Source organism: Thunnus maccoyii, chromosome 18 (genome assembly GCF_910596095.1).
Source record: "Thunnus maccoyii chromosome 18, fThuMac1.1, whole genome shotgun sequence".
NCBI lineage: Eukaryota > Metazoa > Chordata > Actinopteri > Scombriformes > Scombridae > Thunnus > Thunnus maccoyii.
The window spans coordinates 21,959,691-22,101,443 of NC_056550.1; the positions used below are offsets into that span (position 1 = coordinate 21,959,691).

Consider the following 141,753-nt stretch of genomic DNA (forward strand, 5'->3'; position numbering starts at 1 on the left):
ATGAATACTGACCAACTGTTTTTATAGTCTTAACCAGTGTCTTATGTCTAATAAAAATTCATGACAGCTTTCCAGCTTCAAACCTCATTTAAAGCCCCCCCCCCCCCTTTACTCAAAAATGTGTTATTGATTATTGTCACTTCAATTGGATGTTTGAGTTGCTTATACAATTATGTGTGAGCAGAGTTTGTTCTCACATTCATCTATTGAAGGGGGAAAGTTTCTCTCTGCTCACCTTAAATCTGAGTTTTAAAGGAGTCGTATTTCATGCACATTTCCTATGTTTTTATTCTGGGGCTCTACTGGAATATTGTTGCTTGATATACAGTTAAAAAAACTCCCTATTTATCTTATACTGGCTCTTTATGCAACCCCTCAGTTCAGCCTCCGTCTGGAACTGGCCGTTTTAGCTCCTGTCTCTTTAAGGCCCCCCCTCCTGCTGAGCTCACTCTGCTCTGATTGGTCAGCTCCTGGAAGCTGCCCCTCGGCAGACTTCCAGCAGCTCGGGCGGCTACGTCAACAAGCAGGAGTAGTAGGATTTCACTTCTTTTTCTCGTTTTTTTTACTCAAAATGGAAACTCTGATCTGAAAAATGCGAATGCACAAGGTGATCAACTCATGGAACAACATTAGCAACAAAGGCTACGGAACAGGCAGCCATTCATCACGAGGAGGCTTTTGACTTTTTACATATATTTTCTTTAAGTTTTAAAACTTTGACCATGATTAACATTGACATCCAACGTTATAACAGTATGAAAATAACATAAAATCTCAAAAGGCATATGTCCCCTTTAAGGCGTGTACCTATTGTGACAGCACAACTAGTTTGGAAGCCAGTAGTGGTCCAGTATGCAACTTATGCAAGTGTGATGTGGAAACAGTGCACATACACTTGAACTTGAACTTTGAAAATGAACAAAATTGCATCATCATTCTGGATTTTTCCAGTAAGGGAGGAGGAGGAGGTGTCACTTTAAGAATTTTTAATGAGCTTTTTATATGTAAAAACTATATCATAATCAAATTATTATAAAATCAGAGTATTTTTATATGTCTTACTACATGTCTGGGGGGGATCTTTAACTTATCAATATAAGTATGTCTTACCTAACATGTTATCACAGTAGTTTCTACCCCTTTATTACCCCTCCATCATTGTATCTCGGGGGTGTTTATGTCATGAACTGTAGTACCCTGTGACTTGAGCCTATGTCACATGCGTGATAGCTTCACCGTTACTAAAAAGGCCACAATGAAGGCTGGCTTTTGGAGGCTGAGTCACCCTCCACCTCATGGTCATTATTATACCACAGCATCACAATCTTTTGCCGAAAATCTGCTGTTTCTTTGATAGCCTCTGAAAATGAGATAATCCACAGGCATCAAGATATCTGGATTCTTAAGCGACGCACACACACGATTCTTATCTAACCACTTTCAAACACATTAATGGTTAAGCAATTGCAGTAACCATACAATGAAACTAAATAATCCTAAAAATCAATAAAACCATGGTAGATTGGATAGAGAGTGTGTAATTAGACCTACAGTTGAAGAGGAGATGTGTTGTCCTCGGGGCAAAACACAATGCTAAGGACAAGAGATGGAGCAGCTCACATGATTGTGCTGTGACTGTCTTCTGAGGATATGGGTGTGTGAATGTGTGTGTTTTTGAATCGATGAGAGAGCGAGCGTTTCACTGCTCTCATTGTCTTCCATGTGAGGCTGATGAGAAGCAACAGTCCTTGGGCTGCCATCTGCCTGAGCTTCTCTACCCAGTCAGGCTCTGGCCAATGACCTGGAGGACAGACCTCTACTGGATGTGGAGCTGCGCTGGGATCCTGGAAAATGGGAAGCTGAAAATTAGGTAGAGTTTAGGGATCAGTGACTTTTAGTTTTGTAACGTTTTTGACCTGTTGTTCTTGATGATCTGAGCTTTTTTTTTTGGTGAATGTGAAACCAGATTTACTAGATTCATACTAGTGGACCCATATACGTTTTGTGCCTTTTCTTACTTTGCAGAATATTTTTTCGAAATAGGTTGTGAATAAGGTCCCCTTTCTCAGAATCCGCTAAGGAATCAGCATCTACAGCGACAACAAGGATTGGGAAGCTAAAGCAAAGCAGCTGAGTTCATCAGGCCAGACTCACCGCTGGAAAACCTTTGTTTGAGGAACTGAGGAAGTTGTTCTTCCTTCTGGATTATCTGATATTGTGAACTCTGCTAGCCTTTGACTCTGTTCTTAATAGATGGGTGCAGCTTTTAAGAAGTTCTGCATGCAGTTCTGCTGCTGCTGCTGCGCTGGTGATGAAGATGATGAGGATGAAAAGCAGCCTTTAGTACCAGTACCGTAAGACCAGAAACAGTTCTTCACCACATACATCTTCTTGTAATACACCTAGAGAAGAACACAATCCACAGAATATTTCTCTGTCTTTCTTTGTTACTAAGTGTCCCTGATGTGCTTTTTCATATGTATCACATTTGATGAGTTCTATAAGTCTAATAATTGTATGAATGTGTGATAACTGTGCTTCTGGGTGCTTGTGTGTGTGTGTGTGTGTGTGTGTGTGTGTGTGTTGGCCAACCACACAGTCAGGACCCGTTGGAGTATTTCAATCGTGAAGTCCAGAAGCGTCGCGATGAGGAGACCAACCTGTGGAGTGAGCCAGGAGACCCCAGCCACTCGGAGAGAGCTGACGACCGAGTGCTTTACTCCCTGCTGCAGGCCAGGACTAAGACCCGCATGGGATCCACGGTATGTGAGGGAGGATTTTCTTGAGGCTTCATCAGCTATATAAAATGACTGTGATCAGTGATTCAAACCAGCTGTAGGTCAAATTATCCAGTTACAAGACCAGGGGAACCTCTCCTATGAGAGAAGTTACACCCATCTGCAAGAAAATAGTTAATAGCTTTGTCTTATTCTTGTCTAGGGCTATCGTCGTCTGAGTGTTGACATTGAGGCCATGAGAGACACACGCCGAGAAGTTAGAGACAAATGGAAGACAATCCTGGAGAACCTAGGTGAGGCTGGACACATGGGATGTGAGACACAGTGTCACTCGTTCACACAGACAAACCAGATATACTTTGCCTTTCTCTCCTAGGTTTCATGGCAGAGGCAGACTCGCTCCTGACAGTGTCTGCCGGTGCCTCACATGACCGCATGCGCAACGCCCCAGCATCACGTGCCCTGCTGAAGACGCTCCACACTGAGACCTCCGTGTTCAACAGCAAAGACCCACCACCAGAGAGATATCTGTTCATCCTGGTGAGAGCAGGGGCTTGTTGCTTGTCAGAGGGAATTGCAGTGACATGAAACTTTAAACTCTTACAGAATTCCCAGTATGGTAGTCCTTTCCTGTGACCTGGAGCTTAGGGTTCAAAAACACCCTTGGGTGGTGTAAGACATGTTTAACCTTTACCTAACCCAAAATGTGGGCGTGTTTACTCCGTCCATGTGCTCCAGGCCACAACAAAGGGTACTTTCCTCAAACCCCGCAGCAAGTCCTATCAGCTAAGTCTAACTGCTGGGTGTAGTGACCTGTGAAAAACACACATAACGTGTCCCATTTCAGGGTTCACTTCCACCAATGTCAACCAAATATGTCTTAAATATGTGAGTAGGTTGGCAAGGTTGTCCTACTCCAAATACTAGCTCAAAATAAGTTTGGAGGTCACATCTGGTGTATCTTTGCCTTAACTATGAGGTAAAGGCATGAACTCATGATAAACTTATGATGAATCCTCTGAAGACGTTTCATTTGGAGAGGAGCCACTGATCCAGCCTACTGAAGGCCACACCTTTGTAGGCTGTTCTTTAAAAGGAGTAGACATGAAAAGGGATGTAGAGCTCCTAAAACTATACCACCGTTTCCATTTACAACTTGATATGGCTTACTCTAAATTTAGAGTGGATGTGTATTGACAGAAGGTTGGGTTTAGGGTACAATAAATTGTTATGGTAGTGTCATTCTTTCTGCACTTATGAATAATATGTAACTTTTTAAAAAGCCAGGAGATCTTTGTCAAAACCAAGAGAAGACATTGACACACTCCCTCCCTGTAGTTCAGTAGAAATCACTGCCCCTTTAACACTCATATTCTAACAATAATCACACTGACATACACACTCTCCCTGCTCACTTTCCTTCTCCCTCTGCACAGGATCGCCTCATCTATCTAGATATAGCTGACGATTTCTTGGCAAAGGCAAAGCGCTTCTATCCTCCAAAGGATGACTCTGACGAGGACGTGCCGGGCCTCGCCATAAACCTACCGCTGCTGCTGGCCAGGGTAGAGGCCATGAACGGGGCAGGCGAAGAAGATGAAGAGGAGGACGAGAGCGGAAGGGAAGATGGAAACTTGAGTGACAGATCCTAAGATCTACTGGCTGCAGTAATAATAGACACAAGGCAGGGGGCAGTAGTCATCAATCCTGGAGACCTGGATGACAGAATTACATAGCTCTTACCTTCAAGTGTCTGTTGGCTCCAACAGTTCTGCTGCTGCTTCTTGGAAGTTTTAAGCTGAACAATTTCTCCTTTCCCCCCCCAACTGCACAGCTTGCATCTTATTCTGTTTACTCTGGTCAAAATCTAAAAGGGCTTAGCAGATTTCCAGGTTAATGTTACAGAGGTGTTGACTTGTCTGTATTCCTTTTTTTGTCTGTCTACCACAAAGTTTTATCAAGTTCTTAGTCTGTTCATTGTTCAGCTGTTGTGAACCTTCAGGGTAGCGATGTTCCTTTGAGCAGAGCCTCTTTATATTTTGTCCTATGATTATCAGCACTCATTTCATTCAGTCACATGATCGGTAACAACACTAAATAAATAGCCCGCTAATATGATTCCAGATTCACAAGAATGTGTGTGCTTGTGTAATCAAAACTCTTAACTCACAAAAATCTGCATTTGGCTTCAAACATTCTGGAAAACAGCACATGGAAATACAATGTGATCTGTACTGTACGTTGAACTGAAATGATTGCGTGTGTGTGACTGAGGTGACTTTCAGGTGATGTGTGTGAGGGGTGTTCTGCTGAAAATATGAAAGATTTCCAAACTCATGTGGCAGTTTGTGTATGTGTTCTGGTGTCCAGTTTATGATGAAATAAAGTTGCAGCCTGAAGCCTGTTATGTGTACGATGTCACATGTTGGTATGATGCCTTCCCTGGAGCTGTTTCATGTGAAGTAATCCGAGCGCCTCAGAAAGTACACAAAGGACAAAGAATAAAAAAGAGAATTTGGATGGCTATTGGCAGTCTGCAATTTAAATAGAATATGCTGTGTGAAAGTCAAGTGAGTATTGTTCAGTGATTCCATGGATACGGTGGCACGGGAGCAAGCATTTCTTAAAGTGGAATACTAGGCACTTCAGTTTCTGTTTCTATGCCCTCACGTGGCCTGCCGGCTGTGCACCCATGGCTTACACTGTGATCCGCATGTGTACCACAAATCTTGGCCTGGCACAGCCTGTCCGGCATCTGACCATCCCGCTGGGACCAGAAGGGGGTTCAAGATGGATGGCGACGATGGTGTTTTGGTGGTCAGCTGCTTCTTGTTGTTGTTGTTGTTGTTATGTAAGAGAGACACTCTGGTGAGGGCACATGTTAGAACACGGTACCAGCCTACTGGCACACAGACACATAAAATAACTTGTTATACTTGACTATGTGGTAGCTGATGATAAGCACAAGTGTCCAGCTGAAGATTGTAGGCAAGTTTCCACAGCAGGAATCAATATAGAAAGTTAACTTTCCTTCAGATTCTTTTTACCGCTATGCAAGCACTCTCTGTCAGACTGACCTGTCTAGGAGGCTCCTCTCTGTCCTCCCAAATTCACTCCTCCGTCACATAAAAAACAATCCGACTTACTCAAACTTGCACTCTCCCAATATTTTTTTTCTTTATTTACCACCTCCTGACAGGCCTGGGCTTTATCCTGCAATTGCCCTTCTCCTCCCTCTCTCCCTCCCTCCCTCCCACGCCCCGTCTCTTTCCCGGTGACAGCTCATTTAAATGTCACTTCCCAGCAGCTGTGGTGGTGTTGTTACGCAACACAAAGTTCTTCCCGACCAGGCTTTGGAGGATGAGGGGTGACCGCTGTGACAGGACTCACCTCATCACTTGTCACCTTTACAGACCCTCCACACCCCTGGCCTCATTAGCATAGCATGACTCACCCAAAACCAGCTAAGAGGTGAAAGCCATCTGATGTCTTCCTGCAGTTTTAGCTTATGCAAACAATAACAAGAAATACAAATTAGATGCATCACTCTGCATCACTCCTGCTCAGTGTCAGGCTGATTCTAAAAAGATATGATATCAGCACTGAGGGGCGTTGCATAGTGACTTACTAGGTTTCCGAAATGGCATTTCATGGTTGCCATGGTGTCATAACATAACTGAATGCATGACCTCAGGGATTCCTAAGGTGCTCTTGCTCACTTTTCTCTCTTTGACACCGAGTAATATTTTACATATGCAATGTCACTCTGCTGAGAAGCTGCAGAAAGGAAATGGAAATATTGCTGTACAGTAGTTGACAAGTAGATGGGAAATAGCATTTAACTGTTGCATTATGTATACTGGGCATAGTCAGTGGAAAGGAATGGCAACAATTTACTGTAGGCGAAAAGAAGATATGCAGTGAAACACAGATTTAATGTCAACATTTGACACACAGTGACTACTATTGTCATTATTAAATGTGAAAATAATTTAAAAAAAACACATTTAATGCCTGATGAATGATGATTGGTCACGTGTCTGATCACTGGGACCATCATGTTTTTCATGCTGTGTGTGTGATATCTGATAACTGTTTCTGATGATATCAGGACTTGATGTGGTTGAATGAGTCAGAGACAGGGACCGGTAGTAACATCATACCACCAGACAACTGTCAGAGGTTTGTGTGTGTGTGTGAGTGTGTGTAACCTGAGTTGATGATGGCTTGCGTGGCGCTCTGTCACTGAGGTAATGAATCATTGGGGATGGAGTTCTCTCTGCTACTGTGAGGCAGTACACTGTAATGGCATCTAATGAGGGGGTTTGATATTGTCACAAGGCACAGCTGTTGTATAAACTCCTTCTGAACTGTATTATGTATAAAAAAAGTCAGCTGGATGTGACTCCGTAAAGTTCTCCAGCTTTTCACCTTTTATCTCCAAGTGACAGATGAGTTGTATATATAAACTACATGCCTGGAAATATCCATTGTGTATGAAAAAACAGCTGCATTAGTCGTTGTTTTCTTTCCACATTAGTGAGGTATCACTTCTTGCTCCTTCATGTACATCAAGACCAGACACTTATTAAGATTCCTCCCTGAAGACCAAACCTGTTGTGTGTATCTGTCTACATGTTTACATAATCTCCATACAGAGTGTCTTCAAGATACTTTCCCCTCCAAGACGCCGCATTAACAGCTGAAGTGAAAAGTGTTGGGCTTAGTGATTACAGAGGTGACTGGGCACACAATTTGAGAATCAGGGGATTTTCAGCCCAATTACCCGTAACCCCTCCTCAGAGTGACTTCCAGCTCTGGGGGAATGAGACACGGCGTACTTGGTGTCAGATGTCAGTGCACACTGATTGTAGAGTGACAACATGGATCAGAAATAGCAACAGAACATCTATAAAATCGGTGGACAGACCCGAGCCAGGACACAGCCAGCACAAAGAGAGAGAGAGACAGAAGCTTGGAGTTACAGCCAGCTGAAGCATCATTGTTTCCTTGGGTGCATCCCAGACCAGACCAGACCAGAAGACCGACGTACAAGACCTACTGGAGGCAATACATTTGAGACAGATAGATCTTCCCGCAGCAGAGATGATGCCATTCTGTACCATCGTGGAGAAGCAGAACGGTGTGGTGGTGGCAGCTGAGCTGGCCTGCAGTGTAAAGGAGGAGAACAAGGCTCAGAGGGAGAGCTACAGCGCTGACTGGCACAGTGTCCGTATCAAGAGTCGACCTGAGGACAGGTGAGAGCTTACACACCTACCAGATGACACCCTGCAGGTCCTCTTAATGTGGCATGAGTCACCACTGAATGAGAAGAAAAAAAAGTTTCTATGTAATCTGAAATTAATATTAAATATTAATAACATTGTGGCATTGATTTAAAATATTCCTTACCATCAGAGGATATGGACTGCAAGGCAATTACAGTCTAATTAAGTAGGTAAATCATAGTGAGTGCTCCCACAGTTTCTAACTCCAACTTTCCTCTAATTCCTGCAGGCAAACCATGAACATGAATGATGACTCACGCAGGGAAACTCTGTCTCGGCAGTGGAGGGCCCGTTCTCTGATACAGAACTGCCCCTCCGGTGTCTTCAGAGTGGGCACTATGGAAAGAGGAGTGAGGGAGCACCAGCTGCTGCCAAAGAGAAACACCCTCCCCCTGCCAATCTTCATCCCCGCAGAGCTGGGTGTCAGGCTCGGCCGCGGAGCCCCGCACACCGAGGAGGACCTGCAGCCTTTCCCCACCCCAGACGGAGCCTGTCCCAGCAAGAAGACAGTGGACGAGATCACGAAAGACCTGCCCCCGCTCAAGCCGACCCTCATGGAGTTCGCCAAAGCACCCAAAGTTCTCGGTCGCTCCATGTCCCAGGAAGCCCAGAGAGGGTGAAAAAAACGAAAGGACAAAGAGAGAAAGAGGGGATGTTAGGGAGAAGGATGACAGTTGGGAAAGGATAGTCGTGTCAGGAAAGAGCTTGACAAGATGTATATGTATTTATCCCTAGTGACATTCATCATAAACCCTACGTACTGTAGATCTTTAGCACTATCCGCGGCGAGCACAGCACCATTTAAATGTCATGCTTTGTCACTGTTGGCGTTTGGTGGTGGTAGAAGTGGTTATGTGAAGGTATTGTGAGAGGCAGGGTATGTGTTCTCAGCTGTGCCAAGGGCTTATCTCTGCCTGTGCTGGCCGGCTGGCCTCACCAAATCTGCTGATCTCTCAGCGGAATGACTGCAACCCGACTACCGCATGCACTGGTGCATCATAACCATATTGCATGCAAGTTCCTTTGCCTTTCTGTTGTAAATTAAAGTGTTCTTGAGGTTATCAGATTTATGGATTATGTAACAGGTGGTGCGGGAATGCAATGACGCAGAAAGTGACAGGCGGAAAATGACAAAAGGAAAGAGGCAGGTAGGAAACAGTAAAGAGGGATGGACAGAGGGAGGCAGAGTCAGAGGCGAAGAGGAGGGGGCGAGGGGTCCGGGAACATGTTTTGGTCAACCTCCAGCCTTCCACAAGCCCTTGACGGTCTCTGATCTTTGTGAAGAGTACAGAATGCTCCGGCGTGATCACACACTGCAGCTGTATATATATATATGTGTGTGTGTTTGTATCCCTGTGTGTGTATGTGACACCTCTAATCAAAAGGACTTAGGAAATCTAATAACCTGTTCTTTACTGTGTATTAACTGATCTGCCATGTTAGATGAGTGGCAGCTCATATATTTGATAGAGGAACAGATACTGAATTAGTGGTTGTAATGAATTCGAAAATGTGTGCAATGATGCTGAAATGTTTTTTTTGCTAGATATTTATTATTTTTATTAATAAAAGCTGAGTCACTCTCTGCTCCTCTCTCATTGTGTTTTCTCCCCACGATGCAACATGAACATATTCTTATATTTCATGGTTTGGTGCAGTAAGGGTTTAGTTCATCAAATAATAGATTATAAACATGAATGACAATTAATCAAAGCTTATTGTAACCTTATTTACAAGGATTCTGACCTGCATAATGCTGTGTAATAGATTAAATTAAATTATACTGATTGGGCTGTTGGACAGGAGAAAATGGGATGCAACAAAGGGAAAAACAAACAAACAGAGATTACAACCTAAACAGTGCTATGATATGATATGATATCATGATGAATGTCAAAGAAAATATATTAATAACAGGATCTCTGGGTAGAACATACTGATGAAATCAGTGAAAGGAACATAACAATATGGAAAATAATTTATTTTAGGAGACACCTTGATAAGGAAAAGCTGCCAGAGAGATAAATGGTCCCCTGTTATTTGGATATACATGTACTGCAACAGTGTCCTCCACCCTCCGAACAATACCCACTTCACTACTTTACATCCCCTCATTTATCTTTCATGTTCCACCTCCTGTGTTTGTGCTCGTTCTCAACACAGTACACACTGTTCCCTTGTTATTGTGCGGAGCTGTAATGGATGCACTGCTTCCCCTCCTTTATTCATTTACTCTCTAAATCCACAATTTACTTAATTTAACTTATTAATTCTTACTTCCGCCAGCGGCCAACCGTTCTCTAATGAAATCTCATTTCTCCTCTGAATATATTTGCGTCTTTTAACCCCTTCTGACTTACTGTCCCTCTCTCGTCACTCTCACTTGTCTTCCTGCGATAGGCGGCATGTGGTGGTTTGATATTAATAGCTGGATAAACATTGGCATTGCCCTGGAGACAGTGGAGAGACAGCCGTACTGGCACGTTCCTCCCATTTGAGCTCTTAATCCAAGTGTTTTATCAGAGATTTGGGCGTACTGCCTTCGCTCCCTATCTTTAAAATTATCCTCCCACACTGCCACTGAAATGCCACGCTCCCCACCCTACACTGCCATGCTGCAAGCCAGTTCCCGAACTCCAAATGAACCCCCGAAGCCCGGAAACTATTTTCAGTGGGTTCCAAGGAATGTGGGGAATTGAGATGGCATGTGTTGTCACAGGCAAATCTAGTAAATTGACATTGAAATTCGTTCCTATATGCCTCAGCTGTCGAAGCTGCATGGCGCAACGCTGTATTATCCCGCTTGGAAAACTCAAGCTGCAAACCTTAAGAATTGGGTCACGCTGTACTGTACATTAACTTAACACTCGTCCCTCCTACCTTGAGCTTAGGCCCATGTGGAAAAACACTAAAATATACCTCACCTGCTCCACTTACTTGAACAAACGTAAAATATTTCAATAGCTTTGTATATTTCAACACTTTTAAGTTTTTATGCACCATTTTGATGCATTGTTTGTCATCACCTGTAGCGGTTGATAGGTGTAAGCACTTAACACAGTGTATTTAAAGACAAGGTCACACAGTGTTACACAGCAGTAGACCCTCTGCGGTGTCACACTCCCGCTATGTTGCCCACAGCGGTACAGTATGTTATGGCCCAAATGTTGTGAATGCTGTGAACGCTTGTCAATAGAGAGATACGTCTTGCTTGGTGCCTACATTCATTGTACAGCAGAAGTCCTCCCACTTAACATCTGTTGCTGCTCCCAACTGGACAACTTGGGTAATGCAGTGTGGAAAAAGCAAAAGTATGATGTAGATTTTTTTTGTAGATTGACAAAAAAGAGATTTATTGCAATGAGTAAGAAAATGTCAAACACTTGTATTAAGTAATGATGAATAATGAAGAAACATATTTGATCCAATAATCACTCTCTTCTTCTCTGCTTCTGCTATCACCCCTCAGCAGCTCTGTTGTACACTACACAAAAACAAAAGATAAAACGTTTTACACATCTAAAGCATCCGATGAACTCGTCTCCTCATGTCATCCACAATCAACAATAGCGTAATCACTAACAGCGTCCCCAATCAGTGCCCCTCTAATCACAATTATACTGCGAAGCTTGCTGTTGTCACCTTTCCTCTGTCATCCCATTTTCAAAAGCCACTATGACATCACGGGAGCAGGCCATGTTAATTGGCTGTTGGCTGGGTGTTGCTGTGTGGTGGTTTTTTACCTGCTGCTGGGGCGACCTCGGCTCCCGCACGCCCAGTGGTGGCGCTTGGCGGGGGGGGGAGGAGGGGAGGAGGGACAGCAGGCCTGATCGCACACATCATGCAAAAACATCACGCATCAACATGTTTTTATCTTCCTGATATGAATGAACAGATTCCAGTGACAAAAAGTGCTTTGATATAGGCCTACACAATCTAAAACACAGTTTAGAGTCTGCATTCAGGTCTCAAAAATGTGTGTGTTTAGTTCTTGTGATTTTCAAGACTATATGTATAATCCTTTTAGCTACTTTTTCTACTTTTCTATTACTGTTGACAGTCACAGAGAAGGTGAGTACAGCTTATTCAAGCCCATTAGATATGAAGAATCCTCTCCTTTGCTCCCCTAAACTTCCTTAAATGTGTCATGAAAATATGTTTTGGTGAGCCATACTGACAACGGATGTGTTGTCATGACAGTATTATGAGTGTATGCTGTACCTTACATGACCTGCAACTTCAACTTTAATAATGGCAAAGCTAATATCACTCCTGATTCATCTTTCTAAACATCTTTTCCGGGGAGTCTGGAGCAATTGCTGATCACTTTTAACGTACAGTTTAATCAAATTATTAAATCAGTGACCCTGGATGCTTGAGTGATGTAAAATATATATAGAAATGTCCTAAAATAGATTTTTTTAGCAAGTTTTTCTTAATCTTTGCACTCTATTATGATGATAAAAATCTACAACATCACACATAGCTTCATTTAATGTATGGTCCTGCCACACCTGCAGCCGTTATCTTTACCAAAGCTTGAGTAAGTTATAGCTATGCTAGGAATGATATTCATGGGAGAATACACTGGCTGACACAGTAGGGCTTCTGTACAGAAAATGTCCCTTCTCTTTTAATCAGCATCTCATAGATTTGCTCTGTCCATCTAAATTAGATTCTGGCGCCTGCTATAAAAACTTCTCAGTCTGCCAGCAGGTGATGATTTGATACAAACTGCCTCCTGCAGGAAAATAAATCTGATTACTTTTCAGGATTATTCTTTCTTTTTCAGAATGAGAGATTTGACTTCTGATTTCATCCGACAGTTAATTCTCTGCACTGGCGGTAATGAGGTGTCATGTGAAATGGACATGCAGGAGCCGTGATCACCTGTCTCTGAGTGACGGAGCAGAGGTGGGTTTGTTGGGGTGCCATGTAAGGTAGGAAAAGTACAAGAAGGCAGGCTGGTAATAGTGGTGGAATATCTCTGGGTCAGTCTCATTCTCTTGAATTATAACCAAATCTCTGGGCGCCTGACAAAATGAAGAGAAAAAAAGGTAGCTTCATTTGTAAGGGCAAGACCAAGATCATTACAGAGTTTTCACTGTCAGAGTTTTAGTTTAGTAACCCCGTGTTCACTGTAAGATATGAAAAGAAAAGGAGCTTATTGTTTACTTATTATAAGAATTTTAAACAGATAACTGACTATATCCCAAAATAAAATAATATGGTAAATGTCAAGCGAGATTACCATTATTTTCCACTGATGTGAAACAATTAAATTATCAGTCCTGAACTCCACATTCAACAAATGTGAAGTTTTTTAATGCACTGAAAACTGAAACCCCAGTTCATTTTTTTTTTAGTTTTTTTTTTTACATCAGTAGCAAGCTGGAAGGAAACTTTGGGATTTTGGATGCTTTAATAAAATAAGACAATCACAGAGTGTACATATGTAAATGTGGAGTGGAAGAACTTGATTCTGGTGTGAAGCTATGAAGAATTAAATTCACTTTTTTTTCTACATTATATCGAGATGAAAGGTGACGGGGGTTGAGTTCAAACTCAGTTTCGTGACGAATAACGTGGTAAACATGATCAATTTGAATTGATTCGTAAAACTTACCTGATGCTGACACTGAGGGCCAGAGTATCCGAACGATCTGAGAGCCGACATGGTCGTGTTGCTCATGATGACCTGGTGCATCTGGGCATTCTGGATCGTCATCAGCTCCACGAGGCCTACATATTGAGAGCATTACACACACACACACACACTTATTCCTCCACTGTCTGAGGTTTCACTGATTGTCTTATCTATTTTATCAGCCTGCTATTCTGTCCTCCTCACCTCAGGGTGACTAGGTGATTAACCCACTTTGTGTCAAACCGAGGTGGTGAATGTGAGGTGCCAAGCTCAATTTTCTTACTTCCTTGTCACTCAATATTTGTTCGGCAATGACTCACCTCACTAAATTATTTAATTCCTTCCCAGCTATATAAATAAGCTTTCTGACTAAGGTTTCTGGCAGAACAGTTAGGAAGGTCTATTCAAGTTGTTTTACTTCCACCATCACTGAAATCTTATTTCTGTATGTGTGTCTGTCCATGCAGTAGCTTTAAACAATATCTGTCATCCTGATGAATAATTAAATGCTTTCTAAGCAATAGGAATGACGTCATCTGTTATTTGTTAGCGCAGTGATGCAACACTCAGCAACTTGACAAACTTTGTGTTAATTCTCCACCTTGAAGGAATCGATTTCATGAATAATATAACAATCAACTAATATGAGTCTGTAAACTATGAGTGCAGCAGAGAGCAGGTGAAGGCCGGATTACAACTTGGCACTTATGGACAACTTCGTGGTCAGTCAGTCAGATTTCTCAAATAAAACATCCAGTTATTTTCTCTCTTGTCTTTCGCCAGCTTCACAAAAAGAAATATAACTGATTGTGCTGTTAATATTCAGCTCATGTTCAGAATGGCAGATCCATATTAATAACCCAGAACAAATGAAAGCAAATGAGATAAACAAATTCACACACCTGTAAGCGTTGCAGCTAATGCGCCGGTAACACTGGCAACAAAATGTCAAAGGTATAATAGGCACGATTATATTGGCTATCAGGCTAAATCAAGTGAGGCTGCAGCAGAGAAGAAGTGACCCTGAAGATCTGAACGCAATGTACAAAACCGTCTCCTCCAACAAGAGGAAACATACCTGGATTTTTTTTTTTTAAACCATTCACCTTTTCCAGGCACTGAGTGGACAAGATTTAGGTTTGAGATATGTGCAGTCCAATCACAAATCATTAAATTGTATGTAAAAACAAATTTTCAAGCATTTCCTGAAACTACGTGGTCACCAAAATGCAAAGTTGCTATGTGCAGTGCGTGTTGAACCATTAGTTTGGCTTTAAATTAATTGAGTTTAGCAAAAGTTAGAGCAAAGTTGTTTGATATACTCAGCTAAACTCGAAGTGATGCTGTATTTGGACTTTGGCAGCCATTACTATGTCCCAGTATGCATATACACTTTTGCGACTGACTAGTTCGTTGCTCACAACAACTAAAAGCTGCTGGAAAACCATTTCTGACAACAATTTTCACTGAATATTGATGCCGAACTGGCTAAAACCTACTGCAGCACTTGGACATGAATTCACAACACTCAAACTCATGCACAAACATCTCATGCAATTGTCCAAGCTGAAGAGTAGACCATAAATAATATATCTGAGTGCTTCCAATAAGCTGGTAATGTGACAGACAGGCAAGTACGTCTGTGAGTCTGAAATCCTGATATTCAGTTTATGTGTGGTGACAGCCTGCCATACCATCCTTGACGTGACCACTGGGTCTAATGGAAGGTGCGGAGCCGGGAGGCATCATGGGTGCTGGGAGCTGCTGCGGGATAGTGGTGGACTGCTGAGGAGCCTGGGGAGGAGAGATGGGACCATAATGAGGCTCTCTGCCTGGAGGCACAGTGGCTCAGAGTAAAAGAGGTGAAGCTCTACTCCACATGAGAAGAAAAAAAATCAGGGGATTATCTTCCCATTTCCAAACAATATTAAAAACATCACTCCTTCTGATACTAGAAATGATTGTATTATGACGTAAGACTCAGGATCCGTGATGGGTTTCGTGTTTGAGCTACACAAAGAGCAATCTGTTAGCTGTTGCGAAGATAAAGAGCTTTAGCTGACACTCTAATAACCTGCCAAAGAAGAGACTGAATTAATGAACACTTACTGGAAGTATCTGACAGGCCTGCGGATCATACGGCTGAAAGTGTGGATAAATATCTTCTGTCCATGCCATATGTGAGCGCTTCAGCTGATATTATTTACAAGATACTCAGTATGCAATTCTAACCTGTTTGCTGAAGTGCAGAGGCACACAGTAACAGGTTGCCAAGACGCCAAAACACAAGCAACAGTCTGCACACACATATGCACACACACACACACACTCACTCACCCACACAACACATACACACAAATACTGTACACACACACACACTCACCATCCGTCTGTGATCACTACATTGACCTACAGTATGCAAGTAATTAGTAAACTCACTGAAAACCAACAGTAGAGCAGCTGGTAAGTCAAGGAACTAAAACTATAATACGTTGCCCATAAAAAGTATCCGCCCACGTTTAGACTTTTTCATCACTGTTTCACAACAGTGAATCACGTTGGATGTAATAAGTTTTTTATGCCAGTGAGCAAATGAAAAACTTAAATATCAAACTATAAAAAAACCCTACAATTTCATTTAAATGAAAAACCGCAGTAGGTACGCCTCCTGGATATTAATAGTTTGAGACTTCATTTATTCAAATGCATGACTTTCATAAAATAGCAGTCTTTAACAAGTACCAATAATCATTGTGCTGATGAGATGTTTATCCATTAATATGCAATAAGATCTATCACACCGCTTTCTTTAAACATGCTGAAAAAAAAGGCCAAAAAATGCATCTTATATTTAAAAGAGATATGTAGTATTGTGTAACACTTTTATTGAAGGATGATACCTCATATAACAGTTTGTTTTATGTTTAATTCAATTAACAATCCTCAAAATTTAGGCTTTTTTTGTTGTTGTTGATGTGTCCCAATTCATTACTAGAACTATAAAGTACACATTTCAACTACTTAATTACACTAACAGTGGACTATTCTGGCACTGAGTGTAAAAATGTGAAAGGCACTACAGTTTTGCATCACTAGGAAATCAAACTGTGACTTTGCACAATGGAAGACAGTGGAAGCAATAGTGTCCATCAACACACATGCGCACGCACATATAATATAAGTATATACAAGTATATAAGTTTATATAAGTATATAATTTAGTCATTTTTCCAGCACTTACATGTAGCGTGCAACAAGGACACAGGACACAACAAACATGTACATAGTGCTTTTCATTTTGTATAAACTTTTAAATAGTATGAAGACAGACAGAGATGATGCTTACATTTGGCCATGTGGCTCAGGAATATGATCAAATATTGATAAGCTGCCCAATGGCTACAATATTACAAGAGGTGATAACATGGACCACGTCCTTATTCAACAACACAGAGATAAGAGCTAATAGATATATTTGATCAGAGAAAAATCTTAACACATAAAGTACGAAACACTTTATATCACCTCCCTCCCATTTTGCATTTATAAACAGCATAAGGAACAATTCATAAATAGTTTATAACATACTATAATATTGTTTTAAGCAGACATATGGAAGTATTTAAGTGTTCATTAGTGTACTTGTTAACTACTATAACTCCTTATATGAAGCTTTCACAACTGGTGTATAAACAGTTCATGGATGTAACATAGTTGTAATCTATGCCAATCTATATAAATGTACATTTAAAAAAAAAAAAGTAGAGATATACGATGGGAACCACTAATCATCAGATATAAATGTGAGATGATTCGTCTTTGGAACAGACTCTTTGAACATGCCTGAACAGCGGCTCACTAGAAAGATTTTTAATTGGGACATTTTGCATGGACACCCCCGGATTAATGAGGTGAGATCTTTATTTTGCATAATTGATTCTCTGCATTATTTTCCAAAACAGATTACAGTGTAATATTTATGATGCCCAGCACAAACTGTTACAGTGTGGAACCTTATGTGAAGCAGAATTTATCCAGAAGTCAAAGATCTCTGTGTGCACAGTTACGTTCAGGTCCAGTAAATTACCATTAGCCATAAAAACAGGCAGGTTTACTGGTCTCCTTGAAGAGAAAAGACTCTGTTTGCTATGTGATTTAGATGAGACTGAAGATGCAGCCCATTTTATGTTTTATTGCTCATTATAAGAGGGCTACACTATTTAGTATAAAGTCCTAAACTGTTTATATACCTCCAGATCTTTTAAAATTAAATGTTTCTCTGAGGTGGACAGAGAACATTTCTGAGCACATGTATAATCATAATCAGTCATCACTGAAGCTTTGTTCTGATTGTAGGAGCTGAGTTTGATAAAGTTGTCATGCTTTGAATCCAACCGGGGATCCCCACAGGTAATTTGTTGTGTATTAATATTTAAAAATTAATATTTAAACTGTGATGCGGCCACAGGTGTGTATTTATGGAGAGCTCAGAATGCCACACACAGCCAGCAATGCATGTATAATAGACAGTTAAAGCGAGAGAGCTTCACTATGGCAGACGACACTAATTAGGGCACAGTTTACATTCACTGTACCAATCTGCCTTCCAACTCTCCCTCCCTCCTCGAACCTCCTCCCTCTCTCGCTGTCAGTGGAAGGGGCCTCTACACCCCCATCGCATCTCCAGCTCTGTAATTAAAACGCTGTAATCTGGGTGGATCGTCTCTATTTTTAAAAGCCCCCTGTCATCGTGTGGGCAAAGTGACACAAAGGGAAGCATCAAGCGGGGAAAGAGGAGGAGGAGGAGAAGAAGAAGGAGGAAGGGGGGGGGGGGGGGGAGAGGAAAAACCGCAGCAGCAGGTGGACCAACTCTGCGAAAGATGAGGAAACTAATAAACTATATTTAATTGGCAGACTGGCCTAAAGATAATTCTCATCCTGTTATCCAACGCAGCCAATGCGCCCCACATCAACCGCTTTGGAATAACACATTGTTTTTTTATAGCATCAAAAAAGAAATAAGAGAAAAGTGCTGCGCAAATAGCACCAAAGAAATGTAATCCACACGGAGTAATATTTGCATACAATTATCACTGGACAACTTTAACAATGGAAAGTAAGGTCAATTCAGACTTCTAAGTGTTTGGAGTTTTTTCTCATGTAATTATAAAAGTGAAACAAACTTTGTTGCATGTAACACCAGTTGGATTCATTTATATGTGATTTTGCACATTGCTCATCGTGTTACATCATATATCAATATAGGAAAAACATTGATTAATCTTATTAATAGTATTTCATCTGTATCACCTAGCCCTATAAAGTGCAATGAGGTCATACAAGGTCCTGATATAAACTCACTCTCGGTATCTGTGGGATATTATTAGAATATTATAGGAAGCATATATGCATATATGCATCTATGCATATGCATAGATGATTTTATGTCAAATATGAATGAGCGCCTGGAGCTTTCTGACACTTAAACAGCTATCTATAGGGATTGGGCCGCTGAGGTATGATTAAATTATTTGCACTTCTCAGTAATATTTAATGGCACTCATGCACACACGCACACTCACACACATACACACACACACACAAATGGTCATCAGTGTTGGCTAAAGGGTTAGCTCATTGCATTAGAGATCATTTATTCATACCCCAGGGTAGCGAGGGAAGGCCATGCATGGAGACACCCAGCGGTTCTCTCTGCATCAAAGCTAACAGCGTTAACCACATTAACTGGATGTTCTGCTGAACGCTTTAAAAAGCAAATAGCATGGCATCACTGTTGCCTGGAACTTATTGCATTTCTTCAAATGTTATCCCATCAGTACGCTGATGTTCTCCGGAGTTGTTGCTGTCATTCCTCGGCGGATGGTGACAGTATGATAGCAGATTTTAAGTTAAATCTCTTATCATTAGTCCATAAGTCTGACTCACTTTCAGCCCCCCCAGCCCCCCTCACTCACACACACACACACCCCTCTTTTGCCCCTCACCTCCTGCGGCATGAGCACAAGAACATGGCCATTACCTTTCCCCGTTCCTATGGCAACACCACCCTGCAGCCCTTATGTGGTGGTAGCAGTGTGTGTGTGTGTGTGTGTGTGTGTGTGTGTGTGTGTTAAAATCATGTGTGGGTGTGTGTGCATGTGTACGGCACGCTGAGGTTTGTTTAGATGTCAGCAAAGATCAATTTTTTAAAGGTTTATTGTCGTCCTCTTCCTATCGCTGTCTGCCACTGATAAACTTGCAATGCTCATGGCCTCAAATACCCTCAAGAAAGACACAACAATAGATATTTAAGTTTTTAGATGAGTGCCCGCATGTTGCAGTACAGTATTTGTGGGGTTGTCTGGCTGTGTTGTAATTATTTCTGATTGATCTCTGCGGCAGATGATTATTAAATCTCTGATCAGGGTGATTGGACGGTCAGAAATGCTCAACAGGGACTATCCGATGTCACCACGACCGCTTTACAGAGGCAGAAGTTTGCAGCCTTCTCGTTTGCAATGTGCTGCAATTGTGAATGAAAAAGAGGAAAAGATGAAAAGAGATGATATCTAGAGACATGACAGAGCTGAAATAGAGAGAAGGACACGGCAGAGAGGGTGAATGTTATTTTCTCTTTGGTGGTCCACTGTCTGGCATGTAAGGATGAAGGAGAAAGAGAGCCAGAGAAGCAACGAGAGATAAGGCTTTGAATATATCTCGTCTTTCTCTCTTTTCCCTAAAGAGCCGGGCTGACTGACAGACACTCCCCAATGGCACCGCCACCACCTCCTCCCCCGGCAATGGGCAAGCTTTGTATAGTGCCTACCACCAACTCGAGCCAATTAACACGTCTCTTTGCACACTCTGAGTTTATTAATACATAATAAAGTAGTTAGCCACAGACACCAATTATCTTGCAATGTGAGTGGTTGGAGGAGGTGTGTCATAGGCGATGGGAAAGGTTTGTAATGATGGTGCACAGTGGTGCCCCGGTTTATGGTCAATACAAGTGATTTCCAGTGAAAATCAATGGGATGAGAAACCCACCACCCCCTTTAGGATGCAGTCATTAGTGAAAAGCATATTAATGCCGTGGCGCCTCAGACAGAATGAGCTCCCATTCTGTTGGATATTTGCTTTGTGTTTATTGTGGGCTTGATTAGTCCCATGATGATGGTCTCCATTAAAGGCAGCCAAGCTGGTGTCATTGTGTCTCAGCTCCCACTTTCCAGTGCTCCTCTCTGAATACTGACTTAATCAGACACAACCTGTGCCAAGCTCCCTTCTTCTGTTTTGATCCGACATCCCCTAGTGCCTGAGCTGTCCTCTCGCTCCAAGTGGATCTGTGCATGTATCCAGATGCAGGATTGACCCGGACGTGATCCCTGGCTAAATACAGAAACAGGAGATGAAAGATGGTTTAGTGCGACGTATGACTTGCCATCCCTCATGAGAATTAGATTTAACCTTACTGCCGAAGGCCTGCACAGACAATGAGCCTTAGCGGCATTATGCTCCATCTAAAACTTTCCTACGGTGGGAGGCTCATTAGATAATTTAATTTAGAATAGTTTATGATTTCCTCAATGAGAGGTTGGGCACAGGGGAAAGAGCATGTCATTCTCAATAACAGTGAGCCACAGACGGATGTACCTGTTCTGCCTCTTTTCCTCTCAGTGCATAAAAGCTGCAGTGCAGAATCAGATTGCGGGGCCACCTGTGCTGCTAAAGATCACAGTAACACTGGCTTTCTCTCTGTTTGTTTCATTTTATTGCAGACATCTGTTCCTTCTGAATATGATTAAGCTTTTTACACAAAAAAGCACATGTGAGAGCGAAACCTGTGAATACTAAGTAATAATTTGCATATTGTTTGTTATGACTCATACAAAAAAATGAGTCCCACCTTTTTAAAAATGTAAAACCACTTCCTCCTTGAGATTATGGCTGCTATTAATGTTGTGCTTTTCAAAGTAAACTAATAAAATAAGAGTCCACATCCATTAAAAAATGAATAAGAAGGAGGATAATTAATTTCTTTTAACTGTAAAGCTTTTGTTGCCTACTTTCAGTAGCTTTAATGTTCCAGAGCTTTTCACTTTAGACATCACTCATTAGGGTATTTACATTTATAGTCACCTTCTTGTTGTTCTGTATTAACTCCTTATTTCATCCATTATTAACACGTGTCTGTGAGAATTCAGCAGCACTGCTGTCTCAATGTGTCTGAGAGCGAGAGAGAGAGAAATTCTTGAAAGTGCAGACAGATAAAAAGCGTCAGGAGAGGAAGGGACAGACCCGCTAGAGTGAGGACACACTGACAAACTGACAGGCAAAGTTCAGGACCGGGCAGGGGAAAAAAAAAAAGCACAGTGACACATCACATCACCCAAAAACTGAAGAACGTCTTCAGGTTATAGCTGACAGCACAGCATTATTATGAAAGCAACAACAGTCATATTGGCAAATGATGCTCATATTCACGCTGAGAATATGTGCAGCATAGAGACACATTTGCGGGTGTGAAATGATGTAGGTGTACCATTTTGTGGATGGTTCGAAATGCGTTAATTGAGTTAAGTGTTTATGTGTGTGTGTGTGTGTGTGTGTGTGTGTGTGTGTGTGTGTGTGTAATCGCCAACTTTTCAACTTCATGGTGTTGTGGGTAATGGAAAGAATGAGGCAATTTTGTTGTTTGTTGTTCATTTGCCTGCACATAATAGATTTATTTAAAATTTCATGAGTTTGAATGCAAGGACTATTGGTTCCCTGCTGATTGGATGCAGCACAATTTGCCTGGGGAGATGTGGAGAAAAGGTGTGTGTATGTGTTTTGTCGGTATGTGTGTGTGTGTGTGTGTTTGAACGCTTGTGTGTTTACAGTGCATTTAGTGTTTTTTTTCCGAAATTCCACCAGTTTCCGCGGGCCCCAGCCAGTGGGGGCTAATAGACATGCTTTAAGAAAATAAGGCATTTTTTGAGAACATTCTGTTTCAGTGGCAACATAAGTGAAATAACTTTAACAGGCTGTGTTCGAGCGAAAAGAAAGCAAAATAGATGCAGAAATCTGAGTGTAGATGCCATGTGGGGGCATCAGTGACACCTTTTGAAATGATTTTTCTATTGTGTGTGTGTGCACCAAAGGGAGAGAGAGAGAAAAGTGAATGTTTACATCCCTTCACCTGTTTGAGATATGAGATACCGCTTCCATTCCTCAACTTCATTGCATGCATTGTTATTGCTTTCCCTCCTTTGAATACAGCACATCCCATTAGAAACAGATTGAACGAGGCTGTAGAAAGGCCACTTCATCCTTGTGGGACCTCTGTGTCGGCATAGAAAACAGATCTTTTGTGTATCTTGCCCTCTAATCAAAAATACTGAGGGAATTAAAAATGGCTTTCTCCACACTGTCGCTCTCACTGACGAATCCGTATCGTGTCAAACTCTTCCGGTGAAAAGCTAGGCACATCAAGAGACCTTTGCGATGATATGTTAGGTATTTTCACTCAAAGCTGAGCTATCTCTGTTACAGTTAAGGTGTTGAGTGCCACTGCTGTTTTAATCACCATTATTTCTGTCATGATTTCATGGCTAGTGCGCTGTTCATTATTTTCTGCGAGGATCTCTGCTGTAAAAGGTCAGCAGTGACCCTTCTTGACAAGCAAATGTACAGCGGCTCTATGGAGCACGCTTGCAACACATCAAACAGGCACACAACTGCAACATGTTGATTGGGGTGAAGGGTTAACATGTTAACGTGTTGTTCTTGCTCCGCCACTGCAACATTAGCCTATTAATATCCTCTTCAAGCACGAATTATAATTAACTACAATTCAACCTTTGCTGGTCCAGTCTTATTCATCATAACAATGGCTCCTTGTCAAGCAGTCTGACTTGTTTGGACCAGAACAGTACACGTCGTCCTTTATCTCAAAAGAATACACCATGATTATAGCAGATCATCCGGTTAGTGAAGCGAAAAGAAGCCCCATAACAGTGCATGTGTCCATAACAGATTGTGGACACATGGATGGTGCTCCATGCTCGCTCTTTAGCATATGCTCGGTGGTAGTGGCTGACTCGTAGTGCCCTCAAAGTGAGAGAATGAGAACTTTAAGTGGATCTTGGGCGAAATGGTGACTAATTTTAATTGATATACAGCCAAATCAAAGAAGGGAGTTTTATATGTGTAAGTGACAAGAATTACACAAAAGAATCAGAGGAAAAGTATTTATTTTGAAATGCTCTATGCATTCCCTTACATTTACATTTACATACACAGCTCATAAAGAAACTACACTGTGGTCATGATATTCCATTTTTAGAACTTAACTAGGCAAACTTGTGTTTGCAGTTTCCTGAATGCAATCATATGCTGCAATCTTGCTTTAGCAATGTATGTTCAATCGCAACATTCAGTGCCAATTCTAATAATAGTTGTGTGATGTTTGTTCAGTGTAGTATGAAATAAGGGAGTGACAGTTTGATCTGTGCATTTGCACATCAGCATTTTGATTCAGCTGCCTGGGGTTTCTGTCACATATTTAATTTATACAAAACAGCTGCATATGAACTGAATTTGTGAGTTGTGCTGTTTCACATATCACATAGCCGTCTGGTCGACATTACTTTCAGTTGACAAGGATGTGGTCAGTGGTAGCATTTGCAACGAGCAGTTAATATTTGTCATGTTAATCGTAAAAACATGCTGTTTTAAGAGTTGGTCTCTGTGTAAATCACCTTATAACAACCCGAAGAGTTGCATCAATCTAACCCAAGCTTGTTACCATTTTTCTGGACATTTTGGCACAGGAAGATGACTTCCCCATTCTTAATCCAGCTAAAGCAGCTCACTTGTTCTCAGAAGTTCTCACATAACATGTATCTATAAACTCTGGCATGTTCCAGGGTCCAGCAGTGAGCCCTCCGAATCATTCAGGCCCCCCATAAATGCACCCCTGCCCTCAGTGTCGCAGTTCATTCTCTGGGGGATTGTGCCGTGGCAATGCCTGATTTACTATATAATAATTTTTTGAAATTGAGTTTCAGTGTTGCAAGTTAAGAACTGAATGGTTAACTTTTCCTCCTCTAAAAATAGCACGCATGCTTCCTTGTTTCCACCAAGCATTCATTGGTACATGGAAACAATACCAGAACAATTTTGTTTATTTGCTCCCTGAGGATTATATCAGAGTCTTTGGAAGGAAATGCGAGGCTCACAAAGAACTATTATAAGTAGTTTTAATAGCAGTTCTCTGCAGTGGATAATTTAGCCTGACCTCTTGACCTCCTTTCTATATGAAATCTAGTGAAATCATGTTTTACAATATTATTTGCCTATATAGTTTCCTGCTTCAAGAGAAAATATCATATTGAAGCTTTAAAAATTAATCCATGTAAGTGTGAATAATCATTTATACTTTCATATTAATTGCTCCCTCCCTGCTCAGAAAAACTAAAAGTAATAATGAGAGCGTCACATATGGGATGTGGTGGTTACCATGTCGACATGTTTTAGTATTTTCATGACATGTGTTGTGTCTAAAATAGATTGTGGAGCGGTTCTCAGCTGTTAAAGTCTAATTAGGCTATCTAATGAGTTTTATTTATTCATGTTGTTGTTGTTTTTTTTGCAATACTTTTGGTTGATGTCAGAATTTGCTGGTCTGCTGCACATCAGTGTCCTATGTGTGCATAGTGAATGGGCTCATGTGTGAATGCATGGGTGTGTTTGTAAGGATTCATCTACCCCAGCTCTTTTAACAAGTCCTGAAATAATAATGAGAACATTGGTTGCTTCTGAGTGGGGCATGAGGAGGGAAGGAAGAGGCTGTGCAGATAGAAATAGTGAAGAAATGGAAGAGAAATTGAACCAAAATGCTGAGATAGATACAATGAGAACTCAATACCTCACACCTAGAATGAAACTTTCTGTGGGTTTTCTGTCTGAAATAGATGGGATTTTTTTTTTTTCAAAAGAGGTGTCTAGAATGTGCATATACTAAGAGCCAGGAGGAGCATTCATATCTTGAAGTACAATGACAGTGATATTTCACAGTTCATGGATGTCTGTATATGTCCTCTTTGTGTGAAATCCCTCTAAAGCCACTCCGCATTCACATATCCTCCCTCTGCTTTCTCATTCACATTTATGATCTCTTTTCACTCTTTTATACACACTTTCTGATAGAAAAAAAAAAGTAGAAGAACACAAACTTCTGTGCATCTCATACTCAAGCCCCTTGAGGTGCTGCAGGGCCGGCTGGGAGTTGAAGTGGTCTGAGTGAGCCTGAATGTTTTTTGATTGCAGCTGGTCACTCTTCAGAAAGATCAGATTAAATGCTGTGAAGCCAATATGAGCTCGGCCTGTTGTCCTCAAGATGGATAACCCAGCCTGGCCTCTCATCGCCTCTCTATATAAAGCCGCAATAAATGCCACGCTGCTTTTACTGAGTACTTAACTATTACTGTAAGTGTGATCGTGACGTGATCTTACTGCTCCTGATTTTTTTTGCCTTCGTTTTAAGATAGAGCTATGTAAAATGCCATTTTTCTGATGCAGCTGCTGTAACATTTATTTAAAAAAGGATCCTATTAATTCTAAAGGTGCACCTGCTATTGCATTAATGTATTCGCTTAAGTAAAGATCAGATCTGATTAGATCTGAAGGCAGAGATGGATCAGACAACATTTCACAATCTGATTTAAGTTAAAAATTACAAAATAAATCACCCTTTGGAGATTGGCATAGGTGTTCATACAGTGAGTAATAATGAAATTATAGGTTTAAAGAGTTAAACACAATGTTGGAAGAAAAAAATCCCTTCAAACATGATTTTCTGATCCCTAATCTATCAAAAAGATTTAAGCAGTTTTGGGATGATATGCATCATGTTGATTAACAGATGACAAGGCTTAATGTGGTCAGTTTAATGTTTTAATTCCATGCTGCAATTCAAACTTCTTTTGGTACAAAATAATTCATGCAGCATCAGTGATTTCAAAAAGTGCAAAACGGGTCCAGAAATCACTTTACAGATCAATTAGCGAGCATGCCAAACATGACCAGAATCACTCCATAAAGCTGTGTTGTTGAGTTTGTTGAAAAACATGCAAGATTTCAGTAGAGTGTATTTACCAAATGAGACCAAGAAAAATACTTTGTATAGAGAATACCCACATATCCATCACGTCCACAGAGTTCACTAGCAGACGTGGAACTATAAGAATTCACAATCATGCTTTTTGACAGCTTTAAAAAACATTCATTAACAATTATTTTAAATGAACAGAAACATAAATGAAATAACTCAACAAAAAATGAGGTAACAGCTTGTAAACATTTTCGTCACTTTGTTCAAGTTGGCAATATTGAATTCACTCAAAAGAATCAACAGATCGGCCCACGTGTAAACAACTGTCCGTCTTTTACGCACAAGCTTTACGCACAAACATTGGTCGCTGGACTACTTTCCTGTAGTCATTTTTCGGAAGGAAATGTGAAGTTTTTGCATATCTTTCCTCGCTAAGACACACAGAGAGCGTCTTTTTTATAGGTACATGCAGATGCAGATGCAGATCTGCGGTTGTAAACGCGAATTAGATCCCCACACCGGATCTCCGCTTCAGTTCTCCACAGTACCAGCTCAACCATGCTCTAGCTGAGCCCGATCATGACCGTCTCCACGTCTTTGGAGGGTCGCCGATCCTTCACTAGGAAGTTAATCATGCTCTCCGACTTGATCATCAGGTTGCACCCGAGGAAAAATATACCGAACACAACAGTGAGCGACAACACACACAGCACCGCGATTTGCACCACACGCATGACGAAGAGTTTGCGCTCGTCTTGCAGCAGCACCAGCGAGCCGCCACCGTCGCCGGTCACTACGTTGTCGGTGCCATTGCCGGAGTACGTTGCCAGAGTTCCGGCTAGGGTCTGACTCCCGTTAAACAGTGCGCCCTGGGTCACGCCGAAGAAAGAGACGTTCATGTCTCCTTGCGGGTTATCAGCGATAAAACACGCGACTCCGCTTGACAGGCACACAGTCTCACCACAAAACCTGGACTCCAAGCAAAACTTTGCGTCATGTGACTGTTCAGGCAAAAATAAGAAGAAGAAGACGAAAAATAACACGCTTTAAAAGTCCAGGTCTACAGGCAAACATCGAGTTTTGTCACAGCTTCAGTGCGTAATGACCACATCCACATCACCGAACTGTTTGCTGCAGTCAAACAACGTCGCATCAGGTGCAACCAAAAGTAAGTTTCTTCAACTTAGAGTCAACGGTTTTCTGACTTTAAGTGAGTGTTCTTAGACACTGCGCAAGGTGCAAAATACGGTGTAATAAGAGACAGTCCCTGTGCTCCTGGGCTCGCCTGCGAGCGCTTCTTTTGTGCCAAGTCTCTGGTGCGTTTTAAAGTGATGATGAGTTCCCTGTGGACCACATCACCACTCCTCACCAGGGGAGGTAGTCAGGTGGCCTCAGACAACGCGCTCCTCTTCTGATGTACAAAGAAAGAAAGAAAGAATCTTCATTTTAGCAAGTCTTAGTGTTATTCAGTGTAGCAACTTGTCTTTCTTGTCACATGAGTGAAATTAATCTATGATTTTTATATTAGATGCACATTTTGGTCTCGTTGATTTCTTCCTTTTTTATATCTGGAGTAGAGTGTTAATAACCTTTTTCCCGGAAATAAGATCTTTCCCAAACAAAAGATTCAACAAGTGTATTTGTATTTCAAACAAGTGTTACTTCCTGTCAAAGTCCCTTACTTAAAGAAAATTAGTTTTCAAGAATGTATGAAGCTAAACGGCTCATAAACATTGACATTTTGAAGTGTGCTCTTGTGTAGACCTCATTTCTGCACATCAATAATGCCTGAAAGACTCAGCATTATGGATTCAGATATACATTAACTTCAAAGGTTTCTCTTGAAAGTGTTCAAACCCGAAGATATTCAGTTCAGTTTGAATCAATGTGAGTGGCAGATTGTTATCCGCACTGAAAAACAATAAAGAAAACTTTGAGAGGTATTTATTGAGTTTAATGCTCATTGCTGAGGAAACTGTCACGGTGACTTAGGAGCCCTGAGAAAGAGACCAATATAGGCACAGCGAGCTATAAGTTGGAAATGAGGACATGAATTAATAAACTATGATTGAACCATGGCAAATATTTATCAGAAATATTGGCTCCCCTGCTTTCACTGCGCCTGCTGTTTCCTTTCCCAGGCAGCGGCTGAAATGAATCCCCCATGAACAGCAGACAGCTCTGTGTTTTTATTGGAATGTGTTATTCAAATATTACTTTGTCTTTCAAGTGTTGTCTGTAACTATTTCAGCTGTCCGGGACAAAAGCATATAAGTAAAGTAGAGGTGAAATCCCTGCAACCTGATCTGTAAAGAAATGTGAGCCTTGGGAAAGCAAGAGTCAGTGCACATATACCATTTGATAAATTAACAGAAATCATTAGCAATAGAATTTTCTTCCATCTCTGTGAAGATAATGCTATTGTCCCTCATCACTTGCCTTCCTCCTCATGCATAATGTAAGGGTTCATTTTATGAGGTCAATACTGTATTGACAGGCTGCATTTGTGGGAAAAAAATGTTAATACTTTGTGTGTCACAATGTGATATTTATCTTTGAAGTATATTTTATTTATGGGTCCTTATTACTTAAGATATATTTGGTTTAACAGTCTTGATTAACCAATATAATCAGATGATGCGACTTTAAAGAATAATTCAGGATTATTTGCTCAAAAAAATCATTCTCCATCTCAAAGTCTGCAGGTAATTTGTCATAATGTAACTATCTACCCATAATTTAAAGTAGTGTCTTATAAATATTTATATATTTCCACAAGGAAACTCATGTGAAAACTCTGTATATCATGTTTGCTTATGTCGGGTCTATTGCTCACAACTCGCCCAATTTGTTGTGATGCTTCTCCCCTTCTCTCATGTCTATAAGTAGCTGTCTTCTAGCCATCAACGCAGATTGATACTTGCCCAGTATATCTGAAATTTACCCAAGAGGATGATTTGTGCTGACGGAAAACGATCTGATGGATTTGATCTCCAGTTGCTTTATAATTTCAAACATTTTCAAATGTATGAAAATATCTGTGCAGATTTTTTAATGGAGCCATTACTGCTGCATGGAGGGAGGGACTTTAAAATCTCTGCAAAGAGGTACCGTAACCAAATTAGAAGTTTAATATTTATTATCTAATTACCTTGCCAAAGTATTACAGCTGCTGTAACTCCCCCAAACTGCTATTATAATGTCATTATGCAGTAGATAAAAACACACTAATGCTCTTTAAAAGATCTTTTCCTATTTTAGCATAATACTTTACTTGTATAGATGTGAAATGAAACAGTTGCATTGATAAACTTCAACAGGTTAATAATAATAAAAAAAACAGCCTCAAACATTTTGAAACGACTCCCCAAGACTTGTCTGTGGAGCCTCTCGGATTAATCTGCTGTTTGTCTAAAAACAAAGGCCATGAAATTCAATTTGGGATGCTCCTGATGTCTGGGGTAAGCAGCTTTCAGCCACCAACTGACAAACATGTGTACAAACAGTGATTAGCTCCATCCGCAGATACCTTTCATAAGCCTGGAGGTGGTTTACTCTCAGATCATTTATTACTGGCTGATAACAGATGCACAAGGAGTGTTTTTCGTGTACAATGAGATCAAATAATCTCATTAGACTTTGGATTTGGTTGCTGCAAATTAATTTGCGGCATGTAAATCAATGCTGTGCAATTTGATTCTGTTCTATTATTCATCACGGTGTGATTATGGAAAGTAGCTTGTACTTACACTTCATCTCTCTGTCTACATGTAAATCATCCAGTGCAGTTAAAACCTAACAATGTCTCTTTGAGGCTATAAAATACAAAATTTCAAAAGAATCCACGGATTAGAAGAAAGCAGTTGCAAAGTCATGGAAGAGGAAACTTCATTGAACACATTAACTAACTTATTATCAAAGTCTTATGAAAATTAGTAAATCTATTTGTCTTTCAAGAAGTTTGCCTTTTACATTTCCTCATAAAGTGAAGAACCTGTTGCTGATTTATAACTTTACACTCTTTGGAGCATCACAAAGCAGATTTTGAATTGTAAATGCTGCACATGTAATTGTTGAGCCCGTAACTGACAGCAATGTTCCTAACTAGTGGTTATTGTTGGTACAACTGTATATGAAGATATGAGGATGCATACAGACATGGATGTGAGTGTCTGACTTGTTCCTAAGCAACAGTAGACCTGTGAGCCCGGTGACAGATGGTTGGTGAAGTTATTTTGGTTTGGAGGAGAAGGAGAGGGAGGGGGCGATGAGGTGCCTGTATGGAGGAGAGTTAGGGGGAAGGAGGGGGGTGGTGGGGGGGACGTTTCCACTTAATATGAGGGAATTGGCAGCCTAGCAACACAAACTAAGTGAAGACATCCCTAGCAACAAGGAGGTGGTGTTTGACCCCACCCATCTCCCCTCTGCTCCTTACCCCTACATCATTTTTTTTTCTTCGCAGGTGCCGCCACAGGGCCTGATGTGACTCAGGGGCTCGAAACGGACACGCCCTTTCAATCCCCCTGCGGCCCGGAGGGAACAGACTTTCCTCACAACTTCCATCGTTTCAATTAACAGATTCCTCCTTAGATTCCCCTTTATTAGCTGATCAAAGCCCACACACAGGACCGCGAGGAAGCTGCTCTGTCCCTGCGTGTGTGCGAAGAAATGCCACGAAACTCCAGGGAGAGTCAAATGTGCATTAAAAAAAAAGTGTGTTTTCAACATTAAATATGGATAAACTAAGTATCAGGAGATGCAGATAAAGTGTTAGAAGCCATGTTTAGATCTTGAGATGTTTGCCAGCTTTGGGACTCGTAATCACACAGAGGTAAGTACAGTCATTAATTACACACCGATACAGATTGCAGGGATGCAGCAGCACAGCAGAGTAGTGCCCCACATCAACTTAGCAACCATCAATCGTTGAAGTTATTTTAGGGAGATAATGACTTCACTGCTTTGATTTTGCAGAGATATTAGACTCTCTGAGACTGCCTGTGATACCCGGCACACCTATGGTGTTTCAACGGTTGGTAAAAATCTGTTTGTTTAAGACAGAGATTACAGATTTCATCAATGTTAGCCTAATTGAAGAAATTCCTGCTCTGTCTCTCCAGCGCAGACGTTTCATGCACTCCACCATCCGCTACCCATTAAACTAATTTCCATTTAGACACATCTCTGCATCTCAGTAATGCAGGGTACCATGGGTTCCGCCTTGTCTTTTCTGTCCCTCTACTTGCCACGTTTTGTCTTCTTTGTTCCTTCCTCCTCTTTCTTCCCAGCTGTCTCTCTTATATTTAACAGCAGGCGACATTAGACTTCCCACAGTTCTGAAGTCTGGATGCGCCACACAAGAACAGAAATGCCCTCTTGCATTCTTTTCATTTCTCCATCCGTCATGTGTCCTCGGTTTTGTATGAGTGTTTATTTATTTATTTTTACTTTCTCCGCATATAAACTGTCGTCCTGTCCCCAGAGAGTTAAATGTAAGCTGCAGATCCGGTGGGGCCAGAGGAGGAGGAGGAGGAGGAGGAGGTGGAGGAGGTAGAGGAGGAGGAGGAGGAGGGGGTAGATCAAATGGCGAAGCATCACAACACAAATACACATCGTCCCACATCGCATTTCATGAGCCGGCCAACCCTTCACCTGAGAAAAACTCATATCCCCCTACTTGACCCTCCCTCCCGCCGGTTAAACCCGGTGAAGCAGGAAAGGGTAAGCCGGTTGTGGTTAACCAAACACTGATTTTGTCTGAGAGCGGATTGCGTTTTCGATATTGGCTCTCTGCTACGGCGCTCTGAGACTCAGTGAAAAGCTTAAAGGGCTCCGCATAGATCTGTAACACAGGTCAGGACCCTTCCATCCCCCTCTTCTACTCCTGCCCCCCCACTCCTCTTGTCTTGCTCGGTCTTAATTGGCTGTCATCTGACCCATTCTCTGGCTTTTTACGCAGGACAACTAGTGCTACGCTCGTCCCAAAATGCCATTTATCTGTGGGGGTGGTCGCCAGAGAAAGCTTTGGAGCCAATAGATCCAAATCAGTCAATACCCGAGACGGGGTTTGATTGCCCACAGCGTATTAGGTCCTACCTGCACTATCCACCCACACTGAGAACTTAATGCCAGCAGAACAGTTGACCGTTATAGCTTTTCTACTTATTTCTCTATTTCTGTCATTTCTTCTAGCGGCAATTCTTGGACACAGGTGGCAGTAACTTAGCAACCAGCCGGAGAATAAGAGCAGGGTACAGGGATAAAGATTCAATAAATGGACAAGTGCAGAGATAAGAAGCATTGTCTGCTCCTACAAGCCCTTCACCACCACCACCACCACACACACACACACCACCACTGCTGCCACCCACTTCCCAAAGTTCATTTCTGTCAGGCAATCTGAGCTTTTATCCCATTTTCTGCCTCATTTTCTTTTTATTTCATTTTTTTTTTTTCTTCTTGTTTTAAAAGCCGGCACATTTCTGCATTCTCCATCATTCTCTGGAATAGGAAGAGCTTTTCTGTCGCAGGACAGAAAATGCATATCACACAGCTGTAGCTAGCGGCAAGGTCAATCCTTTTAGACCCTGAAAAACCAAGAAATGACTGACTGCTATCACCTACTCGATATGAGCTCTACCTTATAGCTTATATCTTAGTAGCTATTTATTATTTTTTCCCACTAGGGGTCCTTCTACCACAACTCCACAACTTAATGTTGGGTACTTATAGTCATTTTGGTGATTCCTTCATTTAGAGCCCACTGTTTTAAATGATCATCCAAGGTTTTGTGGGAGGTTTTCCAGTTTTGCTTTACATTGCTTCAAACAACCTTGCGTGCAGCTTATGCATTAACTATTAAATGACATGGTCTTCTCAGTCCAGTGGAGGGTAACATGCAAATTCGTTTATATTTAACACTTTGCCAATCTATACTACTTCCATTTGGTGATATGGTAAGAGAAGTATATGGTAGCGATTTCAGATGAGCATTACATGCAAGTGTCCAAAAGGCTGCAATATCACATCCACATTGAGTCAAGTTCAAATATTCAACCGACCGCTGCAGACCCAGTTCCATATAAACTCTAACTATGTTTTGAGTTTGTAATGAGTCAACACTCACAGTTATGACACAATAATGTACATTGATATTTATTTATTACATTATTATTGAGTATTATCTATTAGTATTTTTCCTCAATGCAACTCAGTGGAATGGAAATGAGTTAGGGGGAAAGGGGGAAAAGTTTTGGACAGAAGAGGTGCAAATGCTCTGGTGGCAGAGCATGAAGTTAAAGAAAAAAGCTAATAAATTATGTATTTACTTATTGATTAATGTATTTATTTTATGTATTTATTGTGACACTGGTGGTGTTCAACAGTTTTAGTTTAATTGAATTCCCTTATATATGCAAAAAAATCAATTGCAAACTAATGCAAAAGTGTCAAGTCAAGTTTTTCCACATACTTTACTGAGTTATTGTAAGGTTTAGAAGTTAATTCATATATTATTTACTAAAAATATATTTACACTATTTACACAGTTAACTATTTACATATTTACCCGTTTAAATGTTTACACCAGCATCTTTCTCCTGAATCTACCTCCGTGGTTTTATCTCACATTTATCTCAGTCTAAGTCCTTCCAGCCGCTGATCGGTTAGTTCAGCCCGTGGTTTCATCCACATGTGAATCAGAAACAAGGAAGTGTTGGTGTGAGGCTGGTGAAATGTAGAGAACAGTATGTGCCTCTTAAGAAAGTTATCCGTCTCCATCCTGCCGTTTCTTCTCAGTAAGATTGATTCAACCACCACATGTCCTCATATTACATTATAGAAGATAAACACACCGCTGACATGTGTCAAGATATAAAGTGGTAGGTTTAAAATGATCTATTTCTTTTTTTTTTCTTTTTTGTATGTGTGTGTTCAAACTACTCCTCATCTTTTAACAGTCTTCGGGAGTTAGAGATAAACTTTTCAAAAATCTGCTGAGATTTTTCTTGAGTTAAAGTGTAACTAAAACAATACGGTACAGCACCATAAATAGTCTCGGTCTCTCTGTCTTTTCAACTCATGCAAAAAAAAAAAAAAAAGGTAGCTTGTTATTATTAATAACGGTTGTTTCTGTTAGTTCCCTCCCAGGAAGCTTCATCAGAAAGCCATAAATGTGGCTTATTCCTTCTTACGTGAACTGGATGAGGAGTTTGATGGATGAGGCAAGGCTTTGTGACCAAACATGCGTTTAGTCAAGTCAAGAATGAGGAAAGGCGTTTAAGTTACGAAGTGAACAAGCCCAGAGGGAACAGACGACTCATGTCAAGTCGGCTCCGTTACACTGCAGCCATGGGAACTCTTTTACACCGTCTACTGATAATCTTCTTTGTGGCATCGGAATCAAAAGTTCACGGTAAGATGTTTCTTTTTTTTTCAGTATTCTCCTTGTGGCTACTTCTAAAACTTTCACCTGCCTCGTAGACCTGGGGGTGTTCCCGCCCGACATGAAGTGCATCTGTTATTAATATCTACTGTAAAGGCGCTGCTGATCAAGAGTTGTTCAATATAATTATGCTTAACTTGACACAGAGTAATTCACTGTTGGTTGAGCTGAATTGAGCGACACTGTTGGTTGTAATTGCGCTGCCGCTGCGCCGTTGGAGCTTTCTCCAGCTTTCCTTATAAGGGAGTGAAAAATACTCGGGATGTGTTTCCTCAGTAGGAAGACCAGGGGTCCTTCCACAGGTTCCCTGGGGCTCCACAGCCAAATCAAGAATAATTAACAGCAAATATCAGACAATGTATAAAAGTGAGTTTTTACTGCACTTTTCCCCCCAATTAAGTCATAAATAAAACAAACACCATGACAGACTTTTCTATAAATCCATCTTTATATATCTTATCTTATTTGGAATTTAGACTAAAGTCAATTCTAAATAAACTCAAGTGCTGTAAAGTCAAGTGCTCAAGTATGGTGCTCTCAATTTATCAGAATCCATCAGTTGTGTGTATTCACTTCCGGGACTCTTGACTATGACACTTGATTTGAGAGCTGATATGATTTCAGGAAGTTAATCAAGAGTTAAATTAAACATTTCACTTTTCCTAGATTTTATCAGATTGCTGATTTTTACAGTCTGAGGTAAATTGTTGTGCTGCCTGTGATAAACTTTAGCCAGCCACACCCATAAAGAGCGATGCCAGATAACACACAGAAAAGAGATTATTTATTTCTTGGCTTGTATTGAATGGAAAGTTTGTTTGCAGTTTGCTTACATGGTTACATGACTCTTTTGTTTAAGAAAAAAAAAAAAAGCTCTCTCAGAAAAGATGAGGATTTGAATCCTTAAAGTTGTGTGCAAACTGTATTCATCAAGCACAGCACTCGAAGACTGAATCTGATGGCTGGTTTCTGCAGCTGAACAGAGCTGCGTGACACAAGAATGGCAGGTCATTTTGAAAGGAAATGTGGTTAAGTCAAATGTGAAGGCATGATTGAAATGTGTGGCAGGAAATAACATCTACGTGTATAATCTAATTCTAATATAATCCCCCCCCACAGTGAAAAGAAGAAAATGTATTTTTTGTCACATTTGTGTTGGTATGATTGTCACAGGTTCCAACATCTGCACATCACGAGGAGTCACTACTTGTCAACAGTGTTTGGCTGTTCACCCCAGCTGTGCTTGGTGCTCTCAGGAGGTAAAAACAACCAGAAAAGATCCACATTACATACATTCTGTGTCTGCGATCCTCCCATTCACTGCGCAGTGCAGCATGTCAGAACAGAAACCTCATTTCCCAACAGCATTCTTCCCATTGTCATCCATGATATTTGTTCATGCCGACTCTTCAACATGCTTACTCACTGTAGCCTCTGCAGATGACATTAAAAATAATAGAGAATTGGCATTGGCCTCGGGGCTCCTCTACTTAGGAGTGTCTTGAGTCTGCTATTAGGTGGCTAAATTATAGCATCTCATAAATGCAAACCTAAGATGTCTGAGTGCTTAACAGAATTGATGGGGTTGTTTCAGGAATTTGGGAAGGGAGGGCACAGTGAATCCCGCTGTGACTTGAAGCAGAATCTGCTGGATGGAGGGTGCCGTGAAAAGGCTCTGGAATTTCCCTCCAGCACCATGACTATCGGGAAGGACGCTCCGCTCAGTGACAAGGCCTCAGGGACAGCCGACGATGTGACTCAGATAAAGCCTCAGAAACTCCATATGGTGCTAAGATCAGGTACACAACCAGACATCCCCCATGGGTCCTCAAGGGGCTCCCCAGAAAAATGGGGAATATTTTCATTTCACTATTATCTCATTGACTATAGTTATAGTTAGCCCAGTGAGAGAATGTATAAGAATGACTATTCTGTTCATAGGTTTCACACTATTCACTGTTAATCTGCCAATCTAAAGACAGTTATGAACTAAATCTTATCAGATGGGGATCCCTGAGACTACATACTATCAAATACAGGTCTGTGGCCTGATGTGTATCAATTTGGGGGTCCTAACAACCTTACAAGTCCAGATACACACACCCTTATGTGACCATACACCACAGACCATGCACAACACAACAGACTGATTTCTATGTTGTTCAATATTTTTTCATTTCATTTGAAAGAGATTAAATTTTGAGGGAAAGCAGTTGATCTCATTTAATTTGCCATCCTCTGCTAACATTCCTTATTTGTCCTCTTCCACTCCTCCACCTTTGTGGCCTGTTCTCCCCCTCTCAGGTGATGCCAAGCGCTTCACTGTGTCAGTGAAACAGGTGGAGGATTACCCAGTGGACCTCTACTATCTGATGGATCTTTCATATTCAATGAAGGATGACTTGGCTCGCCTTCGTACCTTGGGCAATGAGCTGGCCATAGCCATGGGCCGGACCACAAGCAACCTGCGCATGGGGTTTGGAGCCTTTGTGGATAAGACCATGTCCCCTTACATGTACATCTTTCCTCCAGAGGCAGTGGAAAACCCTTGCTATGGGTAGGTGGGGAGGTTGTTGTCGGTGTTACGTCTGAGGAGACGATTTTCCAATATTCGGAGAAAGTCTGTCCAGTTATGTTTAACAACGTAATTGATTTTTCACCTTCACTGATTTCCCATTCCTGCTTCACCTGTTCAACATATATAGGAGTGGCGACACATGCCAAGCTCAATTTGGGTTCAAGAATGTGCTGTCACTGACGGAGAAGGTAGCGCGCTTCACTGAGGAGGTGGAGAAACAGCAGGTGTCTAGAAATAGAGACGCTCCAGAGGGTGGATTTGATGCTGTCATGCAGGCAGTGGTGTGCAAGGTATAAAAATAAAATAAAAAGAACACACCCACAGATACACATGCTCACAGTATGGGAATATGAATTGTATGTTAGTCTTTCCTTTACCTGTCATATTTTACTTCCATCAACATATAGGACAAGATTGGCTGGCGTCCAGATGCCTCGCACCTTCTGGTGTTCACCACTGATGCCAAAACTCACATTGCTCTGGATGGACGTATTGCTGGCATCGTCCAGCCCAATGATGGACTGTGTCACCTTGGTAGTGACAACATTTACAACAAATCTACTGTACTGGTAAAGGGAAAAATTCAAGTACATCATTATATAATCTTGGTTTTTAGTGGTTTTTGGGGTTGTTGGACAAGTCTGCTTCTGTTGAAAACTATTTGCTCCCTGTATCTTCCAGGATTATCCCTCTTTGGCACTTATGACTGAGAAAATGTCTGAAAACAACATTAATTTAATTTTTGCTGTGACCAACTATGTAGTGCCACTCTACAAGGTAAACAAACTGCTTATGCCACTCACTACATGAGGTTATTTATATGAAAAACATAAACTGGGTCACCATCTTCCTTTCATGTCTCTCTAGGAGTACAGTAAGCTCATTCCAGGCACAACTGTGGGAACGCTGTCCGATGATTCTGGGAATGTTATTCAGCTCATTGAGGAGGCTTATGCTGTAAGAAATTCCTGAGCTTTGGACAATAAATGGAGCATGCAAATTGATGTTGTCTTAGTAAAAGTGCAAACTTAGCTATTTAATGTGTAATTAATAACTTTATTGTGAGCAGAAAATTCGCTCCAAAGTGGAGCTGGAGCTGATTGGAGTCCCAGAAGAGTTGAATCTCTCCTTCAATGCCACTTGCCTGAATGGAGAGGTCATCCCTGGACTTAAGTCTTGCACTGGCCTTAAGATCGGAGACACGGTACGTTGAGATGTTGATATGTCCCACAGCTAGTATGTGCAGACTATCACAGAAACTTTTCCTTCTCTTCAGGTGTCATTCAGCGTGGAGGCACAGCTGCGTGGCTGCCCCAAGGAGAAGAGCCGCACTTTTACTATCAAACCTCTAGGCTTCAAGGATTCCCTGGAGGTCACGGTGGAGTTTGCCTGTGGATGCAACTGTGAGGCAAAGGCCGAACCCAACAGCCCCCTCTGTAGCAACGGCAACGGTACCTACGAGTGCGGCGTGTGTCAGTGTCACCAGGGTCGCCTTGGCCCACGATGTGAGTGCTCAGTGGAGGACTACAGTCCCTCTGATGATGCCAATTGCATCCCAAAGCCGGGGAGCCCTATCTGCGGTGGGAGAGGCGACTGTTTGTGCGGACAGTGCTCCTGCCACGCAAATGGGTTTGGTCAGGTGTGGGGCAAATACTGCGAGTGTGACGATTTCAACTGCCTGCGCTTCAAAGGGGCACTGTGCTCTGGTGAGTAGATATACTTCTTTCTGTCATGATAACTGTTTATTCGCAGTCTCATTGTTAGAGTTTTACCAACAATTAGAACAAAAGCACTGGCTGATAAGGGTTGGTTCATCCAAAGTACAAAAAACATATTTTCACTCTTACTTATGTGACCTTAGTTTGAGATTTCTGCTGTCATCATAAAAACAGTGCAGGCAAATTAAATTATTTGTCTTGCTTAAGTGATTAAAATATTATCTTTTTCCAGAAATGTTCTGGTTATGCTGAATGATCCACAGACTATCCAGTGAATAGTTTTGATGTGAACTACTCTCTTAAAAGTTCTTTATGTAAAAACTGTGAAGCAATTTACATGTATTAATCTTTTTTATTGCGTGAATGGGCTGTAATGCAACTTAAAAAATTAGACCTTCCCCGTCTTTCTCGCTTGCCTGTAACAGCCTGTGGACTGATTTCTAAGTGAAGGACTTGGGCTGGTTTTTCCCCAGAAATCCAGCAGATGTGACGTTTTTCCACATTCTCGAGTGCCTTGCTTCTCTCCCGCTAACATCAACAAATGACTCGCACTCACCACAACAAAAACTGTGCTAACTTATCCAACTAGAAACACCCTGCAAATATTAGCTCTCCAAGTCTGTTACCCACCAGGTTGGCTGGTGGCTAGCCGCCTAACCATGCCAGCAAATCACTGTTTCTGGCTACAGTACCTTTGTTTTTTGGGGGGTTGAGACGGCTAGCTCCCTCCGTCCATCACCACACATTTCACAACAAAACAGCAGCATGTTGCTCCCCTGCCACAGCACGTTACTCCAAGGCCATAGCATGACGCTCCTCAGACGCAGCTCGCTGAGCTTACCAGTGTTTAGTAAAAACGGTTGGTAAACAAAGTTGGCTGTTTGTGGGTCAGGTCGGGTTTGGGTGGTTGATTAACACATATTTTTTCGGGTCAAGTGGTGCACATTGGCTCTCATAAGTGGTTGGGTGGGTGCAGGTATTAAAAAACCCTGACCTGCATGTGAGCGTGCACTCGCAGAGTTGGGGTAAGGAGAGGGGGTGGGTGCTGAAGCACAGTGCAACACAACATTAGAGATCTTTTATGTTATTATGAGAAGTGTAACCGAGGAAAAAGACATCACCTGCAAGTCTTGCGCCACTGCTCGCTCACGCTGACGGAGTGTGAGCACATGGATGCACACTGACTGCAGCTCACTTAACAGCCACCGGTGTCACTGATGAGAAAGAATTTCTGATTCTTACATATAGAACCTTTAAATCTCATTTGTCATCGCTCTGAGCACCACATACTAGACTCCATTTACATCCACTGAATAAAGAAGCCGGAGATCGGCAACAGATATCTCAAAATCTGGGCACATAAAACCACAATTATCTGCATGGCTAGATACCACAAAAGGTAAATGACAAAATAGGATTTTTTTTCCCTTTACTTTATGTCAATGTTGGCAGGAAAGATGAGCTTGCCCTTTCCTTCCTTTTCCCTGCTCTGAGGGCTCAGCTGACCATGGAACATACTCTGCCTGTTTCTAGTCACTTTCAGTCTGTAAACAGACTTTTGACAGTTTACATGGTTTTCTGTTACATAGCTCAAAAGATCAAAAATCCACAGCTTTCCCAAAACTAATGTCCTATACTATATGGAATTCCCGGTTGCTTATAAAAGATGTGTAAATAATTGCATCGTTTAGCAGCTAAACATAAACAGTAATGTTTCAAATGACCGGTCCTCTGTGAGGCTTGTAAACTTGGCGTGTGTTCTCTATTAAAGGCTGGTCGGTGGACACACTCAATTACTGCTGCCGGAGTTTGATTGGTGTTCTTACCACTCTCAGCGGTGCGGAGTGGTGTGTTATCACTCCCTATTACAAGTCTGCACAGCTCATTGCACAGTTACTCAATCACAGTGATAAAACTTTAATAGGCTTTGTCATTAGGTAATTTAATGTAAAAGCAGTTTGGGCCTGTGATTGTAAGGAGAGGGAAGAAGAGCAAAAGCAGAATGGAAAAACTGCTCTTTTATCTTTCACATGCATTTAGCAGAGCAAACTTAAGCATTGCGTACCGAATCTGAATCAATATATAGAGTTACAAGAGACTCATGTTTAACATTTTATTGCATATAGTGATGTCACCGGGGTTATCTTGTTTTTTTGACTTGGACTTTTAACACAAAGGCTGTATTAGAAACTGGGCAAGTTGAGCTTGAGAGATAATTAATGAAAGTCCACTGGTGTATGCTTTTAACATAAAATCACAAGTAAAAAGTGCAATTTTTGCACAGTAATGGACTTTTGCTTTGTATAAACTGAACTGAGAAGGCCAATATTTTGACATGAAAGAATTACTCATCACAACATCTTATCAGCAGTTTCAATATAAAGGAATATCTTTGAGTTATTTTGACAATCCAAAGCTAAACAAAACCTGAATCACATACTGGGGGCCCCTTGTGGGAGGACCATGACCTAAGGATAAGATAGAGGGTCATGAGTGTGTTAGCAAGCTGAAATTATCCAGGAATATGACATGTTTATATCAACAAGGAAGAAGTTGGAGTCTTTCACAAAAGCAAGTTGTTTTTCTGAGACATCTATTAAGGCATTTAGTGATGACACCCAGGGCTTGGGTGCATACACTCACCTCGCCCACGCACTTACACACACAAGGCTGGAACTGGTGTAAGACAGTCCACAGAGCTCAATTTTGGAACCGCTAAGTTGCTGTGTCTCAGTACAGTCATGACGTCTTGTCTTCGAAGAACAAGCGTCCCTCGGCCCCAGCTCAATTGGAGCTACCGTGACCCAGAGCTCCATAAAGCTCCATCTCTGTGTATTTCTTCCTCTGCTGAGGGGCTGTGGGACCGGTGCAGGGCAGGAGTCAGCAAGCAAAGCCCCAGGGCCCATAAATATGAGGCAAAAGAGTACAGGGAAGTTTGCACTCCTCTGTTGGCAATTTGCCCAACCTCCTCTCTCTCCATTCCCACTTTCTTAATCCTGTTTCCTCTCCTCATCTAACTGTGTCTGTTTTACTGTTCTGTGTTTATCCCTGTTTTTGTCCTTTTATCATGCCCCCACCCACCCGTCCGTGTAAACCTTCTCTAAAGCCCAGGCATGTGATTAATGGGCAGGATTACTGTGCAGCCTCACAGAGAGAAGGGGATGATGTAAACCTAAAAACTCCCTTTTATGTGTGTGAATCAACTTTACAACTAATAAGGAAATAACAAGACAACTACTCACTCCTGTCAAGTTTAAGTGCTGTGCGCTGCAAATATTAACTGACAATGTAGTCCTACAATGTTTTTAACACCAGCAACATAAAAAATTGCAGATTGCTCCTCACATCTTAGCTGTTATCTTGTCGACAGTAAGAACAATTGCTCAGTGATAACATTATTTGTGACACAGTTAACCGTTAACTAATCAAAGAACTAGCATGTCTGATCCCATCCCTGCTATGAACACATTCTGAAAGCGAAACATGCAGTTGACAGGATGGTGACTGGGGAATTGTTTCCTTGAGTTTTCCTTGAGTTTACTACTCCGGATGATTTGTTTTGAGCTCTGGAATTAGGAACCCTTGAACCCTTTGTGATATTTCACCAGTCGCTCATTCAGTCTGACCCAGCTGGCCAGTGACTCACTCACTTTGCTCTTAGTCATCTATTGCCAAATCCTGTTTGGTTTCCTGCTAAGAACCTTGTTATCTAAGGGTCTCTGACTTTGTTTCTAAGGTGTGTCGATGTGGGGAGTCTCTGTAATCCAGAGAGAGAAGCTCGCCTCCTCATACTGTCAGCAGACGGTTGCGTCATTTTCACACTGTTGCTAGAAAGACATGGTTATTGTGCCCTCTACACTTGGGCAGAGTCACAGGAAGTGTTTGTGTCTGTGTATCTGTGTGTGTGTGTGCCTGCCTGTGAGGAGATAGGAAATCATTAGTCGTCGCTTTCAGAAAAGCATATTTCCTGCCTTTGTGTGGACTTGAATGATTAGGATGTGTAATGTCCGTTACCAAGTAAGATTACTTTTAAAAACAACGAGTTATGTTGTTACTAAGCATTGTTTTAGATTAGATATGTAAATGGTTATTTAAAACTAGAGCTCCACAACAAAACTTACTCACACTCTTAAATAAGTAACTCATTAAAGTACCTTTGCAGCACTACTTGAAAGGCAAATAATGTATGGCCGCTGCTTTCAGATGTTGATTTTTTTTTTTTTTTTTTTTTTTTTTTTTTTTTGATGCAAGGCGGTTTCTTTGTTGTGAAATAAACCTGTTAATCAGTTAAGTTAACCAAATAATGACAAATGAGCAACATTTTCATTACAAATAAGTAAAAAAACACCTTAGTAACACATTATACCTAACGCTAGTTACATAGGTGCAGATTCCACAAACTCGCTCACAGGTACACTTGCCCAAGCATGCTTTGGCTTTAAAAACACAGAGGTTAAGAGGAGAAACTCACAGACACAAACACACACACACACACACTCAGTGAATCATTGTGCAATTGTGTAATTTGTATCTTGTGGTCTGGCTTCCGGACTCCACCCATGAGATTACGGACACTGAGAAACATATTTCAATTCAAATGTTTTAAGATGGAATATTTGATCTGTATTATATGTTTAAATTAGAATTGAAAGAATATTTTGAAGGATTTTAACAGGATTATCTTTTTTTTTTTTGATTCTTACAGATCATGGGAAGTGTAACTGTGGGTTTTGCCAGTGTGATTCTGGATGGGAAGGAGAAAACTGTAACTGCACCACGCGCAAAGACACCTGCAGGACCAGCATGGGCGTGTGCAGCGGCCGTGGTAACTGTGAGTGTGGAGTGTGTCAGTGCACTCAGCCTGGTGCCTACGGAGCCACCTGTGAAAAATGCCCCACCTGTCCTGATTCCTGCACTATTAAAGAGTAAGTCCATCACCAAAGTGAACTGGGAGACATACATGAAAATGTAACTGATTTAACACAGGTGATTATGCAGAAAGTAAATTAAGTACACAAGTAAATGAATGCCAATTAGCAAGTGCGTCTGACAGATTATCGATCATCGCTTATCACAGGTTTAACAGCAACATGTTGTTATTAGCATGTTGTCTTCCTTGTCTGGCTAGATGCTGAAATGTTCATGTTTTAGACAGAAAAAAACAAACTGTTATGTCATTTCTGGACAAAAGCGTTGAACTGACTGATTCACAGATCACCTCACCAACTAAACGACTGACCTTGCCATCCTCAGACCCTGCTGCTAAATCTACAGCAAAGAATTTGAAGCCATCTGACGTGGCTGGTCGCTCTCTGCAGTGCAAACACTGCTCCACCATGATATTCCCACATTCCAGGATAATAACAAACTGCTCCCACACACACAAATGGTTTAACAAACTCAAGTGTGGTTTCATTCACTGCAGAAAAAGGGCCAATGGTCCGCAGATATGAGCACTTCACAGGTTCATCATGATAAAGCTATACTCTTAAGGTGTTTCTGTTCTTTTGTCCCTGCCTTGCATATCGAATCGAACCACACACTGCCACTTTAGAGTATCAGTGGTGTATAGACTGTGTACTATACAAAGGTAACCGAATGGGACTCTGCTTGCAGGGCGTGTGTCGAGTGTCAACACTTCCAGAGAGGACAGTACATGAAAGACGAGAGCTGCAATAAAATCTGCAGAAATGAAATTAAACTTGTGGATGAACTGGGTGAGAACCATTTCTAATCTCTTTGCTACGCACTGTGATCCTGACCTGTTGTGGTAATGTTTACTCTTGTTGTCCTGCTGCTGATTATATGAGCTGAGTGCTCTTGATTGCAGTTGAAGCTTTGATACATGCATTGTAGTTCAAAAGTATTATATGCTGATGAATATTATATGTTTTGTAAAGATTTATTATACCTTTAAATAATTTTATTATCCTGTTTCTTCTTCTTCTTACCACAGTTTTCCATGATAGCAATGCAGTGAACTGCTCCTACAAAGATGTGGAGGACTGCATTGTGCACTTCCAGTATTATGAAGATGATAGTGGCAAATCCATACTCTTTGTGGTAAAAGAGCCAGGTACTGTAAGAGTTTCTGTGCACGTATGAGACCTGTTTAACCTGCCAGATAACTGAGTATTATAATTTAGGTACATTATTAGGACAGAGCGGTGTGTTCTTGATTGCTATTTCAGTCTGTGTCTGGCGGGCTACAGCAGCAGAGGAACAGTGTGTTCATATGTGTGGACACATCATCAGCCAGTTAACCACAGTTGCACTCTGCCACGTACCACAGAAACTCAGATATGCGCTGTAGTAATGATAAACCACAACGCAGTGTCTGCTACTGGACTTCAACACAAGTGGATGCTTCACTTCATGAGTGTACTTCACAGCTTAACATACATGAAAACTGAACAATAGGAATTAAATCTTTTTCTCTCTCACCCCTCCCTTCCTGTCTCTGTCTCTCGTCTCTCAGAGTGCCCTGAGGGTCCTGACACCTTGGTGGTGCTCATGGCGGTGGCCGGAGCCATTCTGTTACTGGGCCTGGTTGGCCTGCTCATTTGGAAACTGCTGGTCACCATCCACGACCGCAGAGAGTTTGCCAGGTTTGAGGAGGAAAGAGCCAAAGCCAAATGGGATACGGTGAGAAGTTAATTATATCACTGACAGCATACATTAACAGGCTCTCATTCTGGGATCAATGGAGCACTGCAAAATACAGTAATAGAATATGGCTGCCCTCTAAAGGTGAATGTCAAAACTGTACTTTAAAAAAGTTGAATATCAGTGTGAGATTGAATGAAATAATAGTACCTCGTTTTTCATTTCTCAGGCTAACAATCCTCTGTATAAAGGAGCCACGTCTACCTTCACCAACGTAGCATACCGAGGCACCTAAAGACTGAACACAGTGAGAAAAACTCAGGGGTCAAAAAACAGAGAAGGAATGTAGCAACACAGAAATGGATGGGAAGAAGATCCTTTACACTGTCACGTGGCCGGCTACTGAGTAGTAGTTATTGCTGTCAACAACATAATGTAAGAATTGTACATATTGTAAACAAAACTGTTCATGTGAGTCACAGATGGTTGCCTTCTTTTAGGCTTTCAGCTAAATTCGTACTTTACTCTATGTCGTGTCTGTAGCGTTCTCTAATGCAATCAGATACAGTAGGAGTTCATTAACATAAGGAAAACTCATTCACATTAAGGGAAGCTGCTTCTGTGTGAAAGCCTGTAACTTTTGTAATCTATCAGACAAGCTCTTTTACCACTTCAATATTTGTTGTTGAAGATATTTTCTATTTAAATTTTTTGCTCATGTTTTAAAATAGGAATCACCATGACCCGGTGGTAATAATAAATTGGTATAGAAAATATTTGAATGAATGGACTTTTGAAGTCATCTTCATTGTCTACGACCGTATTTAATATATAATTTACACCTAAGCCTTGTTTTAAGAGTGCCGCCTTTTTCATTCCCTTTTCATTTGACTGAAAAGAATGAACCACAGTTTATCGGTATACATGAAATGTGTACTATAGACATTTAATAACTTATTAAAACAAGCTTGAAACATAATCATGTACAATTCTGTTTCGTTTCCCTTTTTGTGGGGCAAAATACCATTTGTAATAATTTTGACAAGAATGTAATAATCTGTTGAGCAGTTGAAAAAAGAAGTAAGATGCATTAACTGCAGCCTTTAGGCTGACTTGGTTTACAATATTGTTTATTGTATAATGTTTTTGAAATGCATACCAGCAATGGCAACTTTATAATCGGTGTGATTGCTATATTTTTTCATCCCTGCATTATTACCTGTTTTTGTGTTTGTTGAGCTTTTTTTTATTGTTTTTTTTGAATTGTATGAAAAAACAGCGATCTGTTTTACTTTTGCCAAAGTGTAAATTGCTGTAATTTGTTTCAATGTTCTACTGACCAGCACCGTGTTACACTGAAATGCCAGATCCTTTATTTGTGTATGTGAGCAGATTTTATTGCACATCAAATTATATTGGCCATAATGCCCTGTAATTGTTAATAACGAACTTGCTCTTTTGCAACCTCTATATAGGAGATAAGAGTGTGATGTGAGGTGTATTTTGGTTGCACATCTCTGATTCTGTCTCAGGACATGGCCTGCAAACTCACTGCTTACTTTTCTGTATTTGCACAGTTTTTTTTTTTTTTAAAGACGCTCTGGTTTTACCTCTAGTTTGTTAAACAGAGGAAATGCATAAAGATTTATCTCACCCGACTTCACCAACTTTTGTGTGATACTTGACATTTGGGTTTCTTTTAACAAAACTGCTTTATTTAGATCAGACTTACAAAAGCCCAAACAACCAGGTTATTTGTAATTCATATTTCAGATCCAAAGCAATAACATCACAATAAATACCACTTGTTAAAAAAAATTCCTCCTAATGACCATTAAACAATAGAGACCGAAGCCGAAGTATCAAAATTTAACAGAGTTTGTTTTCAACAGAGTTTTTTTTAACACACAGGATGAGGTTACAAAGAAAAAGGCTCCCAGAGGAACACTTATAACAGAGTTTTATACACCTCGAGTGGGCGTTGCAGTTCTTTTCTTAATCTATCAAAATACAGACTTACTGATAACGTCATGTCTGTTTTCAATTCTCCTGTCCAGGAGCCATCTTGCCCAACTGACCCCCAAATGACAACTCTCACCCTGTCTCCGACAAATTTTAATTTCTACATCTTCCTCTTTACAAATAAGATGCTGAACTTCCTTTAACCGTAGCTGATGATTCTGCTGATGTTGCAGAGTTGCAGTACAAGACAGAAACAATTCATCATGATCTAGATATAATAGTAACACTCAGACACAGTGTAATCATCAGATTTTTATAACACCTTTCATGCACTGTGTGATTTCTGTGAGAAGCTGACTGTTTCACTCTGCCTCTGGGCTTCATTCATACATACAGCAGGTTATTACACAAAGCACAGTGAGATATATTTTCAAAATTCCTACATCCCTGCAGGGGTATGGAGAGATGCGTCTCACACTCACAAAACACTGCGCAGAAACTATTGCCTGTCCACAGTCACACAAAATTAGATAATAACATAGTAGATAGATAGTAACATTGAAATAAATACATCAAATACTGTTATTTTAAAATCAAAATTGCAGAAATGAATGTGGGCACACATCCTGTCACCGTACACAGTATCATTATTGCCTGCTGCATACAGATCAAATTTTCAAAGTTGTTACGTCATCTGTTTGTTCTTGTTTTCTTCTCTTGTGTCTAATCTGATACAGATTGTGACACAACTTTGCACTTTATGTCACATCCTACCACATATTTCTGTCACCACATCCTATTCACATAGCCTGACAGTTCGATTAATGTGTGCATTGTTGGTAATTCAGTTCTATATGGTAATAAAATAACAGTTCTGTCAACATCAGTTTCCCTAGTACAACAATTACATGGAAACCGTTACCTGGTACTGCTTATCTGGTTATCTATGCATCAAGTACACCTAGTATTTTCTAAACGTGCATCATTTGTAAGCTGTTGGATTACTGGTATCAGCATTACCAGGAAAAGGCTGTAACCTCTCTAACCTCTTGACTTCATCACAAGAATAAAATGAGATATGTGTATGTGACGGACTCTCTCCCTTCCTTCCTTCCTTCCTTCCTTCCTTCCTTCCTTCCTTCCTTCTTTTGTTCCCCTGAAGATAAATTTGCAGTTGCCTTTAATGCTATGCATTTTCGAGAGTCACACTTAGCCATTATGTCAGCTCTCTGTCAAAGCATTTATCAATAAACCTTGAAAGGTGTGAAGTTATAAAGCAGTTGCTGTAGGCTATGTTCAAAGACTTGCAGAGTGCAAGTAAATAGCTAATATACTAGGGTGGAACCTCTGCATTTAAGGATCAGAAAACTGATAAATATAGGAGGGAAAAATTGTTGTTTTTTGGTTTGTTCGTTAGGATTGGGAAATCTTTAGAGCATGTAAACTCAATTTTATGAGTTCAATGTTGAGTTGTGCAACTTCCCAGAATTCTCATCATGCAGTGGGTCTTAGCAAAGATAATCCTGAGATATGTCTCCCTCTAGTGTATAAACACTGCACCTGTCGACTACTGCAGCACAGCTGAAAAGTTGCAGACCCAAATTCTTGTGCAGATAAATTTATTGTGAAACGATTTATTGCTCAGTGTACAGAGCTGGATGGCAGGCAAGCTTTGAGTTATCAGTGGAGTTATTATTATTATGTCACCTCCTTGACATCTGGACCAAAAATCATGTCTCCTTCACGTGTTTCATATAAGCTCCCTGATGTGAAGATCGCATATAATTATGTCTACGCCAGTGTACTAATATGACTTATGATGCAGCCACTGAGAAAGAGGAGCAGTTAATTGTTTTGTTTGGCATCGAGGCGTCTGAAGGAAGATACAACTGTAGAGAGAAAAAAATGTGACTCAAACTATAACAAAGTGGCAACATGTCAATAGAGAAGACTTAATGTCAAATATAATTCGGTAAAATTAAAAAAAAAAAAAAAAAACCCACTTAGGGCGTTGCATCTATTCCCTGCAACTTTGTTACCAGAAAAACCCAACTTTGTATTACTAGTTCCGACACTACTTGAACGCAGCACGATCAGATGCACGGCCCCTCTTCCGTTGCGTCAGTTCCAGCATGGCGGCGCCCCATGCCGTGGTCGGGGTGGAGGGAGACAGCAGTGAATCGGGGCTTATTTTATCAGATTCATCCACCGGAGACGTGAAGCGACCTCAGTTCGGGACACGTTTCCTCACAGACCCGCGGCAGGTCTTCCAGCACAACGCCTGGTCGGTAACTTACACCAGAAACCCGAGAGAGTAGACAGATGCTGGTGTGCATCTCTGTGACAGTCAGTATCTGCTGACAGGGAAAATATCATTTTAACAAATCATTCTATTTTGTGGATGGTATTTTGCTGAATAAGGAGATTTAACAGCATTAATTTTGCATTAAAGTCATTGACTGGTTGTTTATTTGGGGCCACATTTGGATATTTTCATGTAATGGGCATGATGTTGTGGCCTTTTTTTTAATTATTGTATCAGATCTGGTCACATGAAACCTTCATCTTGGGATTTGTCAGGTGTTTTCTGTGCTGTCATTCACCACATCATTTCACCCAGACTGGGTAATAATGAATTGTTGTCAACAGGGACAATGTGGAGTGGACCGAGGAGCAAGAAGCAGCTGCCAAGAAGAAAGTGCTAGAAAACAGTCAGCCGCTGCCTGCAGAGAAACAAGGTTGCACTGCAGAGACACACGAACCACACAGTGATACTGGCAGGACCACAAACATAAACTGCTAATAAGGAGCGAAGTGTTCTCTAGTTTTGTGTTTAATTTGTGCGCAAATAACTGCAATGAAGTTGATGGCTACAACTTGAAATTGACTGTTATTAATCCTATGCTTTGCTTATTATGCATAGTGTTTGATTATTTTTTTAAGATGTGCTATTTTATCACTTTAACACTGACTCTACTGCCTTACTTCATCTTGCAGAGGACTATGACTGCCGGGCCAATGAGTACTGGAATGATTTCTACACAATACATGAAAATCGCTTCTTCAAAGACCGTCACTGGCTCTTCACAGAGTTCCCAGAGTTGGCCCCACAGTGCGGCCTTAACCACGAATCCCATCCTGAAGTCTCCGGCACAGATGACCGACAAAGCGGGGACGCTGCGGCTCTGCCTCACGCCGATGGTGACTTCCCCGGCTCCTCTGCCACGTATCGCATTCTGGAGGTGAGAGATTCGTTTGAAAGCAAGTTAGAGAAACTTAAACACGTTTAATACACATGTAATGACTAATATGTTTATTTGCAATCTGTTAGTTCATTGATCTGCTGTTTTATTTTAAAAGTGATTCTAAGGATTGTGCAGCCTTGGCAGAGGAGTGCGTTTTGCAGAAAGCCGATTTTTTGTTATTCTCTCTGCTGTATGCATTCGTCACTCGCTACAAACTGAATAAATGATATATGAATTGACGTCCACAGGTTGGCTGTGGTGTGGGCAACACAGTGTTTCCAATCCTGAAGACCAACAAGTAGGTGCAGGCAGGATATTTACACCTCAAGACCTCAGACAATGTTAATAAATACTGTTAAATACTGTTCTCTGCGCCCTTAAAACTTTCATTTCAACGTTGTTTCATGCAGTGACCCGGGACTCTTTGTGTACTGCTGTGATTTCTCTAGCACTGCTGTGGAGTTAGTCAAGGTGAGATGATGGTGATGATGAAAGGATGCGTTGATAGATGTATTCACCTCTATAGTTGTGGCTTAACTGATGAATTAACATTGCCGTCATGTCATCAGACTAATCCAGAGTACGACCCTGGGCGCTGCTTCGCCTTTGTTCACGACTTGAGTGATGAGGAAGCCAATTACCCCGTCCCAGATGGAAGCCTTGATGTTATAGTGCTAATCTTTGTGCTATCAGCGTTGCATCCTGACAAGTATGAACTTCTTTCTTTGTCTTCCTACCTCTTTGGTTTCCTCTCAGTGTGAGTCATTAAATGTTGCACTGCTTGTCTTTAAAAGTTTCACCTCTGTCTCAGGATGCAGGCATCCATCAGTAGATTAGCGCGGCTGCTGAAGCCCGGGGGAGTGATGCTGCTCAGGGACTACGGACGCTACGATATGGCACAGCTGCGCTTCAAGAAGGGTGAGTCCTGCACGGCTACAGTCCACATAGTCCATACAGCTGTAGATTCAGAAGGGTCCATTATTCATGAGCTGCTACGAGCCTTGAAGATGTGTGTCGCTTTTCAAGTAACACTGTTTCATAATTGACCGTTGCGTTAGGTCACGCAGCAGTTTTCTGTGTCTGACTGAACAAAGAATATTATGGACCACTTGATAGTTATAATAAGTCTGTGTACACAGGACTTGTCAGGCTACAACATTAATGAATAAATGTTTTTTCAACGTCTGTAATTAGTTGTATAATTTTAGGTTTCTTATATCTCTGTTCTTCTCTTAGGAAGGTGTCTGTCAGAAAACTTTTACGTCCGTGGTGATGGAACAAGAGTATATTTCTTTACTCAAGGTAAAAAATAAAAACTTCTTGTGATTATTTGATGTTTGTTAGTTTAAAAAAAAAAAAATATATGTATATGATCATATTTCTGTGCTTCTTTTCCTTTCAGATGAGCTCCATGAGATGTTCACGGAGGCAGGACTTGAGAAAGTGCAGAACCTCGTGGATCGAAGGCTACAGGTGAACAGAGGGAAACAGCTCACCATGTACAGGGTGTGGATCCAGTGCAAGTACCGCAAAGCTCTCGTTCAGCCACCTGAGACGCAGGGCTGAGCCCACCTGGCTTAACCGTCAATCACAACTGAAACCAAGTGCTGAAATGAAGGCGGTGCTGTCTTTTTTTTTTTTTTTTTTACTGAGGATGTAATGAAAATGAGAAGCTCTATTGTGATTGTGATAAAGGGGATGCAACTGGATAGCGACATACTGTAAAGGCCTTACACTATCCCAGCTGCCATAACATTGACGGACTTGCTCTGTGGCTGTGGTGTTCTTGATGGTATCGCAATCCGAGCTACGGGAGTGATGATTTCTCATTTTCTGACAGTGAGTTCAGTAATCTGAGAAAGGGCTTGGTTACACATGTATTAATGTTTCTATTCACCCGGATGCTGTTTTTAAAATGACGTGATGTTTTGAAATAAATGGCATGATTTTTAAGAGAACTTCATGACCTTTTTGTACATGTAAAATGAATAAAGATATAAACTGTATGAAGTATTTCACTCTGGTATTTCAAAGCTGAGTTCAGAAGTGTTTAACAAAGGACTCGTTTCATGATACTGGCCCTAATTTTACTTTATTTTCCGTGACAGACTCTTGAATAGTTAAAGCCCTATTAATGCTTGAATGGCTACTTTGAAAAAAGAAAAAAAAAGCATTCATTTAGCAATTTATTGACATTATGTAAGTACAGTATGTGGGTGTGAACATCATGGGAATGGCAACTTTTCGATGAAGTGATTATTTGGGTGGTTGTGTGGGTGGGCGCTGTTAAATTGTATTGTGTACAGAGGGATTTGCCATTGGTCCAGACGAGATTTGGGGCAGGCGTGGACTGAACGAAGGTGAAAATACTTGAACAATCTCACGAGAAAATATGAGATTTTACTGATTATTGTTTACATTGCAAAAACATGAGAACCGAACCGAATCGATCCGGATTCAACTGAAACGCTTTGCAACAGCCACAACTTCCGAAACAGATCGGTTTCTCTCCCTGCGGCGAGGAAGACGACTGGAGACGAACTTTGTTTTGATCGAGCTGAAAGCCAGGACCCGAAAATCATCTCACCACCGGGGGAGAAAAAGATAGGGGGGGATAACTAACGCCAGTTTAAAGACATCATTTATACCTGGTGAAAAACGGAGAATCTCGAGGGTCGCCATTGTGTGGAAACGAGATACCCGACACAGGCACCGTGTGGTCCTCGGAGAGATGGATGTGATGGGGATCCCCGCCTAAGGAGCACAGAAAGGCGGGTTTTGGGATACCCGGAGTTGTCGAGGCCTCCGAGGGAATCCTCCGTCGTCTGGCTTGAGCTCACTGCGCGCTCCCGTGTCCCGATCGTGAACAATCAGCACGCGAGGGACGAGGCTGTGGATGCGGCCTAGCCTGGGAGGGTCTGCCAAGCACCGGGGGGAAACAACGGGGACGGTTTCAGGGTTAACAACTGGCCCTCCGGAGGACCGAGAAAATATTTAATTACAGTAAGTATCTCGTTAGGTTGTCGAACAACACAATTGATGTGGACGGGTCTCTTGTCGCGTCGTAGCACGAACACCTGACAACACAGAACCGAGAAGATGCTTCTTTTTGACAGACGAGTTAACTGTTAACGTTAGCCTGTTGGGCTACCTAACGCCAGCTATCTTTAGTGTGTTTATAAAACAATTTATTGATGAAGACACTAGTTGTGATTATGTTTTGTTTATCCCGACCCGTTATCTAATCAACATTTGTCTGCTGCGTGGGTACGTAATGTGACAAAAATCAAATTTAATGTTAGCTACTAGTTAACGTTACCAGTTAGCTCTTGGGTCGCAATGCTAGCTAAGTGATGGCCAACATCCGTGGGCTTGTTAGCTCATTTATCCAGTGTTAGCTAGCTGCCTCGCAGATCATTCACTGATGTTTCACATCTTTTAACAGGTCTGCTGGCCACTATAATGTTAAACTCCATTCTTGAATAAATCTTGAATATCCTTAAATGGACACGGATGCTGCAGGTTACACTATTCATTTAATGTATGCAAGCCATAGATAACGTTAACACAGACATAGCAGTCAGTGTTGGGCGTGTAACTTAAACGTTAACCTTTGCACAAGCTAGCAAGCTGGGCATTTATTGTCTATTTGGCCTTTTCCATTGCTGTGAGTACACTTGGCAGTCCCTCCATTAGTGACCTTTCATAACTCTAGCGCCATGTAACTTAGGCCCATAATGCCAGGGCGTTATCACATGATGCTATAATTTTCCAGGCAGTGACTCTACACATCTGGCCTACGTCTTTGATGCATATTTAATATCCCTTATTGACTGTATTTCTTTGCCAGACTGTACATTTTAGGGCTGTGAGTATTTTACTGAGTACTCAAGTTGTATGGCTGATGCTTGCTGAACACACACGATAGTGGAAAACATTATTGTCAGGCTTATTGATGACTCAGAACAGGAATTTTCCACATCCATATAGCTAAAAACAGCCATGACTCATCACAACCAATGCCTTTTGAAACAGTGATCTGTCACTCCCACTTGAATATACCAGACCCCACAACGCCTTCCTTAATCTGTGCTCTTGTCTCTGCAGCCATGATGGAAGAATTGCATAGCCTGGACCCCCGGCGGCAGGAGCTGTTGGAGGCTCGCTTCACTGGGGTCGGCGTGGCTAAGGTTTGTGTTACAGGAGATGTCGCCGAGGTGCAGCAAAGAAACTCCCCTGTCAAAGCGCTTATAATCACAGATTCTCTTGATTACACATATTTTGTGAATGTCTTCCTTTCTTTGTCTTACTCTGCCTCAGTGTCATTCTGCTGTTTGGCCTGGACAAGCTTGGCCCCACTCCTTGTCTTTGTCTCTGGAGAAGGTTGATCTGTGTCTGTGTTTTTTGGCTGGTGTGATATGGCATCTCTCCCTGGCTCATGATGTAGTGGCTGTATATGCAAGTGGCGATGTCTGCCAAAAAGGCCACAGACGGGACAGGGGTGGTAGGGGGGAGGAGGAGTAAAGGCAGAGGAGGAATACAGAAATAGTTCTTGACCAGGTGTGAGTGGAGGCAGCATTTAGCCTTCCATCCTCTTGCTTGCTACATGGATGGAGCTGTCTTTGCGGAAGGTGATCTTGGAACAGTTGGGGAGTGAGAGTCAGCGCCAGGAGTGGGCCCTGTGCCAGCCATAGGCAGAGCTGAGCCCAGAGCATGGCATGGCTGCTGCTGCAGAGAAAATGGCGGCTCCCGCTAAGGCATCATGCCACAGCCACCCTGTATGACAAGAGATGGTATGTGTGTGTGTGTGTGGAGTGGGGGGGGCAGAGTGAGAGAGAGAAGTGTGTCAACAAATGGCTGTGAAGAAATATGGGTTGGTGGTCTAAAAGCCCTTTAGTGTCACAGAGCAGCTTAAGAGTTTTTTTTTCTTGACCTTGAGCAGCCCCGTGGCAGTGCTGCTCTTTCTGTCATCACTGAGTTGGCAAAAAGAAAGGCAAATTGTTATCTTTTGAGGACAAAGAGCCAGCACACCTTTTTGGTTATAGAACAGAGAAGGGCCTACTCAAATTGTTGGAAAGTGCGTTTCCTTTTGAAGAAGTCTGATCAAACAACCAAGATTTTTAGGGGTGGGGTGGAGCGGGGGCTGTCATTCTTAGATCAAGCAAGGCATCTTTCACCGGCTTTCTCCAGAGAGGAAGAGAGGGGGTGGTGGTAGGGGGGTGGAGGGGAGGGGAGGGGGGGGAAGAGAACAGTTAAGACCATGGTGAACAGGAGAAAAATGGATGACATTATCTAAAGGTGACAGACAGAGGGAGGAATACATCCCCAGCAGCATGCCTAATGTTCAGCCATTTTAGGAGGGTTCAGTGAGAGAGCTCCAGTGTGCTCTGAATGACTAAGTACCTCTCCCCCTGATTGGACAGTGCCTGCTGAATTCTGATGTGATTCATTTGAGTGACAGGCATCACCTAGGGAACCATTAGGACTGATGCAAGGTCTAGATTCAGTGGGAAGTTAATGGTTATGGTATTTAGCCAAACCTCCACATCTCTTCCCTCAGTTTCTCTCCTATTGTATTCTGTGTTGTCTAACTCTCTGTGCACGCTCTCTCATAAGTGCATGCATACGCAACGAGTACACTGTACGTGCACGCATTTTGCAGATGTCTGTCTACATACATGTATAACTCTTTTGCACATCTTTGTATTTAAACACTCCTTGTTTTTTCTATGTTTATGTATTCTTAACTTGTCTTAACAGGGCTCGGGTCAGAATCAGAATGAGTCATCCAATCAGAGTCTATGCAGCGTGGGTTCACTCAGTGACAAAGAACTAGAGGTTAGTCGCTGTCACATGTCAACAGGATTTTTTTTCTTTCTTCATGCCAACCATCTCACTGTGTTATCTCATTATACATGCGGTTGACTCTCGCTACTCTCCCGACAGACTCCTGAGAAAAAGGCAAACGAGCAGAGAGTAAGAAAGCGGAAAGCAGACCATTTTGACAGCAGCCAAGGTGAGACCGTCCCTCACGCTATGATCCTCTCATCATGTATCCCAAATATTTGCCTGCCTCCTAAATCCCTTCCTCTTTCTTCTCTCTCTTCCAGGCAAAGCAGGCACAAGGGGACTTAAAATTAGCGATTATTTCGAGGTGAGTGGCAGAAAACGGATCCGCCAGTAATATCTTCTAAAAAAGATCGGTTCAGTATTGAGTGCATAACTTTTCATTCTTTCTTTCTAACTCCCCCCCTCCCCCTCCCCTTTTTTTTTAACCATCTTTTAGTCTTTCCATTGAACTGCTTTCCTCATCTTCTCTCTTTACATGTCTGTCAGTTTGCGGGAGGTAGCGGTCCTGGTACCAGCCCTGCAAGGGGGATTCCACCAGTGGTCCGCTCTTCCCCACAACACTCCCTCTCCAACCCCCCTGTCACGGTGAGCATGTCTGCTCTACGGTCCGTCTCGTTGCACTTTTAACACCCTTTCCTTCCGTTCTTTCTTCCACGCTTGTTATTAACATCGGTAGATCAAGTCTGTTTACGGATGGGGGGAGAATCTGATCTGATCTGTGGATTCTGTTTTTACTTCAGTCAAGTGTGTTTAAGTCTATCATGTTTGAGCTGAAACCAAGGAAAGCAGTAATGAAGAGTAACGTAGAAATGTGATGTACTGATTATAAATGCAAATGTACACATACACATACAAACTGGCAGTTAAATGATAAAAGAAGTGACCACAGACATTGAATAATGGATGAACCTGTTGCACACACCTGGTGCTCCATTCTCTTTTTTTTTAAATGGAGGCCTTCCACCTTTTCAAGTGAAATGAATCGCTCACTGATAGTTCATTTGCAGTTGCTGGTCATCGTTTTCATGCTAATTTCATTTCATGTAAGGTTTTTTTTTTTTAATTGGACGAATGTTTCTGCTTCCCAGGTGCAGCAGGGAAGCCCTTCCTCCATCAGCTCGGCCAACACAGAGCACTCGTCCTGTTCACTGAAGCCTATTTCTCTTCACCTGCTCCACAAAGCCACACAGGTACTTAGCGTGCTATCATGGCCGGCTGACCGTTTATCTGCATCATAATTCTGAAGGCAGTTAAAATAGTTGATAAAGAAACCAATAAATCACAGGAATCATCTAGAAGAGATTGTTAGATGGGACTACGTCTTGCACTACATTTGATGCAAAATGATCCACCATTAACAAAAGCACTGTTTTTTTTTTTTTTTGCTCACTTGTACCCTGTAGTCTGACCTTACTATAGAGAAACTAACAGCATTGGAGAACAACAAGAACTCTGACCTGGAGAAGAAGGAGGGACGAATAGACGATTTGCTGCGGGTACTAATCTCATTACATTTCATCCCTGCTACTCTGCTAGCCATTCTGAACGGTTTTGAAATGTTCTCTGTTTTTTTTGGTTTTTCAATCAAGGCATGTTAGAGTTGACACATTTCTTCTGTCTGCACATGTACAAACAAGTTTAAAATTTTGTTAATTTTCTCTTTACTTTGCCTGTTTGTTTGTTTTCCGTTCCAGGCAAACTGTGATCTGAGGAGACAGATTGATGAACAGCAGAGAATGCTGGAGCGATACAAGGAACGCTTGAACAAGTGTGTGACCATGTCCAAGAAGCTACTGATTGAAAAGGTACGTTCTTCTAATAGCGCTATGAAATAAAGGATCTGAAAGTGTGTGCTTCATGCTGGGTTTCTAACATCGGTACATTTTGGAAGCACCTGGTTTTATCCACTAGGAAGCAACAACTCTGGTTTGATGCCTGTATTTCTCTGCTCTTCCTCCAGTCCAAACAGGAGAAGATGGCGTGCCGGGATAAAAGCATGCAGGACAGGCTTAGACTGGGTCACTTTACTACAGTGAGACATGGTGCGTCTTTCACTGAGCAGTGGACGGATGGATATGCCTTCCAAAACCTTATCAAGTAAGGATCTCGATGTTTTATCTTAAAGCTTCTCCTCTTGACACTTTCTCCTTGTTACAGCTGTGCTAGATCAAGAGGTGAAATCAGACTAATCGAAAACAACAACACGTGTTTATAGTAATTTAAAAGGAATGATCTATGTTAAAGATGCACCGATCGAAACTGGTTGTTTTTTTTAGCTGATCAGCCGTGACCGATGACCAGCCGATCGGTCTCATATAATCTGATTTTATGCCGGTCAAACTTACACACGTGCTACATGATGATTCATGTTGCGCGCACAGCAGCACAGCAGCACAGTCACACACACACACGCAACATGTATGTCGTAAACAGAGCGGCACAGACAGTGTGCGTGCGTGTGTGTGTGTGTGTCACAGTGACACACACACACACACAACATGCTTGTTGCACACACAGTGGCAGCTGCAGCACAAACAGTACAGCCACACACACACACACACACACATCGTCGGTGTGACAGTTCTTCAGCGTCAGTGAAGAAGACACAAAGCTCACAATTTGTAATATCTGTAAGTCCAAAGTAAGCTGGAGGAGGAGGAACAACCTTGAAAACATTTGGAACAACTAACTTAATCAGACACTTAGAAAACCATCACCCCCGGTGAACATGTTCAGTTTCAAGAAGCTAACAAAGGCAAAGCAGATCAAGCTTTTTAAATAGTTTTATAGGAACATACAATTGAATTTCAATTTTCCATTAAAGAAAAGTTACAAAAATGTTTGCGTATGCTTTCAATTATAGTTCTTAGAAAGGAAGAAAGAAAGAAAATCTTTCTGTCTTATTAAATTCTCAAAGAAAGAAAATTGGAATCGGCAGGTCAGACTTCAAAAAATTGGAATCGGCCAAGAAAATTGCAGTCGGTGCATCTAAGATATGAAATGAAGTAAAAACCGGCTTTAATTATGTTTTGAGCATTTTATATTTTTATTATGTTCTTGAAAATAGAGAGATGACAGGAAATCAGGGAAGAGAGAGATGAGGAATGACATGCGACAACACTAAATCTTCAAATCTTAGCTTAGCTTAGCTTTATCTTAGCTTTACACAGGTTATACCATGACATTGTACACCTTTTCATTTGCATTGTACACAAAGTTTTACACATGCAACTGAGCCCATTCACCATAGAAGAGATAAGAGCAAGTTCTTAACCAGGTAGCCAGAGAGTTTACAGATCATACAAGACAAGATGAAACATTTGGTCTGTATGTGATTGCAACGTGCCATCTCTCTCCAGACAACAAGAAAGGATCAACTCACAGCGAGAGGACATTGAAAGGCAGAGGAAGCTGCTGGCCAAGCGTAAGCCGCCCTCCATGGCCCAGACTCCACCGCCAAGTCTGGAGCAAAACAAACGCAAAAGCAAGACCAATGGAGCAGAGAGTGAAACGTACGTTGTTGTTGTTTTTGTTTATTTATTTATTTATTTATTTTCTCTGGTGTGCGTATTTGAAGTTGTGCTCAGGTTGGTTCTGTATTCTTGCAGGTTAACACAGGCGGAGTACCACGAGCAAGAGGAAATCTTTAAGTTAAGATTAGGTCATCTTAAGAAGGTAACTTCTAATGTATATGTGAAAAATTTAAAGTGACAACATGCTTATTATGATCTTTTTCTCTGTTTTTTTAGTTGTATTGGTAAGTGCACAGCATTTGACATTTACCTTGTTGTCTTTTGCAGGAGGAGGCTGAGATCCAGGCGGAGCTGGAAAGGTTGGAGCGAGTGCGAAACCTGCACATTCGTGAGCTGAAAAGGATCCACAATGAGGATAATTCCCAGTATGATTTCTTCTTCTATGGTCTTTTTTCTAGTCAGTCTGTACCAATACGTCCCTATGCTCTGTCCAAACACACAACTTGAACCGTTTCTCACCCTGTGCAGATTCAAAGATCACCCTACGCTAAATGACCGATACCTGCTACTTCATTTACTTGGACGGGGAGGTTTCAGTGAAGTTTACAAGGTGAGAGCGACTTCATTTTTTCCCTGTTAAGACACCTTCCCAAGAGTGTTAAGAGAAGAGTCAGTCTGTATTTTACCTTCCATTCTTCTTACATTTCTGATAGTTTACACTCTATAAAGACATTGCAATGTTTCTGTCACTGAAAGAATGTAAACCATGGCCTTTCTGTGAGTCAGGCAGTGTTAGAATTCAGTTACAAACTAATAAATGAGATACAACGTTATAAACACACTCACAGTTTGGTGCAGCCTCGGAATATATTAAAAGTGTCAGATATGTTGATTCAAATCTGCTGAGATAGTTACACTGTTGAAAAACGAACTTATTTATATTCCGAAAGCGACTGCAGCGACTGAGCAGAGCATACTTTGGAAAATATTCGAGGATGTGCGTTTCATTACATTACACTATGTTGACATCATCAACATTTTGGAGTAAATAATTGTGCCAGACTTTCAGAGGTCTTTCCAAGAATCTGCTGTCATCACTTTAAAAAAAAAAATGACGAATGAACGCAGCAGTTTAACGTGAAGCGAGTTTCACTGCAGTTTAAACTTTAAGTATTGCCAAATGCAGTTCCTAACTAATAGGAGATCTTTTATTTTCCAGGCCTTTGACTTAACAGAGCAGAGGTATGCTGCAGTCAAAATCCACCAGCTAAACAAAAACTGGAGGGATGAGAAGAAGGAGAATTATCACAAGTGAGTGTTGACTATGATTGATGTTCTGTTCCAGTTCATGAACTCATCAGATTCAGTGTATCCACATTTAAAGTCAGTGGTATAATTGTTGGTCTTTTGTTTCAGACATGCATGCAGAGAATATAGAATCCATAAAGAGCTGGACCACCCACGAATAGTTAAACTCTATGACTACTTTTCGCTCGACACTGACTCGTAAGTCATTTCCTTTCAAACAAATGTGTTCCTATTTAAAAAAAGATGCTCACAACTACGCAGATTGTGTTCATTTTTAACCAGTGATTTATCAACATGATGATTCTCACACTTTTGTAATATACCTCTTCCTTGGTTTCGGAGCAGGTTCTGCACAGTCCTGGAGTACTGCGAGGGCAACGACTTAGACTTCTACCTGAAGCAGCACAAGCTTATGTCAGAGAAGGAGGGTCGCTCCATCATCATGCAGATCGTCAACGCCCTCAAGTACCTCAACGAGATCAGACCACCCATTATCCACTACGACCTTAAACCCGGTGGGTCTTACATTCTTGAAAGCTTGCGTGGTGTTGTTTAAATCTCCATGGCAACGTTCTACTTCAAATGAATTTTATCAGTACTTTCAGCTAAATTAACCACATGAGACACTGCTGCACCTACTTTCTCTCTGGTTCTCACACGGTGCCCAGCAAGCAGCTCAGGGCCAGACACTCTTACAGTCCATCCACCCAACATTTTGATTATTAGAGACTGTAGTTATGATTTGGTCATTATGACTGATCAAACCAAGTTGGAATGAGTCTATTGAAGTCTGGCCCAGTCTGTACTATGCTGACTTTTCTTTTTTTTGTGTGTGTGTGTGTGTAACTAAATCCTCCCCTCACTCTCTTAAGGTAACATCCTCCTGGTGAACGGCACGGCCTGCGGGGAGATCAAGATCACAGACTTCGGCCTGTCGAAGATCATGGATGATGACAGCTACAACTCAGTGGACGGGATGGAGCTCACGTCACAGGGAGCAGGGACATACTGGTAAGATTTACACTGTAAGATGACACCCTGCCGCAGGGGTGCCATCATCTGTGATATAATAAATAGTGCTGTTTATTTTTAACCACTGAGCCTTGGTTCCAAGGGATAAATTTACTTCTGCTAGTCAGGGCTGAGATATTTCTGAGTGCTTTCCCGAACCGAAGTGCATTAGGATGTAAAAGTGATCGTTTTTCCTGCGTTAGAGGCGTTTTACTGTGAAGAAAGAAAAACACGATAGCAAAGTGTAAAATGTGCAGTATGAGTGGTTCCAGTTGCAGAATCTAAATCACCACGACTTAATAAAACTTATGTAGAAATATTACTTATGTAGATATATTACTCAAAGGAATACAGCAAAGTTGTAAGCGTGTTAGAGCAACAAACAAGGTGGGAGGAAACAGCAGCAGTGATGGGCTGATAGGGGTGAGGAGAGAGAGGGAGACATGATAGATGCAGCGGGGGAGAGCGAGTCTCACGGTGTAAGGTGCTTCCTCCTCCTTTTTGCCCTGCTGGCCGCTCATCAGCTCGCTCTGAACCTGCTTCTTCCAGCAGCGAAGCAGCAGCAGCTTCTGTCTCTCTCTCAGACAGACAGAGAGCAGACCTGCCAAACTGTACGCATTTTGAGATTAAAGTACACCGGTACAATTTGTCACACTAAAAGCTGGCAACACCTGTGAGTTCAGTTGTTCACGTGCAATACTCAAGTCTAATGTGCTGAAAAGCAAAAGAAGAAGAGTTCAACCAATCATAGCGCTGAATTCATTCCCCTTACCTTCACCTAAATATCAAGCGGGGATGATGCGTAATGTCATTTCAAGAGACTGCAACTCCACAACAACATGACATCAGTTTTATCCCTCTGGTTCCCTCCTCACTCCGGCTGGCTGCTTCCTCAAGTGAGGACGCTTCTTTTAACTCCTTTGCAAAGGTGAACGGACGGGGGTGGATGTGGAAAGTTCACACTGTGAACTGAGTTAACTTAAGTTAACGCAGACCTGCCAACCTTGGGAAAATTTTTAACGTTAATAACGTTAGCCTAACTTATATAATTTAATAACTTAATAATTTGCAAACTATCTTGCTTGTTCCCCAGACATTTAAGTTGGCAAAGTAATGTTAAGTTATATTGTCTGTGTGTCGCAGATTGTTAAATGTGACTTCTCATAGTGTGTATTAATAATTGTTATTGCAGCCAAACCGTTAACTGTAATGAGAGGAGCAGATTATGGCACGATGGGGGGAAAAAGCGAGTTCATGTGCAGCAGAAATAAGGTTACCTAGAAAGTTACCTGTGTGTGTGTGTGTGTATGTGTGTGTGTGTGTGTGTGGTGTGTGTGTGTGTGTGTGTGTGTGTGTGTGTGTGTGTGTGTTGGCATGTTGGCACTGTAGTCTACAACTGCCTACTCTAAGAAAATTTCAAGGAAAGGAAACAACCCCTTTTACAAATTAAGTCCAATATGTATCTATAATGAGAGCTGTTGTATTAACCAACTCTAAAATATTTATTTCACCATCACTACAAAATAGTCTGTTTAGGCTGGTTTGGGTTTTAGAGCTATATTGTCATCATCCTTTCAAATTAGCCGAAAATCATATTTTCAAAAGTCAGATTGGCTTAAAGTTTGCTTATTGTGGAGGTGTAAATAATAGAAACTATATAAATGCAGCAGTAGTGGTAGGTTAGTGTGTAGCCTGAGTGAAATTGTGTTTCTTCGTTAGCTATGTTTAGGCAGGTGAAAGATAAATGACCAACTAACAGTATTTGCATCTGCAGATATTTTTGTAAACAATCTGCTATTGGTATCAAGAATTTTCATATCAGTACATCCCTCACTTTTTTGTGTTTGACTGCTGCATGTATACAAATGATGCACTGTAATGCGTATGTATGCAAATTATGTACAATAATGATTCGTGCAAAAAGCAGTGATTTGCATCTGATGCATCTTGGTCGCCGAAGCAGCACTCAAAAAAGTTGTCCAGGGTTGGCAGGTCTGAGAGAGAGAGAGACAGTTGTGTAAGCAGAAAAACATTGGTGAGAACAGGGAAGCAGGCGTGCAGCATAGGAACCCGCCAGACAAAGCAGCAGCGGCAGCTTCAGTGCGAGCTGGACACAGACCGACAAAACACCCGCAGCACGTGCAACACTGAGGCGGGTGGAGAGGAGGAGAAGCGCCTGCACTGATTCACTCTTCACCGCTGCCTCCGTCATTTCTCCCTAAAAGCTCGTAACAAAAGAAATAACTATATTTATTGCAATGAATAGAGGTCGACCAATAGTGGATTTTAATGATAGCTTGGAGCAGGAAAAAGCCAAAGTCAAAGTAATAAATACTTGAATATATAAATCTGGAACTGGACATCAGACTAAAGAAATCTAGTATGTAAAATAACTCAGTGGGTGGGAGCTATAATTATTTTTTGAGCTACTTTTTTTTCCCTCAAAGTCAGTAATTCCAGTTTATGAAGACTAATATAACGGAGGAAACAGAGCTTGTCTGCAGAAAGGCGGCTCCTCCACCAGGTTTTGCCTTTGAGTAAGGTGAGAATGTTTTGAAGCAGAAGTAGTAGAAGAAGAACAACTTCCTCCGTTGTTGTTGTTGTATGTCGCAGTTAGCACAAAACAAGTGTGTTTAAGCAGCAGAGAAAATATGCTGGCGGACTGTAAGTAAGACCATGCTCGCTAGCAAAACAGAGACAGCTTGCCTCCGGCGCAGCAGCAGCAGCAGCAGCAGCAGATGTATGTCCCGGCGTGACTGGTGGAGGCCGCGCAGCCATCAGCCGCTATCGGAGCCAAGTTTTGCTGATACCGATAGTTTGTAAAAGGTTCTATCAGCACCGATTTAAAAGGCCGTACCATTCGACCTCTTTTCTGTGAGGTTTTGACATTTAATTGAATGCCTCCAGCTTTGCTATTTAATCTGACATTTAATCTTTGAAACGTCTGTCCTACATCTGTATACGTACGTTAGTGAATTCCTTTCTCAACAATTCCTGGAAGAAGGCGAAATACATGTCATTTTACAAGACCATGCAAAGAACCCTCAAGTTGCATATGAGTTTAATTATCAACATGTCAGAACATGATACTCGTTGGTCCCCAGTACGAAAATGAAAAAGTGATGCGTTCACAAAAACGGATCTTTACACAGGTTATCATGTCAGAACACACTTTGAAACTGAACAGATTATTTGTTTAGTTGAACTGATTCATATTAACGTGGCTCCCTTTTTATCCTTTTAGGTACCTGCCACCTGAGTGCTTTGTGGTTGGGAAGGAACCTCCCAAAATCTCCAACAAGGTGGACGTGTGGTCTGTGGGAGTCATTTTCTACCAATGTTTGTACGGCCGCAAGGTAGGAGAAGCACACTGAGAAAATATGTTCTAACAAGTCGTTAGCTGTTGTTGAGTCTTAAAATTGTGTTTTATTGCTAAATAAAATTTTATTTTTTAATCCTTTTTTTGCACCACGGCCGTTAAAACTTCTAATTTCTGATTGGCTGTAAGGTGTAAATCAGACCTGTGATGCAGGTGTTTGTTTGGAGTTGAAATGAATGTGCCAGTATTAAACTGGAGGTGAAAATAGCACTAATGAGGCTTGGCTAAAGAGCTTGGTGCGAGGGTTATTTGTGTAACCAATAAAAATAAAAAATAAAAACATAAATAGCTCAGTGAGAAGCATGCAAAATGCCTTTCATATGTTCTTTTATGTTTTATGTGTGAATCTTGACCTCTAAATCAGCTAACATTGCGAGGAAACAGAGAAGTTTTGTAATAACTGAAGCTGCGGGGAAGCTGCAGCCTGCGGGTGTGAGGGACAGCTGCAGGGGAAAGCAGAGAGGACAGGAGGAGAGTGCATGTCACCAAAACGGGACAGAATTTTCAGCGGTCCTATTATAAAATAATGTGGAAAATTCATAGGTTTAGGTAAGAGAGGGAAAAAAGAGGTGGTGAGAGTGTAACGTGTCTGTATGACAGAGGGAGGGGTAAAGCAAGCGTTGCGTAATGTTATCTATGCTGGAAAGACAGTTTTAATAATATAAAGCAGAATGCAGCGCTGTTCTCTCTTCTTGAGATTAAAAGCAATCAGTGACATTTCTCTAAACGAGAGGGTTAAAACGCCTCAGCCAGTCATGTCAGGCCTTTTGTGTTTAGATGTTACTTAGCAATGCAAATGGCAGGAATTCTGCTGTTTTGCATGAGGCCCAGGAACCATATTTCATGATGTTTAAAACAGGAAAGTATGTTCAAAACGAGTTATTTATGATGACCTGATATCTTTTAATTTGATGACATATGGCATTCTGTTAAAGTGGCCATGGTATAAGCAGGATAATGCCCTCCAAGTTCCTACATTATCCCTGGCTTAACTGTTAGTAACATACTTTACATTTAAAAAGTCACTTTTCTTATTCAAATGAAGAGAAAATTGTTTTTCCATGTTCCAGTATGTCTAGCACTCTTATTTTGGAACATTTTTAGTGTTTGCTTTTAGGAAAATGAGAGTGTGAGACTGAAAAGAAGACCAAGATGCTTTTTGAATCTGGACAGTTTACTGAACACCAACTCACTTTCTCTTAGTTACTTTATTTATTTAGTTGTTTTGCCCACCATGTGTTGGTTTCCATAACACCCTTTCCCTCTCTCTCTCTCTCTCTCTCTCTTTGCTCTCCAGCCCTTTGGCCACAACCAGTCCCAGCAGGACATCCTGCAGGAGAACACCATACTGAAGGCAACAGATGTGCAGTTTCCCCCTAAACCAGTAGTCACACCTGAAGCTAAGGTACAGGATTCTCACACCTCACTGCTCCGTTTCGTCCGACTAATGTTTTCATAACAGATATTTTTAGGAGGAATTATTTTGGATGTGCATATTTAAGAAATTCCAATCTTTTTACGAAAACATATTCAGTTATTTCACTCCCTCTGTTTTTCTCCCTCCAGGCCTTTATAAGGCGCTGTCTAGTCTACCGTAAGGAGGACCGCATCGACGTGCACCAGTTAGCCAGTGACCCCTTCCTCATGCCCCACATCCGCAAGTCGGTGGCCTCCTCGGGCACCTCGGGCATGGCCGTGGCCTCCACATCCAGCTCCTCTAACAGCAGCGCCTCAAACTGAGCCCACGCACCCTTATAACAGACTTGAACTGAACCGTTTCGAAAGAGTGGGATGGTGGCGGGAGCGACGCCATATTCGCGTGCCCCCCCACTCCCAAGAACATCCCACCTTGCCACGAAGAGCCCTAAGAGAATCCGGTCAGAAGACGGCAAGGGGTGGGTGAGAAGTCATGGAGGGGTCGGGAAGGGAAGGCCAGCCGTCACCCTTCGTCCCTCTCATGTCCACCCACCCCGGCCTACCTGTCCTCCTTTCTCATAAGAGCCGGCATCGTTCTGGGGGTCAAAGCCCTGGACGACTCACACCGCAAGGGGGGCGAGGTTTGGCACTGTGTTGGTGAAAAGTGGGGTCCAGTGTTTTGGGATGTTTTCTTTTCTGCTTAAAAAAAAAAAAAGAGGAAAATATAAAGAAGTATAGAACTGCTTCAGCTTGGCCAGATGGGAAAAGACTGCGGAAGGCCTCATACCAATACGCACTCACACACGTACACTCATGCATGAGCCATTCTGGTCCCAGGTAGTCTGAACTCCCCAAGCTCAAACAATTTAGTTCGTTCTCATCTCCCCGAACTTAACCGAGAGAACCAGTCTGGCCTGTTATTGTATTGAACTCTAAATATCTACGGCACTATGTCATCCAACCTGGTGTTCTGGGATCCCCTCTGCCCCCGCTTAAATTCCAGACCCAGATAGTTTGTGACGAGGAGGGACAGAAGCTACTACCCCCCCTACCCCCCTACCCCTCCAATCTCCTCGTCAAACTCCTGTGACCAAAGCTTATAACTTCCAGCTGGTGGCAGTGTTCCACCTCAGTTTTTATAATGAATGGTTTTAGAGTCGTGTTACTTGATAATGGAGTGGAAGCTGTTGAAGAAGGACCCCTTTTACATTTTTTTAAAAAACTTTTCAATTTAACCAGTTTTATGGAGAAAATTGTTGTGTTTTTTCAAGTTGCCTTTAATTAGAACTGTTATTGTTTTGATTGACCCCCCCAAACCCCCCCTCCCCTCCCCCCTTACCATAAACACACATATTTATTTAGGTATGTTTGAATTTATTTTTGGCCAATAAAATGCAAGGGACTGGTTGACCTAATAGTACTGCTGGGGGGAGATTGGGCCTTAGCAGAGAATTGCATAAACCATTAAATACTATTGGTTAAAATGTGTTTGTTTGTTCTGGACTCCTCTGTGACTCGATGCTTTCTGTGAAAGAAAAACTTCCGTTGACGACACAACTGATGAGCATTTGACACAATTGCTGAGCGTTATGTCTGTACTTAGGTTTTATTTTAATTTTTCAGTTTAAAATCAGTGTTTCAGACTAAAAATCAAAGCTATATTCAGGAGAAATAAATGGAACAAAACTAAAAACAGGCTGTAAACTTAATGTAACGCCACATTGACTTGATAGAGCTGACTTAGTGTAATCAGTACAGCATCATGAATGCTGTTTCATTTTCCTAAATAAGGCACAAGTCTGGACTCATCGCGGAGGAAGTGAAAGACAACATTTAAACACCTGTTTAAAAGCTAAATCAATGGCTTCTCATCTGTGCCGTCTGTCGTGGGATGTTGAATACCATTAGACAAAATTCTCACACGTAAACCGGCGGTCCACAAATTGAATATAATCAGCCTGCGTAATGTGACAGCTTAGTTTTTCATCAGCTTGCATTTAACATACTGTGGCATAGTTAAGCTTTTGGCAGGCACATCCAATATGAACTGTTAGTCTAAATGTATTTTCATAACTATAGGAAACAGCCACTTCCTAGCTTTAAGTCTCCGAAGGACCATTAAGGGGAAGCCATTAAAGGCTACTCTAAAGGCATTTATTGAACTATTACAGGGATATTATGAGATTTTTCTGTATTTTTAGGTGAGTTTATTATGTCCGGCGCTTGTGGGTCACCAATCCTGACCTCTCTCAGTTATCTAACAGACTTGGCTCAGCTGAGAGTTTATGACTGATTTCGACATCAGAGTAGATGTTTGGTGTTTGGCAGATGTTGAGCATAATAAAAAAAGACACATCGAGTTTATTATAGGACAGAACAGGACTGATGCTTTTTAATTGCAAACTAATGAGTAACAGATTACATTTACAATCAAGCATCAGAGGACAATGGCTTAAAAACTGCAGGACAAATTATTAAGTCACTGCAAAGAATGAGCGCTAGACAGAAGGTTTTTATTTTTAATTAAAGTAAGAAATTAATGGAAGTAGACAAATGCATAAGAAATACAAGAAGAAGGTAGGGCAACATCAACCATGTTAAAAAGTTAAATACAGGGAAATCACTTCCTGAGCTCCAAAAACAAACAAAAAAAAAGGGGAAAATGCACAAGTCTGAATAGTGAAATCCAGATTAAATATTGTGCAAAAGGGGCAAAACTCAGAAGTGATATTAGTAATTCACTTTTTCAGTAGAAATTATACTTGTGTTTTCAATTTTTTAAATGTGAACCATTGAATAAGTTAAAAAAAATTACTCATGAAAAGACCAGAGGGAAGAGTATCATTGAGAACAATTATTAGAGTTTTCAACTTCATTTTATGTTTACATTTGGGATTTATTTTCTAAGAAAGTTAAATTTTAGACTTAATTGTTTTTTAATTTTTTTTTTTACTTCTACTGACGAGATGAAACAATGACTCCTGAATTATAATTAATTGCATGAGATTGATTTTAGAGTCAACCCTACTGTCTGCTGGGTTATATGGGGTCTTCCGATACAGGCCCCTGGAGGTCCCCGGACCTCATGTTGGGAACCATACAAACACTGACACAGACACAGACATAGACACACACACATACACACACACACACACTGTTGACGCTGCTCCATTCATATCAGTCTCGTCTGACTGAGACGCAGACGGAGCTCTAGCGGTCAAACTCGCCACCAACTCTGCATCATCCGTCCTCAAAGTAGAACAGTCGGGCATTTGCTGCTCCGGCTTCACTTTTTTTTTTCCTCTCATTTCGTTTTTTTTTTTTTTTTCCGGGTTTTTTTTTTTTTTTTTTCCAAGCGTGTGTCTGTGTGCGTGTGTTGTAGTTGTGAGCATGCAAGGCAACGACCGTCACCGAGACAAGGAATCAAGGAGAACATGGACAAATGGGCGAGATATATTCTACAAATGCACTTTATATTTATTCATCTTTAGTCTGGAACTGAAGGGGAGCGCTGCGGGTGAGAAAAATCTCCACTTTTGCTTAATTTCATTCATATAAAAGTGGGAAAAAGCGGCCAGACATCACACCTATTGCGCATGCTTTTTGTTTTGGTGACGACTTCCAGTCAGAAAATGCGTTAGAAAACAGACAGTGAAAGATATTCTCTGCGTATTCTGGATTTGGTGCCTTGGTATGCCACGAACCACAAGTCCGAGCCGTGAGTGGAACCAGATGTGGGGAAAAACAGGGGGGAGGGGGGGTAGGGGGGGGGAGGGAGGCTAAAGGCTTAGTCTCTCTATTGTGATTTTTATTTATGCAAAAAAAAGTTGATTCAAAGCTGCAAAGCATCGCACTTTATTAGTTCTCTCCTCTAGGGATGTTTTTAAGCTGTTTTGTAAAACTGAAAGACGGGTGACGCGTTTGGCACCCTGTGGGCAGATGTGACCTTTAGGCTACATCCTGTTACAGCTTGCAATTAACACATTCAGTCCAATTCCGAGCAGCTACTACACCGTTTCATGTTATGGGGACACTGTGGAGGTTAAACTCACCTAAACAATCCTACAATAGAGTTCAGGTTGACTCTCAGAGCGCTTTTTCATGCGTAAACATTCAATTTATTATCTTTTTCTTATATGACCCCATGAGTCAGAGTTTACCAACTTGACTATACTGTCAGTGACTTTTCTATTGTACAGATTAAAGGACAGGTTCACAGTTTTCCAAGTCTGTCTTAAAACAACAGTCAGGTGCCCAAATGAGCACTGAAACAGGTTTTGCTCGCTGTAATCATTCCTCCTGTTCATACTGGCTATTAAACAACCCCCCCCACACCCCTCCAAAATGTGCTTACAGTGTAAATGATGGAGGCCAAAATCCACACGGTCCTGCTTTTGAGCAAAAAATGTGTTGAAAAGTTTATCTGAGGATAATATGAGGCTTCAGCTGTCTGAGTTTGTCAAATAAAGTGGATATCTTCCACAGTTGCACTCTTTTTTTAGTATAATATTCCCTCTTCGTGTCTCGACGGACAGTGTTTTCCTGTTCAGCTGCAGTGAAAGGATTGTGACAAAAAGAGGGAATTTGGCACTATAAAGACTGTAACTTTGAAAGATATTGACTTGATTTGATTAATTTGGACGACTGAAGCCTCGTTTTAGCTTCAAATAAGCTTTTAAATACGTTTTTGCACTGAAGGAGGATTGTGGGTTTTATCCCCCATCACTTATATTGAAAGTGCGTTATGAAGGGATCTCTCAGTATGAACAGGAGGAATGATTACAGCAGGAAAAATATGTAAATCTTCATTTGGGCACCTGACTATTATTTTTAAGGCAGAGTTGAAAAATTGCCTGATTTCTTTTGTGTCACAGAAAAAAGTACCTAGACGGTGGAAATGTAGGTTGTCAGCATCAAGTATCCAGTTTAATTTAAATCAAATCTGGGCAAGGTTGTCACTTTATGTAACCCACTTATTTTCTGATCTATTTTCACTGCTTTAGTTGACATTACTCAAAAGCATCTGAGGTTACAACATCACATTTTCGGATCAGATGTTATTTTTCCTGTATTTTAACAACACTTCATAGATTTGGAGCAGCGCAGCAGAACAGCACGCTGCCTCTTTATCCTTTTAATATTCCTCTTTTAACTTTTTTTTATTTATTTGATGAAGTTAGATAAAAACATGCGATTGTGAGTGTTTACACTCCCACTCCTTACACTCTCATCTCGGAGAGTGTACTTGCAAACATTATCCAGAGCTCTTTTTTTTTGGCGAGGCTTAGTGTCTTAATTTCAAAATGACTTGCACCCATCTGCCATCAAACTGCAATGCTGCAGAAGTTGAGAATCCCTTTTCAATCACTTTTAAGCCAAATGGATGAGATGCAAACCGGATCTTAAGGGGGAAAATAATCAATGTTGATTTGTTTTATGAAATGCTGTCTCTCTGGATTTGTTATGTGAAATGTTTTGCCGTTCCCAACCACTACAGTTTATCGCACAAAATATCTTTCAAGCTCTGTGTAACTTCTTAGAAATGAGGTTTTTCCTGTTAGTGTATTGCCACAGTGACGTATTTGTGACTTTTTTAATTTGTGCATGAAAGTTCAGACTAAGTAAATTATAAATATAAGTGATTCTGATGTTCATTATGAGTGGAACAGCTCCAGCACTGCGGTGTTAACGATCTCACACAAAAATACCCATCAAAATTCATTTGAAAATTTAACCACAGAAGTCGATACAGCTCTTATCCCATGCTGATTTAACAGTTAAACCTGCGCTACCATAATAATCATTTATCACAGCGCGTAAGTGTGGGAGTGATGGAAAGTTTTGACACTCCCTCTGGTTTCTAAATTCGATTTGCACTCTCTCCGAAGAGGTTAGAGTTTGCTCTGATTCTGAGTGTGGCTGCAAAATGCAAATATGCTCTTCTCTCCAATAGCCCCTCTCTTTCTCTCTCGCCCTCTTTCTCCTCTCCCATGCTTCTCGGATGAGGTAAAACCTATCCACAGTTTGGAGTTGCCTCAGAGGCCAGACCACCATAAAACACCAAAGAAACAAACACAGCAGGCTGGAATTTCCTGCCTATTTGTTGGTTGCCATTTTATCACACTGGCCGGTTAAAAGGCCTGGTTTTTTTTTTTATCACAGACATCTGTCAAAATAAGGAAAGGTTGTGGGAAAAACTAATGCTCATATTTCAGTTTAGATCTTTAGATTAAATATGAGTAAATTAAAGGGAGAAAAACAGTTTGGTTAGTTTTAACTCTCTGGCAGCTGCAGAGAGTCACACTCTTCCTCCAAAGAGTGCGATATAGAGAAGTTTGAAGTCATAACACTTCAAGTCAAGACACGCTATTGATTATTCACCCACAATCCAAAGTATTGTCCTCAAACCTGGTCCAATAGATGACCGTATTGAGGAGGTGGAAGTTCTGGGAATATCTGCCTCTCTTGGCGACTGGTGCCGGTTGTTCTTGGCCGTTGGTTTCGGCCTCTCTCTTCAGCAGGAAACAGTCTTCGGCGTTGAAAAAAAAAAAGGGGGGGGTGACAGGACAAAGACAAGGATGAGATCACAGCAGGAGAGCTGTTGTAGCTTAGCCTTCACAGGGCTCAATGGCTTAAAGTTAATCTGAAATTCTGCACTCTCTCTGATTGCCCGGGAGTTTTTCTCACATCAAACATCCAGTCGTGTCCCCTCTAGACTGGAATTTAAAACTTCTATTTGAATTTGCTTCTTGTTGTCTGGAACTTCAGCTTCAGGTTGTGTAGAAGTTCAAAAAGCTTCTCATATATTTACACATACCGCAGTGAATTCAACACACAATGTAAGGGGCTAATTCTGACTTTTACTTGGACGGCGCTGGTGTGAAAATCTTCCCACGGGCACCACCGAAGCCGACGCTGTGATCTATTTTTAAAGATGGCATTAATTCCTATTGTGAAAATGACTAAATGGTATCAGACTGATTTACTGGCACATGAGCTGCGCCTCGTTAACAAGTCAGCATTGTTGTGTAACAGCGGCGGTTCGAGCATCCTCATGACTTTTTGCTCGCGATGAGAGGAAGCTAAATCCTGAGCTTATAGCATATCAACATCTTATTGGTTGTTGTGGCAGACATCACACTGTAATGTATGCAGCACAGAGATGGATTACACCGCGGAAGGGAGGACAGGGATTTATACTGAGGGTTTAATGTAAAATATACTGTAATCAAGTGGTTATAGGGGAACACGGGAAGGCTTTGATCTGACAGAAGTCAGTGATGTTTTAGTGGCTACACCAGACTCTGACTTTCCACAGAAACAGGTCTTCTCCTGAATTTCATTCAGCTCTGGATTATGTTGCATTAATAGGAGTGACTGGAATAACGGCCTCATGGAAAGAGAGTTTGGCACAGAAAAAAAACCGAGATGTTTTGTGTTCGTTGGATGTAGTTTTTGGCTCCCTGATAATATTTAAAAGATTTTGTGTCCCTGTTAGGCAACACAATTTCTCTGATGTGAATCTTGAAACAATGATCTGGCAGCAAACAAGCCTTACAGCTGGGTGTTATTGTACAAAAAAAAAAAAAAAAGGATTGCTTTATAAAAAGATCAGGGTGGTGATTATATGTGATTACACTGTACATACCTCAAGATGGACCTCTCTGCCGCCGCGCTCTCTCACTGTGTTTGCTAACACTGCTTCTGAGAAACTCAACCGCAGAGGCCGAGTGCAAGACGAGGGGCGTGTCGGTCGTCTCCTCCTGATTACAGGAGTTTTTATGGAGCTCTCGATGAGACTCCATTGTCTCTGTGTTCATAAAAGCGGCCACGGGAGGTTTGGAGTGTTTCAGCTGAGAGGTGAGGAAACAAGGGATTTCTACAGACTGAGCTGACTGAAGTGGCCACATATGAGAGTGGTGTTTTTCAGCTAAATGCCCAGTGATCTTTCCCACCTACCCCACTTCCTGGCCTCTCACAGGAGCCCGCCGAGTAGGAATGCTGAGGGTCTCACTTTCTCTCCTTTGAATCTCACATCTGAGAGTTGTGTTTATTTTGCGGATATATATATGTATATATTTTAATAATTTTGAACAGGACCTTAATTTAGAGTCACTCCTACGCTCCTGACATGTATTTCTTTCTCTCGCCCACCTTCGCACACTCTCATAACCACACGCTAGTATATTCGCAGTCCTGGCTTCTAGTTTACCAATCTCTAAATGCTTCAAGAAGAGAAAAACAGGAATGAAGGAAAACCACATATTTTTTTTTGAGAAAGGGTGTTGGGTTTTATTCCCGAAATTCCAGTCACTGAGGCTGGCGTCCGGCCACTGCCCTGAATGTGTTAAGTTCAACACTTTTTTTTGTCAGTACTCTTTGTTTTTTGTTATCATTTTATTTATTTTTGTATGTTTTTCTATGGTATAAGTGTATATGAGGATACTGCCAGGCTCTGTGGGTAACACCTTGTAGGCAGCCGTAGCTCCTAATGCTAAGTAATGCTTATAAAGGCATCAGTGTACAGTAGTGAGAGGTCTGCAGACTGAAAACAACAACCCATTTCACCCTTGAGGATCATTACAGTTTCACCAAATTAATCATATTTAGACATGTTAAAACATTTGGTTATATGAGTCAAATGTATCAGTCACACTCTCAAGATAAAGATCCTTATATATTTATCCCCCCAAAACCACCAACTGCTGCTCTCTCCACAGTCTAAACCGACAGAAATAGACACCACAAACTATACCGAACCAGGCCAGAGGCAATTCCAGGTCAACCTTCTGGAATGTGGTGAATTCCTGAAAACTGGTGCATGGTTTGGAAATTATTCGTCTGTGATCACAAACCCTACATTAAAGGACAAACATGTGTATCCACTTTGCACTGTTTATTGCATGACATTTCTGCAATTACTTCCTGCTGAGAGCTTTGTCATATTATGTGTATGCATGTTTTTTAGGGTTATTGCAGGTTTATTAGAGGATTAATACCACTGAAGGGACACCAGAGGCCACAGCTGAAGCTAGTTCTAACACAGTATTGTATCCATTAATGGAGATATTGATCCAAACGCCGGCCTGTTCTCTGCTCACATCAGCTGCTAACATGGAATCCTGTTTTCATCTGCATTATCGACTGATGCTATTGTTTCCCCCCTCTCTGCACAGCACCGGCGGACTCTGACGAGTTTGCCTTCTTCCATGAGGGCGCCAATGGGTGCCTCGGGGTGCGAGATCACTCCCTCATCCTGTCATCCTCCTGCGAGGACGACAGCCAGCGCTGGAAGTGGGTAACGCGGGGTCGCCTGTTCAACCTGGGCTCCTCACTGTGCCTCGGCTTGACCACTGGCAACTACACCTCCAGGTGGGCCAAGTCTCCTCTGGGTGTGTACACCTGTGACCGCGAGCCCCCCAGAGTACGCTGGACCTGGAACTGTGCCCAAGTGCTGGAAAACCTCAATACCTACCTTCCCTCGCCCTTGTTTTGGAACGCGTCCTCCACCTCCGCCCCTTCTAAATGGTCACTGCATGGTGGTGTTCGGGACCTGTGCACTAAAGCATATCGCGGTGAGCATTCTTTCATCACAGAGATTTAGATTTGCATGGATTACCGCAGATCGGTGTTTAGGGTTTACCTGTGTTTTCTCTAGAATGTTTCAAAAATCAAGATAATCTTGATAACTTCAAGATTTCCTTTGAAATTCTTTCATTTTTAAAATCAGTTATCCTGTGGACATGTAAATGAGATCGCTGGTATTGCACCCCTTTGCAAATTATTCTCAGTTAAATGGAGTTTCCCCAAATGAAGCAGCTCACCTGTGATCATACAGATGTGAGCTGCGCCTGCACCGCACTATATGTTGTGCTGCCTCAAAGCGGCAGATAGACTTACTGTTGTGGATGCCACAGCTGTATCTGATCAAATGGATATAGCAGTGTTGCTTTTAGGAAATCTTTGAGGACAAGTGGCTTCCTGCCAGTCAGAAAGCCAAGGATAACATTGCCGGTGTTTGTAAACTCCAGTAAACAGACGGAGTCGTCCTTGCCCTCAAGTATATTTGTATTTATATGTAGTTTTCAGTCCAGATTAAATCAAACCATGGTGGTTCGCAGCTAAGCCTCATTTCCGCTGTCAGTGCCACTCATGTCACAGTTGTTCATTGACGAACTATACTGTGAGACCCAGTCAGCCATACCAGTCTGTAATTAACAGGCTCAGGTTGACTGCAATTAAACCCAGATCTGCCGTAAAGACCCGAAAATCTCCCTTCGCTTTCTTCTTTATCTTTCCACTTCGAAGTCTCTTTTACCTTTTTGTGCCGAGGGAATTGGGTACGTTGGCGTTTTTTAACTTTCAAGTGCGGATCTACACAAGTTTTCTTTGTGAAGTCGACTCACTGCTGGAGAGGAATGCCTCTGACATAGTTAGCCGAGGAGTAGCTCCAATGCAGCCAGCCAGCCAGCCAGCGGTGGAGCAGAGAGGGAAGTCAGGGAGGGAGCTTCAGAAATCTTTCCTCCCTCGTTTAACATGTCCTACTTTCCATTGGCCTAATGTGTTTTGGTAACACTACAGACCCAGCCTCTCTCCCTCTCTCTCTCTGTCTTTGTTGCCCTTTAAAAATGCTATACATGTGGAATGTAGACTAAAACACCAACCTAGGGGTATTTTTTTAAACTTTAGAGATCAGATATAGATTATTAGTTCAAAAGCCTGGTTCAAAAGTTGCACGTGATCTTTAAAAGATTCTGCTCTGGAATATAAATATTATAAATATTATAAACATGAAGTTAAAAGTTAATTTGCTTAATAATCTGCTTTTTTTTCCCTCTTCCTTCTGCTGACCACCATTTGACCACTTTACTGTTTTAACTGTAACATTATCCACTGTTTTCACCATGTGTTTGATTATACAAGTCACTGAGAAAACAGATAAGGTATTTCAGTTCAGCACAGTTCACAGCCATAATTTTAGACAACACAAGTGAAGCCTGTCTCCGCTGCTACATGCGGTGATTTAAATCTCTCCTCTGTTTGCTCCCCAGAGATCTATACAATCCAGGGGAACTCTCATGGTCGTCCCTGCTACCTGCCCTTCCTGTACGATGGCCAGTGGTTCCACAGCTGCACCAGCATCGGGCGTGAGGACGGTCACCTCTGGTGCGCCACCACCTTCGACTACGGGAAGGACGAGCGCTGGGGGTTCTGTCCGGTTAAGAGTGAGTTATCACTTTGTATGCTGAGGACTGTATTTTATACCTGTCTGAAGAAACTGCCAGAAACTCAGTGAGCTTCACCACAAATTCCTCTCACCCAAACTATTTATTTTACTCATGTTTCCTCCTGCTTCCTTCCCTTGCTTCTAAACTGACTTTTTTATCTCCTTCCCCTTCACTGTCAGGTAATGGCTGTGAGACCTTCTGGGATACTGACCCGCTGACAGACAGCTGTTACCAGTTTAATTTCCAGGCTACGCTGTCATGGAGCGAGGCTCGGATCAGTTGCCAGCAGCAGGGGGCAGACCTGCTAAGCATCACCAAGCTGCATGAGCAGACCTACATCAATGGTAAAGTCAATGCACACACACACATACAAATATGTGCAGAGGCATCCACTCTTATTGTAGCTGTATTGTAGCCAAATGTACAATGTACACAGGAATTTGACTGGGTGATACAGCACAGTGAGAGAAGAAAATAGTAGAATAAGACATAAAAGAGCACACTAAGTAAAAAGAGTAAAATAACTATAAATAAGAATATATTTACAAGTGAAGAACAAGAGTATATATACTTATTTGAGCTTGCATTTTGTTAAAATGTTTGAATAGTTATTTTAAAATGTCCAAATGGCTAGATATCAAATAAGTTAAGTAATAATGTATGCCCAATTATGCTACATATTGCACAGTTCTGGCAGGGTGGTTTGGCCCATAGTAGGGGTTGTTATCATTTGGCACTGACCATTTATTGCCATGAAATTTGTTGTGCAGATCTCAAAAGAAAGAAAATTATGGGATTTAATAGCCGATTTAAATGATCTTTCCTGTAGTGCCAACAGCAGTTCAGACTTCCAAGTTTTCTCCCCATCAGCTCTCTCCCATCAGCAAGAATTGATTTTTTGGATGTTGTGACCCTGTTACCAATATTAATCCTCACTTTGCTACTCTTATATAACCATTCTTTCATCTGCACAGTACAGTGTTGGCAGTTGAAATGATGGCTAACTGGGGGGATTATCTGGCTTCAATGGAGGCGCTCTGTTCTGTGCTTTCTTTTATTGTGTCATCGTTCACATAATTACACAGAGAACTGTGGGTTTATTTTTTTATTTTTTTTTTGCATTTGTCATATTTTATTTCATCTGAGAGAGTTGTTGTCCGGGTGTTTTTAGGTTTACTGACTGGCTACAGTGCTGCTTTGTGGATTGGCCTCAATGACCTGGACATCAATGGAGGCTGGCAGTGGGCCGACTCCTCGCCGCTCAAATATCTCAACTGGGAGCAAGGTTAGACTGCAAAAACAACACACTCCTTTCTGTCTTTTTAAAGCTTGAAGTATCTGTCATCTTTTTTTTTGAACATTTATTTCCCACTGAAGGCTGAACAGGCATGCTTGCTCATTTTTAGCTACACTCTGCACTTGAAGTTCAAATACTCACTTGGCGGGCGTCTTTTACTGCTGACCACCAGATTATTTAGGGGTTAAGTGCCTTGAACAAGGGCACCTCGGCATCAATAATGTTCTGAAGAGTTTTTCTTCCTTACTCTCCAACTGCAGACCAGCCAAACCATGCCGATGAGGAGAACTGTGCTGTGCTTAGGACGGAGTCATCGGGTCGTTGGCAAAACCGTGATTGTTCAGTTGCTCTTCCGTATGTCTGCAAGAAGAGGCCCAATGCCACCCTAGACCCCTTCACTACTGGTCAGTGTATTGGTAGTTGCATTAGTCCATTAAAGTCAAATTCAACAGTTACAGTCCTGCCACAGTGCCAGACTCTTACAATTTGATGGGCTTTATCTCTTTGCTACCACACAGACTCGTGGGCAGATGATGAGAAATATGAGTGTGACGTAGGCTGGCAGGCCTTTCAGGCAGGCTGCTACAAGCTGACTTCAGAGAAGATTGACTGGGATACGGCTCAGAAAACTTGCCAGAAGATGGAAGCCAACCTGGTCAGCATCCACACCCTCCCTGAGTTAGAGTTCATCATCCGCAACCTGAAGAAAGGTGATTCGCTAATTTCTTTTTACCTGTCTTTACCTTTCCCTCTGAATAATATAACTATCAGGAGTCAAAAATGAATGTGCTAGTTCACTGCTTTAATGTAGCCACTGGTTAAAATTAAGGAATACAATGAACAATTTGACAGATATATTCTAGATGGTGGATGTCAGGAATTTTGGTGTCTTTCTATATAAATGTAGAAAGAAGAATACTCTATCAGGACAAAAAGAGAAAGCATGTGTGCATGTAACTCACGTTGACGTCCAGCAGGATCAAAAACAGTCTACATCATACATGTATTGGAATGCTGTATTTTTTTTCTTCTGTTTTTTCAGTTTCTATTTTTAGCACAGGGGAGCAAAACATACCGATGTTTCAGCTGTACTTTCCTCAGTGTGCAATCTGAAAAAAATAGAGCTTTCTGATACATTTAGATATTTTTTTTGTTGACAAAAGTAAATATTTCTGTAAAATATTAACTTCTTGAAATGGTATGTTCCAACTATTTTCCTACAGTATATGCCCACATCTCCACAGCAAGCTCAAATGTAGCGGAAACCCGACAGTTCACCCCTAGAAACTGAGGCACATGAAGTGAGGAATCAGATTTTTAGGTCATGGAAATGCTCCAACTCAGTTATTAAACCTCATGGAAAAGTTTTTTTTATATAAAACTTATTTTATAACAGGGTCTTTATAACTGGAACTTTAATCTCATTTATAACTTCATTTCTGCTTTCCTACATGTGTCCTCTGTCAGACATTGACCAGCTATGGATAGGGCTCCACGACACTGATATGCAAATGGACTTCCAATGGACTGACCACACACCCGTCATCTTCACCTACTGGCACCCCTTTGAACCCAACAACTTCCTCAACACTCAAGAAGATTGCGTCTCCATCTGGGGAGCTGTGAGTGACCCCCCTTCTTGCACCCTCTCACTGACCCCTGAATCTCAGGGCCTTAATCACTTCACAGAAACGGACTCTCACTGTCTACAAGTCTCCTCCGTTTGTATATATATTTAGCAGCTGTGTTCTCTCTCTCTGTTTGTGTCTTGCTTACATGTGCAGGCGGGCCGCTGGGATGACAGCCCTTGTAATCTGAATCTGCCCTCCATCTGTAAGAAACCGGGAACAAAGAGTGATGGGAAACCGCAGCACCAAGAGTGCAAACTAGTATGACTCTTTTTTTCTCTCTGCGTTTAGTGCTGCACTCTTCATCTGTTGTTTATACTTTATTAAGATCACTGAAAAAATGTTTTTATTCTGGACAAGATGTAGATATTTCTTCCCTATATCCATCTGTTTTATTCCATATAGACTCTATTCAGATCTACTGCAGGCCTTCAGTGCTCTGATTACAGCTGCTAACTGTCTGTAGTGTTGGTTGGAGTATAATTATTATTCTAAATATTTCAATCATTACTTTATCTTTGACATTTTTCCCAGAGTTCCCCTCCATCTCTCACCCCTCCACTTGGTCCATTAGTCTGCCCCCAGTCTGTAGCTGTAATATAAATCACTCTCTTAAGACTTGGGAATTTGAACAGGCACCACACTCAACCCTGGACTCACACACACTTCCCATAGTTTAACACGTAATTTTCCATTTCCCAAAACACAAAACAAAACCTGGAATACTTATTTTCAAGCCATTGAATCGGGACATATTGTTTGTTTTCACTCAACAAGTGTATACAGCAGATACAACATGAATATGCACTATCATGCCCACTACTTGTACCCACATGGCAAATTAAATCCCATCTGGCGGATCCATCTACATCTGTCTCTGATTTTACGGTTCATAATTCTCTCCGTATGAGCCTTTACGCCTCTCATACCTGACAAGCCCCTACCTGACCATCGCTTGAAAATGTTCACTACATTTAGTGGGATTTTTTTCAGTAATGTGGGACATGGGGGATAATCATAGTGAGAAAATAAATCAAAGTGTGTGTCTGTGTTAATCTATGCCCCTAAGAAATGTTATATTTCTAGCAAAGTGTTGATTTATGATGTAAATGATTTGAGGTTGAGGGTCGTGCTGATTCTCAGCTGTTACATCCGACAAAGATCTGTGTATGGAAAGAACATTTGTTTGGTGTAATGAATCTTTACCCCTCTCCCTGGGGGACGGGGGGCATCATGGGTGGTAATGTGACAGGGGTCATTTGACATGGCACTCGCTGCAGGGCTCTGTGGCGATGCGGTTTGTCTCCAGCAGATGAGCTCACTTCACGCAACATGTGAAACAACAATGACCGAGTAGTGGCGTGCTGACTGCTGCGGCAACGTTAAACCACATGATCCCCAAACCATTTACCCCATCCAGCGCTGCGCTCATTTCTGAAAAAAAAATGTAATGGATTGCTCATTACTGTAATCACTGAAGCAGTAACTCCTCACGGAAGTATGTCTTTTTTGCTTTCTACTTCCAAAGATGGTGGTTTTATTATCAGAATAACTCTGTTGCCTCATGTGTGAATAACAGTTCTCTAATGTCAGAGGCAGCCTGAGGCGGACGCAGCTGTTGAGGACCCCTCAGCCACCAGGGGACCCCTAAAATAATTGAACTGGAATTATAGCAAATAACACATTCTTGAGGCACAAAAACAAAACTAGAAAATGTGCCCTAAAGTTATAATATTCCATATACATGTGTAGTTTCTATACAAAAACATTCCTGTTTTGCTGCTTAGGATCCCAAACAAGACTTTGCTCAGCCTTGCCTAATGTTTTTGTCAGTGTTTTGCTTGAAAAAATCAAAGTAGTTGTGGGAATATTTATAATAGTAACCACCCACAATAATTCAATTCATTGTTTCATGATTTAATAATTCTGACTGACAAAATCTAATTGAGGGTATGTAGAGGAATATAGTGTTTGGATGTTTCAGCTTCAGTATGACAGGTAATGGTCATATTGGTGGTATCAGGTTTAGTATTTCATAACATTACCACACACAAGGAAGAATCCTTTTATTATTGCTATATATTACTGGGAATACGCTATTGTTCAACACTGAGTGCATGACATTATGACTGTGAGACAGAAAAAGCAAAGACAGGGAAGAATGTAAAGGAGACAAGAGTTTCAACAGATCAAGCCTCCCCAGCAGCTGTAATCTTTGAGGTTTCTGTCCAGATTCCAAAAGTGGTTGTGCAAAAAGACAGAGGTTGAGCTTATTCACACAAAGCTGTATACGAACTGTCTCTTGCTATCATACTCATGCACAATCTCACCCCCCGTGACCTTCTGTGTGTTGGCTCGGCTCTGCGTCTGTACACGTCCACAACTACAGTACATGAGCTGGCAGGAGGGATTGAGGCCAGGGAAAAGTTATTTCTGCATGCTTAGACTTGTTCTTTGTATCCTGCATCTGAGATACAGTGGACTGGATTTAATGGTCTCACTTTTGTTTTGACTGTTAAAAAAAAAAAATTTGCTTTTTAGCTGCGCAAAGGAGGTTATGTTTTAGGTTTTGTTTGTTGGGCCATCTGTCTATTAGCAGGATATGTTTAAAATCACTCAACAGATGTTAATGAAATTTGGTGGAAGGATAGGTTTAGGGTCAAGGAATAAGTGGTTACTTTTTCCTGGTTCGGAGATGTGATATCACCACATGGAATTTATAAAGCACTGTATGTTTACAGTGTGAGGCAATGGAGAAAATCCCTTCTTTCTGATTTTTTTTCCCCCGAATTCCTTGGTCAAACACATAAAACATTTCTATCCAAATGGAAATGTCTAGCATATCATCCCTGTGCTATTTGATGCTCCATTTTCCTTTACCTGTTCCAATAAGTTGTTGTTTTGGCCTATAAATTGCCATGGAACTACCATAAATTGCATTTAACTTTAGACATTTTCACTTATGTAGGTGCTGCTGCAAGAACATGATAAATTTAAATGCGCATAACCCAGTGGTCATGAGTCTGACTCAATTTAAGTTTTTCATTACCCTTCCATGTGCAAACCATCAATATTGTGGGGATTTAGGCATTATCCAAAAATCAACATGATTGTCTATCCCCATGTGTTCATTGATGCACATCCAGAACCAGATAATAAATGATTGAATTAATAAATTCAAGGAGTTGCGCAGTCTTAGTAGAAGTTTTTTTTTTAAGGAATTGTTCTAATTTTTTCCATAATATCCTCTTCTCTCCTTTCAGGGCTGGAAGTGGCACAGTCCAGCTTGTTACTGGGTTCAAGAAGCTCTGGCCACCTTTGATGAGGCCAAGAAGTCCTGTGAGAGTAAAGATGCTGCCCTTGTTACTATTACCAATAGGTGTGTACTGCAACACAAACACTGACAAACAGATGGACTCCTTTGCTGGGATTAAAAGATATCACAGTGTGTTTCTTAGTCCCTAATAGCCTCTTAAAATCTTAAAAGGTTCGAACAGGCCTTCGCCAGCAGCCTGGTGTTCGGTCGTTCTGGAGATTTCTGGATCGGCCTCAGTGATCACGGCAGCGCCGGCTTATTCCACTGGCTCAGCGGGGATGTAGTGTCCTACACCAACTGGAACAGAGACCAGCCAGGTAAGTTACACTTCTCATGTCTGTGTCAGTGTGTGAATAATGTATAGAATCGATTACAAATATGATCTAATAATGTATCGTCCAGTACCACGTAACCAGATTGTTGAAGTGGTGTATAAGCATTAAGATCAATCATAGGATCAATCAAAATAACCATATGGAAATTTTTTTTTAAAAAATTCTAGTGATTGGATTATGCAGTGATAATCTGAAATATGTACTAAGAAACAAAAAAAGTCAATCAATGGTCAATGAAAGTCATGTACATCCATGATCCATGTGAGTACATACTACTAGGTATATAGATTGACCTGATTGAATGGATTGAGTGGAATATGTAGTAAAGACCAAAAATATGCATTCCTAAGACTATTTGCAGTCTAGTAAAACATTAAATGATTATTGCATTAGCAAACAAATTTAACTATAAGAATAATTCATTAACAAACCCAATAGAAAACATATATGACAAAATTCAAAATTATGTTCTGCAGTTATTATATGATGTTTACCTCTTAGTTCACATACATAAGGATACACTTATGAATCACTTGTGAAACATTTTTACCAACATGTCATGGTTTTTTTTAAACATTTTCATCTTTATTCATATTTCATCAAAGATATTACCTGGTGGAACCCAAACTTCAAACCATTGGAGGTCATCATACATCAAATCCAAACCGTTATCACCAATGCTGAGTGACTTGAACAGCAGTAGTGATTCTCTTCAGATGCGTACCATTTTCTGGCTCCAGAGATTTGTCTAAAAACCATAACAGTGGTTGCACTATCAGCCTGGCAATTAAAAAGAGCGCACATAAAGTAGTTCTGGGGCTACGACCCAGTGGGGTCCTGTGTAGTCTCTCCTTATTACCAAAGTGTCAATTCCACCTTCTCTTCTTAAAAGTCTGTTCAGGGTTGTCAGTTACATCTAAGCCATGTAACTCTTGTTCACATCTATGGAGGACTAGGCTCATGGATGCCTGACCTGTATATTCAAATATATGGTTTATTACCATGACTCCTGTCCTATCTTGGGGACAGACAAGGGTCAGTTAGCATGTACAGTCCTGTCAATTCTCCAAACCACTCTTTGGCCCTCAAACCACTGGTTTCCTGCTAAGCACTTCGGTGCTTGTCGGTCCTCCTCTTCTTCTTTTGCGTTGTCTGGGGTCCACCCTCAGTCCTGAGTGTAGCCTTCCTTCCACACAATGTCTTCTTTCTGAGAAATTTGGGGAATTTGGAGAATTTGGTGGAGTGTCACACAGGCTTGGGCTTGGCCAGGTGAAACTACTCAGCTACTGTCTGTTTTGGTGTGTGGAAAACCCTCTTCTGGTTCTAGCACCTGCTAGCAGTTTAGCTTGAATGGCATGGACCCACATGGCTCTCTGCCTGCCCTTTACCGCTGCTGCTGTTGTCAACAGTGCCTGGAGTTGTCCTTTCCACCTAGGAGACGGAGACTTTGAAAGAGACTTGATGAATACAGGATCACCATATGCAATAAATGAATAGGGTCCTTTGAATGACACTCCCTCCATGTTTCTGTTAGTATTAGTTCAGTTAGTAGTTAACATCCTCAGTCAGGTATTCATCAGTCCAGAGCAGAGTGGCATTGTTGGGTATCAAAGGTATTCTCCATTAGTACCTCATGACGATGCAATTTGTACATCTCATTATATCAGACTTGTCAATTAAAGGTTTGCAACGACCTCGTCCCATTTTGTTATTCTGCATTCAATCTGAGACTCTCCAGTCTCCCAAACGTGACAGTCATTGGTATTATTCATTTATCGTTTTATTTATTTTTCCTTTATTTATATTTATCTTTACCCTATGGTATCTTTCGTGTTTTTCAATACTATATCCTCTTCCCATGGGAATATCACACCATCTCCTCACGATCTCACAAGCAGTCTCCCCTCACCCCAGGAATCGATTACGAGCCATCCTCAGGGGAGGTAGACCTCTGAGTTAGGATAGGAGACAAACCCAGATTATTGTGGTAATTTTGCAATACCACTGTGAGAAAGAGGAACTACAATACTGCCAAACTTTACTTTCAGAGCATCTCAATTTCATCAGTTTAAAATTTCCATCATTATTTTGGGCAATCTCTCTTTTATAGTACCCTGAAATCCTAGTGCTGTCACAAGACTCTGAGTCATCTTTACCACAAAGGCTGTCACAGTTTATACTTTATTCTTCCCCATTTTGGTCACACTTCCCTATATTACTCTCTCCTTTGGTTTTCTTGACCAGTGACTTGGAAGTCAACCAAAAATAAAACAGGAAGAAAGATTTGAAATTTAAAAAGTAAGTTTAATGAAATGAACAAAAGGAATGCAAATTGGATAGAGAAATTTCATTCATGTTGAGTTTTTTAGAAGGAATTAATAGAGAAATTTAAAACTTTCGTTGATTTATCTTTGAGTTAATTATTCCATTTCTTCATCCTAATCCTTCCAAAAACAACCAAATCATTTATTGGAAAAAGTAAAAGTTTTATTCGTTTAATAAAATATCCACTGCTGTATATGGAGCCTTATTATAGTGTTATTCATTTACCCATATTTCTTTTGTTATTTTGTGTCCAAACCATTGATTTATCCCCCCTTTTCCTACATGTGTGGGCCCAGGAGTAATATGTACCAGCAGGATAGACCGAGGAAAGACACACAACCAAATGTTTACAAATCAGACTTGTGGGTTGTTAGGAGGTACATTGACGTACCATGGAGAAAGAGGAAACGGCAGCTTGTTTGATTGCAGAATCAGTCAACGCATTTCCACGTGTCACAGGATCACAAAATTGCAACTTTATCTTTGGCTAGAATACACACACTTGTAAGTGTGTACAGTTTAGCTGCTTGTGCCGAGGTACTGTAAAAGAAAACTGAATAATAGGTTATCATTTGATGTATCCCTTAAATATATCATACATGTTTCAGATAGTGTTTAAGTTCAGTTTAGTGTTAGTTTTTGTGTGCTATGTCTATTCTAAACTTAGTTCTTTGCTGTGTAAGATGAGGCAGTTGTGTGTTTAACAGTTAAGTTTATTCTGTTATACCCTTACCTTAGCCAGTGATAAGATAAACTGTAGTTATGTCGATGTTTATGTGTAAAACTGATAAGCTTTTAGAGGATAGTGTGGTTTGTCCTTAATTTAATATAGTAGTAATGTTATTTTGTGATGCTACTTGGTGCTTATGTACTGTCATATATGGTTGTGAAGAAAGACTGTCCCTAGGTTAGCTGAACTTTTGACTTATGTTTCTATCTGAGGGTTGGTTCCTGACCTGTAAGGTTAGTAAACAGATGTCTTAAATTCTGTACAAGTAGTATTTAAGGGACTGGTTAAGTGCCAACCTTTCAGACAAAGAAAAGATAGCTAGGTGGTATGTATCTTTGTCTCCAGAACTATGATGCATTATACTTCTGATTGTATTATTTGATTACATTATTCCATAACCTGACAATGCTCTCTTTGTGTGTTTATTGAGTGATCAGCAATTTCCCATTACATTACCATTAGGTAACACTCAAGCTTCTATCACTACCCAGTCACTCACTATGGCATAGTCAGCAACGTGTTTGTTATCAGATGGTCTACATGCTCGTCTCAATAAATAGCAAGGCAATCATGCTCATTTTCTGCCTCAATCAGGAGGGAGAGTGGCTGGATTTAAAGAGGTGTTTCAAAGATATGTGGGAACTGGAAAGAATGATCACCTCTTATCCTGAGCGACGCGCTGTCGTCATATGCTGAGTAGCAGAACGTCTTAAAGAGGTCAAATAAAACCCCAAAGTATGGTTTACATTTTGTCACTGTTCATACTTTTTTCTTCCCTATTTTGGTCACACTTCCCTACATTACCTTCTCTCTTGGTTTTCTTGACCAGTTACTTGGAAGTCAACCAAAATAAAACAGGAAGAAAGATTTGAAGTTTAAAAAGTACAAGTTTAATGAAATGAACAAAAGGAATTCAAATTGGATAGAGAAATTTCATTCATGATGGGTTTTTTAGAAGGAATTAATAGAGAAATTTAAAACTTTCGTTGATTTATCTTTGAGTTAATTATTCCATTTCTTCATCCTAATCCTTCCAAAAACAACTAAATCATTTATTGGAAAAAGTAAAAGTTTTATTCGTTTAATAAAATATCCACTGCTGTATATGGAGCCTTATTATAGTGCTTTTCATTTACCCATATTTCTTTTGTTATTTTGTGTCCAAACCATTGATTTATCCCCCCTTTTCCTACATGTGTGGGCCCAGGAGTAATATGTACCAGCAGGATAGACCGAGGAAAGACACACAACCAAATGTTTACAAATCAGACTTGTGGGTTGTTAGGAGATACATTGACGTACCATGGAGAAAGAGGAAACGGCAGCTTGTTTGACTGCATAATCAGCCAACGCATTTCCACGTGTCACAGGATCACAAGATTGCAACTTTATCTTTGGCTAGAATACACACTCTTGTAAGTGTGTACAGTTTAGCTGCTTGTGCCGAGGTACCATTAGGTAACACTCAAGCTTCTATCTCTACCCAGTCACTCACTATGGCATAGTCAGCAACGTGTTTGTTATCAGATGGTCTACATGCTCGTCTCAATAAATAGCAAGGCAATCATGCTCATTTTCTGCCTCAATCAGGAGGGAGAGTGGCTGGATTTAAAGAGGTGTTTCAAAGATATGTGGGAACTGGAAAGAATGATCACCTCTTATCCTGAGCAACGCGCTGTCGTCATATGCTGAGTAGCAGAACGTCTTAAAGAGGTCAAATGAAACCCCAAAGTATGGTTTACATTTTCCATTACTCTGTCATTTGCAAATGCTTTCATCATTTCAAATGTTAATTATAAAGAGAAAAAAAAAACACAACATTTTAATACTGAATGAGAACCATGCACCACACAGACCTGACCTAGTACAATGGGAGAGGATTTTTCAATCATGGTGGCAACTGAAGCCACTTATCTAAAAAAAAAAACCTGGCGTGCCAAGGACTACAGGCAAAAGCCAAGATGAATAATGCACAACAGGCCGGCAATGAGACCCATGTTTCTGCACCAGGATGCTTGTAGCACAGCCAACCCTCTAATGTACGAGCAGGTGAATCGGCTGAAGATAATCTGGCAGGCCCCAGGCTGGGGCTACGGAGAGTGCATGTTTCAGTCCATGAAAAGCTTTGTACATTTCCTCAGTCCATAGCACAGTTGGAGGAGCAGATTGGGCTGTGGCTGCCTGCAAGACTGAGTCCATAGCAGCTTACTCGTAAATCCACTGCCTGCAGTAGTTCCCCAAAGACAAGAGCATTTTCTTATTCTTGGGAAGAGGCATGTTGTTCAAAATTTTTACCATCTCTGGTAAGAGGAGGCGCTGTCCATTCTTTAGAACATCAAGTAGACAAAAGCTTCGCCGATGAGGCTCTGCAACATCGCTCAGTCAGCCTTTTGCAGGAGCAAGATGGAGTCAGAACGACAAGCTTCCGTCAGTGGAGAAGCTATCAGCAGGTCATCAACAATTTACTGTGTGTCAGGTAATTGGATTAGTTGCACACCCCTGGGGACCCACAAGCAAAATTTGCTCATTCTTTAACTACTCCTGTGTATTTACAATTGAATCAGCCAATTGCTTGCACTCAGCTGAAGGGTTAAATGCTCTACAATGATGATAATAGATCATAAACTCGGTTGGAAACCACACATGAATCATGTTAGATCAAAGAAAAAGCCTAAATACACAGCATTATTTATATGAAACTAGACTAGACATTTGCTCCTTCGTATCCCGCTGCTCTTAAATGGCATTCATATATTTCAACATTTCAATCCTTTAGTATTTGCTGTTATTCTTTTATTCACTTGAACTCTCTTAAACTATATTTAATTGCACCCAACTGTCCTTCCAAAATGTGCCTCCCCTGCACCCCGTCCAAATGCTTTCAATGTTCCATGCAAAGCTTTTATTAAAAGCTGATTCTGGACTTGCCTTTCTCTCACAGACATACACCAACCAGACATACAACTTGTTCCTTTCTCTATCTTCCATAGGCTTTCGTTTCTTTCTTTAGTACCATTTATCTTGTAGCGTCTGTATCTGTTTCACATTCAACGCACAATTTATCATTGTCATACATCCGAATCATTAGTCATAAGTGTTGGGAAGGTTACTTTACCGGTTACTCTGTTACAAAATGTAAAAGGTAGTGTAATTATTTTAATCACTTTGTCAAAGCAACATAACTTATTACATTTGATTCCCGTTTGATTACTTTTCTAACAAATGTTTTAAACTGGGCAATAAAGCTAAAAAAGTCCTAAAGGCATAAATTTACACCAGACAGAGTAAACCTCACACACAGTCCTCGACACTTATTACTGCCAGACTTTCATTAAAAGTCCTTCAATATAACCAGAATTGAGATCGGATTGTTTGGATTTTACATTTATAATTAGAAGTACGTGTATATTGTAATTGGATTACTGGTCATGAAGCTACTGTTTTCCTGAAATAGTAGCTTCAGTAGCTTCTTTTCTCTCAACCTCTTTTCTTTCTCCGCTACGCTGTGTGCGTGTCATCCTTCCCACAGCTCCACCCCCCCAGACCGGGGTATCTGATTTCACATTAGCATTACACACTTTTTCTTACTATTTGACCCGTTACTGCTGTCACAATTATATAACTTCTACAATATATGTTTCTTGCATTATATTTCATCATTTATCATATGATTTCAACCAATTCAACTGTTTTTACAGCTTTATTTTAACAAGAGAGGAGAAAGAAACCTCTTTGTGCTCTTCTTATCTCCTTTTTCTTCCTCCCAGATTACAGCTGCACTAGACTCACACTGTACTGTAACTTTTACTCTGATTTTATTCCTGCTGTAGTTTCAGCATCCTTTGGTGAATTATCCACTAATTCAGGGTTACTCCCTGATGTGGACTGAATTTACTCATATTTGCATTCACATTAATGCATTAGAGCCAAACATGCAGACTAAATATGCAAACACACACGTAGATAAAACTTGCTTGCAGACAATATCAATAATTCCCGTTGCAGCATCCAAGATCTCCACCCTCTTCTTATTCCTTTTTTACTTCAGTGGTGGCAGTCTGAGACCTAATAAGCGGAAACTCAGAAAGTATTTTGCTTTGTGTACACAACCTATAAATTACCACCTAGGTCTCTGAAGCCGTAAGCATAACAAAAGCTTTCTTTTCCCAACGGAGATAGACTCACCGCCGGTCTTGATTAACCGAAATAAGCCTCTTTCAGTTTACCCCAGAATGTCTTCCCACGGGTTTAACCACTGTGGGTCTTATCTGTGTCAGGCGCAACCTGACGCTGACCCGGAAAAAAAAAAAAAAAACACCCTTTGTGGCACTGTGGGGGTTCAAAAACACAAACCGCAGTTTTTTCTCAAATCCACTAACCACTGACCTCAGCACTTAACCTAATTAACTCATAGATTAAAACACATTGAGTTAAAGCAAATTTATTCCACTAGATTCCTCTCTTTTCTGCTCAATTTTTAATACTCATCAATTTTGACATGAATTTGAACATCCACTGAGAGGTTTGCATGGCACATTTGTCCCGAGCAATGCTCTCAGAGAGTTCAGCCAGGACACTGTCCTCAGACACTGAACCCTGACCGTGTCCAGGCCTGAGATGCTCACAGCCAAATTGCAGAAAAATACACAGAGTTTCTTTGATCTCAGACAGACCCAGACATGGCGAGGCAAAAAAACAAATTGCACTTACCAGTCTGTTTTTCTGCTGAGATACTGTTCGTGATGCCAATTTATTATAGGAATCTTGAGCTCGTCAATTCAGAAAACTCTAGGAGATATTGATGTCCTATGCCAAAAGATTTATTGACAAACACAAACTTAATCGACCGAGGAGACAGCAGCTACAATTCAAAGTGTCGGTGTAAACCCAGTGAAATGCCACAGCAAATCTGAAGGCAAAGAGCAGAACCACTCTCAGTTATTCAGGCAGTGCTCAGGCGACCTTGTCCCCAGTCACAACATTGCTATAAGATTGTTTACTTTTGCACTGTCTCCATGGCAAAGATCATAAAACCAGGTCGGCTCAACCGGGAAGAAAACAGCTGTCTGTCCTTCACTGTCTGCTTGTCTAGGGGGCATTTCATACATGGTGCAAAATTCCTTAACAGTTGCCAATTAATATTCTGTTAATTGACTAATTGATTCAGTCCGTGTCTTTTAGTATTTGCCTTGTGTACTATTGTTTTTTTGGTTGTCACAACATCTTCGCTACCCACTGCTTGTTCACATCTTTATCCCTTTTGCTGTGATGACTTCACTTCCCTTAGGGGATCATTAAAGTTTCAGCTAATCTATTGCTAGAGATTTTCAACCGTGCAAAAAAACATGAAGTCCATCATGAATCAGAGACAAACTTGGATTTAATCCACAGTGAGGGAACAGGATTGATCCCAGGTGTTTTTTCTTCGGCCAGAATAAAGATCCTGAACTACATTTTTGATTTGGCTCTAAAACAGCTTTGATTAGCTGTGAGTTTGCTTATGTAAGAAAGCAGCAGACAAAACCAGCATATTATCATATGTGCTGATGATAATTTAATGTATTAAATTGGACCTGTTTGTTGAGGAAACTGTAGACCATGTCGTAGTTTTTTCTTCTAACAAACTGCCATTGCAGCAGCAAAGGGATGAAGCAGCAAGCAGGGAAGAACGCTCATTGTAAAATCCAGGCTATCAAGGATTTTGGATTCATAATATCCATAATTTCTAAACCAGACCTGCCGATGGAGTCAAAAAAACAGTTGTGGGCGAGTTGTCTGGCTCACTGATAGATCCAAAGATATGAACTGTCTGAACTCTGCACAGATCATAGTTGCTTTAGTAGGCTTGGCTGACGAAAGGACCATTTTAAACTTTGTCTGTACATTTTTGTCACATGATGACATTCCTAGTATTGATACATATCAGTACTCACATCTGTTCTCATGTTAATCATCACCTTGCAAAATCCAACACCTGAGGTTGAGCCTGAGTCCTCTTTGTTCTCTTTAAAGCTGCTCAGCCTGCGACTTAACTATGAATTTTTAGAAGAGCCTTTGGAATAGAGTTTTTCTATGCAATACAGTGAGTATTGACACATACTATATAATGATGTGTGGAAATTCATACCCTAAGAAAAACAAAAGCTCACAGTACAATGAAAAAAAATCATTCCCCTTCACCACCCTCTACTGGTGTACACACCATTTCTTAAAATTTGATTCACTGGGTCAGATTTGGTGACCAGTTGGATCACTTTAGAGCTTCAGAGCCCTGGTTGTTCTTGTTTTGAGGAAATTTAAATGCAGAATACATCACTCATAGCTGTCTTTTCCTACACATTTCTTTGCTCTACATCGTTCCCCTGTTTCTACACGTTTCATCAGTGCAGCCTCTTTTTTTTTAATATATATTTCACCCCGTATCTATTTCAGTCAATGTCAGCGGCGGCTGCGTCTCCATGGCGACGGGCATCGCAACAGGTCTGTGGGAGGTGAAGGAGTGTGCGTCATCGCAAGCGAAATACATCTGCCGTCAGAACCAGGGCAGCCCCGAGCCCCCCGCCCCTCAGCCCACCCCGAGCCTCAGCGGCTCCTGTCCCAGCGGCTGGAAGAGCAAGAGCGACCTACGCTACTGTTACAAGGTTCAACCAGCAATGTTTCACACCATCAATACACATATGCTTGCTGGAAATGTGTTTTAATTTTAGTCAGATTTTGGTTATTGTTACACTGCTGCCCTGCATATCTCCGTTTGTCAACTCATCATGACCTAAGAGCCATGTTTTCAGCTCTCTTACAATACATTTTTCAGACAATTTAATTATTTTTTTAATGTTTTATTTAGTTAAAGAAGTAGGACATCTTTCTAAACCCATAAAGGCACACTTAATCCTTCAGTTTGCTCATAAAAAAAAACTCTCACTGATGGACTAAAATCCCCTGGCTAATGTTCAAATAGTTTATTACCTTTTTCTCGTCGTGAGGCAGACACATCTGCAGATGAAGATATGATCACTTTTCACAAATTGGGATGAATAATGTTTTCAAAGTGAGTTAGGAACACAACTTTAAATTCTTTCAACAGTGAAAAATAATGTAGCTTTATGATTTCCAAGTCTGATAATAATAATATTAAAATTACATTTCATCTAGAACAGAGACATTGATATGATTTCGTCCAATAGAGTTTAGGATTTTAGGAACCTTAATTTTTATTAGCTTATGTATTGTAGAGCAGGGCTTCTCAACCTTTTGTAACTTAAGTTCCACTTCTGATTGTTAAAAAAAAATCAGAGGACCACCTTCCCAAATAAATGAAAGAAAAAAAAAAAACGTAACATGACAAAAAAAAACTGAGCTGTAAATATTTATTATGCCCCTGTCAGCTGTAATGACCAAAATAAATATTCTGCTTACCCTCAGTGAGATGCTGGGGCTTGCTTCTGGGAAATATGAGATTGAGTCGTGGTCGGATGGGTGAGAGGCTGACGTGCAGAGTAGCATTCAAAGTCGCTTTCAGTTTGTTCTGTGCCTTGGGATTTTGTGAGAGTCACAATGGAAACCCCTGACTCACATAAATACGTGGTGCTGAAAAGCAAAAGAAATTTGATTGCCTGTTTTGACAGAGAGGGATATTGACTGGCAGCCAGTATCTAGAATGAAGCAAGGTCAACTTGTGTGAACTGAAGCTTCAGGCTGCTGTCTGCTGATAGTTCCATCAGCTCATTTTCCAAAATAGTGGATAGAGACATGTCTTCTGAAGCAGGATCCACAGAGAAAGCTAGCTAGCTAGCTAACAGTGGCAGTTGTCTCTACTTAATGATGCGTCATGATTGTATATTCATAACTTGTCATTGAAATTATGCATTTTAATTTGACGTTTTTTATTTGTGTGAATTCTTTAGCACATTTAGATATAAAAATAACTAGCTTGGGTAAATTACCCCCAAATTTTTTTTTAATCATTTAGCAGTACCACTGCTTCCGCGGCCCACTAGATGGCGCTCTGAGGCCCAGCTGTGGGCCACGGCCCACTGGTTGAGAATGGCTGCTGTAGTGTATATAGAGCATTTGATCAAACAAGCCAAATCTTTTCAGTGCATCAGTGTTTAATATTTTAACCTGATCGACTGAGCAAAACTGCTGTAAAGTTTCATCAGACAAATAAACAAACAGCACTAAGACTCTGGCACTTAGTCCCAACTTTCAGTTCTCCAATTCTTAATATTAACAGTAAGAGGAAGTAAAAGTACTGCTGGTACAACTTGCTTTACATCAGTATTGCATTGCTAATTGGACTGTTATTACATCTTTATCACCTGTGTGCAGGTGTTTCATTTCTCTCAGCTGGAGCAGAGGCTGAGCTGGCTGCAGGCTCACCTGTTCTGCAGGAATCACGGAGCCAACCTGCTGAGCATCAGCAGCCCTGAGGAGGAGCTCTTTGTTATGCAAGTCCTCCATGAGGAATTCGGGTGAGTGTACACCTTTCAGCAGCTGTGATGATGATGACAATGATGATGCTGATGATGATAATGATCTGGCCCACAGGGATTCAGAGGACCATGAGCAGCACTGGTTTTGGATTGGACTGAACCGCAGGAACCCCATGGACAATGGCAGCTGGAAGTGGAGTGACGGACTGGCTGTGAGTGACAGTGATACCTGCTCTAAAAAGTTACAACCTAACTTTGTACCACTGTGCTGATTGATTCAAAAAATGCTTGAAACAAAATCTGTTTACTCTTTGCCTGTGTCTCAGGTCACGTACCAAAACTTTGGCCGCTACTACTACAACATCCGGCAGTGTGCTGCAGCAGACTTGGGCACTATGACCTGGCTGGCCATGCACTGCGACTCTGAGTTAGACTGGATCTGCAAGATCCCCAGAGGTACTATAGCACAGGTTTATACTGGATTGGTACATTAGCACTGGCTATCTATAATTCTTTCTGCTCTTTGTATTCAATTTCATGTGACACATATTTATTTTCATTTTTAGAATTTCCTTTTTCCGCCTACTATTGTTTAGAGATTTCTTTCCCTTTTTCTGTTTCCTTGCATTTTGGGTCTCTCATATTATAAATCTCATGGGTACACTTATCCTACATGTGTTTTTAGGTAGCACTGAGAAGGAAACAGAAGCCTCAGAAGGTCAGTCTTATCTTTTTTTTAGCTTTTCAACTTAACCACTCAGCATACTAATATTATCTTCTGAGTGTGTATTTCAAAACCTTCCTATTGTGTCTCACGACTATCTTTACATCTCATTTTATCTCTCGTCCATCAGGCAAGAGTTCACCAGAGTGGATTGGTTTCAAGGAGGCCGATTACAAGTTTTTTGACCACCGCACCACTTGGGACCAGGCCCAGAGGATTTGCTCCTGGTTTGGATCCTCGCTGGCCTCCGTTCACTCCGCTGAGGAAGAGGCTTTCCTGGCGAACACCTTACGCAAGGCACTGCACATATTATCAAAAAGTTCATCTTAATTTGAAGTTTATTGAATACAAAAATGCAAGGAATTACTAGTGTTTTGGCAAGAAGACCAGCTTTAGGACTGCAAATCTCTGAGAATACAGGCACAAACCTGTCGCCACTAATTATGGTGTTAAGTTCAGGATTGTATTACCAGGCAAGGAAATAACCTCTTAGTACAAATTAGAGAATCTGATATTTCTTGGAAACTTTTGTGTATTTTTTGTATGGCTATTTTATATCAGCTTGCATCATGCTTAACATAACCTACTTGTATAAACTGATGTAAACGCCAGTGTCTTATAATTTTAGTGTATTTACAGTAATCCTTAATAATCTTCCAACTCTGCATCACTCCACTCTACCCCTGACTGCATTATTCCTGTGGCCCTGACGCACTTTTTCTTTCTCACCTTCAGATGAAGGTGGAGGGTGACAGCTGGTGGCTTGGGCTTCACACCTATGATAATGACGGCCGTTTCCGCTGGTCCGACCACTCTGTGCTCAATTATGTGTCCTGGGCTCTCGGGAAGCCGCACCCGCTCAGCCGTGATCGCAGATGTGTCCAAATGTCCGTCAGCAAAGGTAAGAACAGCCAGAATAAGAGACCTCAAGAGACTAAATCAAATGCGGTACACAGACACGAGCTTGTGTTTTTTACTCTCAAATAGCGGAGTGGGCCGATCAGAAGTGCCACTCTGACCTGCCCTACATCTGTAAGAGAGTGAATGTCACAGGCACCATTCCTCCAACTCCATCGTCGCCCCACCCGCCATCAGGCTGTCCTGACGGATGGGCCTCTTATCAGCGTAAGGTACAGCACTGCAGGCTACAACATACCAGGAGTTCAACATCTACAGCTCCATAGCAATACTGGTTATGATTTCGGATAACTAACACGTTAAGATACAATAATGATGTCGTTATAAGGGATGCAGGATGTCTAGAATGCATCAAATAAGTATACTAAAGAGGCAGTGAGGCACAGCAAGTAAGTTTTTAATGTGTGCAATGCCATCTGCTGTTTCTGTAGTGTTTCAGAGTGTTTGACCAGTCATCCCGGGTCAAATGGTCTGCTGCCAAGGTGAAATGTGAGACGCAGGGAGGTGTACTGGCAGTGGTGTCCAGTCATTTGGAGCAAGGTAATTACAGTAGAATACAGCCCACATAAAGTCACAAGCAGGGAGGTGGTGGAGGACAAACCCAATTATAGTTTTTGAAGTTACTTTTCCAGTGGAATGTAGATTGTGTACTTTTTGGTACATAATGGTAGAATTGTATGATCTGTCATTGTAAGCAGCATCAAATGGATGTGGTATGTTATGAGAATCCAGTCATTTTATGTTTGTAGGGATTGACTGGTAGGGGGTTTAGATACCCATATTTGTATTTACCAATCCCTATATTTATAACTGTTCATAAGAGTCTCTACACACATGCACGTTTTTATGCAACCGAATCTCCTCCTCACAGCCTTTGTTACCACCCTGCTGCACAACACCAGTTCTGAACTTTGGGTGGGACTGACTTCAGACTCTAAAGGTCATTTCCAGTGGGCCCAGCCTGGCCTGCTCAGCTACACCAACTGGGCTCCCGGAGAGCCACTCGACAACAGCGGACCACACCACAACAGGACCCCGGTACTTCCAACACTCACCACACCATCAGCACATATTTCATGGTGTTGTCCTTGGTCTGTTCCTGTTCTGATGATTTCACTGTCACCTCCCAGGGGAACTGTGTGGTGATGATTCACGGGAACCCACAGAAGAACACTGGCATGTGGGCTTCCCGAGCCTGTGAGATGGAAAATAATGGCTTCATCTGTCAAAGAGAGCAAGGTGTGCTGTTATTCAATAATAACTACAACAATGTCCGCTTTAAACATGCAGGACATTTGCGACACAAACAGAAATGTGTTTATTTAAATCATCTTTGCTGTTTCTTCAGACCCAAGTATCCCTCCAGCCCCAGCCCTGATTCCTGCCTCCCTGTCAAAGCCTATTGTGCTGGGTGGAGTAACATACCGGGTGGTAGAGAAGCGCCTGGACTGGACCGGCGCTCTGCACCTCTGCGAATCTTTGAATGGGACCCTGGCTACAGTGAAGGATCCCTATCAGCAGGCTTACCTCACGCTGCTAATCAACAACCTGCACCGGCCTGCCTGGGTTGCTCTCTACAACTACGGAGTGAGCCTTTCACACATCACAGTATATCTTATTAAAATTTTCCAATGGGGTCACACTAGAGTCACTGACAGGGTTGTCCAGGCTGAAGAAACCTGGACCTGAATTGCAACTTTTTTTTCTTTTTCCTATTTTTATGTTTGCAGGGACGGAGCTTCACCTGGCTGGGTGAAGAGGATGTGGCATATTCAAACTGGAAAGATGGGGAGCCCAATCAGATGGCTGGATGTGGTCACATGACCACTACTGGCCAGTGGACTATGACTCCCTGTGATGCTAAACTGGAGGCTGCTATCTGTCAAATTAGTGGTATGTGTGTGTAAAATCACACCAGCACATCTTGTAAAAACTATCAATCCAGTATTTATTCATTATATTAGATTCAAATATATTTATCCCTGATGTTTTTCTCCCTGCCAGAAGAGCCTGTGAGTCACCAGTGGATGTACCCAGGCCATTGCCCCAACTCTCTGGGAGAGTGGGCATGGGTATCTTTCAGAAACCACTGTTACGCCTTTAACCTGCAAAATCTTAAACTACAGCAGGATGCACGCACATCCTGTATGAAAGGTAGGGAAGAGTTTCAGAGTCCAGTCTGACTTAACTCAGACTCTGGCTGGGCTGCCTGCACAGCTCATGATATTGAATTGAAAGTCAATTAAGTGCAACACTTCTGACCTTCTCCACTGCAAACACAATTGACAAATTGCATCAATATGTCTAAATTTAGAAGTGTTTCATTGAGCCTGCATCACTGTTAAATTTACCCTCACAATCAATTCACATGTCTGTTTTGCTCTGTGTCTGTCTATTTCTTTCGTTTTCTCTCTTCTAGTGGGAGCTGAACTTCTCTCTATCTTGGATGAGACGGAGAACGGCTTTGTATGGGAACACATCCAGAGCTTTGCAGAACAGGCACACGGAGCTTGGCTGGGCATCAGCGTGAAAGGTCCGGTAACGTTGCCTCAGACAGTCCCTTCCAGCTCTCTCTACAGCAGCAGATTTATTAACCTTCAGCTTTTCAAAAGTCTTTTTTTTTTTTTTTTTTTAAATCCAAGCTTATTAACTTTTTTATTTAACTTTAAAATTATCACACTCTGCTTGCAGATAAGAAAAGTTTTACCTGTTTGATTATGATTTCTTTTATATAATAATAATGAAACTATTAATTAAGGAGAGGAAACCTCTTAAAAACTGCTTCTCTGATGTCAAATAAATGTGATAACACAGTGCAAGGTGCATTGTCTTGGAAAAGTTAATTTATGTAAACTTGCATTACTGAAATATCCTGAAATATGTGTATTAAAGGTGTACTATGCAGGATTTGTCAGTTGATGTTTATAAACATACAGCATTAGAAGGCCCCTCCTACCGAGTGAGCGAGAGAGAGTGAGTGAGCGGTCAAGCAGACACGCAGACCTGCAGCTCTTTATAAGTCCATGACACAGAGACGGAGAGCAGAGTGGAGCAGAGGAGAGAGACGGAGACAGTGATGTAACCTGGTCGCTACGCTACCAGCCCTGACCTCACACCCTGTGCGCCGTTATTGGCTGGGGGCTACACACCCACTGCCCAAAGGCTGCGGCGTCCCAAACACATCAAAATAAGAAGAAAATACAGGCAGAGGGCAGAGTCTCTGCAGATAAATACACTGACACACTTCTTGTGGGTCATAAGTAATGATTGAGAGGGATTACTTTTGTATGAGTCTATACAATGGGTTGTTTTTTTTTAGGAAAATCCTGCATAGTGTACCTTTAAGCTAATGGGAAGAAGTAAATCCAATATTGGAAATGCATTAAGCAGTCAAGATAAGACTAATGAAACACTTCTGCTTGAGTGTGTTTGAAGCTCCACTGAGTGTAGGCTACGCTTGTGTTCCCACCGCAGGTAGAGGTCTAGTGTGGAGCAAGGAAACAGAGATGTCGTACACCAACTGGGAGACACATGACGTCGCCTTTTCTGTTCTGTCTCCGAACTCCTGCTTCTGGATCCAGAGCAACAGTGGCCTCTGGAAGCCGGGCTCCTGCAGAAATCGCACACACGGGGTCATCTGCAAACGGCCTCGCAGTAAGCACACATAAAACCGCTTAAACTGAGGGGTAATCATTTTCAGGAACAGGTCCAGTCAGCAACAAGACCACAGCAAATTAAACTGTTTTCGAGGTTTAAATGCTGAAAAATATCCTTGATGATGACAACGTCCTTTAACAGTTTCACTAACTATAAACTATACTAGTTGCTGCTTATTGGGGGCTGACGTTTCAAGGATAATATTTATAAAACTGTTTTAGCGTTGTATCTGAGGGCAGATGTTATGATTCCTGTTAGTAAGTGAGCGCAAACAAAGTGACAGCAGCTTATGTTAATAATCATTTGGCAAATAAAATGACTCATACATAAACATATCTTCTTTGTTACATTATAAGACTAGAAATCTATGATATCTTATCCACGCACAGTGCACAGTGGCCTGTTTTTACAAATCTGTTCTGGTCTGACAAACCAAATTATGTTATGTACCTGTGTCATACATCTTGTGAGTTTAATATGTTACAAGATCATATTTATTGGAAATTACATGAACCTTGTGTTTCCTCATTCTTATCCACTGATGATATATGAGGAGTCATGTAAATGATTGGATGCAATCTGTAAAAGGTAAAAAAAATTCAGCTTTTGTTCAGGGCTGCAAATATTTTCGTTACGTGCCGCCATTTGCCTACCACTGCTGTATATATACTCTAAGCGTAAACCCCTAGAATGATTGAAAAAACTTTTCAAGTTTGTAGACAAGGCGGAGTAACCTGAGAAATGATCCTGTTGTGGCTTGGATCATGTGCAATTAAAACTAATAATGATTGCTAAATACTAAAGTAGTACCTTTTTAATAGTTGTCCTTTCTTCCATTTGCAGGTACTGAATCCGCGGTTGTAACCAGTAAGTATAATCATGGATCCGTGTGTTGTAACCTATATATCTGAAAGTACAGTATGCTAATTCTGACATCCTATCTCCTATCTTTGCCTAGTAGATGGAGACCACCTGCCCACTCTGATTGTCGTAATGGTGACAGGCCTGGTGCTGGTGGTGCTGATCGTAGGCGTGATCTACTTATATCGTCGGCGAACTGTTGGGTCCCGGGGGTCCTATGAAGGTGCCCGCTACAGCCGTACCAACTCCAGCCTTGCTGAGCAGACAGAGAAGAACATCCTTGTATCTGACATGGAACTGAACGAGCAGCCAGAGTAGCAGAGCCACCCTGGACCGACCGACCGACCCAGGACTGGAGTGGACTCGACCCGGGAGAGGCTGATTACAATGTGCTGACTCAGACTCTGATACACATTGTGACATTTATGTTTTTTTTGTTGTCTCTTATGAAACCAAAAAAAAAAAGTTTTTTTTGAAGTGCTGAAGAGCTGTGTAGAGCACAGCGGATGTCAATTGAATTTTTTAAAATGAAGCCCCGGATTCTCAAACCTCTCTCTTGCAAGACTTCACAGTTGTAGGACTTTCTTTCTCTCTAGACAAATCAGATCCTACACTACATAAAGCTTTTATCCAAAAGCATTAATGAAGGCCATAAATGGATCCACTGGGAGTTTAGTTTTATCGCATCTGGAAAAGTTTGACATAAAATCAGTTTTATGAAATGACTCCACGCTGTCTTCCCTGGTGCCAAAGTAAATTTTTGCACAGTGTATATTTCCTTTCTTTTTTCCATTTTGATTGAAAGACTTATAAAGCAAGAACAATGACTATAACAGCAACAGATTGACTCCTAACTAAAACCATTCATCTTTGTCATCTAAATATCCACACAGTCTTCTTCAGGACCAAATGCATTTTTCAATTTTGTAATTTTTTTTTTTTTTTTTTTTGCCACGACAGTATTTACCTGAACTTGAGGTGTGTTTGTTGTTCCACTGCGTTAATGTAATTTCCATTGATTTGCCATTATCTGTGCAGCTGTAGAGAACTTGTTACTGATGATGCATGTGTGTTTTTTTGTGAGCCTGCCTCTCTCCTCTTTTCTCATCTGACACGTCAGCACCAGCTGTCAGACGAGCAGAGGAGGAAGAAGTCCAAATGTGAATGTGTGGAAGGTGACAGGGACCATTTTCAGTGGTGACCTCAAACCGTCTGAGGGCAGTACACTAGAATTGTGCACATATAAGTAGAACTTAGCTTTGAAAGCTGGTCTTTAAATAGACTACGTTGTCTTTTTGGTACAGTAGGACTGAAGGTTGTCATCAAATGATCAGACTTTCAGCTTCCATGGCTCTGTGTACATTTTGGCACTTTTTTACTTTTATCTTGAGCTAATTCAGTCTTAGTCATCCATTTGCCTTTAGTAATTATCCACAAAGCTCAATTCCTGCTCATGATTCCTTACTTTTTGTTTGTTTTGGCTCTTCATGCCACCATCTGGAGCTGATGCAGCATGTTTTAAGGGCAGTAATTGTCTTTGTATGCACCGTGAAAAAGGGTTAGTAATTTGATATTTGTCTGATTCATCATTTTTACGGACCACAGTTCACTTCTCTGTGTGTGTTATCACTAGGATATTCTTCTGTCTTTTTGTCTTTTTAATGATGCAGGCTTCACTATGTGTTTTGCTTTAAGTACGACTGACTGGTAAAGACATTTGGAAACTTTCCTACTTTTATGGGATAATTGCCAACAGTTGAACCTCTTTTGCCCCACAAAGAAAAACATCCCTCATGTGAATGATACCGTTGTATATATGAGAGCCAAAGAATGTTTTAAAAGTGAATTCACTCTTTTGTAAGATAAATTCTCCTTCTTTTCATTCTCAAAATCATTTCAAGATTTCACATTTTCATTCAAGGTTAATTTTTCCTACTCAAACATTTTTCTTTTTCCTTCAACTCTTGCCTCTCTGAGAGCATTTCTGTCTTCCTGCTCTGAGGAATGCTTTGGAGCTGTTTCAGTCTGAGGCTTTTGGTGTTTCACTGAGCTGCAGTGAAGAAAATAAAAAGGTTTTTTTTTTTTTTTTTTTTTTTTGCTCCACCAGTTGGACTAAGATAGAGGGGGAAGGGAAGGGAAGAGGAGAGGGAGTAAGTAGGTGTGTGTGTGTGGAAGTGTGTGTGTGTGTGTTTGTCTGTGTGCGTGTGTGTGTCTCCAGCTGTGGAATGTTGAGTCGGCAAGAAGAGCTCAGTGGCATGTCTGGAACCAATCAGAGAAGGAGGACTCAGGGACATGAAGGGTCAGAACGGAGACTGAAAAAAAAGGAAAACTAGATGGAGGAGAAAAGGGAAAAAAGGAGGAGTGTGAGGAGGAGTCAGGGACGTAGGGAGCAGAGCGAGGCAGGAAAGATGGAGGAGCGTAGAGAGACCCTGAGGTTTGTCTCAGGCTTACCCTGTCCTCTGCTGGTCGTTTACTGTACAGGTCTGCCTCTATATGCAGTAGATGTGAAGCGAGCGAGGTGGTGATGTAAAGGTGTGACGACCCTTGATGTGTTCCCCGTGAGATCATGTCTGTGACGCAGGCCAGCTCATGTCCCTGTGAAGATTACCTGAAGCACCTGTTCAACTTTTTTTTTTTTTTTTTTTTTTAAAGTTTTGTGTCATTTTTATATGAAATGAATAAAGTCTATGTTCTAAAAGCTTCTGCTTTCACAGTTACTACACTATATTACACCATATTGTTTTTTCTTGAGCAAACTCTTTTGTGAGGAAGTTACCTTTTAACTGTCACATTCAGAGATATATGGCAGAGTAACCATTTGTTGGAAACTTAGTTTTACAAGTAAGTGAAATACGAGCAAAGTGTTGACTGTGATGTTGATGTTTTTCCACAAGGGGGAACACCTCACCTGCTATATGTGACGTCTCCTCCTGCTCGTGTTGTCATCTGATCTCCCTTGAGCATTTGTTTCTCACTGCCATTGTGTGTTTTCTGTCATATCAAGTCTCTGCAGAGGTACACATTTTATGCTCTGATCCTCTATCGCAGAAAGACTCTTTGCTACGTGTTGATTGATAACATGTTTTCAGTTTCTTTACGATTGCAACTCTCTGTCTGCAGTTCTTCTGTTTTATTCCAGTCATGTGTGACTGTGGATGATAAGATGTGGTTGTGAGAGCGTAGTGTTTGACAGTGCGTGCATCTATAGTCAAATCACCGTTTGCAGATGATGTTTCATTTATAAACCTGTTTGTCACTAAAGCTAAACTAAATCATTTACAGTCAGAGCTAACATAAAACCACACAACTAGCAGGAAAACCCAACAGATACACAACACACACACAAATAAACATAGCAGACATACACTAACATACTTTGAACCACAGTATCTTAATGCAATACAAGGCAAGTCAGTACAAAAGCCCTGCAATAAATACCGCCTTTGTGAAGCTTGTGATTTTCACTTAAAAAAAAAATCAATGGTAAATTTTGAAGCCATGAACGTCATGTTGTTGTATAGATTGTATTAGTTTAGATTATATAGTGCAGCAGCTTCTGTTAATTGTGTCCACACCCTCATTTTTCCTTCATTCGAAGCCTGCATTGTGCTGCTTCGCATCACATCTCCACAGTCACTGTAAAAACACTTCACCTGTGCTTGGAGCCCAGAGTATAACACTGTCAGTCAAAGCACAGAATACCAGCAATGCTCCACCGCCTCCGTACCCCAGCTGAACTATGTTCCACTAACACGGAGACACGTGGACGTTCTGAACCCAACACCTGGTGTAATGGGAGCTTGTGGCCTCTTCCTGCCAGAGACCTGCACCTTTGCAGCGTCACATCTGAGCCACTAAATTGCTTGTTATTCAAATCAAACAGGCTCTCTGTAATCCATCTCACTTAGGATGGGTGTCACAAGCTATCCAACTGCATGCCGCAGGCACTCAATTTAAAGCTTCCAGGGGCTATGCACTCCAACAGTTGTTTATAAGTTTCACCCCATCACCTGTCATTTTTAATGTTTCTCGTGTGTGTGGAAAGTATTCTTGAGGAACGTTACCTGCTCCTAAACATTAAATTTTTATGTCTGTTGAACTTCAGGGCTGATGTGTAAAACATCTCTACCATTAGCCTTATTTGCATGCCATAGCTGTAACTTGTAGTCTAAATACTTTATTATGATGTATTTATCTCTGGCTACATTGCACTTCAATGTTTTGTTGTCCTCAGTGTTTATTGTGAAGTTTTTTTTTTAATATTTCAGGTGCAATCAAAAATATCACAGCAGCTAAGCAAGTGCAGGAAAACACTAGAACTAGTTTCCTCAGCAACAGTGTACTCTTATACTCTTACTCTTATAGTTTGATACTGTGTGTGTATGTGTCTGCGTGTGTGTGTGTTACCTTCTTGCCCATCCCCATCATCTTTTATCATGAGAAGACCTGACCTATCCACCTAAGATGTTTCTTTACAGCAGATTCCCTTTTAATGACGTCAGTTTATTAGCATTCTTTACTAGCAGCTGCTTCATTCCTTGTTTCCCCCTTTTTAAATGATGCAGGAATAGCTCACGTAGAGCTCACATGGGTAATATAAAAGTGTCAGCGTGATATGAAAAGGGTCAAATCATGAAGAGGATTTCATGGTGGCCCGTGGGCTTCTTTTTGCACATGTATAGCAGCCATTGCCAAGGTAGCAGCCATCTTGCCTGAGGCGTCTTCAATGCACCTGTCTGGGGTTTTGGAGTTTAAAGACAGGCAGTGGCGGCGGAGGTCTCAGCTCTGGGAGTAACAGAACAATATCACTGCTTCACTCTTCCTCACCTCCTCTGAGATACTCAAGTAAAACCCTTCATGATCAATTAACCAACAAAGGAGAGAAAAGAGAATGAAACTCTTCAGATGGCCCAGCTCATTGCCAAATCAATACCCTCTTAATTTGAACATTTGATGTGCAGATCCTGCTCTTGTTTTGTTCACAAACTGCTGTTTATTCCCCCTCCTCCCACTCCAAGGCTTCTTCCTATCTGGCAGTGTTGGCACTGCAGGTCAAGGGAAGGGAACCAGAGAGAAAGCAGCGTTAACAAGTGAAATTAAAAACCCATTCATTCTCCTCAGTCATCCATTTGGAAGCTGGCCAAAGGAGAAGCAGCTGTTGGGCTGCCAATGAAGGAGAGCAACAGAGAGCGGGAGGAAAGGAGGAGAGGAAAAAAGTTAATTTAGAAAGGGAGTTTTGAAAGGAACAGGATGATGCACTCTTTCCTCTGAATACCAGCAGTGGACTGGCTTCTTTTGAAAAGCAGCTGACTAAAGGTGACCAGGCTTTTAGCAGTCAGGGTCCCTCTGTGGAGCTGAGAATCTGAGACTAGCAGGATCAGTGACATCTTTTAAAGCACTTCTCAAAACCTATCAAAGCCTTTTATTAATTCTAGCACACCGTTTCATTTCCAACATGTCTTACCTGTGTTTTGTTTAACTGTTCTTGTCTTTTTTTATTGCTGTGTATTTTATTCCATGTTATTTTTGTATTATTTTAGTCTGCAGTTTATCGGCAAACAGCACATGTTGATGACCATGTTGAGTGTTTGGCGCTCTCATTGACTATCCTATTACAAAAAACAATATGTGCTGAATGAGGTCCAGGATGCAACATAATGCTGTTTATTGTCACAGTAAAAAAATATGGAAAATATGGATGTTTCAGCCATCTTTAGCACCAGCAGTTGGTTTTCAGGCTCTTGTCACCCCGTGTGATTTGTCTTACCTCGCAGCTCGGGTTGGGATTGTGTCAAGTGTTCGACTGTCAGTCATCATCTTCGTGATAATGATTTGTGAGGAAAGTGTTATTAAATTTGACTGAATGTTGGTTCCTACTCATTCTTTCTCAAATGGTGGTATCTAGCTATGCAGATAGCTTCACAGGTCTAGATGTTAGTGGATAACTGTCTCACTTTATGTCTTTGTTTCTCAATATCAATATACAATTTATCATATATATATAATACATTTTATGTGGAAATTCAAAACAGCTTCAAGGTAAAAATAAGCAGATGGCAATGTCTCTTCTTGGCTTGAAAAATCAAAGCACTTTATCACATTTATGAAACAATTATTTCCTCCATCATGTATTGCAAAATTGCCCTCAGTGACCTAACACAACAAGAAGATATATTAACTATCTCACCTCAATATAAATGGTACAGTTAAAGGGCTGTGAAGGTCGACACATTTATATTGTCTCATGGCGTATATGTATACCACCATATTGACTGACCCTATGAAACACTGTGGAGGTGAACGGAGTTTATTTCTGGTATTCAAAGCATTGAAATATGACATTGGAGGGACTCAACAACAACATGTCCTACTAGAAACAAAGTCCTGGTTCCTTGCTGTCATAAGTTTCTATTGCAGTTACTTTCTAACAAAGAAATTGTATCTTAGAGACCTCAAAAGTCACCTCAGCCGTCTAAATGCCTAAATAAGTCACACTAGACACATACAAATATCACACCTAAACTTGTCTTTTAACAGTATTTTTGTTAGTATTCATAACTTATTTTTACTGTGATGTTTTTTTTTTTTACTGGTTTACTGTTTCTACTTTCTTACTGTTATGTCTGTCTACCTTTGACTTTGACCGAGTCATGTCAAAGAGGAATTTCTGCTATGTGACAAACAATAAAGTTCCTTGAATCTTGAAATCTCAGAGACAGATCTGTCAAAACACCATCAAATGAAACCCAAACTAGCTGTAGATAGGGGTAAGTGGGAAAACTTTTTTTTTTTCATGCGTGATTTGAGTGAAGTGAACATCTAACCTATCTAAGCACTGAGACTCTTCTTCAAGGGGAGCTCTATTAATATCGTGCTTGTATGCGGTCACAGCGTGCTTGCGCTACACCTGCTTCATTTTATGTTGAGGCACCATAGAGACGATGATGTCTCTGTCCTTTATATCTTCAGTGGTAAGAGCTCTTGGCTGAGATTGCTTCTGGTATGTCATCATGCAGTATGACAGCTCTCTATCCACCTGTTGTCACTACTAGATGCTTGTCATTGCCGAACCTGCCTGAACTGTGAGTGCTGAGTCAATATAATAATCTCCTTGGCCTGTGGGTCGCTTGATAAACACTTTGCAGACACACTGACATAAACAGAGATGCTGTACTTCACTCTCCAGCCGAGAAGGCCCCGTCTGGAATCAGCCACTGATTTTTAGTCAATATGTTTTTTATGGCCATGAAAACAACCCCTGTGTGCCAGCGCCTTTGGAATGGGGATCAAATTCACTAATCTTTGTCCAAATCAAAGCCTGCGCACTTCAAAGTGACTGGATCAGCAGAGATACACACAGAGCGCCAATGTCAGAGCAAGAGGAAGAAAAAAGAAAAAAAAAAAAGCTTTGCTCTCACATTGCTGTCCAAACTCATTTAAACTCCTGTCTTTCTTCTCCCTCCTTGTCTTTCCAGTGAGTTGCAGTGGCATTTCGCTTCAGTTTGAGCCATAATGGACAGTCGTAGCAGAGAGGGCCAGAGGATGGATGGCGTGCAGATGCAGGTTGGTGGTGGTGGTGGTGGGGGGTTGGGGGTACTGGAGGCTGGGTGTGGTGCAGTTATCTCCTCTGTGCAGATGAGAACATGCTTTTACCTGCGGGATGCTGCTCTTTCTCAGGCCAAGGACAGCATCCGTGTGGTGAAAGGGATTACGGGCACTCTGTTCCCGGTCTCTGCCTTTGGGGAAGTTGGGATCCATGCTTGGTTGTCTTGTTTGTTGGCCATTTTTCATGTATGTAATTAGCATCCTTAATGGGCCTAATTAGAGCTTACACAGTTTGCGCTAATTTCAGAAGCAAACCCTTTTATGTGCAGATGATAAATCGATAAGGGAGCCGACATTTAGCCGGAAAAAGTCTCACACAGACAGAATTACAACACTTATTTTGTATAAAACATGATTGCCTGACTGTTTATTTCTCTTTTATATCTATTTTCTGCCTCAGAGACACTATTTGTTGAACTATTTTGTGGCTTTTGCCTCAACAAGAGCACTCTTGTGCCACAAAATGAAGCACGGTGATGGGATGACTTCACAAGGTGCCCACTCTTCCACCTGCCTGACGATAATTCCTCACTGTAAACAACAAAAGGTACCATTATCACCCCTAACCAGGGACAGGATTAGATACGTCCTCATTTGCATGGATTTCCACCCAAAATAATAATGAGGCACAAATAAGGAAGAAATAGAGACAAAAGGTGAAGTTAATTTATGGAAAGCTTGGCTGCTCCTATGCTCACTGCTTTGATGCTTAATCCGTTATTAACCCGCACAACATTAAGCATACACACGTGAACATGCATGTGCGCACACACTCTCGCATGCACACACACCTTGAGGAGCGGAGGATTCCTGAGTCAGGGGAACCAGGTACTGAAGCCAATGTAACCCCTCTGGGAAATAAAGATAGGCCGAGGGTGCAGAAGGAGTGAGATGAGGCTACTGTGAAGACATGCCGCGGAGCAACAACCAAATCCCCCTTGTGTTTACTCTCGCTGGTTTCCAGGGCAATGGCAGGAGCCTCTGCTTTTCCTGTGAAGGCAAACCCACTTAGAGGAGAAAATTCAGTCCTTGAAAATAAAATGTTGTGGGGGGAAAATGTACCATTACCGAGAGCTTCTTCTCTTTGTGCAGTATGTGGCTACACAGATGTGTGTTTGTGTTTGTGCGTGCCTTTTAAAATTAGCAACATAAAAGGAAAAACTGCTTTCTGACCATAAAATTTCTTGGCTTAATCTCATTATTGGCGGGCCTTTAAGCAAGACATGACTATGTCACATCTTAGTGACCATCAGTAGATTTCTGTAGTTGTTTTTTCTGCTAATCAACTGAGTCAAAATGAGTGTGCACCTATGATTATGTCTGAGTGTATATGTGTGTGTGTGTGTGTGTGTGTGTTTTCACTCAGTGGTTTGCAGCTGAGTGTTTTCAGTCAGGATATACAGAGATGAGCTCCATTGTTGGCATAAATTGCTTGGCCCAGGCATGCTGCCTCTCCACTGGGCATCTCCCCCCCCTCATACTGATCGATCTAATCCTTAGCTATAATGAGTTTCTCTGTCTGAGAGCGAGGGGTGGGCGTGGGCCGGGCCATGAAGTGGAGAGGAGAGTGAGCAGGAGGAGGTGGAGAGATGAGGGCTACTGGTGGAGTTGCTGGTGATTAAGGGAGACGGACTCAGCCAGAGAGAAGTGTGGAGATAGAGGAGTAGTAACAAGAGCTGGGTGTTGAGAGAGACAAAGTTATCAAGTCATTATCTGACACCAGATTACCTTCATGAGGTGATCTGTTTGTGGCCATTCTGTGTCTATGAGAATCTCACAACCAACATTAGATGCTTGTTGCTGTTGAGCTGTTTATTAACCTATCTTGTACTTTTTTATTATTAACCCAGATAACATACCGAAGTGGGCCACTTGAAGCAATGATGCAGCACTGCTGGCCTTCTTCTGGCCTGGACAAAATGGATATGAGCCTGAAATGGCCCACATGTAAAATAGCAAATATGGCCCAAATATCCCAAATCAAAAGTGGGCCTTTTTTGGTAAAGATGCGGTGTTCTCAGGTATGTGTATTCTGGATGTGGGCCAGTTCTGGTTCATCTGGTTTGTTCTTGGTTGACATATGGCTTGCTTTTGGCCCAGATCTGGGAAACAGGAGCGGACTGCCCAAGTGTGGCCTGGATCTGGGCCACAGCCATTTTGCTAGCTGGGAAATGAGTCGTTAAGGTTATGAAATGTCAAAAAAGTTTGACTAATGCCGATCAACATTTCCAAAAGGCCAAAGTGAATGTCATCAAATTATATGGAACAATGACAAAGCAAGCAAGTCCTCATATTTGTGAAGCTATAAACAGAAGAAGTTTCATTTCTACTTGATTAATTACCAAGGCCAATTAATAGGGTGGTAATGCAAAGCAGCTTTATTTGGCAAGGCTATGTAGTGGTCAATCAAATATATGCAAGTGCAAATTGTTGGTAGATTACTTTGTAATATTAATGCTATATTACTGTTAACCTCATGATTGTTGTGCCCAAAGATAAAATGTTGAGTGTGTGAGTGTTATACACTGTCATGTTTTGGTGTTGGATAAGCTGTCACGTTCATGGATCTGTTACTCAGACCTGTTTTCCTAGATTGTATTTAACTATATCACTGATACGCCCCCCCACAAATGCAGTTTTTATCACCTGACATACTGTATGTTTAACATGTTAAAGGGGACATGTCATGCTTTTTGTGATTTTCTGTTATTTTTATACTGTTATGATGTTGGATGTCTATGATAAACACGGTCAAAGGTCCAAAACCTGAGGTGAATGTATGTGAAAATGCTCCCTGCAAGTCAAAAGCCAGGACTTCAGCCTGGTCTGAGTGCTTCATTCGCAATGTTACTTGTATTTCCTCTTTGTGATAACATCAGATTGTTCGCACATGCCCACAAATGGCCTTCGGTTGGTAGCCTTTGTTGCTAAGGTTGTTGCTAAGGCTGTTCCATGGGTTGTTCACTTTGTCCACTAACATATTTCGGATCGGATTCGGGCTAAATAAGTAGATTTTTAACTGTAAATCATGCAAACATATACCAATAAAGCCCCGGAATATAAATACAGACCTGGAAATATGCATTATATGTTAACATGCTAATCTAGCTGTTCTGCTTCATTCAAATAGCTGCGTCCATGGAACAAGCTAGCTACCTGCCTAAAATGCATACATTCTTAGCATGAAATGAAGATTACAGTCTTTAGACATTGGGAAAAATAAAATAAAATCCAAATACATCATTTCTGGTTGTTAGACACCAGAACACACTGAGAGCAGCTCGCAAAATGTCCTGCCACCAGCTACAGAGAGATGAAGCAGGGGAGGTAACAATGAAAGGCAGCCTTGCTTCCCTCTTGCAGAGACCAGAGAGAGCAGAAGAGACGAATAACAAAACAGAGAGGCTGAGACAGAACAGAGAGGACTGCTTGTAGTTCACAGACCGACTGTCCATCATCTCCCAGAGCGCCGGCACTCTGCACATCAAGGTAGAAGACATGAAGATTTCTCACTACATAAAAGGCTTTAGAGGAGCAATAAGTCACACATAGCCAACATCTCGGTGAATATAAGTCACCCTCCTCTGAACCTTCATATGCTGCGTCCAAGAGGTTTCTATGTCTGGCCTTCTTCTTCTTCTCATCCCTTATCCTCAAGGAACTTAGAGACAAAAGAACAGAGTACACTGTTAAGTTTAAATATGATGTATGAGAACTTTCCCCTTTCTAAGAAAGTTGCTGTTCTCATCTTTATTGTCTCTTCCATCTGTTTCTGAAAGAACAGCAGAGTTGGTGAGTGAGGTTGCGAGTTTGCAACAAATAATTGTTTTCATTATTGATTCAATATTGATTTTTTTTTAATTATTCCTGAATTTGTTTGCCTATAAAATGTCAGAAAACTGTCAAAAATTATGATGAAAAAAGATTCAATTTACAATGATCTAAAACAGAGAAAAGCAGCAAATCTTCTCAATTAAGATGTGAAAAAGGGTATAATTGATATTTTTGCTTTATAAATGACTTAAATGATTATCAAACTTGCTTTAGAGTAAGTTTATGTCAGTAGACGAACTGATTTGTCAGATTCCATCTCTTACGGCAAGTATGTAAAACAGTGGCACTGCATCTTCATGTGCTCCGTGTATCTTTGCATGGTCGACCATCTCTTAATGATTTAGTAGGTTCAAGTGTAGCTAATCTGACCACCACGCGCCTTCAAGGCAACAGCCTGGCATGACAGAGGAGTCCATGTGAAAAGGCCTCTTTGTTGAGCCGTGTCATCATTTGTATTCAGCAGGATCAAAGTCCTCTCTGCAGCTTTAAAATTTGTCCTGTGGCTAGTGCTGCCGGAGCAGTGAATGACAATGTCAAGGGATGCAGAAGAGCTGCACATTTACATAGAAATGGCTCTCGATATGAATGTGTACGGAATCGAATCAGAGCCTGGAATTTGAGATTGTGCAGGCATGTATCTGTCTGAGTGTATATTTTTGTGTCACTTTTCTTTTAGATTTTTTTTGGTGTTGGCGTTTTTACCTTTATTTGATAGTATGACAGTGAAGACACGGCTTGATTACAACCTGTCTGATCTTGTTTTGTGCCCTGTCGGCTGCCATGTTTACAGATTTCAGCTATTACTTTAGTGAATACTGTTACAAGTTGTACAAAACCAGAAATCTAAATGAATACATTTCTTCATGTTTTAAGGCTCAATCTGTGATCCAAATGTAAACCTAAATTTAAAAAATGCACAGAGCTCCACTCCTAAATTGACTGTCAGGTCTTTTAGTTGACAGATTAACATTAGACAGTAAATAAATATAAGCTATTAATGTTTTCTGATACCATTAAGGGGATGTTTAAATCTGTAATGTTAATAAACACAGAAGTAAAAAAAAATGCAGAATTTTCATCATTAAGAAAAGTTTTTAAATTATGTATGTAAATGATGGTCAGATATACAATAAAAAATAAACACCCGGTTTCTATGTAACACTAATTCTGTGTGTCTTTCGTTCAAATGTGCACTTCATAGACTGACAACATCTTGATCTGTATTTCCACATTAAAAATTCATTTGTTTCACTGAGGGCTCAAATCAGCTGTAATCTCGCAGGCTACATGTCACAGCCTGGTCTTTCTCCTCTTCATCACTGGGAGAGAGGCTGTCGGAGCATATACTGATTACACTGTGGCCGCATTGACATCCGCCGTCTTCATTATTGTGGGAGACACACAACAGAAAATCAATAGGGTCATTGTAGACTTAATCATTTCTTCGTGGTCCTGCCTCATGCGACACCAAAGTACCAGGCTTATTTCTCGACTAGTTCTGTCCTTCTCCAGTGTTCAGTCTGTTGCAAAAAAAAAAAAAATGCAGGATGGATCGATTAATGAGCCATTAAAAGTTTCAGAAGCAGATTGTGAAAGAGAAAGGTGAAGCCTTTTATTTTAGGATTTGGATGAAGGAGATATTTTCAGTTGAAAGGCTTGTTTAGTGCTGTGGATGTGGCATTTTGGTTCCCTGTTTTTGAGAAATATCAGAATTTGAAGCTGAATATGAATCAAACTGATGAGGTATTTCTCTTCGTCTCCATGGAACCACGTCAACATGTTATTTTCACTGCAACTTCATCCTATTTAAAGAATTAGATTAGTATCCACATTTCCACACTCAAGACTGACATACAGTATTATATTTTCCCACACTGTGTATATGACTGATAAGTATATACACAACACTTTATTGTTGCTGCATATACATTTTTCTTCCTCTTGCACAGTTGATTGCAACTGGGATAATGACACCACACATCAGTGTGCACACTGTCACATTTTATGTAAATCTGTCTCCTCTATCTGGGATTCTTTTTTACAAAGTGATCACCCAGCAACACACATATCCAAATCTGCAAACCATTTCCATGTTATCTGCATCTTTTATTTGAATATATTCGAAAAGATACAGGAGACCTTTTACACACATACAGTTTGCATTAATTCGACCCACTGTTGGCAGATTATCGTAAATTAGAAAAAATTTACAGATCAGTTTTATCCAGATTTTTTCATATTATTACATTATTATTATTTAACACCCAGTCTATTAATATTTTGATCATGTCAAATTCTTTTTGTCCCAAAAGTCTGTTGCTGCATTTTTATTGTAAATGCTTCAGGCTATGGTTTTAACACAAATTACGGAAGCCGAGAACAGCCGTGCTTGCAATTATTTTTTTAATGCCGTTATCTTGAGATCACGAGTTAATTATCTCGTGATCTCGAGATAACAAAGCTCGTTTTCTCGTGATAACGGGTTAATTTATTTATTTCATTATCTCGAGAGAAACATAAGGCCTATTTCTCGAGATAACGAGATAACAACTTTTGTTTTCTCGAGATCACGGGATAAGTATGGAGAACTCGAAAATGAGTGTCTGGTTCATTTGATCACACTTGATTTCAGCCTTCAAGATCACTGTCATGACTGTCGGGGAGGATTCATCCCTAATTCATCAAAGCATTTAGAAAAGTAGTAAGTGGTTACTATAGGCCTTATTAACAAATGACCAGTTATTTCCATATATATTTGCACATCCATGCACTGAAACAGTTTTTGGTAAATAACCTTTGGTAAATGAAATATGACAGAAAACATGAGACAGATGACAGCAGTGAGTTCTTCATGACTTCTTGCCCCGAATCTTTACACATAAAAGCAATGTCAAAGTTTGCCAGCAGATGTCGCCATTTTGATTATATCAAATGTTTCGAAACACTGAACCATTTTCAACACAATTGCTTCATATGATTCACTGCTTCAGAGAGCTTCGTTCCTCCCAACACTAATGCTGGTATGGCACTCCTGATCTCTGATAAACATTATAAATAAAAAGAGGAAACAACCTTTTGTTTTCTCGTGTTGATTATCTCATTATCTCGAGATAACAAAGCTCCTTTTCTTGAGGAATAATTAACTTGTGTTCTTGAGATAACGGCGTTAAAAAAATAATTGCAAGCACGGCCGTTCTCGGCTTCTGTATTATAGTAACCCCTTACTACTTTTATAAACTACATGAATCAGGGATGAGTCCTCCCTGAGAGTCATGACAGTCATCTTGAAGGCTGAAATCAGGTGAGATCAAATTTACCTGTTATCACGAGAAAACAAGCTTTCTTATCTCGAGATCACAAGATAATTAACTTGTGATCTCAAAATAACAGCATTAAAAAAAACAATTGCAAGCATGGCTGTTCTCGGCTTCCGTACATCTATGTAAACCTCTAGATGATAAGCTAAGGTACAACTGTTAACTTTTATCTGACCCCTTACAGTTTTTTTTTCTAACTTCCTCAATTCCTGTCGTCTGAAAAGCATCAATAAAGTTAAATTTTAATCAATTTTATTTGTGCAGACCAAAGTTTGGTATTCTGCATACATATGCTGTTGTGTCCCTATAAATGGAAGTAATATAATCGCCTAAAGTAAAAATTATCAGCCAAAAAAAGTAAGGCGAGAGTATTTAAATGACTGTCGAAGGGTGGACAAGAGCTTGGATAAGTCGCTGGTTAAAAAGGATTGTCTAAGCTGGTGTGTAGCCTTTGGCAAGAGATTATATTAAACTCTGGTGGAACTTGCCTCGCAGCCATGCATCAGATCAAAGACAGTTTCAGACCGTACACTATTTAAGATAGTTTCTGGATTAAAAATTCTTCTAAAGTAGGATTTCAGTCTGTACAAAGTTTCTTTCCCCCTCTACTTGGACAAGCAGGTTAATCTGCTGTAGCTTGAGCACAACAGCCATCAGAAACTGCTGTCAGCCTGTATGGAGGAAGAAGGTTGACCAGCAGAGAGCTATAAGACCGTCTAAACCAAGCCAGTGTCAGGGTCACCTCTATACCCAGGGAAGTTTAAATGTTGTAAGATGCAATGTCCCATTTTACGTCTTTTGCAAGGCAGGTTGACCTCTGTGGGTATACATGCCTCCGGTCAGTCGAGGTAAGGTGACTGGACTGTGGCTTTGCTTCAGCCCCTGGGCTTGTTGTATGTGCGTGTCAACCCAAGACTCGCGTGTTTATCATCTCATCTTGTTCTTTTTCCACTACTGACATGCCTTAGGATTTAAAGCGCTCCTTTATGAATTTTAATGTCCACTCCCGATCTTGACCCACTGGCTAGAGAGAAAATCTCAAACGCTAAAAAACACTGACATACAAAACAGACACATGGGAGCAGCGGTCGGTGGTGTTCACTAAAAGCGAGGAGTGTGCTAAATTATTTAGTGGACATTGAGAGGCTGAGCGGTGAACAAGGATGGAGTTAAAATTCAAATAAAACTGTGTGTTGTAGCTATGTATGATGGATGGTGTGTTTGTTTCTCAGTAGGATCCAAGTAGCTTATGAGGATAACTCTAATTAATTACAACTTTGGTTGTATTTTTGTGGTTTTTTTGGCTTTTTTCCCCATCATTTTTTTATCATTCAGACAATAAAACAGGTTGTAAACAAGCCAGTTTAGCCAGATTATTTAACCCTCATCCATTAACATATTTAACATGCTAGGACTACCAACTGGGGACACCAAGAGTAAACTACTGTAAGAAACAACCATCATTGCAAAATGTTAACGCATTCCTTCTCAAAACATCATTAGCTATGTAATTAATGTCATCTAAAGAAAAATGAAAAATGATTATTATTAGGAAAGTTAGTCAATTTGCATACTTTTCTTTAATACAATTTGCAGCTTTTATCTCAAGTACAATCTTCCCACCAAGCCTTCAATATGACAGAGTCCTTCTACCCCCTTCATAGTGTGTGATACTCTACTCCATGGCAAACATGAACTCAATAAATCTATTAAAACTGCATAGGCGTAACTGGATGCTTCTGACGAGGGTCCCCCAGGACTCCAATACATTGGTATTTTTAAGGCACAAATTAAAACAGAAACAGAAGACAATGATATGAAGTCATTAGGAACAAATTGATTGACAAAATCATTAAAAATTGGAATGATAGAATGAAGAACCTGTGAAATATGACAAAAAGTGTATCCCTGGGGTCTGTAGGTACCCCAGTTGGTAGAATTAAGGTTAAACCACTTTATTTAGAGGTAAAGCTGAAAGTGAACACACCTGAAAAGTGTTAATAACCTTTTGTTTTAAAACTGAATGTGCACAACTATTGAAAGTAAGGAAAGTCCAACCGGTCTGAAAACTGTGATCCACATTAGTTTGGGTCATAATTTTACTGTTCAACTTACATACCATAGATATTTGAATGAAGGACACAGCTGCTGATAGGACAGTGAATTTGCATGAAATGTGCGTGTGTGTGTGTGTGTGTGTGTGTGTGAGTGTGTGTATGCGTGTGTGTAAAAGGATTACCAGTGGGGAGTAAATGGGCAACCTGCCTTCATGGAGAGCCAGAGTGACACGATGGCTCGCATCAACATACATATCCCAGCATGCACGCTGTTTTTTATCCAAGCCTTCCTTCACACTCCCTCCCTCCCCCTCTCCCACTCTCTCTCTCTCTCTCCACTCACTCTCCCTCCTCTCTCACACTCAAACCACACACAAAAACAGACATCAGCAATTTACATGAAACACCGTGCCCGTCATGCCAGTGAGAATCGGTAATGTGACGCAAATCAGCCTACTTTGTCTCATCAAGAAGTGATGCTGAGCCAGCGGGCAGTCTAAACCTGCGCATCGCTGCCTCCTGACTGCTGCCTCTTTGACTTTGAAGGCTGCATTCGCTCACCTTTAGTGTCTGTTTGCAGGCAAAGTTTAATCCCAGATCGACAGCCACGCAGCAGAATACAGGCCATGAATACTGAGAGGTGTCACTTATTTGTTTCGCTTGGCTCTCGCTGCACTGAAACAACAGTTTTTCTTTGCGTCGTCATCCACTTATCTCATCTGTGTCTACATGTATGTGTATGTATGTATTAAATGAACATGAGCAACATATGTCTGTGTTTTCGTCTGAAAGCATGCAGTCTTGTTTGCATGTACGTATCATTATGTGACTGAGTGCTTCATGAGCGATTCTCTCGACAGGCCAGGTTATAATGAGATCCCTAGGGCCGAACGCAGGCTGCCTATAAAACAACAGATGTGACTGGACTCGCTCAGTCTTCCCTCTCTCCCCAATAGCTGACAGAGCTGTCACTCAGCAGGAAGGAAGATGACTGACAGGTGGGGAGGGCCCTGGTGTAGGTGTGAACTACCATGAGGAAAAGGGGAAGCAGTCACCTGGGTTGACACTTGCTCCCACAGCTCGGCGCTCTCCAAACAAAATAGTCTGACAGCTGAAACATCCCAAATGTCAACAGCTCTATCGCAGCGGAGATGTGATGATGATGATGAGACCTTATACTTCTGCTACCGACGCTACAGTTCAAAAGCAAGAAGAATAATCTGACATTTAAAAGGCATTTGGAGAATTTCAGATAAGCTTCCATCTATAATCACATCGAAAATGACCAGCTACTAATGTCTTAAACATGGAAGGCCTGTAAGCTGTGCAAATGGGGGGGGGGGGGTAAAATCTGATTTCTCATGAATATACTAAAAGTGAATCCTTACATTTTATTTGACATTTTGCCATCCTTAAAATACCACTCTGATTCACATTCTTTATAGAAAAAAAAATTATTCAGGATGCGATTTTTCACCTGTCTTTCTTCTTTAAGTCTCTAGAGAGAGCCAGGCAGGGGAACTGGCAGAGGCCCCCAGTCAAATGTTACTGCAGAGTGCCAGAGACATCACAATAGAGGTTCTGTGTGAGGGGAAGAGCAAATAGGCACACACACACACACACACTCACACAAAAACATCCCCTCTGCTCCCGGGCAGACAGCCACTGGCCCACTGCAGCCTCTCAGTCAATAGACGCAAATTGTGCTTCCTCTAACAGGAACCTGCTGCAGAAACCTGTTACTGCGCCACTAAGGCCAGAGCTAAATGTAATCATTAGCCAGGAGTGGGGTGAGATACAACCCCTGTAATGATCAGTCCACTCAAATTACAAAAAAATGTTGAATAGACTGTTTTCACACAGTCAACATGCAGTGAACTGTTTTACATAGGGATTTGTTTCTGTAAAGACTCATTGCTGCTTTTAGTCACACTAGTGATATGGATCTATGGATGGCAATGTTGGTTGGCAGTTGGCCTTGGTCTGCCGGTTGGTCCAGCACTATGATTCAAACTGACATATCTCAGATTGAATGAATGAAATTTTTATACAGAAATGTACAAAATGTATATGGTTCCCAGAGGATGAATTCATCTGATGGTGGTGCCCTCCTGACTTTTCCTCTATCACCACTGTGAGGTTGACATTTTAGTTTTTTAGTGAAATATCTTGACAAATATTGGATAAATTGCCATGGAATTTGGTACAGATATCCATTGTGCCCAGGAAATGAATCCTATTATGACTGAATTTTCGTCTAGTGCCACTAACAGGTCAAAGTTTCACTAATCCAGCAAAATATCTCAACATCTTCTAAACAGATTGGCCAAAAAGCTTGTACAGACATTTATGGTTCCCAGAATATCTTAATGACTTTTGGCGATCCCTCGAGTTTTCCTCTAGCACCACAGAGATGTTGACATTTGTGGTTTTGAGTGAAATATCTCAACAATTTTCGGATGGATTACCAATAATTTTGGTACAGATATTCACATCCAACTCAGGATGAATTGTAATCAGGTAAACATTTTAATTAGTCCAATACTTTGGTTTGTGACCAAACACCTGCACAACTAATGATATTCCCATCAGCTTCAGCTGTACTTTAGCTCTAATTAGTGATGTTAACATGCTAACACACTTACCAACAATGGTTATAGGGGTAAACATTACACCTGCTAAACACCAGCAAGTTAGCATTGTCATAGTCAGCATGTGAGCATGCTGATGTTAGTATTTAGCTCAAAGCACAACTGTGCCTAAATACATCATCACAGAGCCGCCTGCATGGCTGTAGACTCTTAGTCTTGTTAGAAGTCTTATTACTTTGATTGTGTTGTCAGAGTAAATACTGTATGTTTTATTGTAATTCCTGTGCAACTGACCCTTTAACCCAACTCTGACCCTGGCTTTTGTTTACAAAACATATACTTTATTAGCTCTGGTCATTTGCCATCAGTGCAACAATTATGATCTGACAGTGCATCTGGAATATTTTAGGCTACAGAGTGTTGTACACTAGTTAATCCCTGTGCTCTACCTCCCTGGTTTCTTTATGAGACAACATGTCATTAGCTAGATAATCAAGCTCGTTCCCATTATTCCTGCTCATTTTAATGAGCTGTATACATCCACAGCACGGCCTCCAGAGATGAGCCATCACCCAACAGGGTCTGATTTTCCCCAGCATACTCTAATGCTCTAATAATGTGTTTACTACTACTATTAACATTTTTTTTTGTAAATCTGTTATCTTTGGGGCTTGATAATTAATGTTAAACTCTCAGGCACTGTTTGCAGACTGCTTTCTCTACAAACATATAATTAATAACAGCCTTAGAGTTGTACAGCATCTTGACTTCTGCTCCATTGCCACTCGATCAGCACACACAGGCTGGATATTTTGCAGGCAAAATATGCGGCGTCTCCATCATCAGAGAAGGCTATGATGCATGACCTGCTTGACTCGGTTGATAAATGATTTATCAAAAGCACACACCACCAGTCTAGGTAAGGGTTGTGGACACAGAGATATGCAAGCAGGGAGAGGAATGAGAGCGAGTGCTGAATCTGAGAGCAGAACATTGAAGCTCCAGATGGTGTCAGTGACAGGTGTGATCATCACTGGGAATTACGCTACACTTGTGATACTCTGACTGCACAATGTGTGATATTTCAGCTCTAATTTCAGCTACACATCACACCACAAGAAAAGTGCCTTGAACATGAATAGCTTTTGAAAATCGACAGGAGCAACATAACCAAACAGGCTGCCAACGTTTGAACTGTTGGTAGAATGAAAAGGATAATAACAAGTTTCCAAAACATCAAACCAGCTTGTTTAATCAAAGGGTTTGCCCATCAGATTTTTGTAAAATTAATTTTGAGATTCTTTTGTAAACCTGAGAATTAAACAGTGTCAGATTTCTACAAATCAATATTATAATATTTAATTTAAACAAGGTAATTATAATATATTAATCGCTACAAACTATGGACATTCAAGGCTGTCTACATTAAAACGAAGTGAATTATGAAACTGAATCTGATATGGACTTAAAATTTTTATAGAAAAACAAGCAAAAATCCATTTCAGATGTAGCATCCCTAGTCAGAAACCGAAGTGGAATAAAGTCCTCTGACTGGTGCAGAAGTAATATCCCAGCCTGTTATGATGGTTGGCCTTGACAGATTTCACAAAAGGGGCTTGGGCAAAACCTGCTATTATGAAAATGACAATGAAAAATACCAATTACCTTTCATTTCATTAAACTGAGTATTAATTTTAAATGGACAAAATGTATTTAATTTTGATTAAATTTGTTCTTTTTAATATTGGCAACCTTGGACTTCCATACTATCATTTGTGCACACAAGGATAAAGATGTAATTTGTATTGCATTTAGGAGTTTCAGTATTTTCTTTAGAGCTTTGCATTTCTTTGCTACTTTAATCCTACTTTTGCTCTTAATTACACCAGGGATCACATATGCTTTTATTGACTCACACTTAAATGCTCCATAGTGTGTGGAAATTTATAGTGTCTCCAAAGTTTTTAATAGTTTCAGACTCTCTCAGGTGGATCCATGCAGACTCTCGATTCAGAGCATTAAAGTTGATGGTGGTATATAATCTGAAATATGCTTTGTGTGTTTATGTGTCTCCGAACACTATCTATTGGGTGCTTTCAAAAACTGTCTGTCAACTCTAGTAAAATAACAGTTTAGATTTCCTTCTTTTGGTGGCAGTTGCACAGTGACAGTTATACTTCACTGTTACCAACTTCCCTCCCAATCATTTTCTCTCCATTTATTCTTCTGAACTTAAAAGCACTTTGTCTTATTGTTCCTCTGTCTTCCTCATTCCCCTCCTCGCAGTTTAAACTCCCTCCTTTGCACACGCAGGTAATGTTGCTGTTGCCATGATCTCTATTTTTACAAGATGTCTTTCTAACTCTATTTAACACCTCTTCAGCGGGATGAGAGGACACAGAAAGAGAAGAAGGTGAGAGTGGTAAAGAGAAGAGGGAGGAAAAAATGGCTGCAAGTGTTGTCCATTGCTCTGAATACAAATTGCAGCTGTCAGAAACTGAAACCAAGTGATATTAACATTTGGCTCAGCCTAATATGCTCCTTTGGCTTAAAATATAGCCGGTGTTTTCACTGCATCTTCATCTCAAACACCCATTATAATTGGCATTAATTCAGTGTTAGCAAGCTGTGAAAATGTAATTTCCAGTTCAAGAGCTCCAATTGGAGCTTAGCTGAAGTGGAGAGCATTACACTGTCTGTTGAATTGGTTTTGCCTGGCTGAGATTGCCCCGGCTCCTCTGCTGAGAGGGACGGGTTAATAGATTGAAGGCAGAAGAGGCTGAGAGAGAGAGCGATACAGACAGAGAGAAAAGAAAAGAGCAGGACTGTGGTTATTTAGAGGTAAAGGGAGGAGAGAGGCATGTGGAGGTGTGAGGGGGGAGTAAGTGATTGGCTTGATTTCCCCTGTGTGTCTATCATCATTGGGGAGCCGGTCTGGCTCCATCAGCCGGCTGGGAGCCTGGCTGCAGCTCCTAATGCCGCTTCTGCCTACATTGCATGGCTATTTGCAGGAAGGCGCTGTGGTTTGATGGTCAGACATATTGGTCATCATTGCCTTTTTGCAGGGAATGAACGAATGGCAGTTTCTTATTTGGCCCTCCTTTCCCTCCTCTCTCCTATAAATATGGTGGGAAGATTTGCTATATTGTGTTTATTCATGCTGAAAATCTTTTATTGGGCCTTTGCTTTATAGATGACTGTTTGCCAGTTTTCTGTCTTTCCTCGCTTTTGTTGCTTTGTTCTTTCTATTGTTTGATTAATTTTGAATGTGTGTGTGTGCACTGCCTGTCTGTCAGCTGCTTTTATGTTGCCGTGTTCTCAAGTTTTGTGGGATTTGTTCTCTTTATTGCCTGTCTGGTTCCTCCCTGAACTACTTGGCTCTACCACAAGTCTGTGTGATAGTTGGACGTCTCTCAGGACTCCTCGCAGCTAACCGGGCAACGCTGGCACGTCTCCGTGTTTGTGAGACAGCGGGCATGTGTTTGGTCCCACCTGGCAGGGGGAGATAGAAAGGGAGGGGAGCTTAAAGGAGTGTGAATGAGAGGCCTGTTGTGACACTGTGGGGAGCGGGTGGGCATATTGGAGAGCAGCAGGTGCTCAGCCAATCTGGGAGGTGGCCTAAGCCCCCAAAACAGCCACCTCAAAGGAGGGGGAGCCTCTGATTGGCTGCGGATCAAGACTGACAGGGGCAGCGATCACGTTGCTTTGCCAAGGACCCAGTCTGAGTGCACCTGGCCTGGAGTCACATGACCGGAGATGTCTCAGACAGACCCTGTGTGTGGTGTTTGTGCGTGGCTGCTTTGAAGTCCCTGGCTTTGGCTTGTTTTGTTGTGACCACATGGGGAGTGGAGGCAAGGCTCTTCCTCTCAGGAGAGCCGGTGGGAGTGGCTTTGTCTGTTTGCCAGTCGGCATGGATGTGGATGCTTTTCAGAGGATGCCTCTTTGTTTTTCAGCTAATTTGATTTTATTCTCACATCTCTCATCTCTCCAGGGGTGGCTGGTCAGTGTTCAGCCTCTTTGCTATTAGAATACCAATCAAACACCCACCAGTACCGACTAAACACTCAACAAACCCTGAGCCAAGAGCACCCGCCTCCTCACCTTGTGTCTTTCGAGTGTATACTTGTAGGCCAGCAGAGCCATCTGGATAGAGCATGACTGCTGCTGCTGCCCATTTATTCTACACTGGTTTTTTGAAGCATTGGTGCAAGTAAATAAAGCATTAAGATATGACTGCAAGTCTAGTGTTGTACCAACACTGGAACTGGCCTCATTTGTCATGAATAAGCAAGAGGAATGCACAGCTAATGCATATTTAATAGTCGTGTTTCTCTGGACCTTTTAAAAAGCATGTTAACCCACAGCTCCTTAAGATACTAAATGGGTTTTTGAAGAGCAGCCACATGTACATGCTTGAGATTACTCTCTCATTAATTATTATATCAAAGGGCTATGATGTTGTGATACAGAAATTGTGTTTTTCCTTTTTTTTTACCAGAGAGAACTGACTAGATCAACACGGCAGAAGGATTCACTCCATGTCCTGTCTCCTCCTCAGTTCTCAGCTCTCTGACTTTTCTCCTTGACCCCGAATGACCCCTGACTCCAGTGGGCTGTGACCCAAGAAGATTAAATTACCAAGATGAAATAATAACCCCCACCTCTGACTGCACTGACCCCTGTCTGCAGCTCGCAAAGAAAACTACAGCTATTATGTCATTATTTCCACCCTCAGCAATAAAAGCTTGTAGAGGAAAATGAAGGGAGATAAGAGCAGGGGAGAGAACAGAAGACTAAATAGGACAGTCTATTCTTGTCAAATTGTTCATTTTTCTGTGTCAGAACAAAAGGTAAATCAATAGAATTGATGTTGAGCTCAAGGCTCACTTATATCATTCCTCCTTTGTCGTTTTTCTCTCTGTGAAATTGTGATTTTGAAGATGTGCGTTGATGCGCGTCTGTGTCCTTTTCTTAGACTGATGTCAGAAGATTGTTTTGGGCCAATGAATGAGTTCACATCAGCTTTCAAATTTAGCCACAGAAGGATGTGGGCAGATTACGTTTTTTCATTATTATCATTATTTTGTGTGGTAACAGAATTGCTCCAGCCTGTTTATGTTTGGTGTAGAACACTCACCTGTCACTCAAGACAATCCTCGGTGTCACTTTGGGATCCGCTGAGTCCTCCACCACTGCTGTGACCTCCTCTGTGAAATTCAGTGACCCATCCTCATTCTGGAAGAGCGTGTGCGTGTTTGTGTGTGTGTGTTCTGGTTAGCCCTTGAGCAGATGGCAGAAGGACACCCCTTGTGTCAGTGACACTGAGCTCAGCACTGCACCCATCACTCACCTCTGTAAATAATTAGTGCTGTGAGTGTTACAGAGACACTAAACGTGCGCGTGCATGCGTGCATGTTGGTGGGGGGGAGTGTATTAAGATGTTTAATCTTCCAGGAGTGGCTCTACCGTGTTATTTAAGATAAGAGGGGTAAAATGTCAAGATTTAAAGCTGCTGTAATCAATACTTTTAAATTAAGAATTTCTAAAATTACTATGTGTAAAATTAGGGATCGCTTGTAGTGATGAAACCTGTGGAGCCTTTTAAAGTCTTTTCAGCTCATTGTTTTGGTTTAACAGCCTGCAACTTCACTCTTTTGGTCCAACGTCACTGCACTCATTAATATTGTTACCAGGAGCAGCAGGCAGCTGTTTTCACCAAAGGATCACTGTACACTACCTGCCCAGGACCAAACAGCAGACAGACAAAGTTAGCTGGAGAGCATAGTGAAACATTTAGGAGCTGAAGAGTCAGATATTTTCATCAGGAGTTAGTGGAGACCCAAACTGAGCAACTAGGAGAGTGAATATTGGACTTAGATTCATCAGGTCTACCGAAACACGACTTAAAATGAATGCTAATGTCGCTCTGGATGTGTAAATAATTCACCATATCAACTTTATAAAATGATAATATGTCAGTGCTTGTTTTCACTGCTTCCAAGTGGCCAAAAAATCTGTTATTGCAGCTTTAAATTAGCTTGATTTTGACATGCAATTAATGTTGCAGGTCCCACACCTGAAATGAATTTATAAAGTGTAACCTGAATCTTTCCATAACCCTAATCAAGTGTTTTAATTGCATAAACTTAAACATATCTTAACCTTAAACATATTAAACCTTAATTATCCTGTAGTTGCAACACGCACACATTATTACTGGATGTAAAAATGTTACTGAATGTAATCCAGGGTTTTTGCAGAATTGCCCAATTGCAACATTCATTCGTGTTGATACAGCTGAGTCAAACTTTAAAGTTAAATTTCATTCCTGTGTGCAAGACAACCAAACAAACTCACATTGTTTTAATAAAGTCAGTGAAAAAAAATGATTACAACCACAAACTGATTTTATGCTGCACTGGCACGAATAGTTTTCCTCACAACAGCAGGTCACAGTAAAGTTGGTAGTCTCGCTGAGGAGTTGGAGGTGCGCTGCCTGTCGCCCGCAGCTCTAACATGTCATTGTGACTGTTTAACGCTGTGACTGTTTTTACTGTTTAACTGTTTTAACCTAATACAGCTGTGACACGGTGTAAAGAGAGCAAACAGTAAACAGTGAGGCTGTTATCAGTGAGTTCAATTTGTGCTGGATTACATGCATGAATCCCACTTGAATCCGACATGGGAATGGAGGACTCTGCTATTAACAATAAACACTACTGTTCTGAGAGATAATTACTGCATGCAAATACATCAAATTGCTTTTGAAGAAAACATATGACCATAAGGAGTATCAAAAACAAGGTTTGATTACATGAAAATCTTCAGTCTCCAAATGAAAGCTATTATAACTACAATTGACAACTTTGGGCTTCATACTTGCCTTTGCATGAGGTATCAAAATTACTAGGTCCATCTGAGCTTTATCTATCTGTGTCCTGTATCATCTGCTCTCCCGTTTAGAGTTGTCAAATTGGGTCTTACATTTCCACTCAGCCTCCTATTTCAAACACACATAATTCTGTAAGTAACGTGTTTATTCAAGGAGCACAAAAGCTGTCATTCCTTGTTTCCAGGAGACAAACTTGTGTCAAACTGTCTTCAGTAATTACCTTCATCTTACAGTGCCATCATTACCGGTGCCCACGCATGTGCTATACTACAGTCAATCTACATAATGTTCTTTTTTTACACAGAGATCATTTGTGCACAACTGCTGGGGCACATAAAACACCTACAAGAACAAACACACACAAGTAATTAAGTGAGAAAATCTGAAATTAAATCACAAACACAGGCTAATTTCCTTGGCAATGGCACGGTGAACACATCTCTCCTCATAACTAGCCATTTAGACTGAGCCTGTGTCATTGTCTTAGCAAAAGAAGTAATCAGTGCAAGAGAGATAAAGAATTATAGTAGAGTAGGAGATGAAAAAGAGAGGGGTTAAGAGGATGGGTGACTGATGGGCGAAAAAGAGAGAGGGCCTTTGTGAATGCAAGTGGTAGATGTATATATCTATAATCTGCTTAATTTTACATGCTGCTTAAACAAGCAATCCATTTTTAAATACTTCCATTTTCCTTGGCAAGTGCTTTCTGTGCTGAGGTAAAAGAGCTCTTTCTTCACTGCCATTTGCTGTCTGGCTCAGACACCGAGGCACTGAGGAGAGCTGGAAGCACTAAAGCCATTACTGTGATGTTGTCGTTAAGCCATGTCAATCATGGACATATTTCTACTTGAGAACATAAAGCTGAAAACCATCTTAAAACAAGTGAAAATCTGTCATTTTTTTTGCTTTTTTTGTGTGTGTTTTGAGACTCAAAGTGAATTTTTTAATCTCAAATTTAGATTCATAATAATCAAGTGTTCAGCTCACCGGCTTTAAAACTATTCTTTGTTTCTCTGTTATCTCTGTCGTTTTTCTTCCTCCTTATATCCAGTTAGACCATACATCTTAGGATATGCATTTGTCAGACCACCTCAAATATTGAAAGATAAGCACCATCCATCAATGAGAAGTGTCTGTTTTATTTATTAAAATTACTTTTCGTGTTTTTTTTCCCCCTGACTATATCCTAGATGTGTGGCGAACGAGTTCATATAGACAAATACTGTTCGTGTTGAAAGCGATGACTGTACATTTTCATTTCACCCATTGTGCATATCAAGTGAATCTTGAATCTTGAAAGTGAAAGGCATTTAGCTGCCTAGAGAAGATTTTCAGGGACTGTGTCAAATATTATTTAACAAAATGCCCCAGCCTGTACAAGGAGAAATGGCTTGTGGAAAAAAGGAGAACAGCAGTGCAGCAAGGGAAATAAACCACTAAGTTAAAAAATCATGAGTATTTCTTTCAGCCAACCAGCTGTCAGCTGCGTACCTGCACCTATAACAGAATCACACATCCTCATGGCTGCCAGCTTTAGCCAAGTCAACAAACCTAAACATGCATTTGTTTTTGCCGCAGGAAATCTCCCCAGTGTGAGATGCATTTACGCTTGCGTGGCTGCAGAAGCCAGCTCTGGGCGTTCAGCGTGGTCTTCTGACTCTGCCTAGCTAACTTTCCTTCAGTGTGCCAGACCCTGACCCTGGCTGCAGGCCTGCCTCGGGGGTGTGTAGGACTCATTTATAAGCCAGGATGACATTCTGGTGCTGGATGCTTCCTCGTAACCAGCTCGGTTGGTTTCTGACTGGTTTGAAAATTTCATTAGAAAAGCCACCAGCTGCAGCTGCAGCTCGGAATGTGAATGGAGAAAGGAGGATCTAACAACTGTGGTTTCCCCCTCTGTTACTGTGATAAGTTAGGAGAGGAGAGGAGAGGAGAGGAGAGGAGAGGAGAGGAGAGGAGAGAATCTCATGAGAATAGGCTGAGACTGAAAAACACATATTAATTATTGTATGCGGGTGGGAAATATGTTGTAATTACTTATATATATATATATATATATTTTTTTTTTAAGTGTCTAATAAGGAGTGGGATCATCATTTGTCTTCAGAGAACTTCAATACTCTGTGGAATTATTGCAATTTCCTCTGCTGAGTTAGAAAACACTTACAGTATATATTGTATGTTTTGTGAATATTTCTTCTGTCATTGCAGCCAAATAAAAGATTCGGGAGAGGAAATCATTTGTTGGATCTTTTTTCTGGGGCCAGTGTTGTTTCTGGGTGATGGGTTTCTGTGGTGTAAAGTCACTCAGCGGGGGAGTCAGTGATTTATGTGTCGTGCAGGACGGGGGCTACACATCTTGCTGACACAACTCAGCCATAAAGAAGAATTACGTCCCCCCAAAAAACACAAAGCAAACTCTGAATGTGGACCAAACCAGGGCATAAAGTAAGCATTGGTTATTACCTCTCACTCTCTCATACATACACACAAACACACACAAACACACACACACACACAAGCCTCCAGGCCAGCCCTCCTCCACTTGCTGTTTGTTCATCTGTTCCTCTTTGCCCAGCACGAAATGTATGCATTGCCACAGAGCATAAATAAACATGGACACACACATGCACACAAGCAGAGGCATAGACGCCCACACACACACACACATGCAATGTAAAACAAACAAACCAGATCGCACTGTAAATAAGCATATTTAAACACTCTCACACAAGCAAACAAAAATGCCCTCCCAGTTTATAAAAATCAGCAGCCAACCTGTATGTGCGGTTTGGCTTTTTATTTACTTACAGATTGTTTTCCCAACAATAAGTTTCTTTTGAATTAATGAGGTCTATACCTTCTTATCTTATCAGGAAGACACAGACTGATGGATGCAATTGTTGTTGATAACAAAGTGGAGCAGAACTCAAAGAGAATAACTGGGTTCTCTTTATGCATGTAAGTGCACGATAACATGCATAAATTTGTGGTCACGGTCTTGAGGTGTCAATCTTTCACTCGCTGCACTCCTCTAAATCACCGAGTGAGAGCGAGCCAGCTTTATACTGCTGCCATTTCACTGCAGAGGCAACATGTAACGACCCACTCCGCAGCAGCAGTCCACATAACAAAGTTGCCATTCTGTTTCTTGCTTTGGCGTCTGAGTCTGAAAGCAGTTGCTGCCAACTTGGTGATATGCCATCCAGAATTGGCAACGATGGCTTAGCTGGGGCTGGATCGTAGCCAATATACCCCCCCCCCCCCCCCCCCCCCGTCTTATGAACTACACATGCTCGCAGAATAATACACAGCTGCACTTACAAAGCCGATGCAAAGTTCAATATCATATACAGAAACAAGTTGGCATATGCATGCAGCCATTGCACACACTCATAAATCCAAACACACACACACACGGAAATAGCTTGTTTGAGAGCCTTGAGGCATCTCGGCTTAAAGCAATGTTTTTTGTTTTTTTTTTAAAGTTTGAGGTTCAATATTTGAAGAGTTTAATCATTACAATCATGGCGGCGCAGTGTCCTGAGTAGCAGGTCAGGACAATATTAGTGACCTTTCATGATGCAGAGCCAGACAAAGCAGGATGAGACGAAAGGAGGTGGGCAGCCAGCTAAACACACTCCAGCCTTTGCGTCATGTCGGAGTGTGTGCTCAGGGCTACACAGGTCTGATTAGGAACGACTCAGTGGCTTTTTCCGTACCAATAAACCACCCCTGTCCACATTTCCTCTCTCTCTCTCTCTCTCTCTCTCTCTGTTTTTTTCTTTCCATCCACCTCTTCTGCTATTTCCTGCCAACATGTTTGCTGCTGTGTGTTTGTGCTCTGAGTACCTCTGAGTGACTCACCTCAGCCAGGTAACTGACAACATTTCTTGGACATCAGTGAGCTCATTAACATGCTGAAGCATCACCGGCCACTGTTGCCATGACGTCAGTGTCTCTGTGGAAGCTCATTTGGGGATCAGGGTCAGACTCACATTCTGCCATGATCATATTATTATTCATCCCATCAGGTTGTCAGAGAGCCCACTTTGGATAATTTGTTGTATATATCTTCTCTGCTTTCTGTTCTCATAATAGCCATTATTTACAATCAACACTGTTGTTCTATGCTGTTGATGAATAATTGTCTAACAGTTTGAATTGCCTGCAGGGCACAAACCGCCTGAATATGGGAAGAAAAATTCAACAGTGAGAGGTGACACAACACCTGACTGGTTCACTAATGTGTGTTTAATTGTCCAGACCAGGCTCACATTTTATCAACTCATGTGAAGAGGAGGATGGATTTTAGCATCAGATTAGTCAGCCTGCCAAACCTGTTCATTACTCTCATATCCAAAGGTACAAGAAGGTTATAATTATCTGAAGTGTTGTTCTCATGCACATAGCACAGAATATTTCACAAAAGCAGTTACACATTTCAATGTCAAGCTGCGTGACAGCATTATACAACACAACATAATTAGTTTACTGTTTAAAGGCTCCAATTATGTCAGTAGTTTTTGTTTTGGGGTAAAAAAAAAAAAAAAAGGTAATTTTATGTCAGCTGCAATACTGAGAATTTTTCAATTCTGTCCTAAAACAATACTCAGGTGCCCAAATCAACATTGACACATGTTTTTCTTGCTGTAATCATTCTTCCTGTTCATACTGGTCATTAAGAGATCTCTTCATAATGCACTTTCAGTGTATGTGATGAGGGAGGAAATCCACAGCGTTTCTTCCATGCAAACATATATTTAAAAGTTTATTTGGAGCTAATATGAGGCTTCAGTCATTCAAATCAACTCTTTTTGTTATGATCCTTCCACTGTAGCTGACCAGGAAAACACTGTCAGTTGAGACACAAATGGGGAAATTTTTACTAAAAAGACTGTAACTGTGAACTGTTATATTCATTTTATTTAGGGTGACCATATTTTCAAACCCTCAAACTGGGACCCTTAAGTGTACCGCATGTTGTATGTTGTGTATGAATGCACTTATGCACACACCATTGGCGTTTTATTATTAGCGCTTAGCACTCCTACTAAGTGCACCTTTCAACACCATAGACAGCATCTCAGCAGAAGAAAAATTATGTTTTGTCTCCCAAAATCCATCAAGTTGTTTGTCAGTGTGCACTAAATGGCCAATTGTGATACTTTCTCTGCCAGCTTCTTTTTAAAAAAAAAAAAAACCCAAAACAAGGTCCAAAATCTCTTTGTGGCATATAAATAACTTTATAGGCTATAACATAAAAATAACGTTAACTTACATCTTCACAACGCTATGCCACGAGCTGGTCGCAAATTTACAAAGATTGAAACGTCAAATCATTAAATCACAATTCCACCTCGTTAATAACAAAAAATTAGAAAGAGAGCCTTTAAAGTAAGTTACCTTTAAGATGATTGCCGGGTACTTTACGCTTTGCAGTCTTTCTTCTTACTTAGAGTTTCTTGATGTTGAAAATCAGGACATTTTAGTTTTTACAGATATTTGTCGGGTCTCCGGACACCCAGCTTGAAACCGGGACAATCCCAGACAAACCAGGATGTCTGGTAACCGTTACTTTATTTGACTAACTCAGATGGCTGAAGATAAACTTTTAAATACATTTTTGCTCAAAACAAGGACTGTGGATTTTTTGTTCCACATCACTTACATTATAAGCATATGGGATCTTTTAATGGTCAGTATGATCAGGGGGAATGATTACAGCAAGCAAAACCTGTTTCAGTGTTCATATGTGCACCTCACTGTTTTAAGACAGACTTGAAAAACCTCCCATCCGTTGAAGCTGGCACATTTAAAGTGGTTGTTATTGCTGTCTGTTAAACTGATATCGCTTCCTTTCTGGCTGACAATAACAACAATAATGTCTGTTCAAACCAAATTGGGGTTATTATTCTTGTGAACTTACTTTTGTATTGCAAAATCTACATCCTACTGTGTTACTTAGCGTGTCATTTCATCACTTTAGCAAATAAAACACAACATCACGGTGAGACGAAGTCATAAACATAACTTTGGATCCCATCTTTGTTGTGTCTTGAGTATCATTTATTTTTCTACTGCCATAGGAGACTGTGCTTGTATAGAAAAACAACAGCATCAGTTGTTTCAGCAAATGCCTAAAAACTACATACTGCATGTTTACGCTCAAACCCTCTAGTGGCCTTAAGAATTAAGACTCTTGTCTGTCTGAAGCAAAGGAGGAAAAAGACAATGTTGGTGGTTAGACTTTCCCATATCTTTCTGACAGTCAACGTTTCTTTTTTGTTCTCTGACCTTACCCATGTGGTTTTTATTGTAGCCATGATGATGAATGTCCTGTAACCTTGATGAAGTAGTGATTTTAACCCAAACCATGAGCTTTCCATAACCCTAAGCAAGTTGTTTTTGAGTCTAAACCATAACCATAGCTGTGTAAGATTAGAAAACAGTTTTATTTTTGCAGCTGGGATTTCTAATGGTTTCAGAATGCACTGACTAATGACATTGTCTTGCTGATGGTGTCACACCAGAAAATGCTTCTACGGTATGTGTCATTCTGACGGGCACCTAATTAATTTGGAGGACCTGCTGCTCACAGAGGGAAACGACATGTGGAAAGTTAGGGATTTCAGCTTTTTCAGCTTTTCTAAACATAGAATTTTTTTTTTTACTGACCAGTTTCATGGCAGAGATATGGGGTTGTGACAATACAGCTATTCATCAGACAGGTTTTTAAGTTCATTTTTACCCAATTATCGAGACCATTTAATTGGAAGTGAAAGAGAGGGCAACCTAACCTTTGAACGAGGAAGTAGCTCTGAAATTAATAATTGATTTGTAAAAGTGAGTATGTTTAATAATGATAAAATTCTTTCTATGATAACCAATATGGACAGAAAAAAATAGTTAAACCTGCAAGCCAGTTGTAGTCAACTCCAGTCACACTGCTATATATTGTAGTTTCTGCAGATAATACTCATGTGCAGTAAGGTGGTCTTGATGCTGCTCACATATACATTTAATTATGAGCTTGCTGACCAAACAACAAAACTGAGGCAAAACATCTTCAAAAAATTATATTTTATGTTTTTTCCTATGAATTTTAGAGAAATTATTTCAGTTCTTAGATCAGTTCTGACATATTTCAGATATATATTCTTACTGATTTTAAGTTATCACAACAAGTCAAACTGTAACAGTGATAGGTAAAATCATCTTACCCTTTTGGCAGCAGTGAATAGATAATGCCCTTCCCTCTCTCAGCGGTTGACAGTGACATGCCCTTTATTAAGGCACTAAACCCCCAACTGCTCCAGTCGAGCTGCTTGGTGGCTAAACAGTGAACAACTAAAAGGGCATCTCCCTAATGTGTGACTATGTAAATGGGTGATGCCCTGCAGCAAATATGAGGATTTCAACCCACGAAGCTGAGGCGGTGGGGGGTTGATGTTGGGATTTATTGACCGACCCCAGGAAACACACACACACAAAAAGAACTATTTGAATAAAACATGCATCTGCTACATTAAGATCATGACTTTCAAACTGTAAGAGGCCACATAAACACAGCAGTCATATCAGCTAAACCCGTTTCTATGGTGATGTTATATAGCAGGCAGCACAGCAGATTGATGACCTGTAGTCCTTGAAATTGACAGAAGTGAACAGGAAAACTTTAGCAGTCTGCTGCATCCTCCCAAAATATAGAACAGATGTTTGCAAGGTGACAAAATATTTCAACAACTTGCTGCTAATTAGCTGTTGACAGGTGGTTAGTTTGCCAGCTTGATCATATAGGCAGAGAACAAGTTAACATCAGATTCAGACAGTTATTCTTGGAGCATAAAATTTCAATTATGTAGCAGACACTGAAGCTGTATAAAACTCTGTAAGTGCTGCAACCTGGAAACAAAGTAACCTGCTATCAGGTGAAAGTGCAGCTTGCCCATCTACACTGGCCACAGCCATGCAGCACCTCAATAAATACTCAAAATTTGTCCTTCACAATCCACATATATTGCTGGTTTATTTTTTCTTGGATGCCCTCCAAGATGTATATCAGTCTGCAAACTCCAATTTAAAAACTCAAGCACTGGATATTGAATATCGTTGCCAAACCACTCCATCTTTTTCGTCTTATCAGACCTCCCCTCGCACAGCTCAGTCACACAAGCAATTCATACACAACCTCTAATCCCTCAGGGAAATATGTGTGCATCCACCTGAAAACACATGATGGAAAAAAACACTACCTTCTAAAATATCAATAACTCCTCCCATCAGTCAATTTCTCCCCGTTCTGCTTTTGATGTGATATGTTATATGTTTCTCTGTAATAAGATGCTGGTCCCAGATGTAAATTCAGACACACAGACAAATACAGATAAAGACATAAACTTACACACACCGACAAACTATATGAAGCTTGCACTCACACATTTTAATTAGCGGCACTTTAGTGCAGAAAGCATTAAACCGTAGGCTAATTAATCTCCACAGTCTGTATTTTCACTGCTATCACCCCGGGGAGGGGCCCAGGTCGGTCTCTATACTTTGTCAAATTTATCAGCTGGGAAACAGGAAACAATTAAGTTGAAAATCTTAAGAGTTAACAGGGGAAAGGTCATCAGATTAATATGCTGTTGAAGGCATTCGCTTGTGCAGTACACTGATGGTCAATTCCTGCAAACATGAATGCGGAATGCCAACAATTTCTGCCGGCTTCCTGTGTGTGTGTGTGTGTGTGTGTGTGTGTGTGTGTGTGTGTGTGTGTGTGTGCCAGTTCAGCTTGGTCACATACTGCTTCTCATTACAAATCCTCTCATGACTGTATGCAATTTGCGGCTCTGCTCTGTAGCCTTTTGTCAGCAGGCAGGCAAAGTACTGTCTCTCTCTGTCTCTCTCGCTCTCCATCACTCCCTGTTGAGGTGTCTCTGTCAATCGCTCTCTCTCTCTCTCTCTCTCTCTCTCTCTCTCTCTCTGCCATTTCTAGGGACACAACCCCATCTGCAAATTGTAGTAATTATCCAAGAACGTCTGTGTGTGTGTGTGTGTGTGTGCTTCCTGTGTGGATGACGTCGACTCTGGCCATTCAGGGATAAGATGACTGGGCTCTCTGTGCTTGTCAGAGCCACTTGGAATAGCACAGAAGGGAAGCGAAACTCAAGAATGCAGAATCAGAGCGTGAACCCACAAAGGTACTTCTAATCCTCGTGGCGTCTCAGCAGTAAAGGGCAAATGGCTGATCAGATTGCTGAAATCGAGGCTAGACATCCTGCTGTAATAAACCTGCCTGTGAGTGGGAGTAGATTGTCGAGATAAACTCTGATTCCCGTCTAATTTCGCAAACAAAGCAGCAGCTTTTTTTTTTTTGTCTTCATCTTTGGCGAGAGGTATGTCTGTATCAGCATCTGGATGACTGCTTCATTTGATGGATATGCAGGTTGATGGGGAAATGCAGGGCAGTGCAACGAAGATGATGCTACCCTGTGCCCCCGTGTTAAACGCACACAAACACACACATCTACACACTGGCACCACAAGAGTAATCCTCTTAAGTGTCAGTCTGAACTGCAGGGGCACAGCAGGTCTTGTGCCCCCGCCGTGGGTTCTGGCCTCATTTCCACTGCTCATTTCCTGCCCTGGGCAACACCTTCCTCCAGCTCCTCTGTGAGTCCTGTGTCCACCCAAATAAAAAAATACCCCACCTCCTTTCTTCTGCTTAAAGGATAAGCAGTGATGATTTTCTATATTTTTCTTATTGTCAACAAATCTCATGAGCAGAGCCAAATCAACAATGAACTGATCTACTTACAGGTATTGTAAGTCTGTTGTTGTCCAAAAACTATTAAAAACTAATTGAGCCACACGGCTGCACTGGGTGAAATGTTCCTTTAGCACTAAGGTTGCGGTCATGTTAGTTAATTTGTTCCAAAATGTCTCCAAAGACTAATGACAGCAATCACTTTTTCAGTCCTAAATGTTGTGCTAAAGTTATTCATAATGTACAATGTAGTACAAAGTCAAGAGGTTGTGGTATGTAGCACAACAAGCTAGCAAAGCTCTGTAAACAGAACAGCATTTCTGTACATGCACAGTGATCTCTGCCATACACAGTACACAGAACTACTCTCCGGAGACTGAAAACTTGATCACTGTTAGTTTTTGGAGACGTTTCTGAACAAACTACCATGATTGTAACCTTTGTGGCAAAGGAACATCTCACCCAGTGCGCAACGCTGTAGCTCATTGGTGTGTTTTTAATAGTTTTTGGAGAACAACAGAGGCACAGAGGAATATAATATATCAGACCTTGGATGCACACACAGTACTTGCAAGTAAATCCATTTATTGTTGGTTTGGCTCTGCACATGAAATTTGTTGACAATAAGAAGAATATAGAAAATCGCCAGCCTTATCCTTTAAAGGAATATCACCACTGAAAATCTTATGAGCATCAAATACTCACCCCTCTGAAAAGTTTGCTGCTTGCTCACAGAGCAGCATAGCTTAATTCACAGCAGTCAAAATAAATTCCACTGGAGACCTGTTTCTTGACCAAATAAAGGTATCTTAACATTCATAACCAGCCAGCTGCATAATCCACTTCTCCATCATTGACCCATATGTTAAGTATGTTTCAAACATTGATCGTTTCAGGGCCTCCTAGTAGCTCCAAAACACCAGTAGCATATTTAGTGATTTAATACCAAAGCTGCAATTGTTTGGAACATACTGGCCATACAGATCCTTGGTAGTGAGCTCTGTGAAGGAGAAAGTCTTTCAGAGCCACTTTTCAAGCCTAAAATATATTTTTGCTAAAGTATTCCTTGAATACTACCTCTGCCACCTCCCCTCTTGCTTCTTGTCTCATCTTGTTTCTCTCTCCTTCTCTCCCAGTTTCTGTGACATTTCATCCATCATTTGTGCTCATCTTGTCAATGTTCTTTATGTCTAGCAGAGAAGTAACATCAGACAACCCTGACAGTTATTAAGGTAAAGCTTTCAGTTGCTGCCAAAGTGTTTTGACTTACAGTAGACGGGCCTGTCCACTCTCACCTCTGCCTAAATGCTGTCAGGATACAGCAGCTTGCCAACTGCAAAAACACTCTAGACAGAAAGTCCTGCTGCCTAAGAGAAACTGTCTACATTGAGACTGACTAATGGACTGTTTAAAAAAAAAAAAAAAAAAAAAAACTTTGAAAGGTCTGAAGCCCCAAAATCAACTGGATGGCAAAATTGTTCTGTGCGGATGAAAGAGCTCACATGTCATGTCATCTGTCATACTGAATAGATTTGAAGATCCGTTAACAGCATGGAGTCATTTAAAAACACTACATCACTGCTCGGGTGCTGCTGCATTGCAGTTCAATTTTGTTTTTGCCAGCTGAGAGGTCTGCACAGAGTGCACATTACCTTGAAAGACTGACTCATTCCTGAGGCTGCAGTGCTGTTTGACTTGCATGGCAACATAAGAGCACAGAGATGGCATTAACAGAGGAAATGGACAGTTATGATTTACTGATTTGGCTTCTGAAGGCTAGTAGGGGAAATCACAAGGATGGCAAGCTGTAGAGAAAAGATTGGAGCGTTGTTAACAATTCATTTGCTCCACGAGACAGTTGGCTACAGTATGTATTAATGAGATAATCTACATCTCTGATGCCATTACAATAAGACAAAAGGAAGGGAACTCCAGCCAGGAATGATCCTTTCCCTATGCAGTCAAGCTGTTGCTTTATTTTAGACTTTAGTGAAAGTACAACAAAATAACCCTAACATTTTACCACTTTATCTTTCACAAAGAAACATCTTTAAAATAGCAATAACAGCATTAACTTCAGAGAATCAAACTGACACAATTGGAGTTGATGAGAAAAATAGTGTTAAATGAGCAAAACAAAATCATATACTGTACGTTGTGACTTTTCTTTTCTAAAAATGCACTTGTGGTAGTAATGCTCACACACACCTTCACAATATTTCAGTAACAAAAACTCAGTTCCAGCTCCTAATGTTTGGTTTGAGCCATCATTCACCTAATCACTAGAATCCCTTTTCAGCATTACTGTACATACAGGTTTTCCTCTCAAATATGGCGACTGGAAGGAACTTCAGACAGTGCAGATTGACAAAAGTCATCATGTCCGCTGAGCGACACCGTCTTTGAAAACAAGCTTCATCCTCAGACTTAAACATGGCTCTCCTCAGTCTCTTCGCTCTCCTCTCCGTCGCTTCTGCCGTCC

General features: G+C 41.1%; 7 protein-coding genes across 12 annotated transcripts; 6 read left to right on the forward strand and 1 right to left on the reverse strand.

Annotated features, from left to right (window-relative positions):
- Positions 1-1,738: 1,738 nt before the first annotated feature.
- mreg (melanoregulin) lies at positions 1,739-5,119 on the forward strand. The gene is made up of 6 exons (XM_042393556.1): positions 1,739-1,870; positions 2,026-2,354; positions 2,600-2,762; positions 2,941-3,031; positions 3,115-3,278; positions 4,175-5,119. Exons 2-6 carry the CDS (start codon positions 2,254-2,256, stop codon positions 4,388-4,390), a joined length of 735 nt encoding a protein of 244 aa, XP_042249490.1. The 5' UTR covers positions 1,739-1,870; positions 2,026-2,253; the 3' UTR covers positions 4,391-5,119.
- A 2,618-nt stretch (positions 5,120-7,737) lies between these two features.
- On the forward strand, positions 7,738-9,611 carry LOC121884663 (titin-cap (telethonin)). Its single transcript, XM_042393597.1, has 2 exons — positions 7,738-7,996; positions 8,256-9,611. Exons 1-2 carry the CDS (start codon positions 7,845-7,847, stop codon positions 8,644-8,646), a joined length of 543 nt encoding a protein of 180 aa, XP_042249531.1. The 5' UTR covers positions 7,738-7,844; the 3' UTR covers positions 8,647-9,611.
- Positions 9,612-26,631: 17,020 nt separating this feature from the next.
- rprml (reprimo-like) lies at positions 26,632-28,049 on the reverse strand. The gene has a single exon (XM_042393560.1). It carries the CDS (start codon positions 27,666-27,668, stop codon positions 27,333-27,335), a length of 336 nt encoding a protein of 111 aa, XP_042249494.1. The 5' UTR covers positions 27,669-28,049; the 3' UTR covers positions 26,632-27,332.
- Positions 28,050-31,372: 3,323 nt separating this feature from the next.
- itgb3a (integrin beta 3a) lies at positions 31,373-47,777 on the forward strand. Of its 2 annotated transcripts, none has more exons than XM_042393893.1 (16): positions 31,373-31,600; positions 34,907-35,182; positions 36,386-36,471; positions 36,807-37,011; positions 37,517-37,769; positions 37,918-38,080; positions 38,198-38,359; positions 38,472-38,567; positions 38,658-38,747; positions 38,860-38,994; positions 39,067-39,496; positions 44,214-44,433; positions 45,125-45,225; positions 45,465-45,584; positions 45,987-46,153; positions 46,344-47,777. In XM_042393893.1, exons 2-16 carry the CDS (start codon positions 34,987-34,989, stop codon positions 46,407-46,409), a joined length of 2,490 nt encoding a protein of 829 aa, XP_042249827.1. In that variant the 5' UTR covers positions 31,373-31,600; positions 34,907-34,986; the 3' UTR covers positions 46,410-47,777. The 2 variants fall into 2 exon arrangements, with proteins under 2 accessions (XP_042249827.1, XP_042249826.1); XM_042393892.1 differs by lacking the exon at positions 31,373-31,600 and adding an exon at positions 34,391-34,649.
- Positions 47,778-50,154: 2,377 nt separating this feature from the next.
- mettl2a (methyltransferase 2A, methylcytidine) lies at positions 50,155-53,327 on the forward strand. Its single transcript, XM_042392410.1, has 9 exons — positions 50,155-50,360; positions 50,726-50,814; positions 51,074-51,318; positions 51,570-51,619; positions 51,732-51,792; positions 51,891-52,030; positions 52,133-52,239; positions 52,558-52,623; positions 52,724-53,327. Exons 1-9 carry the CDS (start codon positions 50,209-50,211, stop codon positions 52,885-52,887), a joined length of 1,074 nt encoding a protein of 357 aa, XP_042248344.1. The 5' UTR covers positions 50,155-50,208; the 3' UTR covers positions 52,888-53,327.
- Positions 53,328-53,667: 340 nt separating this feature from the next.
- tlk2 (tousled-like kinase 2) lies at positions 53,668-69,246 on the forward strand. Of its 4 annotated transcripts, XM_042392408.1 has the most exons (21): positions 53,672-54,324; positions 55,429-55,511; positions 57,082-57,159; positions 57,268-57,337; positions 57,432-57,475; positions 57,658-57,756; positions 58,260-58,361; positions 58,575-58,667; positions 58,866-58,976; positions 59,132-59,268; positions 60,531-60,683; positions 60,780-60,846; positions 60,972-61,069; positions 61,173-61,254; positions 61,864-61,955; positions 62,061-62,150; positions 62,298-62,467; positions 62,825-62,963; positions 66,208-66,319; positions 67,640-67,747; positions 67,909-69,246. In XM_042392408.1, the coding sequence occupies exons 2-21, from the start codon at positions 55,431-55,433 to the stop codon at positions 68,080-68,082; spliced, it is 2,100 nt and encodes a 699-aa protein (XP_042248342.1). In that variant the 5' UTR covers positions 53,672-54,324; positions 55,429-55,430; the 3' UTR covers positions 68,083-69,246. The 4 variants fall into 4 exon arrangements, with proteins under 4 accessions (XP_042248340.1, XP_042248343.1, XP_042248342.1 ...); XM_042392406.1 differs by having other exon boundaries at positions 53,668-54,324; positions 60,531-60,846; XM_042392407.1 differs by lacking the exon at positions 53,672-54,324 and adding an exon at positions 54,430-54,588 and having other exon boundaries at positions 60,531-60,846.
- Positions 69,247-71,145: 1,899 nt separating this feature from the next.
- Positions 71,146-105,844, forward strand: mrc2 (mannose receptor, C type 2). 2 transcript variants are annotated; one of them, XM_042393563.1, is made up of 29 exons: positions 71,146-71,275; positions 76,935-77,333; positions 78,810-78,983; positions 79,166-79,330; positions 80,158-80,271; positions 80,544-80,687; positions 80,802-80,993; positions 81,751-81,905; positions 82,068-82,172; positions 85,175-85,290; positions 85,399-85,544; positions 95,050-95,258; positions 96,946-97,088; positions 97,165-97,261; positions 97,376-97,505; positions 97,735-97,767; positions 97,904-98,070; positions 98,509-98,674; positions 98,761-98,903; positions 99,123-99,231; positions 99,563-99,729; positions 99,822-99,930; positions 100,040-100,278; positions 100,422-100,584; positions 100,696-100,845; positions 101,111-101,224; positions 102,166-102,345; positions 103,192-103,215; positions 103,307-105,844. In XM_042393563.1, the coding sequence occupies exons 1-29, from the start codon at positions 71,149-71,151 to the stop codon at positions 103,525-103,527; spliced, it is 4,401 nt and encodes a 1,466-aa protein (XP_042249497.1). In that variant the 5' UTR covers positions 71,146-71,148; the 3' UTR covers positions 103,528-105,844. The 2 variants fall into 2 exon arrangements, with proteins under 2 accessions (XP_042249497.1, XP_042249498.1); XM_042393564.1 differs by having other exon boundaries at positions 103,310-105,844.
- The last annotated feature ends 35,909 nt before the right edge of the window (positions 105,845-141,753 follow it).

Excerpts from the sequence above, each read along its gene's own strand:
- mreg (XM_042393556.1), top strand. The coding sequence starts at position 2,254 with ATGGGTGCAGCTTTTAAGAAGTTCTGCATGCAGTTCTGCTGCTGCTGC. Across the intron at positions 2,763-2,940 it reads AGACCCGCATGGGATCCACG|GGCTATCGTCGTCTGAGTGT; the intron begins GTATGTGAGGGA and ends ATTCTTGTCTAG. Across the intron at positions 3,032-3,114 it reads GACAATCCTGGAGAACCTAG|GTTTCATGGCAGAGGCAGAC; the intron begins GTGAGGCTGGAC and ends TTTCTCTCCTAG.
- LOC121884663 (XM_042393597.1), top strand. The coding sequence starts at position 7,845 with ATGATGCCATTCTGTACCATCGTGGAGAAGCAGAACGGTGTGGTGGTG. Across the intron at positions 7,997-8,255 it reads AAGAGTCGACCTGAGGACAG|GCAAACCATGAACATGAATG; the intron begins GTGAGAGCTTAC and ends TAATTCCTGCAG.
- rprml (XM_042393560.1), bottom strand. The coding sequence starts at position 27,668 with ATGAACGTCTCTTTCTTCGGCGTGACCCAGGGCGCACTGTTTAACGGG.
- itgb3a (XM_042393893.1), top strand. The coding sequence starts at position 34,987 with ATGAGGCAAGGCTTTGTGACCAAACATGCGTTTAGTCAAGTCAAGAAT. Across the intron at positions 38,748-38,859 it reads TCATTGAGGAGGCTTATGCT|AAAATTCGCTCCAAAGTGGA; the intron begins GTAAGAAATTCC and ends TATTGTGAGCAG. Across the intron at positions 39,497-44,213 it reads CAAAGGGGCACTGTGCTCTG|ATCATGGGAAGTGTAACTGT; the intron begins GTGAGTAGATAT and ends TGATTCTTACAG.
- mettl2a (XM_042392410.1), top strand. The coding sequence starts at position 50,209 with ATGGCGGCGCCCCATGCCGTGGTCGGGGTGGAGGGAGACAGCAGTGAA. Across the intron at positions 51,319-51,569 it reads CCACGTATCGCATTCTGGAG|GTTGGCTGTGGTGTGGGCAA; the intron begins GTGAGAGATTCG and ends TGACGTCCACAG. Across the intron at positions 52,031-52,132 it reads TCAGCGTTGCATCCTGACAA|GATGCAGGCATCCATCAGTA; the intron begins GTATGAACTTCT and ends CCTCTGTCTCAG.
- tlk2 (XM_042392406.1), top strand. The coding sequence starts at position 55,431 with ATGATGGAAGAATTGCATAGCCTGGACCCCCGGCGGCAGGAGCTGTTG. Across the intron at positions 57,476-57,657 it reads AAATTAGCGATTATTTCGAG|TTTGCGGGAGGTAGCGGTCC; the intron begins GTGAGTGGCAGA and ends CATGTCTGTCAG. Across the intron at positions 58,362-58,574 it reads TGCTCCACAAAGCCACACAG|TCTGACCTTACTATAGAGAA; the intron begins GTACTTAGCGTG and ends TGTACCCTGTAG.
- mrc2 (XM_042393563.1), top strand. The coding sequence starts at position 71,149 with ATGCAAGGCAACGACCGTCACCGAGACAAGGAATCAAGGAGAACATGG. Across the intron at positions 97,506-97,734 it reads GATCTGCAAGATCCCCAGAG|GTAGCACTGAGAAGGAAACA; the intron begins GTACTATAGCAC and ends ATGTGTTTTTAG. Across the intron at positions 103,216-103,306 it reads TGAATCCGCGGTTGTAACCA|TAGATGGAGACCACCTGCCC; the intron begins GTAAGTATAATC and ends ATCTTTGCCTAG.